The sequence below is a fragment of the Bombina bombina genome, chromosome 3 (genome assembly GCF_027579735.1).
Source record: "Bombina bombina isolate aBomBom1 chromosome 3, aBomBom1.pri, whole genome shotgun sequence".
Lineage (NCBI taxonomy): Eukaryota > Metazoa > Chordata > Amphibia > Anura > Bombinatoridae > Bombina > Bombina bombina.
In genome coordinates this window covers 356,592,960-356,737,138 of record NC_069501.1, presented here as the reverse complement: position 1 = coordinate 356,737,138, position 144,179 = coordinate 356,592,960, and positions in this window count along the sequence as shown.

Below are 144,179 nucleotides of genomic sequence, written 5' to 3'. Positions count from 1 at the left end.
GTCTTCACCCAACCGGACTGAAGTCCTCAACGAAGCCGGGCAAAGTGGTCCTCCAGATGGGCAGAAGTCTTCATCCAGGCTGGGCAGAAGAGGTCCTCCAGACGGGCAGAAGTCTTCATCTAGACGGCATCTTCTATCTTCATCCTTCTGGCGCGGAGCGGCTCCATCTTCAAGACATCCGACGTGGAGCATCCTCTTCTTCCGATGGCTTCTTCAACAATGACGGGTCCTTTAAGTGACGTCATCCAAGATGGCGTCCCTTCAATTCTGATTGGCTGATAGAATTCTATTAGCCAATCGGAATTAAGGTAGGAAAAATCCTATTGGTTGATGCAATCAGCCAATAGGATTGAAGTTCAATCCTATTGGCTGATCCAAACAGCCAATATGATTGAGTCGCATTCTATTGGCTGACTGGAACAGCCAATAGAATGCGAGCTCAATCCTATTGGCTGAATGCATCAACTCAACCAATAGGATTTTTCCTACCTTAATTCCGATTGGCTGATAGAATTCTATCAGCCAATCGGAATTGAAGGGACGCCATCTTGGATGACGTCACTTAAAGGACCCGTCATTGTTGAAGAAGACATCGGAAGAAGAGGATGCTCCGCGTCGGATGTCTTGAAGATGGAGCCGCTCCGCGCCGGATGGATGAAGATAGAAGATGCCATCTGGATTAAGACTTATGCCCGTCTGGAGGACCTCTTCTGCCTGGCTTGGATGAAGACTTCTGCCCGTCTGGAGGACCACTTTGCCCGGCTTCGTTGAGGACTTTGGCCCAGTTGGGTGAAGACTTCTGAAGGTAAGGTGATCTTCAAGGGGTTAGTGTTAAGTTTTTTTTAATGGGGGATTGGGTGGGTTTTAGAGTAGGGTTGGGTGTGTGGGTTTTAATGTTGGGGGGGTATTGTACTTTTTTTCAGTTAAAAGAGCTGATTACTTTGGGGCAATGCCCCGCAAAAGCCCTTTTAAGGGCTATTTGTTATTTAGTGTAGGGTAGGGCTTTTTTATTTTGGGGGGCTTTTTTATTTTGTTAGGGGGATTAGATTAGGTGTAATTAGTTTAAAAATCTTGTAATTATTTTATTATTTTCTGTAATTTAGTGTTTGCTTTTTTTGTACTTTAGATAATTTTATTTAATTGTAGTTAATGTAGGTAATTAATTTAATTACACTGTGTGCAGAATTATTAGGCAAATGAGTATTTTGACCACATCATCCTCTTTATGCATGTTGTCTTACTCCAAGCTGTATAGGCTCGAAAGCCTGCTACCAATTAAGCATATTAGGTGATGTGCATCTCTGTAATGAGAAGGGGTGTGGTCTAATGACATCAACACCCTATATCAGGTGTGCATAATTATTAGGCAACTTCCTTTCCTTTGGCAAAATGGGTCAAAAGAAGGACTTGACAGGCTCAGAAAAGTCAAAAATAGTGAGATATCTTGCAGAGGGATGCAGCACTCTTAAAATTGCAAAGCTTCTGAAGCGTGATCATCGAACAATCAAGCGTTTCATTCAAAATAGTCAACAGGGTCGCAAGAAGCGTGTGGAAAAACCAAGGCGCAAAATAACTGCCCATGAACTGAGAAAAGTCAAGCGTGCAGCTGCCAAGATGCCACTTGCCACCAGTTTGGCCATATTTCAGAGCTGCAACATCACTGGAGTGCCCAAAAGCACAAGGTGTGCAATACTCAGAGACATGGCCAAGGTAAGAAAGGCTGAAAGACGACCACCACTGAACAAGACACACAAGCTGAAACGTCAAGACTGGGCCAAGAAATATCTCAAGACTGATTTTTCTAAGGTTTTATGGACTGATGAAATGAGAGTGAGTCTTGATGGGCCAGATGGATGGGCCCGTGGCTGGATTGGTAAAGGGGAGAGAGCTCCAGTCTGACTCAGACGCCAGCAAGGTGGAGGTGGAGTACTGGTTTGGGCTGGTATCATCAAAAATGAGCTTGTGGGGCCTTTTTGGGTTAAGGATGGAGTCAAGCTCAACTCCCAGTCCTACTGCCAGTTTCTGGAAGACACCTTCTTCAAGCAGTGGTACAGGAAGAAGTCTGCATCCTTCAAGAAAAACATGATTTTCATGCAGGACAATGCTCCATCACACACGTCCAAGTACTCCACAGCGTGGCTGGCAAGAAAGGGTATAAAAGAAGAAAATCTAATGACATGGCCTCCTTGTTCACCTGATCTGAACCCCATTGAGAACCTGTGGTCCATCATCAAATGTGAGATTTACAAGGAGGGAAAACAGTACACCTCTCTGAACAGTGTCTGGGAGGCTGTGGTTGCTGCTGCACGCAATGTTGATGGTGAACAGATCAAAACACTGACAGAATCCATGGATGGCAGGCTTTTGAGTGTCCTTGCAAAGAAAGGTGGCTATATTGTCACTGATTTGTTTTTGTTTTGTTTTTGAATGTCAGAAATGTATATTTGTGAATGTTGAGATGTTATATTGGTTTCACTGGTAAAAATAAATAATTGAAATGGGTATATATTTGTTTTTTGTTAAGTTGCCTAATAATTATGCACAGTAATAGTCACCTGCACACACAGATATCCCCCTAAAATAGCTATAACTAAAAACAAACTAAAAACTACTTCCAAAACTATTCAGCTTTGATATTAATGAGTTTTTTGGGTTCATTGAGAACATGGTTGTTGTTCAATAATAAAATTAATCCTCAAAAATACAACTTGCCTAATAATTCTGCACTCCCTGTATAGTGTAGTGTTAGGTGTAATTGTAACTTAGGTTAGGTTTTTATTTTACAGGTACTTTTGTATTTATTTTAACTAGGTAGTTATTAAATAGTTAATAACTATTTAATAACTATTGTACCTATTTAAAATAAATACAAACTTGCCTGTAAAATAAAAATAAAGCCTAAGCTAGCTACAATGTAACTATTAATTATTTTGTAGCTATTTTAGGGTTTATTTTATAGGTAAGTGTTTAGTTTTAAATAGGAATAATATATTTAATGCTAGGAATATTTATTTAGATTTATTTAAATTATATTTAAGTTAGGGGGTGTTAGGGTTAGGGTTAGACTTAGGTTTAGGGGTTAATAAATTTAATATAGTGGCGGTGGTGTGGGGGGGCGGTTTAGGTTTAATCAATATAATGTAGGTGGCGGTGGGCTCCGGGAGCAGCGGTTTAGGGGTTAAACACTTTATTTAGTTGCGGCGGGCTCCGGGAGCGGCGGTTTAGGGGTTAATAAGTATAATGTAGGTGGCGGCGGTGTGGGGGGGGCAGATTAGGGGTGTTTAGACTCGGGGTAAATGTTAGGGTGTTAGGTGTTCTCCCATAGGAATCAATGGGATATCGGGCAGCAGCGAACATGAGCTTTCACTGCTTTCAGACTCCCATTGATTCCTATGGCATCTGCCGCCTCCAGGGCGGTGGATTGAAAACTATTTACGCTGGGCCGGAATAGTGCCGAGCGTACCTGCTAGTTATTTGATAACTAGCAAAAGTAGTCAGATTGTGCCGAACTTGCATTTGGAACATCTGGAGTGACGTAAGCATCGATCTGTGTTGGACTGAGTCCGGCGGATCGTATGTTACATCACAGATTTCTACTTTTGCCGGTCTGTAGGGTTTGATAACTAAGGGGAATCAGGCTTGCCACAAATACGCTGCAGAATTCCAGCGTATTTGCGGTTGACGGCTTGATAAGTAGATGCCATTGAGTGTAAAAAAACCAACTAATTTCATGATGTGTACTCTTAGGAGAAAAAAAACAAAGCTTCAAGTATAGTAGCAAAATATGTAACAGACTGTCACATGACCAGAACCCCCAATCAGATTAAATGAACTTTTATCATATTTAATCACTATACTCCTACTTTATAAATTGTTATTGATCTGTTTTATTGTAACATATTACTTTGGAAACACATGTAATAATGTCATGATAATAAAGTATTCTTGATTTGACTTGCAAGGTGAATAAGGACCGCTAGAGCAGTTTTACTTGTTAGTAACAATCCTATAACATTTACATATCTGTAGACCATAAAGTACATTGTCAGTGGTATGTTGATAGCAAATAACATTGCAAACATCTGATTAACAGGTGCTTTTATACTGGTGAGTGTTCTTTATGCAAAATGTACAGCCACATATTGCATATAATGTAGTTTGGGCAGATTGCCAGGCCAAGGGGAGTCCTGAGTGCTGTTACAGCTTCCTCATTCAAGGTAGCAAAATTATGTCAAAAGTGTTTTTGCTACTATCAGTGAAAAAGGTGCTCATATCTGAAAGTAAAAATGTTTTTTTTGCATTAAGTTAATTGTAATGAGAATATAGCTAGCAAGCAAATGCTGTAATATGGTGTAGTCCAGGGTTGAATTTTGGGCGAAAGACATTATCAATCTCAAACTAACCAGTAAGAGATCTTAAAGGGACATTAAACACTAAATACATGCTAGATAGAATGATGTATTCAAAGAAAAGATTAGTCCATTACTAACATGTAGATGTATTTTTTAAAGTTTCATTAGTTGTTTAAAAAGTGACAAAATAAGTGTAAAGTTTTAGTGTCTATAAAACACTGGGAGCTGCCATGTTGTAACTTGTGTTACCTTCTCTGCTGTGGCCAATTAGAGACAGTTATAAATAGGTCACTAGAGTGTGCAGCCAATGGTTGTGCTGGATTTAACAGTGTTCTGCACTTCCATTTCTAACAGAAACTGAAAAGCTCACAATTTCAGAATGGAATTACAGGCAAAGAGGACAAAATAAATAATGAAAGTATATTGCAGAGTTGTTTTATTATATACAATTTATCATTTTATATTACCATCTCAAAGTGTTTAATGTCCCTTTAAGGGGGCACACTCAATTATACAGCCAGACAATGCGTGCACTGGGATGTTCTCTCCAATCCCCAGCTGCTCTTCTTTAAACACAAAGCCTTCTCTTTATTTGTATCATTTTAGATTAATTTTGGGCGAGGACATTACATTTATTCTCAGACTGAACACCCCTGGTCTTTTTGCAATTTAGAAATGCCCCAGAAAGATGGATTAGTAGTTGTAGCAGCACAAGATAAGTACTCAATACCTTTGATATTTAAACATCTGATAACATTTCAAGTAATCCTAAATGTATCAGGATCAAACCAAAATATTCTTTCAGATTATGCAAATATAAAGTGCAATTAAAAATCACAAAAGTAATATCAAATGAATATACCGTGATATATAAACACAAGATGTAGTCACACAATATAATATCACATATCAGTGTAAAATAAAGGATACACTTGTATATTTTGAATATATAAATGTATCAGGAGTCCATAATGGATAAACCTCCTATTACATCATACATTCTCTAAACTGATAAACTTATAAATAAAACACAACATCATGTCTTGGGAGAGAGACCAGTCACGCTTATTAAATAAACATAATTTAACTCTGGCTAATATATGTCAAATATTAGGCAACTTTTCAATAATAATAATAATAATAATAATAATAATAAAAAAGGAACTTATAGCAAGTTCCTCATAACTGGTAGTGGCATCTACTCACTAACTTAATCCCTACCGACTGGCGGTCAAGGCCCCTCCGATGTTTGCAGTGTGGCACGTGGTTGCGCACACTCAATGGCAGAGAGAGAGCGTAATGTTATGTAGAGCTCTTCGGCCTGCAGCTCTTAAAGGGAGAGGAACCCCTAGGCCGGCATCTAGTGGGCGTCACCTCTTCCTGTTTTCTCGGGCCGTCACTCTGTTCTTTCAGTGCCCGCTCCCAGAGCCTTGCCCAACCACCAGCTAGGGTATATTTTTAGCCAGCCCATTAAGGCGACCCCTCCAACTGAGTTGTAAAAACACGCCTGTGAGAGGTGGTGTGACAGACCCCTCTGTCCTGGAACTATGTGGCTCTCCTGGTTAATTTGTGTGGATTCGTATGATTTCCTGTCCGTACTTCCCCGTTCGTATTTGTTTTTCTAATCTCCGAACACCGCTGAAACTGTCAACCTCCCTACGGATTATGGATTTGGTCATTATGTTTAAGTCACCCTGTGCCCATTATAGGTACAGGGTGTGAATCCAACAGTACTGAAGGGGTTAACTTTCCCCTTGTTCAGTTTTGAGAAACTGTATTTTCTGAGACAGGTTTCCTGGCATCAGCTATTGTTTACTGGAATTAGGTTTAGGTGATACGCTTTCCCCTTGTTTAATCACCTCCAGAGTCCAGACTGCTAGGTGCCAGGAAGGAATCCATTGTTTTCTTCTGTTTGATTGTTTATTTGGTTACGTAATGTATTCTATTGTATCCTGTAAAAGGGCGTCTTTCCTCTATCCATGGAGGTAATTGTATTTCTTCCCAATTATCCCCAGGATAGAGAGGAGGGGTTTACATTTGGTCCCCTAGGGGAGTGTCCACCAGGTGGGAGACCTGCATAAATACCGGGCATGTAGCCCTCAATAAAAGAGATTTTTCTGTTTTACCCTCAAGATGGAGCTTGGTCTCGTGTTTGGGGGGAATTGTTACTTTGAATTAATCGTTTGCCTGTCCAGGAGGGAAGGATTGCGTGTATCTTCCCCGTTCTGGGAATTAACTGGGTTCGTGTGTTGCTGTTCACTTAATGTAAACAGAAGGAGAGATTGATGGGTACCTTGCGGATTTTGAGAGGCAATGTGCAGTACACAAGGTACCCGCAGAGGACTGGGTCATGATATTATACGGAAAATTATCCGGCCGGGCCAGCTAGGCTTTTCGGGCCATTCTAGATGAGGAAGTCGGGGATTATAATGCTGTAAAAGAGGCTCTGCTCTCCAGGTATGCGGTTACACCGGAGGCATACAGGAGACGGTTCAGAGACACTGTTAAACTAGCTGGAGATTCCTACGTTGAGTGGGCATGTAGGGTGCACCGCACAGCAGCTCACTGGATGGCGGGGTGCCAAGCCGTATCCGGGGAAGAGGTGCTGCAGCTATTCCTGTTGGAACATTGCTTCGACAAGTTATCTGCAGAAGTTAGAGAGTGGGTTCGGGACTGTAAACCCTCCACCCTGCATGAAGCTGCTCACCTGGCAGATGTGTATACGGATGTCCGCAAACTGGACACTGCTACCACTAAGGCCCCTGCCAGAGTGAAGTACTGACCCACAGTCACCCCAGCAGCTACCAGTTACCAACCCCCGGCACCACCGCACCACCTCCAGCTACCAACTACCGCACCACCTCCAGCCACAAACTATCCTCAACCAGCCCGGTTCAACTCACGGGACTACTCGCAGCCCCTTCGGTGCTTCGGATGTAAGCAACTAGGGCAAAAAAGACCAGAGTGTCCCCTAAACACAGCGAACCAAGCACAGTCCTGGAGGAGACCTGCCGGAGGAAACCCACGTAACCCTCAGCCTGCTGCCCACTGCGTAGAGGAGGAAGAATGCTGGGGCATCCTACATGAAGCAGACCCTGTGCAAGCTGCCCACCGGGATAACCGGCAACAGCACCGGCAACTGGTTAAAGTGAATGGGAAGGAGGTCAGTGGTCTACGGGATACTGGTGCTACCATGACCTTGCTCCAAAAGAACTTGGTGTCCGAGAACCAGCACACCGGAGATACTATGGCTTTGAGGGTAGCAGGGGGCACTGTGTTCCGCCTACCTGTTGCCCGGATACATTTGGATTGGGGAGTGGGCACTAGACATGTGAATGTGGGGGTCATGAAGGACTTACCAGCTGATGTTCTCCTTGGAAATGACTTGGCCCCCCTTGTTTCTGCCTACGTTCCCATGGGTCCCGCCGATGTTAACCCTGTGACTACCCGTGCCCAGACCTGTTCCGCCGAGACTGACCCACCTGCTGCTGAGCCCCAGGTAAGACTGTCTCCCCTCGACTTGTATCCTAGATCAGGCCCCCTTAGGCTGGAATACCCCAGAGACATACGGGAGGGAAACCCGGGAGGATCCGACCCTTCAGAAGTATAGGGCTAGGGAAGATGCAGGGGAAGAGGGGGTAGATGGGGAATATTATGAGTGGGTGGGGGATAGGCTATATAGAATCCCTAAACCTTCCCAGGAAAGTACTGCCCCTCCGCAGAATCGGCAGCTGGGGGTGCCTGCGAAATACCAGCAAGAGATTCTGTGGATTGGGCATGATGTACCATTAGCTGGACTTCTAGAGTCCCACCACACAGCTCATAGGATCACCCAAAATTTCTTCTGGCCCAATTTTAACCGAGATGTGCGGGTATATTGTAGTACTTGTGACACCTGTCAACGGGTAGGTAAGCGGGGGGATCACCCAAAAGCTAGGCTTACATCTGAGCCTATCATTGGGGAACCCTTTTCCCTCATAGCCATTGACATTGTGGGTCCACTGGCCAGAGCTAGTCCATCAGGTAAGAAGTATATTCTCACCGTGGTGGACTATGCCACTCGTTACCCAGAGGCAGTAGCACTGTCTAATATAGAGGCAGAGACAGTAGCTGATGCCCTGGTTAAGGTTTTTACTAGGGTCGGGTTCCCTAAGGAGATTCTCTCCGATCAGGGGACCCAGTTCACCACTGTGCTCACCCAGCAGCTGGGGAAGGTGTGCGGCATTAAACCGTTGCTCAGTTCACCTTATCACCCACAGACTAAAGGCCTCTGCAAGCGCTTTAATGGCACCCTCAAGCAGATGCTGAGGACCTTTACTGATGCTTTGCTGAGACTGGAAGCGATTCCTGCCTCATCTGTTATTTGCATACAGAGAGGTGCCCCAGGAATCTACTGGGTTCTCTACCTTTGAGTTACTCTATGGGAGAAGGGTCCGCGGATACCCTGGATCTCATTAGAGGACACTGGGAGGCAGAGACAGAGCAGGAGGGGACCCCCATAGTGCCATATGTCCTGGAACTCCGGGACCGCCTTGAGAAACTATCCCTGATGGTAAGGGAGAATCTCCAGGCGGCCCAGGGGAGACAGAAAAGGTGGTACGATCGGGGTGCCCGGCAGCGGTTCTTCCAGGTTGGACAGAAAGTTTTTGTGCTTAAGCCTGTGAGGACAAACAAGATGCAAGCATCTTGGCAGGGCCCGTATAAGGTGTTAGCTCAGGTGTGTGATACTACCTATATTATAGCCAGCTGTGCAGATGAAAGGATCCAGAGATCCTTTCATGTGAACATGCTGATGGAGTATCAGGAGAGGCCAGAGGATGTCGCTGCAGTGTGTGCTCCTGCTGCAGACGACCCAGAGAATTTACCCCTGTCCGAATTACTAGAGAAGGACCCCCAGGCTGACCTCACTAGTCTTGTGCAGCTAGGGGACCGGTTAAGCCCTGCAGAGAAGGTACAGGCAAGACAGCTTCTGTGGGAGAAGCAGGCAACGTTCTCCCAAGAGCCCGGATACACTACCCTAGCTGTACATAAGGTAGAGACCCCTGGACAGAATCCCCTGCGACAGCCCCCCTACTGTATCCCCGAAGCAGTCCTAGAAGGAATGCAGAAGGAGATACAGGAGATGGCTCGGTGGGAGTCATCAAACACTCCGATAGCCCTTGGGTATCGCCTGTAGTCCTGGTACCTAAGAAAGATGGGACCACCCGGTTCTGTGTGGACTACAGGCAACAAAAGAACCACCACTGACGCCTACCCGATGCCCCGGGTAGACGAATTACTAGACCGTATTGCCAGGCGACGCTATCTGACCACCATAGACCTGTGTAAGGGCTATTGGCAGATTCCCCTGGCCGAGGATGCTATCCCCAAGTCGGCATTTGTCACCCCATTTGGCCTGTACCAGTTTAAGGTCATGCCCTTTGGGATGAAGAATGCTCCGGCTACCTTCCAGCGTATGGTAGATAGACTCCTCGATGGCTTCCAGGAATTCACTTGTGCCTACCTGGACGACATTGCAGTCTACAGTGAGTCCTGGGAGGAACTTCAAATCCATGTAGGGGTGGTTCTGGACAAGATTCCGGCTGCTGGCCTGACCTTGAAACCAGACAGTGCCATCTAGGTATGGCTGAAGTACAGTAATTCGGTCACAGAGTGGGGTGTGGGAGCCAGAGACCGGAGCCAGCCAAGGTAGAGGCTGTGGCTAACTGGCCCACACCTATCACTAAGACCCGAGTGCTAGCCTTCCTGGGGATGGCAGGTTATTACAGATGTTTTGACCCGGACTACAGTACTATAGCCAAGCCCCTGACTGACCTGACTAAGAAGAACCTTCCTAAACAGGTCCTGTGGTCTCCAGCTTGTGAAGCCGCATTTCAGGCACTGAAGCAGGCTCTTGTGAATGCCCCTGTCTTGGCTGCCCCAGTCCCTAACAAACATTTTCTCATTCCTACAGATGCTTCCATGTATGGATTGGGGGCTGTGCTGAGCCAAGTCGGGGAGGATGGAGGAGAGCACCCTGTCGCATACTTAAGCAGAAAGTTGTTACCTCGAGAAGTAAGTTATGCGGCAGTAGAGAAGGAATGTTTAGCCCAGGTCTGGGCACTGAAGAAGTTGAGCCCTTATTTATAGGGACAGGAATTCTCTCTCATAACGGACCACAATCCCTTAGTCTTGCTTAACCGGGTCTCAGGAGACAATGGTAGATTGCTGCAGTGGAGTTTAGCCCTCCAACCATATAACTTCACCATCAGCTACCGGCCCGGTAAGCAGAACGGGAATGAGGATGGATTGTCCCAGCAAACTGACATTCCTACCACCTCCTAGTCTGGTCATCCCCAAGTTGACCCACCAAAGGGTCAAGCCGGGTCTGTCGGAGTGTCCCACCAGGAGGGAGCCGTGTGACAGACCCCTCTGTCCTGGAACTATGTGACTTTCCTGGTTAATTTGTGTGGATTCATATGTTTCTCTGTCCGTACTTCCCCGTTCGTATTTGTTTTTCTAATCTCCCGAACACCGCTGAAACTGTCAACCTCCCTACGGATTATGGATTCGGGCATTATGTTTAAGTCACCCTGTGCCCATTATAGGTACAGGGTGTGAATCCAACAGTACTGAAGGGGTTAACTCTCCCCTTGTTCAGTTTTGAGAAACTGTATTTTCTGAGACAGGTTTCCTGGCATCAGCTATTGTTTACTGTAATTAGGTTTAGGTGATACGCTTTCGCCTTGTTTAATCACCTCCAGAGTCCAGACTGCTAGGTGCCAGGAAGGAATCCATTGTTTTCTTGTGCTTGATTGTTTATTTGGTTATGTAATGTATTCTATTGTATCCCGTAAAAGGGTGTCTTTCCTCTATCCATGGAGGTAATTGGATTTCTTCCCAATTATCCCCAGGATAGAGAGGATGGATTTACTGGTACCAAGGGGAGCGTTTATGCCTGAACACTGTGATTGGCTAATGTACTATACTTGTCCCAATCTCCCATCTGGTCCCCTAGGGGAGTGTCCACCAGGTGGGAGACCTGCATAAATACCGGGCATGTAGCCCTCAATAAAAGAGATTTTTCTGTTTTACCCTCAAGACGGAGCTTGGTCTCGTGTTTGGGGGGAATTGTTAATTTGAATTAATTGTTGCCTGTCCAGGAGGGAAGGATTGCGTGTATCTTCCCCGTTTGGGGAATTAACTGGGTTCGTGTGTTGCTGTTCCCATATTCAGGGCATCTTTCATCTGGTATTAACCCTCGATATCCGGGTTATACTATAACAGGTGGATGACTATGTTACAGCCCGGGCTTATGGGGCTAGCTCAATTAAACCTACCCCAGCCAGGAGAAATGCTAATGCCTTCAAATTCACCATGCTGCCGCCACCTTCTTCATCCAGGGACGGGTGGGCGGGGAAAAAAATCCCTTAAAATCTGGATGCAGGAAAAGGCCGGATCCACTGCAAAAGGACCCTATAAAGGTAAGAGGTGCACCCGCCCACAAACTTGCAACAACACATACTTAGAACACTCCATACTTCAAGTCAGTTATCCCTTAATTTTGATACAGGCCCACTAGAGGGACTTCCACTGCCAAAAGGGATAAACCTCCTATTACATCATACGTTCTCTAAACTAATAAACTTATAAATAAAACACAACACCATGTCTTGGGAGAAAGAGCGGTCATGGTCACGTTTATTAAATAAACATAATTTAACTTTAACTTTGTCAAATATTAGGCAACTTTTCAGTAATAATAATAAATAAACATGTAGCAAGTTCCTTATAACTGGTGGCGGCATCTACTCACTAACTTAACCCCTACCCACTGATGGTCAAGGCCCCTCCGATGTTTGCAGCGTGGCACGTGGTTGCACACGCTCAATGGCAGAGAGAGAGCGTCATGTTATATAGAGCTCTTCAACCTGCAGCTCTTAAAGGAAGAGGAACCCCTAGGCCGGCACCCTGTTTTCTAAAGCCGTCGCTCTGCTTTCTCAGTGCCCGCTCCCAGGGCCTTGCTTGACCGCCACAAGAGGAAAAGACTAGATTACTCTTGCCGCTACCCATTAAACAACCAGGCCTTATACTAATATAAAAATAAAGAACTTTACAACTATATCATTTTTATTTTTTTTAACTTTGAATCATAACAGTCATTTGCCAACTATTGCAATACAATTTGTAAGTAACACTGTGAATTACTCACTTTCTCTTTCTTTTTTTTTTATATGACAACAATAACAGTGCTTTCCTGATGTCAGCCAGGAATATATCCAACCCAACATCCATCAGGTGTACTCCATCAGGGCGATAAAGGGCCTTGTTGCCTGCCTTGATTGTATCATGCTTAATGACAAAGCCACCCAAGGCTGTTACCACTCTCCCTACCTCCCTGTTTAATTTTTTGTGTGCCTTATATGCTGCTCTCTGCGTAACTATGTATTGCCAACACAGTTGTGCAACCACGTTTGACCACCCTACTCTTATATCCTGGAGCCAAACACACAACCACTTCAAGTCTGTACTCATTATCCTAATGAGATCTAAAGCTGGAATAGACCCCATATCGTTCCCCCTCCAAATTCAACACAATAATGTGAGGTTGCCTGCCACTCCTGTGTGCATCCTGGAGAAGGGCAAGTAGCTCCTTCCAAGTCAAACCAGTGTGACCTAGCCATCGAATATTTGCTCTGGATGATGAAATTCAGAGCTGCTGCCCGTCTGGGGAACGAAATACCCTGATGACTGCCCAGTGGATAAAGGAGTGTCCTATAATCCACACACGAACCAGGGGTGATTTCCTGCCTAGAACAACATGATAATAAGGTTGAGTGAAATACGGCACAAACGGTATGTCAAAAGACACACATCCCTTTTTTGTCTCCCCTTGCACAAGGAAAGTGCAAGTGCCCTTCCACATCCCTCTCCCTGATGTTTCCCTTGGGACTACTCAGACAAGGGGTGAATATACGACCGGTAGCGATTAGACTTCCAGTGCCTTATCTGCTTAATCTCTGCCGTAGATGACCCACTAGCTGCTGCGCTATTCGCAGCCCCTATACTGAAAGAATGTGGGGCAACTCACGCCACATCTAAACCTAACTCTGTAGCCACCTTTGCCAATACTTTACAGAACTGAAACGCTGACAGCGAGCTTCCGTCCTCATGAATGAAAAATTGCTAAGTGCTCATTGACCAAACCTTGCAGAATGCTTCCACGTTCCATACCGGACAGCATTCTGGGAATTTGTGTCTGGCTAGGGGCAACCATGCCCCCCTTCCCTCTTGATCCATTTTAGATCTTGGGATGAGCAAGAGCAAGCCATCATCGATGGCCTCACATGCTCCATTTTAATGCTGCCTGTTTCCCCCTTTCTGGTTGAAGACACCAACTCCCCTAATCTTAATGCTCCTGCAAACGCTATTGAGAAAGCCATCTGAAATAGGAGAGCCTCGTATGCTGTTGAGTGTACCAAACTCAATTTCTCTACCAACTGCCTCAACCTCAGAGGAGTGATGGGTTCTCTCTGGTCTTTTGTGCGGGGGTCCAGCCTCCGACACCCTTTTAAGACCTGTCTCACCAAAAAGGAATTTTAGAAATCCAGCAACCCCATCGCTTTATTAAAGAATGCCATAGCTGATAACCTGCTTAGACATGACAGTCTAGTTACCCCTTCCTGTCTCAAGCACGCCAACCACTCAAGCACGTGTACCTGAGAAGCGCGGTGTACCAAGAAACCCTTATGCTGACTGAATCGCTCCCATGCCTTCCAATGTGTCTCATAAGTTCACCACGTCTTGGGAGCCAAAGATGCCTAGACTAATGGAAGCATGGTTTCCCAGCCCCCCGCCAACTGCCAAAGAAAAGGTGGACAGGTTAATCCTTTTACTGCTGCTTTGGGAGCTACCATGCTAAACTGTTCCCATTTAAATCTTGAGAGAGCATCAGCAACCACATTATGCACTCCCGGCACATGCCTTGAAGTGAAACTTATGTTGAGCTGCAGGAAGAGCCAAACCAGGTGCCCTAGATATGTCACTACCACTGGCAAAGCCGTGGATAAGTGGTTTATGGCATATACTATGCTTATATTGTCGTACCAAAAGATCACTGAACTGTTTGCCAGTCTGTTACCCCATAACTCCACGGCTACCACAATTGGGAATAGCTCCAACAAGGCCATATTCCTTGTGATGCCCGAAGCGACCCACTCTGACGGCCAACGGGCGACACTCCAATCTCCATCGAGATGTGCACCGTATCCAAAATATCCAGCTGCATCGGTAAATAGATGCAGAGACTGGTTCGAGATGGGACCCAACCTCCAAAGGCAGATCCCATTAAAAAGTGTACCAGGGATTTTTCCCAGACCTTCTGGTCCTCCCTCATTTCCGTTGTTACTTTACAATGCTTCTGTGTACCCCTGGGACCCTTCAATTGCCCTTCCAGCCTGTGGTTAAATATCCTTCCCATGGGATTTGCCCTCCCAGCAAAATTAAGGAGACCCAATAGTGATTTAAGCTCTTTAATAGAAACATAATCAGCCTTGGCCACAGCTTGAACCACCTGCAATAGGCGGTCGACCTTGTCTTTGGGAAGTCTGCAGACTGATGCTACCGTGTCAATCTCTATGTCCAAAAATGTGAGACACATGCATGGGCCCTGAGTTTTGTAGTCCACAAGCGGAACACCAAAATTCAACATTATGTCCTGCATCACCTTCATCACCCTGTAACATTCTCCTGAGTCAGCACATCCTACCAACAGAAAATCATTCAGGTAGTGGGCCACGGCCCCACCTCCAGATGCCTTCTATACTACCCAATGCAAAAATTAACTGAAGCACTCGAACAGGGCGCATGATAGTGAGCACCCCATTGGCAAACATCTATCCACATAATATTCCCCCTCAAACTTCATTCCCATCTGCCGAAAGGAAGAAGGATGAAGAGGTAGTAGTCTGAAAGCAGACTCTATATCCAGTTTGGCCATTAATGCTCATTTACTCTTCACTCTCACTACCAACAGTTCTTCATCAAAGGACTGGTAGTGTACCGAACTTAGATCCGGATCGATTGCGTCATTAACAGTCGCCCCTTTTGGACATGACAAGTGATGGATTAACCAGAACTTGTTTGAATCTTTCTTAGGTACTACCCCTAGAGGTGAGATGACCATGTCTGGAAAAGGTTGCTCCCAAAATGGGCCAGCCACCCTACCCATAGCCAACTCCTTGGCCAATTTTTCCTTAACTACATGTGGGAACTCGTAAGCTGATTTCAGATTACGGTGCACCATAGACCCTACCACCGCCGACTTGACAGGAATCTTGAAACCCACAACCAACCCTGCCCCAAGTAGCCTTGTGGCCTCCTGGTCAGGGTAATGCTCCAGCCATGGCGCCATAGACTCCGCTTTAAGTGGAGTTGGTGCCCTTTCCTCAGAACTCCCTCTGGGTGTGGGCTTATCTGTTCCTGACTCCATTTACTTGTTACATTCGACTACTGGGTGTGGTCCATTGCAGTACTTGCAGATGTGATGAATGGAACAGTTAGTCCCCCTTTCACATTGCTTATCCTGAAACTTCCAGCATTCCCTGCCCCACCTCTTTGGGTATGGCAGCGAACGCGAAGAACCAGGCCTTGCAATAGCGGCACCTAAGAAGAACGCTCCAGCCCCAATTTTGACCACAAGTGCATATCTGTGTCCCAAAACTAAGTATAGGGCTACCCACCATCTTCCTGCAAAACGCAATATCATAGTCTCGCCAGGCACCTTCTTTAAACCTTGTGTGGATATAGTCAATTGTATCCTGGTATTTAAAGAGGTTGTGCCCTTGAGCCGGCCCTTTGTCTATGTAGCAAGTCGCCAGCACCCTAAAGCCCTGCTGCCACTCTTCAAAAGTCTCCGGCCTGTGAACTTTTTTGGGCCCTGTGTCGTCTGCCGCCCTTTCCTTAGCCCTAGACGCTTCTGGGGACAATTCATATATATTGACATACCGTCCCTCCTGAATTTTAGTCTTGAGTATGAGTGTACTAGGCATGGGTAGGTGTCCCCATGCGCTGCAACCTTCCTAGCCACCGTGTGGCCTGGCATTTGGTAATTAACTCCTTCAACCAGCGCCAGGGGGGCGGTGTTTACCCCCCCAAAGTGATTGCCTTTGTCTGCACTTGTGCTGCTACTAACCTCTTAATCATCCTGAACATTTGATGCTGGCCCTTGCCTACCAGCCCTAACTCTGACTCACTATAAGAGCCTGAGTCGCTAGAGGAGTGTCAAAGTGTGTAGTGTAAGTTAGCATACACTCACCACTCGAAGCAGCCGGTTGGGGAGCTCCAGATGTAGAGGGTTAATGCTCCACTGTTGATGGTGCTGCACTCTCAGGGCCTCCTCCTGCAGATGTTTGCTGGCTTCTTGGCATTGCATCCATTCTTGGCTCACCTCCCACAGCTTCCTGGGGAAATAAATCATTTTAGGGAGTGCTCATGATAGAGGAAAGGGCCCCAGAAGGGCCACACACACTACCCACAGCACCCCTTCTTGCACACCCAAAGTCACAGCAACCACCCTCCTAATCATCTCCTCCTGCACACTCACCATCTGACCAGCAAACCCACTTGTATCATGCTGTGCACTACCAGCCACGGAAGTATGAATCACACTTACATCCAGACTCCCTTGCCAAACCACAGACTCTCCACATGCATTGCGGTTATACCCCAGCATATTCCCAGATTGACCTTCATAAATCCTAGGCCCTGTTGCAGATATACCCCTCTTCTGGCCTGTTACCACTCGCTTAATGGGTCTTATGTCTGCCCCCACTGCTTCACTCAAACCTAAGCTGACCAGACCAGATCCTGCTCCCCTAGAAGCCTCCCATGCCGCTCCCCTGCCCTCTGAGGTTGTCTCTTCCACCCAGAGCCTCCCCAACATACTAGATGGAGATCTGGGCCTTGACCTGCTATGGCGCCTTCTCTGTGTCCGGCCACGCTCCTCACCGCTCGATGCATTGTCTGAGGGGGAGGAGGCATGCACCACATCACATGAGGGGGCGTGGCTTTGCACCAACATCAGGTATAAAGCAGGGGAAGCATGCAGGAAGCCGACACCCCAGCACCATCAAGGCCCAACGCCATCCCTGCTGGGTGTACAACCGCAGCTAGGGACTGGGCCAGAGCCAGGACAGCCATCAGAGCAGCCGGTGGAATAACTGGAAGCTGCTGCAGGGATCCCACCACTGTGCTAACCTGCGGTGCAATGATGTGGTGTGCAGGGTAGTTAAGTGTGGGGTCATCGCTCTGTGGGGAAATTAGATTAGCTGAACTAGTGGCTCTACGGCTTAATGCCTGGGTTCTGGGTCCCTGTGAGGAGGATGTTTTCCTGTTAGTGGAAACCCTAAGGGGTAAGGACAGTCCCCTCCTAACAGTCTGCCTAGCCACAGTAGATGGGTGTGTAATTGGGGGGTAGGGGGTTCATACTGCCAGGCAACGAGTGTGAGATGGATAACCCCATAAATAAGAGATGTAAAATAATCCATACAATTAAAATGTGGTTAGTAGTCACCAGGGGGCCGAATTATCAAATGGCGGGTGGACATGATTCGCTGTAGCGATTCATGTCCGCCTGACATTGCTAAATGCTGACAGCGTATGCTGTCAGCATTTAGGGGGCAATTTATCAAGCTGAGGCAGATAGGGGCGCACATTCGTGCCCCTGTCCGCTGCAGTTCGCCTCGGGCAGGTTGAATTCCCCTGGTGGAATTCAGCATTGCTCACGAGTGCTATTTTGCGCTTGCGTGCAATCCAGCCCCCTGCCCGTGCACAGTCAATCCTGCGTGGGCAGAAGCTGTTAATCTCCCCGGTTGGACTATACCAGGGAGATTGAAATTTACCACTTTAGAGGTGGCGAAAAGTTAGGAAAGCAGAAGTTTGATTACTGCTGCTTGTTAAATACGGCATGCAGGTTCTCTTGTGAGAACCTGCAGTCATATGGGGTTGAAAGGCTTGCGAAGCCTTTGATAAATTGACCTCTTAACATTGCACAAGCAGTTCTGGTGAACTGCTTGTGCAATGCTGCCCCCCTGCACATTTGCGGCCAATTGGCTGCTAGCAGGGGGTGTCAATCAACCCGATCGTATCCGATCGAGTTGATTGCTATCGGACAAGTTACGAAGCAGCGGTCTTAAGACTGTTGCTTCTTAACTGCTGTTTCTGGCGAGCCTGAAGGCTTGCGCAGAAACATGGCAATTAGGGGCCATTTGGTCCCCTGTTAAATCGGCCCCTATCGGTTTAAGTTACACCAAATGGTAACCTAGCTGTATGGCCAGTTCCGTTACTGGATGGAGGTGAATAATGTTGTCAGCTATTCCACTCTCTAATACTGTCTATGTTACCTACTAGTATGTAGCGGACCAGGCCCCTTCTTGTGACTCTGCAGCAAGATAATGCAACATTACAACATACGTTTCACATGTCCACTTACAGATCTTTTTCAATTATTTTAGATTATGAAGTTGTAGAACATATTACAAGAATCACAAACTATTTTAGTTATAATAATATAATTTTATTAAGAGATCCTTTCATGAGATACTTAGATTCAGTGATAAATAAATATGGCAGATCAGTATCACAAGAGATCCCCATCACCTGGACTAAAAACTAAGCAAATACAGGAATCAGCCTGGAAGTTCTTACAGTGCAGATAGTTACAGGTTTTTATTAACAAAATAACAAGCACCTTCCATTTTGCCTTATGGAGTGTTTTAAACAGTTTACAATAACTCATTTACATTTATTGCATCGCTTGAAATAGCTGTTTTTCATGTTAAAACTTCCACGTTTACTAATCATTTTACTACTGCTGTAATAGCTACAGAAAGATATGTAAACTGGAGGTATCAAAATAAATCAGCCTCCCAGTGGGGAGAGAGAGACAGACTATTCCTTTTTAAAAGGGTGTTCCTGCATCAGCTTTAATTATAATGAACTATTATCTGCCGCTTGCCTGAGTACACTGTCCCTTTAAGAACAATGGGTTGAGATTTCAGTGAGCATAGCCAGCTATTTTAAATAGATAAATAAACCTAAAGGTGCAATTTCCAATTTATTTTATACTCTGCAGCTGGTATAACAAGTCAGTAGCAAGGTAATGCTTTTTATGTGTACAGCTTTTTTCTTGTACCTCTTTTATTGCCATTCATGCAGAAGGGCAATAAAAGAAGTGCAAGAAAAAAAAAAGTGAGATTAATAAAAATAAAGGAATAGTTTGTACAAGATGGGGAAACATCCCTGGCTCAAATATCCAAGTATGTGCATACTGTATAATTATTAGTCTTGCTGTTGGTGTTCCTGGTACACTTAAAGGGACAGTCTAGTATAAACTAAACTTTCATTATTCAGATAGGACTTTTAATTTTAATCAACTTTCCAATTTACTTTTATCATCAAATTTGCTTTTTTCTCTTGGTATTCTTAGTTTAAACTAAACCTAGGTAGGCTCATATGCTAATTTCTAAACCTTTGAGGGCTGCCTCTTATCACATGCTTTTTAAATCTTTTTTCAACACAAAGAGACAGAAAGTACACGTGGGCCATATAGATAACACTGTGTTCAGGCACAGGGGGTTATTTAAGATTTAGCACAAAACAATGCTACATTTAAGACAATAGATAAGAAACAGTCACAGTCATGTGATCAGGGGGCTGGAAGAAGGTCCCTAGATACAAGGTAATCACAGAGGTAAAAAGTATATTAATATAACTGTGTTCGTTATGCAAAACTGGGGAATGGGTAATAAAGGGATTTTCTATCTTTTATAACAATAACAATTCTATGGTAGACTGTCCTTTTAATGACTTGAATAACTGCATCCTATATAGCTAGGTTTGCCACCTCAGCCATGTTTCCTGGACACTTATGAGTTATACATGCTGCAGGGAGTGCAGGTAGGAACATGAATTTCAATCCTGGACAGCACACAAATAGTGACTTGCATTTTAGGCAATTAGTGCTGTGTTGTGCTGACTCTTAAATAACTCCACGGGCATGAGCACAATGTTATCTATATTGCCCACATGAATTAGTAGTCTCCTGTTGTGAAAAGCTAATAAAAAAGCATGTGATAAGAGGCTGTCTGTAGTGGCTTAGAAACAGGCAGAAATTAAGAGGTTTAAAGGTTAAAAAATATATTAAAGGGACACCAGAATTTTTACTGTTTAAAAAGATAGATAATCCCTTTATTACCCATTCCCTAGTTTTCCACAACCAACGCAGTTATATAAATACACTTTTTACCTCTGTGATTACCTTGTTTCTAAGCCTCTGCAGACTGCCCCCTTATTTCAGTTCTTTTGACAGACAGCCATTTTAGCCAATCAGAGCTGGCTCACCTGAACTCTACTTGTGTGAGGCGAGCACAGTGTTATTTATATGACACACATAAACTAACACCCTTTAGTTGTGAAAAACGGTCAAAATGCCCTAAGAGAAGAGGCGGCCTTCAAGGGCTTAGAAATTAGCATATGAACCTCTTAGGTTTTGCTTTCAACTAAGAATACCAAGGGAACAAAGCAAAATTGGTGATAAAAATAAATTGGAAAATTGTTTAAAATTACATTCTCTATCTAAATCATGAAAGTTTATTTTGGACTATGCAAAGATGGGGAATGGGTAGTAAAGACGCTATCTTTTTAAACAAAAACAATTTTAGTGTTGACTGTCCCTTTAAAATGTAATTTATTTGTAAAGCACCACCAAATTCCATAGTGGTGCTGGGGACTTATGTTCTGATGATCAAAAACTTGCCAGTGTGGAAAGAAACCCTGCAAAACCTTTGAGAGCTATTTGAGTATTATATTGCAAAGCAGGTCTCTCAACCATATAAATAACCCTGTAGTGAGATAAATAGCTCTCAAGCTACAATTTGCCTTTATAAAATTGTTTGAGGGACCTTACAGTACTGACAAGACACATCATCTCGCCAGAGCAGTGTGATTTAGATCATGGAGCCTTTAGGTGACAACGGTCTAATTGTTATTAAGCTATTGCAGTTTTTCATTTATACCAATTCTCCCTTTTGTTGTGCCGAAATATAGAATAAAGTTAAACAAAGATGTAAGAATGCCTTTGTCATGAGATGCAGGACATATGCAGGACACAGCAATGATGGTACAACTCTATTTTATTACAGAGCATAGCAATACACATCCAGACAGGTTGATTGTACTAAACTAACTGCGACACAGACACCGGACCTAAGCCCCGCCCACATGCTAGTGACATCACATCCTGCTATCATCACATCTTCCCCTTTTTCAAAGGCAAAGCATACATTTGCATATATTAAATAACAAGGTACACCAACAGGGTATACAACAACATTTTGTTTTATAACATTATAAAAACAGATAGATTAGAAAACATGAACAAATAAATTACATCCTGACTTGGACATCGGGGTAGACTACCCTAGTCCACAGTGACCATGGGATTATTCTGCCCATACTTCCGGTCACTGTTCTAGCTAAAGTCAGTCCCTGTATCGGGCTGGAAGCCTCACCACTCTTCCGCTTGATGTAACTTTGCATGAACTGTCCTCTGATACAGAAGATGGTGAACAAGAGTCTGCTGGAGGCAAAGATATATCCCCGCTATGATCTTGCTGAGGGGAAGGCACCTCTCTTAGAACAGGAGATCCCACCGGCGGTGGTACTGAGGTATCCGGTTCCAGACTCTCAGGTACAGGCTGAAGATGTCTTCGGTTACGGCGTGTAACCGTCCCTCCCTCTGTAAGGACTGTGTAAGACCTTGGTTCTGGAGAGCGGCCCACTACCGTAGCAGGCGTCTTCCATTTCTTCTCATCATCCAGTTTAATTCTGACACTTTGGCCCGCTTTCAGTTCCTGTAAAGGCCTGACAGAATGTCTCCTGTCGTAGAAGAAACGATAACCCTTTTTGGCCTCTTCATCCCTCCTAAGGACTTCGTCCCGAGGAACAGGGCCAGGCGGCTTGAAGACACCCACTGAGGGTAAAGTGGTGCGAATCTGGCGTCCTAGCATCAGCTGTGCCGGGCTAAACCCGGTGGCTTGAATGGGCGTCGCCCTGTATGACAAGAGGGCTAGGTACGGTTCAGATTGCTTTAGAATGAATTTTGTTGTTTGAACTGCCCTTTCAGCCATTCCGTTGGCCTGCGGATAATGTGGACTTGACGTGGAATGTACAAAATCATATTCCCTGCTGAAAGCACTGAACTCTGTAGAAGCGAACTGCATGCCATTATCACTCACCAGCTCCATTGGAATGCCCCAGCGGGCGAACAAGCTCTTCAGGCGAATGATAACGGCCTGACTTGTGATATCATTCAGGGGTGCTATTTCCAAATACCTGGAATAGTAGTCGATAACAACAAGAAACTTTTTCCCGTGCAGTTCGCACAAATCAGCAGCTATTTTCTGCCACGGCCCCGCAGGCAGCGGAGTAGACATTAAGGGCTCCCTTCTCTGAGTAGGCCGGCGTTCCCGGCAAAAGGCACATTTAGACACGTGATTTGCAATGTCGGAGCTGATCCCAGGCCACCACACAGCTGTAGCTGCTCTTTCTCTGCACTTTGTAATGCCTAAGTGGCCATCGTGAATCCTGTTTAACATCTCCTTCCTCATGCTGACAGGAATTACAATACGGTCTTGGAACAGCACCAACCCCTCCAGCTCCGTGAGCTGTGACCTCTCTGGCTGGTAAGCATTTAAAGACATCCAGGCTGCCCGGCTCTCGGGCCAGCCATCTCTTATGTACCTTATAACTTCTTGCAGATCTGTGTCCAAATATGTCTCTTTCTTTATCTCTTCCAGTTTCCTTGAAGAAATGGACTTAGAGGCCAGAACTGAATCAACATACACTTTTACATCCGACTCTGTGGAGGATTCTTCAGCAGCAGCCAGCGGGAGCCTGGACAGTGTATCTGCCACAACCAGCTGCTTCCCCGGCACATGCACTGCCTGAACATTGAACCTGAGTAGTCTCATTAAAAGTCTCTGGCATCTCAAGGGTGTTTTGTCGATGTCATAAGAATTGATAAGAGGGACTAGCGGTTTGTGGTCAGTTTCCAGACTAAATTTCTCCAAACCCACTAGATAACGCTGAAAGCGCTCACAGGCCCAAACTGCAGCCAGGCACTCTTTCTCAATTTGAGCGTATTTTGACTCCGCAGCCGTCAGTGTGCGGGAACAGTAGGCGATGGGCTGTAGTTTGTTGTCATTCAGCTGCAGGAGTGCAGCCCCCAACCCATAACTGCTTGCATCGGCACTAACCACAGTCTTTTTTGAAGGGTCGTAGAACCCCAGCACTGGGGCAGACCCCAGCAGGGACTTAGCATGCAGGAACGCTTTTTCTTGTGAGGGTCCCCAGACCCAGGCAACATCTTTCTTAAGCAACTCTGTGATAGGGTGCAAAACTGTAGATAAATCCGGAAGAAACTTGCCCACGTAATTTACAAGGCCCAATATCTGTCTCAGCTCATGTACATCAGAAGGGCTTTTCATCTGTTCGATAGCCCGAATTTTCTCGGGGTCCGGCTTGATGCCATCCCCGTTGATGATATGCCCAAAGTAGCATAATTCAGTTTTCCTAAAATGACATTTTTCTTTATTCAGCTTCAGCCCAGACTCTTTGATAGCCTGCAGCACACAACTCAAACGCTGATCATGCTCCTCCACTGTAGACCCATACACTAGAATGTCGTCCATGACGACTGCTGTGCCCACGTGGCCACTCAGGAGAGAACTCATTTCCCTCTGAAAGATCTCAGGAGCGGAGGATATCCCAAAGGGAAGTCTGCAGAAACAGAACCGACCTACCGGAGTGATAAAGGTAGTCAGTTTGCGGCACTTTGGATCCAGGGGGATCTGCCAAAAGCCGCTAGAAGCGTCTAATGTGGAAAAGAACTTCGCCCCAGCCAACTTCGGGGCTATATCTTCCAATGTCGGCAGCACAAATCTCTCCCTCTTCACTGCCTCATTCAACCTTTTCAGGTCCACACAGATGCGCACCTTTCCGTTTTTCTTTGCAACTGGAACAATGGGGGCACACCAATCAGTTGCTTCAACAACCTCTTCAATAACCCCCATAGACTTCATGCGCATGAGCTCTTTCTCCACTTGAGGCATGAGCGGGAACGGAATTCTACGAGGAGTAGAAATACTATACGGGACTGCGTCACTTTTAAGTGCTATACAGACAGGTTTGCAGCTCAGTAGGCCCAACTCGCCAAACATATCTTCAGAGATCTCATTCACTCTGGCCACGAAGCCCAAGTCACAGGCTGCTTTTCTGCTCAATAAACTGTTAACACACTGACCTCGGATCACATGCACCCACATGGTGAACTTCCTTTGTTTGTACTCACAGCTGGCAAGAAATTTCCCCACACAATCAATGCGGCCACCAGGACTATGAACATTTGTAGTAACCTTCGCCAGCTGGGGCTGTCGAGGCAGTTTCATAAATTCAGCAAAAGACATTACAGTGATATCAGCTCCTGTGTCAATCTTAAAATCAACATTGGCTCCCATTACAGTAAAGGTAACTTTCCAATCTTCCTCTGAGCTTGTCCGTTCCACAACAGACCCCACAAAAGACACTTCCTGACCCTCCTGGTCACTGTCCACCTGCATCTCCTTAATGTATTCAGTTTTACACACCACTTCAAAATGGCCTATTCTGTTACATTTTCTGCATCTTTTATCTCTGGCCGGGCATATAGCACTCTGATCATGAGCCCGGTAGCACCGTGTGCATCGGCCATGTTGCCCCCATCCACTTCTAGGCCTTTCCAGTACTTTAGATCTACCGCTCACACTGTGCCTTTCACTAGTAATTTTCCTAGACTGTTGCACTTCATCCACAATACTCTCAGACCTCAGATCAGCACTTTGCTTTTTCACCAGTTCACTCTGGCGGGCCATCCTAATAGCCCCGTCTAATGTTAAATCAGGCTCTAACTGCAGCTTCAGGGAGACTTCAGCATCTGCAATTCCAATAACTATTCTGTCTCTGATTTGCTCTTCTTTAGCAACACCAAACTCACAGAATTCAGCTAATTCATACAGGCTGCGCACAAATGACTCCACAGATTCTCCCACACGCTGATTACGTTTGTGAAAACAAGCTCTCTCATGAATCACATTTCTTTTGGGCACAAAGTGGGCACTGAGTTTATCCATAACTATATCAAAGTTAACTTCTTCCCCCTCTTGGAAAGTAAAAGCATTGAACACTGGCTCTACATCTTTCCCCATAGAGTATAAAAGAGAATTAACTTGTACTTCACCACTCTCCTTGTTCAGTTTGGATGCAATCCTGAAGCGCTGAAACCGCTGACGCCATGTGGGCCAAGCTGCAGGCTGAGAAAAGTCAAAAGGCTCAGGTGGGGTAAACTTTGACATCGTTATCATCAGAAACAGAAGCGTAGTCCAGAACTTCTGACACCATGTCATGAGATGCAGGACATATGCAGGACACAGCAATGATGGTACAACTCTATTTTATTACAGAGCATAGCAATACACATCCAGACAGGTTGATTGTACTAAACTAACTGCGACACAGACACCGGACCTAAGCCCCGCCCACATGCTAGTGACATCACATCCTGCTATCATCACAGCCTTTATATAAATACATGTTAATTTAAACGGTTATAGGTTTGTTTAAATTATAATGCAAATATAAAGCAAAAATGTAGCTGATTTACACTATACTAGTGTTAAGACAGGGCCACAGCTGTCAAAACAGTCCTCACTCCAGCACAGTGTGTGGAGAGAGGTAATTAGCATAAACATACATTCAATAGCCTTGTCAGTAACTCGCAGAGAATGCGCATAAAGTACAAAGCAGATGCTTTAGACATTACTTACAGCCACACACATTCCGCAGAAGCACTACAGAGGTATCTAACGTATCACAGAGGTGCCTAATGTTTAGATGAAGAGCCACGTTGGATTTTCTTTTACTCATATAGTAAATTGTGTTATTTGTAAGAGTAGACATTTTAAAATACAGTACAATTTGTTTTTGTTCTTTTGTAAACGGAATGTTCCTGTTGGGAGAAAAACATTTTTTTTTTAATTTGATGTTTGTGAGTTGTTTCAGTGTCCAACCAATAGAAATATTAGGCATTAAGCAGTAAGTCTTTGTACAAAGATATATACTTTTTGTCCAAATAAAAAAAAACTGCATTAAAGGGACACTGAATCCAATTTTTTTCTTTTGTGATTCAGATAGAGCATGCAATTTTAAGCAACTTTCTAATTTACTCCTATTATCAAATTTTATTCATTCTCTTGGTATCTTTATTTTAAAAGCAAGAATGTAAGTTTAGAAGCCAGCCCATTTTTGGTGAACAACCTGGGTTGTTCTTGCTGATTGGGGGATAAATTCACCCACCAATAAACTACTGAACCAAAAATTGACTGTCTCCTTAGCTTAGATGCCTTCTTTTTCAAATAAAGATAGCAAGAGTACAAAGAAAAATTGGTAATAGGAGTAAATTAGAAAGTTGCTTAAAATTGCATGCTCTATCTGAATCATGGAAGAAACAATTTGGGTTCAGTATCCCTTTAATTTCAACTTTTTTTTCATGCAAAAATATTTTAACGTGTTTAAATAGTGCTCTTTATAATGCATCCCATAATGGAAATTATTCAAAGTGAATGTTATGAGAGTGGGAGGTGACATCACCGGAAGGAGGCGTGGCCTGTGGCCGTTATAGTCTATGTCGCAGTTACTAAGCTGGATATGTTTTGGCAGTCTGTAAACTTCTATGCTCTGCAATAATATTGAGTTGTACCTTCTATGCTAAGTCTTGACTTTAAATTCCAAGAAGGGGAAGAATTTGACTTTGAAATAGTTATGAACAAACTCAGTGCTCACTTTGTGCCCAAAAGAAATGTGATTCATGAGAGGACTTGTTTCCACAAACGCGTCCAGCTTGTGGGAGAATCTGTGGAGTCATTTGTGCGCAGTCTGTATGAACTAGCTGAACTCTGTGAGTTTGGTGTTGCTAAGAAGAGCAAATCAGAGACAGAATAGTTATAGTAATTGCAGATGCGGAGGTCTCACTGAAGCTAGAGTTGGAAGCTGAATTGACGTTAGATGGGGCTATTAGGATGGCCCGCCAGAGTGAACTGATGAAAAAGCAAAGCGCTGACATGAGGTCTGAGAGTATTGTAGATGAGGTGCAGCAGTTCAGGAGAGCTGCAGGCGACAGGCAGAGTGTGAGCGGTAGACCAAGGGCAGCAAATAGGCCCAGAAGCAGATGGGTGCAGCAGGCTCGTTGCACGCGATGTAACCGTACCCATGAACAGAATCTTATATGCCCCGCTAAAGATAAAAGATGTAGAAAGTGCAACAGAATAGGCAATTTTAAAGTGGTGTGCAAAACTGAGTCCATTAAAGAGATGCAGGTGGACAGTGACCAGGAAGCTCAAGAAGTGTCCTTTGTAGGGTTTGTTGTTGAACGGTCTGGTTCAGACGAAGATTGGTGGGTTACCCTAACAGTAATGGGTGCCAAGGCTGCCTTCAAGATTGACACTGGAGCAGATTGTACTGTTATGACCCTTGCAGCATTCATGAAACTGCCTCGACAGCCTCAGCTGGCTAAAGTTACGACAAAGGTTCACAGTCCTGGAGGCAGCATTGATTGTGTGGGGAAATTACTCGCTAACTGTGAGTACAAACAGAAGAAATTCACCATGTGGGTACATGTAATTAGAGGACAGTGTGTCAACAACCTATTGAGCAGGTGGTTTGGGCCTTGTTGTCAGAGTAAATGAGATTACGGAAGACATTTTTGGTGAATTGGACCTGTTAAACTGAGAGCCAGTCCCAATATCACTTAAAGTTGATGCTGTCCCATACAGCATTACTACTCTTCATAGAATTCCATTCCCGCTCATACCTCAAGTGGAGAAGGAACTTCTGCAAATGAAGAATATGGGAGTCATTGAAGAAGTTGTCGAAGCAACTGACTGGTGTGCCCGTGCGAAGAAGAACGGGAAGGTACGCATCTACGTAGATTTGAAACGGCTGAATGAGGAGGTAAAAAGAGAGAGATACGTGCTTCTGATGCTCAAAGAACTAGCCCCGAAACTGGCTGGGGTGAAATTCTTCTCTACACTTGATGCTTCCAGTGGCTTCTGGCAGATACCGCTAGACCCAAAGTGCCGCAAACTGACTACCTTTATTACACCGGTAGGTCGGTTTTGTTTCTGCAGACTCCCCTTCGGGATATCCTCTGCCCCTGAAATCTTTCAAAGAGAAATGAGTTCCCTCCTGAGGAACGACGAGGGCATGGCAGTCATGGATGATATCCTGGTATATGGGTCTACACTGAAAGAACACGATCAGCGATTGAACTGTGTGCTGCAGACTATTAGTGAGTCCTGGCTGAAACTAAATAAAGAAAAACGCCATTTTAGAAAATCTGAGTTATGTTATTTTGGGCACATCATCAATGGAGATGGTATCAAGTCGGACCCTGACAAAATCCTTGCTATTGAACAGATGAAAAGTCCTTCTGATGTACATGAGCTGAGACAAATATTGGGCCTTGTGAATTATGTGGGCAGGTTCCTACAGTGTTTCACCCTATCACCAAATTGTTGAAGAAAGATGTTGCCTGGGTCTAGGGACCACCACAAGAAGAAGCTTTTACTTGGGTCAAGTCCCTGCTGGAGTCTGCCCCAGCACTGGGGTTCTACAACCCTTCTAAAAGGACTGTGGTTAGTGCCAATGCAAGCAGTTATGGGTTAGGGGCTGCACTCTTGCATCTGGATGAGAACAAACTACAGCCCATCGCCTACTGCTCCCGTACACTGATGGCTGCAGAATCAAAATATGCCCAAATTGAGAAAGAATGCCTGGCTGCAGTTTCAAGACCACATTGTTATTCCTGTCAGCATGTGGCAGGAGATGCTAAGCAGGATTCACTATGGCCACTTGGGAATTACAAAGTGCAGAGAAAGGGCAGCTATGGCGGTATGGTGGCTTGGGTCAGTACCGACATTGCAAGTTATGTGTCAAAATGTGCTTTTTGCCGGGAATGCCGGCCTACTCAGAGAAGAGAGCCCTTAATTTCTACCCCGCTACCTGCAGGCCCATGGCAGAAGATAGCCCATGATGTGTGCGAACTCTATGGGAAGATTTACTATTATTCTAGGTATTTGGAAATTATACCCTTGATTGAGACCACCAGTCTGGCTGTTATGACCGTCTCAAATGCTTGTTCGCCTGGTGGGGCATACCGATGGAGCTAGTGAGTAATAATGGAATGCAGTTTGCTTCCATGGAGTTCAGTTCTTTCAGCAGTGAATATGATTTCATCCTTTCTATGTCAAGTCCGCATTACCCGCAGGCCAATGGAATGGCTGAAAGGGCAGTTCAAACCACTAAGTTTATTTTGAAGCAATCTGAGCTGTACCTAGCTCTCTTAGCCTATAGGGCGACTCCCATCCAAGCCACAGGTTTTAGCCCAGCACAGTTAATGCTAGGATGACAGATCCGCACCACTCTACCCTCTGTGGGTGTCTTCCAGCCAGCCCTCTCTATTCCTCGGGAGGAGGTCCTTAGGAGCAATGAAGAGGCAAAATGGGGCTACAGATTCTTCTACATCAGAAAACACTCTGTGAGGTCCTTGCAGGAGCTGAATGTGGGTCAGAATGTCCGAGTTAAACTGGATGATGAGAAGAAATGGAAGACGCCAGACACTGTAATAGGACGCTCCCCAGAACCAAGGTCTAATGTAGTCCTTACTGAAGGAGGGACTGTCACACGCAAAATAGAAGACATCTTCAGCCAGTACCTGAGAGTTTGGGACAGGATGCTTCAGAGCCACAGCCGGTGGGATCCCCGGTTATATGAGGGGTGACTTTCCCGCAGCAAGACCACAGCGGGCCGGGAATGCTTCTGTGCTTTCAGCAGACTCTCAATTACCTGCATCAGAGGATAGTTCCTGTAAAATTACGTCAAGTGGAAGAGTGGTGAAACTTCCAGCCCGCTACTGAGATTAGCACTGTAGTTAGAGCAGTGACCAGAAAAATGGGCAGAATAATCCCATGGTCACTGTGGACTAGGGTAGTCTACCCGGATGTCCAAGACAGGATTGTATTTCTTGTTATTTATATATATTCTCTTGTACCTTGTTATTTGTTGTATTAAAAAAAAAAAAAAAGTATGCTTCTTGTATACTTTGTTATTCGTTGTACTCTAAAAAAAAAAAAAAATGAATACTTTATTCTTTGAAAAAGGGGAAGATGTGATGAGAGTGGGAGGTGACATCACCAGAAGGGGGCGTGGCCTGTGGCTGTTAAAGTCTATTTCGCAGTTACTAAGCTGGATGTGTTTTGGCAGTCTGTAAAATTCTATGCTCTGCAATAAAATTGAGTTGTACCTTTTATGCTGTGTCCTGCATCTCATGACAGTGAATGTTTTTTTTTACACGAGTGACAAACCTAAATATGTACAAAAACATATACAGTATATCAAATATTTCCTGAGATGAGAAGATGAGGGGGGGGGGGGGGAATAGCTGCAGGGATGAGTTTTGTGGGTGAATATTCTGTGTGCAGTAAAAGGAGAGAGGTAGATAGGTGGAATCACAGCCTAGTGCAATCATGTGCTGCATATAAGTAGATTGTGTGCCATATACTACCTGTGAAAGTGTTGTGAAATACCCCTGTGAATAAATGCTATATTGTTCAGGGAAAAGGGGACCCAGATATAAAGCAGCACATGGGTATTAAGTTATTAAGCTACATTAGCATTGGTAGGGCTACAGGGGCAATAGCCCCAAATATGCAGCTAGGGAAGTAACATGATTGATCTATGTGTGTTGCTGGCACAAAGAAATGACTATACATTGGATTAGAATTATTTCTATAATGCACTGTATACATTCCAGCTTTGTTAGTGTACAGCCCCTCAGTATTCAGTGTTGACATTGTGTACATTTTTGATTCTAGACAGCAGACTCATTTGAGAGTTTTGTTCAGTTTTATCCTCTGTGATATTGACTTGTGTAGAGGGGCTCTCCTGAAGCTTTTAATGTAGTACATATTAGATTGCAAGCATGTATGGTCTGTGTACTGTGGCCTTGACAGATCTGACTTTTTTTCATCTAATATCTAATGGAGATCTGCTAGAGTGTGCTGTTTTGCAAGTATATGGGGGGCATAGGGCCTAAAATTAAATGTATAGTCCTGCAGTACTAAAGAAAAAGGAAGAAAAAAACAAAAACAAAACAAGCAGCGAGATGTTTAAAAGCAGAGTAATCAGGTAAATTAAAAAAAATAAATAAATTAACTCTCATGCAAATTAAAAAAAAAGAAGGGTCTATGAGCATGGGCATTAAGGTTGTGGAATATTGTTCCTTATATGCAATCATATCTATTGACAATGTTCTATATTATCATCATTTGAATATTTGTAATTCTGTGGATGCAAATTACACCTAGAGGAAGATAGGGGAAAGAAAATGTTCACCTGTTTTTATTGTTTGAAGTAAAGGTTATGTTTTAACCAGCATTTATTCTTATTAGAGGAGTGCTATAAACCCTTTTCTTTCCCCTATCTTTCTCTTGGGGTAATTTGTATTAGTATTGCTTTGAGGGTAGCACTGGTCCTATTTGATTCCAGTAGGTCCTTTCCTCTATGTAACTGTCGCAGTGCCAGTAATTATTATTTTTGTATTCTTAATTTCGTGGATGCCCAGGTCTGTGTATTAACAAAACTAGCAATTATTCTAGCTCAATATCTCTTTAAATAATTGCTCCTTGTATAGCCGAAAGCAAAGGGGAAAACCAATCACTGATCTAGATATTCTATGGGGACGGTGAGTGTGACAATTTGGGATTTAAAAAAGGACAATTAACCCAAAATGTTTCTCCCCATTAAATTGTTCCCAATTGCTGGAGTGTATTAAATTGTTTACAAGTAGCTACTTTACCCTTATTTTGTCATTTGAAATAGATGATTTAACCTTTGATATCCCCACCTATACTAAAAGTCTCTGGTCTTACGTCCAAGATATTGACAGACAATGTAAACGCAGCCAGATAAAGAAATTACACAGTGGGGTGTAGGATAGTTAAGTAATAAAATGATAATTTTTCATTGCCCTCTTTAAGTATTGAGCTTTGATTTACAGACAATTATAATATAAGGAAGCAAGTGTGTATACAGAAAGTGATAACATAATGAGATCTGATATTACCTACAAGCTCAACCCATTGTAATAGGCTGTGGTTTAAAAAGCACAAAACCAGCTACTTCATATACACAAATAAACCTGAAAATACAAATTTCTCATTCATTTTTCTACTCTAAAGCTGGTATAACAAGTCATTGAAAATACATTAAGGGAAAAACTATTTTACAGTGTACTGTTTCAAATGTTATATCTGATATGTATACATGGAAAGCAAATTACATAGGAAAGGCTGTTTCAAACAGAATTCTATTGGAATCTATACATTATAAAACAAAAGTAAGTGCTCAAAAAATACGTTGATAGCAGTTTTACTTTACACAATCAACAGAAGCAGCTGCATCCTCTCTTCCCCACCCAGGGCCAGCGCAGTGATTTTTAGAGCTCAAGGTGTAAGATGCATTTGTTTTATACTCTGTAAAAACCACTGTTTAATCTAGAGTAGCTGTACATTTATTATTATTTTATATTATCCATTGTTTCTTTTGTTCCACTACATAATTCATTGAAAATAAAGATTTTTTTTTTTCTAGGAGGACTGAGTATCTGCATCATAATTCAAGATAATTATTTCTAAGTCTGGCTAGAAAAGTAATTACTCCTAACTTATAGGCGATCCAGTCCAGTATTATTGATGGGCAAGCAGGGGCTTTCACACACACACTATAATACATGCACACACTATATTACATACACACACACTATAGTACATACACACACACTATAGTACATGCACACACTATAGTACATGCACACACTATAGTACATGCACACAAACAAACACACACTATAGTACATACACACACACTATAGTACATGCACACACTATAGTACATGCACACACACTATAGTACATACACACACACTATAGTACATACACACACACTATAGTACATACACACACTATAGTACATACACACACACTATAGTACATACACACACACTATAGTACATACACACACTATAGTACATACACACACACTATAGTACATACACACACACTATAGTACATACACACACACTATAGTACATACACACACTATAGTACATACACACACACTATAGTACATACACACACACACACACTATAGTACATGCACACACACTATAGTACATACACACACACTATAGTACATACACACACACTATAGTACATACACACACACTATAGTACATACACACACTATAGTACATACACACACACACTATAGTACATACACACACACTATAGTACATGCACACACACTATAGTACATACACACACACTATAGTACATACACACACTATAGTACATACACACACTATAGTACATACACACACACTATAGTACATACACATACTGTAGTACATACACACACACTATAGTACAGCGGTCGCCAACCAATGGTCCGTAGACCACTGGTGGTCCACGAGAAGATGTTGGTGGTCCTTGACACCATCAAGCAGGAATTAATCTCCTCTGATGATGTCGTGCCGCAACTCCCTACAGTGCCTGGCTGGACATCAGTGAAAACCGATGGAGGAGTTAAATTACAATCTCCCTACGCATGTTACATGGTACTGCGCAACTTACGTAGCTAGATTGTATTTTTAACTCCTCCCACCGGCAAACTGCTCAGAGGAAGATGCTTCCATTCGAAAGCCAGTAGAGGTTGCTATAGTCTTGGCTTGAAATAGTGGAATTAAAGTATAGAAAAAAGATTATTTTTATTTTTTTTAAATACTCTATATTACATTTATTTTCTTCCCTTTACCTGTGAATATATACATAATGTAAACTTAGCTATGGTTATACTAGTTATGTACAGTATGTGTGTATGTATATATATATATGTGTATATATATATATATATACATATATATAACACACAGAGAAAACCCAGCACTCACTTACAAGCTCTCAGCTAAGATTTAAAAGCAAAAATGGAAAGGTAAGTCACCGCATCTGGCCAAATGGGACAAGCTCAGGTACCACGTCAAGGTCCTTTCCAATACCTGAGACCCTAAAACAGCCACACAATGCAAGCTTTCAAATCCAAACAAACTGAAAATAAGGGAAGGGTGCACAGGAATATGTAACCACCCTAGACATATACAAAACACGGAAGAGAACTGCACTCTCATACCGGACCGGGTACACATCCCATGACCTTGCAACATGCTCAGCCCTGGGTGCCACTGGCACTCACAGGAAGCTGCGCTGTCCCCAGAGCCACAAGCAGTTAACCCCAGACAGGTCTGGGTGCAAGAACCATAGGGAAAATTACAAAACAAATTAATACAACACACAGAGAAAACCCAGCACTCACTTACAAGCTCTCAGCTAAGATTTAAAAGCAAAAATGGAAAGGTTAGTCACCGCATCTGGCCAAATGGGACAAGCTCAGGTACCACGTCAAGGTCCTTTCCAATACCTGAGACCCTAAAACAGCCACACAATGCAAGCTTTCAAATCCAAACAAACTGAAAATAAGGGAAGGGTGCACAGGAATATGTAACCACCCTAGACATATACAAAACACGGAAGGGAACTGCACTCTCATACCGGACCGGGTACACATCCCATGACCTTGCAACATGCTCAGCCCTGGGTGCCACTGGCACTCACAGGAAGCTGCGCTGTCCCCAGAGCCACAAGCAGTTAACCCCAGACAGGTCTGGGTGCAAGAACCATAGGGAAAATTACAAAACAAATTAATACAACACACAGAGAAAACCCAGCACTCACTTACAAGCTCTCAGCTAAGAATTAAAAGCAAAAATGGAAAGGTTAGTCAACGCATCTGGCCAAATGGGACAAGCTCAGGTACCACGTCAAGGTCCTTTCCAATACCTGAGACCCTAAAACAGCCACACAATGCAAGCTTTCAAATCCAAACAAACTGAAAATAAGGGAAGGGTGCACAGGAATATGTAACCACCCTAGACATATACAAAACACGGAAGGGAACTGCACTCTCATACCGGACCGGGTACACATCCCATGACCTTGCAACATGCTCAGCCCTGGGTGCCACTGGCACTCACAGGAAGCTGCGCTGTCCCCAGAGCCACAAGCAGTTAACCCCAGACAGGTCTGGGTGCAAGAACCATAGGGAAAATTACAAAACAAATTAATACAACACACAGAGAAAACCCAGCACTCACTTACAAGCTCTCAGCTAAGATTTAAAAGCAAAAATGGAAAGGTTAGTCACTGCATCTGGCCAAATGGGACAAGCTCAGGTACCACGTCAAGGTCCTTTCCAATACCTGAGACCCTAAAACAGCCACACAATGCAAGCTTTCAAATCCAAACAAACTGAAAATAAGGGAAGGGTGCACAGGAATATGTAACCACCCTAGACATATACAAAACACGGAAGGGAACTGCACTCTCATACCGGACCGGGTACACATCCCATGACCTTGCAACATGCTCAGCCCTGGGTGCCACTGGCACTCACAGGAAGATGCGCTGTCCCCAGAGCCACAAGCAGTTAACCCCAGACAGGTCTGGGTGCAAGAACCATAGGGGAAATTACAAAACAAATTAATACAACACACAGAGAAAACCCAGCACTCACTTACAAGCTCTCAGCTAAGATTTAAAAGCAAAAATGGAAAGGTTAGTCACCGCATCTGGCCAAATGGGACAAGCTCAGGTACCACGTCAAGGTCCTTTCCAATACCTGAGACCCTAAAACAGCCACACAATGCAAGCTTTCAAATCCAAACAAACTGAAAATAAGGGAAGGGTGCACAGGAATATGTAACCACCCTAGACATATACAAAACACGGAAGGGAACTGCACTCTCATACCAGACCGGGTACACATCCCATGACCTTGCAACATGCTCAGCCCTGGGTGCCACTGGCACTCACAGGAAGCTGCGCTGTCCCCAGAGCCACAAGCAGTTAACCCCAGACAGGTCTGGGTGCAAGAACCATAGGGAAAATTACAAAACAAATTAATACAACACACAGAGAAAACCCAGCACTCACTTACAAGCTCTCAGCTAAGATTTAAAAGCAAAAATGGAAAGGTTAGTCACCGCATCTGGCCAAATGGGACAAGCTCAGGTACCATGTCAAGGTCCTTTCCAATACCTGAGACCCTAAAACAGCCACACAATGCAAGCTTTCAAATCCAAACAAACTGAAAATAAGGGAAGGGTGCACAGGAATATGTAACCACCTTAGACATATACAAAACACGGAAGGGAACTGCACTCTCATACCGGACCGGGTACACATCCCATGACCTTGCAACATGCTCAGCCCTGGGTGCCACTGGCACTCACAGGAAGCTGCGCTGTCCCCAGAGCCACAAGCAGTTAACCCCAGACAGGTCTGGGTGCAAGAACCATAGGGAAAATTACAAAACAAATTAATACAACACACAGAGAAAACCCAGCACTCACTTACAAGCTCTCAGCTAAGATTTAAAAGCAAAAATGGAAAGGTTAGTCACCGCATCTGGCCAAATGGGACAAGCTCAGGTACCACGTCAAGGTCCTTTCCAATACCTGAGACCCTAAAACAGCCACACAATGCAAGCTTTCAAATCCAAACAAACTGAAAATAAGGGAAGGGTGCACAGGAATATGTAACCACCCTAGACATATACAAAACACGGAAGGTAACTGCACTCTCATACCGGACCGGGTACACATCCCATGACCTTGCAACATGCTCAGCCCTGGGTGCCACTGGCACTCACAGGAAGCTGCGCTGTCCCCAGAGCCACAAGCAGTTAACCCCAGACAGGTCTGGGTGCAAGAACCATAGGGAAAATTACAAAACAAATTAATACAACACACAGAGAAAACCCAGCACTCACTTACAAGCTCTCAGCTAAGATTTAAAAGCAAAAATGGAAAGGTTAGTCACCGCATCTGGCCAAATGGGACAAGCTCAGGTACCACGTCAAGGTCCTTTCCAATACCTGAGACCCTAAAACAGCCACACAATGCAAGCTTTCAAATCCAAACAAACTGAAAATAAGGGAAGGGTGCACAGGAATATGTAACCACCCTAGACATATACAAAACACGGAAGGGAACTGCACTCTCATACCGGACCGGGTACACATCCCATGACCTTGCAACATGCTCAGCCCTGGGTGCCACTGGCACTCACAGGAAGCTGCGCTGTCCCCAGAGCCACAAGCAGTTAACCCCAGACAGGTCTGGGTGCAAGAACCATAGGGAAAATTACAAAACAAATTAATACAACACACAGAGAAAACCCAGCACTCACTTACAAGCTCTCAGCTAAGATTTAAAAGCAAAAATGGAAAGGTTAGTCACCGCATCTGGCCAAATGGGACAAGCTCAGGTATTGGAAAGGACCTTGACGTGGTACCTGAGCTTGTCCCATTTGGCCAGATGCGGTGACTAACCTTTCCATTTTTGCTTTTAAATCTTAGCTGAGAGCTTGTAAGTGAGTGCTGGGTTTTCTCTGTGTGTTGTATTAATTTGTTTTGTAATTTTCCCTATGGTTCTTGCACCCAGACCTGTCTGGGGTTAACTGCTTGTGGCTCTGGGGACAGTGCAGCTTCCTGTGAGTGCCAGTGGCACCCAGGGCTGAGCATGTTGCAAGGTCATGGGATGTGTACCCGGTCCGGTATGAGAGTGCAGTTCCCTTCCGTGTTTTGCATATGTCTAGGGTGGTTACATATTCCTGTGCACCCTTCCCTTATTTTCAGTTTGTTTGGATTTGAAAGCTTGCATTGTGTGGCTGTTTTAGGGTCTCAGGTATTGGAAAGGACCTTGACGTGGTACCTGAGCTTGTCCCATTTGGCCAGATGCGGTGACTAACCTTTCCATTTTTGCTTTTAAATCTTAGCTGAGAGCTTGTAAGTGAGTGCTGGGTTTTCTCTGTGTGTTGTATTAATTTGTTTTGTAATTTTCCCTATGGTTCTTGCACCCAGACCTGTCTGGGGTTAACTGCTTGTGGCTCTGGGGACAGCGCAGCTTCCTGTGAGTGCCAGTGGCACCCAGGGCTGAGCATGTTGCAAGGTCATGGGATGTGTACCCGATCCGGTATGAGAGTGCAGTTCCCTTCCGTGTTTTGTATATGTCTAGGGTGGTTACATATTCCTGTGCACCCTTCCCTTATTTTCAGTTTGTTTGGATTTGAAAGCTTGCATTGTGTGGCTGTTTTAGGGTCTCAGGTATTGGAAAGGACCTTGACGTGGTACCTGAGCTTGTCCCATTTGGCCAGATGCGGTGACTAACCTTTCCATTTTTGCTTTTAAATCTTAGCTGAGAGCTTGTAAGTGAGTGCTGGGTTTTCTCTGTGTGTTGTATTAATTTGTTTTGTAATTTTCCCTATGGTTCTTGCACCCAGACCTGTCTGGGGTTAACTGCTTGTGGCTCTGGGGACAGTGCAGCTTCCTGTGAGTGCCAGTGGCACCCAGGGCTGAGCATGTTGCAAGGTCATGGGATGTGTACCCGGTCCGGTATGAGAGTGCAGTTCCCTTCCGTGTTTTGTATATGTCTAGGGTGGTTACATATTCCTGTGCACCCTTCCCTTATTTTCAGTTTGTTTGGATTTGAAAGCTTGCATTGTGTGGCTGTTTTAGGGTCTCAGGTATTGGAAAGGACCTTGACGTGGTACCTGAGCTTGTCCCATTTGGCCAGATGCGGTGACTAACCTTTCCATTTTTGCTTTTAAATCTTAGCTGAGAGCTTGTAAGTGAGTGCTGGGTTTTCTCTGTGTGTTGTATTAATTTGTTTTGTAATTTTCCCTATGGTTCTTGCACCCAGACCTGTCTGGGGTTAACTGCTTGTGGCTCTGGGGACAGCGCAGCTTCCTGTGAGTGCCAGTGGCACCCAGGGCTGAGCATGTTGCAAGGTCATGGGATGTGTACCCGGTCCGGTATGAGAGTGCAGTTCCCTTCCGTGTTTTGTATATGTCTAGGGTGGTTACATATTCCTGTGCACCCTTCCCTTATTTTCAGTTTGTTTGGATTTGAAAGCTTGCATTGTGTGGCTGTTTTAGGGTCTCAGGTATTGGAAAGGACCTTGACGTGGTACCTGAGCTTGTCCCATTTGGCCAGATGCGGTGACTAACCTTTCCATTTTTGCTTTTAAATCTTAGCTGAGAGCTTGTAAGTGAGTGCTGGGTTTTCTCTGTGTGTTGTATTAATTTGTTTTGTAATTTTCCCTATGGTTCTTGCACCCAGACCTGTCTGGGGTTAACTGCTTGTGGCTCTGGGGACAGCGCAGCTTCCTGTGAGTGCCAGTGGCACCCAGGGCTGAGCATGTTGCAAGGTCATGGGATGTGTACCCGGTCCGGTATGAGAGTGCAGTTCCCTTCCGTGTTTTGTATATGTCTAGGGTGGTTACATATTCCTGTGCACCCTTCCCTTATTTTCAGTTTGTTTGGATTTGAAAGCTTGCATTGTGTGGCTGTTTTAGGGTCTCAGGTATTGGAAAGGTCCTTGACGTGGTACCTGAGCTTGTCCCATTTGGCCAGATGCGGTGACTAACCTTTCCATTTTTGCTTTTAAATCTTAGCTGAGAGCTTGTAAGTGAGTGCTGGGTTTTCTCTGTGTGTTGTATTAATTTGTTTTGTAATTTTCCCTATGGTTCTTGCACCCAGACCTGTCTGGGGTTAACTGCTTGTGGCTCTGGGGACAGCGCAGCTTCCTGTGAGTGCCAGTGGCACCCAGGGCTGAGCATGTTGCAAGGTCATGGGATGTGTACCCGGTCCGGTATGAGAGTGCAGTTCCCTTCCGTGTTTTGTATATATATATATATATATATATATATATATATATATATATATATATATATGTGTATATATATATATATATATATATATGTATGTATATATATGTATATATATATATATATATATGTATATATATATATATATATATATATATGTATATGTATATATATATATATATATATATATGTATATATATATATGTGTATATATATATATATATATATATATATATATATATATATATATATATATAAAATATGTATACATGTATACACATATAGAGGTTTGTACCTTTTTTTAAAAAAAATTTTTTTTAGTGGTCCACGGGATTCAAAATTGTGTGTTTAGTGGTCCCTGAGGTCCAAAAGGTTGGCGACCCCTGCTATAGTACATACACACACACTATAGTACATAATTAATTAAATGCCCTATCCTCCTGGCTTGCTGTAATAAAATATAATAAGAGCCATAAAACTGACTCAACTATAACTATGTACATAAACATAATAACCTTAATAACTTTATTTATAACTTAGAATAAATAACACACAGACACAAGTATGTGGGTAAAGACCCGTGGGTCATATTTATTATGGAACATGTGAACCGGCTGGACTCAACGGGGCCAGCTAAAACATGTGGCGACAATCTAGCTAGGAGTAAGCAACCCCTCGCTAGGAAGAAGGGCTGCGCCCGTGAATGCCTATGTACATAAACATAATAACCTTAATAACTTTATTCATAACTTAGAATAAATAACACACAGACACAAGTATGTGGGTAAAGACCCGTGGGTCACATTTATTATAGAACATGAGAACCAGCTGGACTCAACGGGGCCAGCTAAAACATGTGGCGGCAATCTAGCTAGGATGAAGGTCCGCACCCGTGAATGCCCACACAAGCAGAGCTGAGCTGCACGCAGAAGCTTAGGGAGTTCTCTGCATCTTTAAAATGGCGAGGGACCCCAGGCGCGCGCCTGCAGAGATCACCCTCCCCTGGGCAGCCGTCACTCTAACTCTGATGGCAAACCGGGGCGCGGACCAACCACCACAAGAAACAGCCCAACAGGCACAGCTCTTGCCGCCACACCTATAGATGTAGTAAAATAGTACGCCTCAAATTACAGAGGAACAGGTCAATGCCCCTCTCAGAGAGGTGCACCCCGTCCCTTCTATAGAGGCTCCTCTCAGCCGTTGTAATGTTCCCATGCTCTACAACAAAACCTCCTGACTGGCCTAAGAAGATCCTAACCTCCCTATTGATCTTCTTACGGACCTGGAAAGCTGCGCAGTGGGATTGCATGTGATGCCACTCTACCCTGGGGATAATATTGGACCACCCTATTCTTACTTGAGGGACCCAAGCCTGAAACATGCGCAGATCCGATTGAATGACTGCACTGAGCTGCTTGCACGGCAGGAGCCCCATATCATTCCCTCCGGTGTGAATGATTAATACATGTGGTTTCTCCCACCTGCGCAATGCCCCTTGCAGTAACTCAGACAGAGCCTGCCACATAAGACCCCTACGCCCCAACCATCTAACGGTGACACGGGATGGGGGGAACCCCAGCTGACGCCCATCAGGTCTTGCAATCGCCTGCAACTCCGCCCAGTGGATATATGAGTGACTCGTAATCCAAACCCTCAGTGGACCACTCCTCGGCCCTAAGAAGAAATAAAAAGTTAACCATGGAACAATGTAACAATAAAACATCAATCAAACAGTCAAAGGCCTAACGTACAATAAATAGCTTTTAGACCTCCATCTCCCCAGAGCCCTAATGTGGTCAGCAGACCAACCTAAACCCGCGGCAGTAGTAGCCGCTCCCACTCTGAATGAATGAGGAGCAATGACCCTTGGGTCAAGGCCGACTCGAGATGCCGCCCAGCCCAATACTCTCCGAAACTGGAACCTCATCAACGGCGATCCATCCCCGTGAACCAGGAACTGTGAAGAGCCCTCCGGATGCACGTCCATGTAGGCTTTGATAAGTCTGACTGGGCAACAGACTGAACCTTCATGGGCCAGCAAAGACAACCATGCTCCTCTCTCCTCTTGGTCGGTTTTGGATCTGGGAATGAAAACAAGAATCGACAACTCGTCGTTCTTGACGTAGGAATTCAGAAGGCCTCCAGGCTTGTTCTTCAAGGGGGGGACCATTTCCCCCACCCTGAGTTCCCCGTGAAAGGCCAACCCAAAGGTGGCCAAAAACAGGGTGGCCACATAGGCAGATGAACACACCGCCGGCAAGGCTTGACATAACACTACCAAACGTTCAATGGTAACCAGCTCCCTAACATCCCTTGTTCTGGGCACCATACGCCCCCAACCCCTCAGGACCTGCCTAACCAGGAAGGTCCTAGAGTAGTCAGAGAGGCCATATAGAAAAAGGACATGGCGGTGAGCCGAGACCCAACCACCGTCTTCGAAACCCCATTACCTTTAAGTTCGGTAATCCATTCAAGAAGGCCCCATTGGTCGCCGTCGCAGGAAGGACGGCCCCTTGAGTCACAGAAGGGGATCCATTCTGTCCAATGCTTTACATAGGTTATCCAAGTGGACGGGGTGAGCGAAGACCGGACCATCACGATCAAAGGTCCCCATCCAGCGCCACCTGCCATAAGTAATCAGGACAAGGCGATCCGTTAGTATCCGCATGAGGAACCAATGCATAGAAGGCTTTCCATTGAAAACGGGAAAGCGCATCTGCAATCCTATTCTGAACGCCCGGGATATGTCTAGCACGGAACACAATATTCAGGTGCAGACACCTCAGCACCAATAGCCTCAAATATCGCACTACCAGAGGTGAACCAGACGAGAGCTTGTTAATAGCGAAAACAACGCTCATGTTATCAATCCAGAAATCACCTCCCAATCCCGAAGCTGGTTACCCCAGATTTCAAGGGCAACCATGATGGGAAACAGTTCCAAAAGGCATAGGTTCCGAACCAGCCCTTTGTCCACCCACGCGCTAGGTCACGGGCCAGCACTCCATTGCCTGAACAAGAAAGCCCCGTACCCGTGAGACCCGGCAACGTCCGTAAACAGCTGAATCACTGCGTTGGAAGGAACAACCTCCTGCCACAGGCAAACCCCATTAAAATTGGTTAGAAACTCCTCCCAAACCTGAAGGTCATCCAACATATCGGGAGATACCCGGAACCGTCGCGTCTGCGACCTCTCACCGCATAACTGCCGCTCCATCCGGCGGAGGAATATCCTTCCCATAGGAATAATCCTACCCGCAAAATTAAGCAAACCCAGAAGATCCTTCACGGAGCTATACTGCTCCGATCTCATGGCGCGTACTGCCTCCAGCATACGCACAACTTTATCCCGCAGCAAAAGGCACTGCCCTGCTGCGGAATCAATTTCAATGTCCAGGGTTTTGTCCTCTGCCAGAGGAACTCCCATCCTGCCCATCAGCAGCCTAGTCACTTTAATCAAGAAAGCGCACTCAAAAGAACCTGCACGACCGACGAGCAAAAAATCGTCTAAATAGTGTGCCAGGCCATCAAATCCGGCAACCGCCGCAATGGCCCAGTGCAAGAAGCTACTGAAAGCCTCGAAGAATGCACAGGAAATTGAGCAGCCCATGGGCAAGCATTTGTCCACGTAATACTTGCCTTCAAAAAACCACCCCATAAGCCTAAAAGAGGAGGGGTGAATCGGTAGGAGCCGAAACGCGGATTCTGCATCCAGTTTCGCCATACAGGCCCCGGCCCCGCCGTGCGAACCAGCCCTAGTGCTTCATCGAAGGACTGGTAGAAAACTGAGCTAAGCTCCAGAGGGATAGCATCATTAACCGAATGACCTTTCGGAAAAGACAGGTGCTGAATGAGCAGAAACTCGGCTCCTTTTTTGGGACTACCCCTAACGGGGAAACAACCAACCCTGGAATCAGAATCTCCCCGAAGGGGCCCGCCATGCGACCCAACGCTATTTCCTTATTAAGTTTGTCCCTTAACACCCGGGGAACTGATATGCAGATTTTAGGTTCCTATGAGTTGAGGAACCCACCACGTGCAAACCGACGGGAATAATAAATCCATGTCGGAGCCCATCTCTAAGTAGAACAGCAGCCTCTTTAAATGGATAAAGAAGTAGCCATTTCTCAATTATGGCCACCCTCAGCGGGGTGACTGCCCTTTGCTGAAGCGAAAGATTTGGGATCAGCGCCTGGTCTCTCTTGGGGACGACTTGAGTCCTGGGGCCTAGTACACTCGGAACCCGAGTGGCCGCCCCCGCAGTGCCTACAGGTGTGACGAAAGGCACATGCCGTTCCCCTGGAACAAAGCTTGTCCTGGAAACGCCAGCACACACCTGTGGGCCGCCGTCGAGAGCGATGTGAGGCTTTGGCGCCAACCAACCGACCGGAGGCCTGCACAGGAGCCACCTGTTTTTCAGGGCCTAATTGCGCCCACAACCGCGAGTCAACATCGCCAAAAGTAAGGAGAGGGTTACCAACCATCTTCCTACAAAAGGCTGAATCATAATCCCGCCAAGCCCCTTCTCTGTACTTCTCAAACACCATTTCTATAGAATCCTGATATTTCAGGATGTTCAAGGCTTGGTCAGGGAATTTGGAAATGTAACAGGATGCATACACGCGGAAGCACTTGCGCCACTCCTCATATGAGTTGGGCCATTTAAATGTCTTGGGGCCCGTGCCATCATCCGCCATTTCCTTCTGACGATACGCCTCAGCGGAAAGCTCGAACATATGCATGTACTTTCCCTCCTGAATCCGCGGAACCATCTTGGATTTAAGATGTTCGTGCAGACTAAATGCGAGCCACGTATCCGTGTCCCCATGCATAGCTGCCCTACCCCTATTCGCCGCCACCGGGCTAACTAAACCTGTTGGCGGGGGAGGTGTCGGCAGAGGAACAGGGGGTTCCATGCGGAATGAACCAGGGGGAAGGGGTAAACCCATAGTCTTCCTTTCTTCAACTAGCCATTTTACCATCCTATACATCCTCTTCTGCCCCTTAGCCTCTAACCCCAGGGACCTATCACTCTCAGACCCCGAATCATCCGAGGATGAACTAAAACCCCTATGTTCAAAAGTCACAGTGTGCTTACCAGCTCCCATGAGGCGCTGCACCGGCAGAGGACTTGAGGATGTGGATGGCTGTTCCTGGGTCTGCTCCTCCCTCTCATCAACACTGGCACTAGCCTGCAGGGGCATCAAGGCATTTCTGGGCTCCATAGTAGTCTGGAAAGAAAAATGTGAGAGAGGAGTACCAAGGGAAGGGGATGAAGGCCCACCAATAACATCATCATCATCACTCCCCATTGGACTAGGACTCCTACGCTCTATGCCACATTCAGACCTCACATTGCCAGTCACACTACCCACATGCGCCTCGGAAACAGCATCTGCAAACTGGACCTGTCTGCCCAAGCCCTGTTCTGGAGCAACTGGAACACCCTGACATAAACTGGGTGTTAGTACCGGAGCTTTCTTAGCAGAAGCCCTAGTAACCATGCCTGGGAGAGCCCCGCTAAGGGGCGATGTGCTGCGGGTTCTGCGCGATGTATTACTGCGGCGCCTACTAGGCCGTGACTTACTCACGGCACGTCGTTTGCCCGCCGCTTGCCCAGTTGCGGCCTGAGGCCCTACTACCTGTTGCGCTACTGGCGTGCCCCTTGTCAGGCCTGCGGCCTGCTCGTAGATGCCAGAATTGCCCTGTGACGCACTTATGGCTGATGGTGCCCTTGCTGCCTGTGCCTCAATAACCAGATTGTCCCCTTGTTGTGCATTCGCAGATACCAGCGCACCCCCAGTCAGGCCTGCGGCCTGCTCATGTGAGCCCTCATGCTGCTGCCTACTGCGCCCTAAGGACGCCACTACAGGGCCCCCACGCGTGTGCTGTGTACTTGTGGCTTGCTGCGACCCCCCCACGGGCTTTGCCCCCCCGAGGTACTCCTCTCTTACCTGTGTACCCCGGAGGCGACGACGATGCTGCCCGCTTGGTCTTCTGAACCGGAATGGCGTTTCCGGAAGTGATGTCACCGGAAGTGACGTCACCGGAAATGGCCAAACTGGAAGTGACGTCATCCGGTACAGACATGGAGGCCCGCATGGACGATGGACCCAACGCTGGTAAGCGACGCACCAGAGAGGGGACCCGACGCCAGGAGAAGAAGGACCGCCGCCGGAAAGAGCCATTGCAAGGGACTGCAACAGCGCAACGGCCATGGACACTGCTTCACCGGTAAGTGTAACCGGAGCAGGTAAGACCTCGCTACCCATGATGCTCCCACTAGGCCCAGCCATCGGAATATTCAGGGGCAAAACCGCAGACTGGGGGCTGGCTCCGGACACACCTTGGGCCTCAGAAACTACATTATCTATGGAAGGGGCCGATTGGGGGACGGTGATACAGGGGTACGACTCACCGGATTTGGTGATGAAGGTGCCACAAAATCCTCATCAGAATCGAATGCTTCAATCGCCAGCTCCTCTAAATCTTCCATTTCTTACAGGTACACCGCCTGAAATCTTCCTGCTGCAGCAGATCAAGATGTTATCAGCAACTCAATTTTACAGTGTACTGTCCCTTTAATCACTGAAGCGGAGGACTAGCAGGGTTCGGTCCAGGAAACAACCTGTTGTCTCATGTGCAGCAACACTGCCCTCTTTCAAATGTTATATCTGATATGTATACATGGAAAGCAAATTACATAGGAAAGGTTGTTTCAAACAGAATTCTAATGGAATTTATACATTATAAAACAAAAGTAAGTGCTCAAGAAATACGTTGATAGCAGTTTTACTTTACACAATCAACAGAAGCAGCTGCATCCTCTCTTCCCCACCCAGGGCCAGCGCAGTGATTTTTAGAGCTCAAGGTGTAAGATGCATTTGTTTTATACTCTGTAAAAGCCACTGTTTAATCTAGAGTAGCTGTACATTTATTATTATTTTATATTATCCATTGTTTCTTTTGTTCCACTACATAATTCATTGAAAATAAAGAGTTTTTTTTTCTAGGAGGACTGAGTATCTGCATCATAATTCAAGATAATTATTTCTAAGTCTGGCTAGAAAAGTAATTACTCCTAACTTATAGGCGATCCAGTCTAGTATTATTGATGGGCAAGCAGGGGCTCACACACACACTATAATACATGCACACACACTATAGTACATACACACACACTATAGTACATACACACACTATAGTACATGCACACAAACACACACACACTATAGTACATACACACACACTATAGTACATACACACACACACTATAGTACATACACACACTATAGTACATACACACACACACACTATAGTACATACACACACTATAGTACATACAGACACTATAGTACATACACACACTATAGTACATGCACACACACACACTATAGTACATACACACACACTATAGTACATACACACACACTATAGTACACACACACACTATAGTACATACACACACACTATAGTACATACACACACACTATAGTACATACACACACTATAGTACACGCACACACACACACACTATAGTACATACACACACTATAGTACATACACACAAACTATAGTACATACACATACTATAGTACATGCGCACACACACTATAGTACATACACACACACTATAGTACATACACACACACTATAGTACACACACACACTATAGTACATACACACACACTATAGTACATACACACACTATAGTACACGCACACACACACACACTATAGTACATACACACACTATAGTACATACACACAAACTATAGTACATACACATACTATAGTACATGCGCACACACACTATAGTACATACACACACTATAGTACATGCACACACACACACACTATAGTACATACACACACACTATAATACATGCACACACACTCTAGCACATGCACACACTATAGTACATACACACTATAGTACATCCACACGCACACACTATGCTACATACACACACACTATAGTACATACACACACACACACACTATAATACATGCACACACACACTCTAGCACACACACACACACACTGTAGTACATACACACACTATAGTACATGCACACGCACACACACTATAGTACATACACACTATAGTACATGCACACACACACTCTATGGTACATACTCACACACTATAGTACATACACACACACTATAATACATACACACACACACACTCTAGCAGACACAAACACACACTATAGTACATATATACACTATAGTACATGAGCACACACACAATATAGTACATGCACACTCACTATAGTGCATGCACACACACTATAGTACATGCACACACACTATAGTACATGCGCACACTGACACACTATAGTACATGCACACGCACAATATAGTACATACACACACTATAGTACATGCACACGCACACACACTATAGTACATACACACTATAGTACATGCACACACTATAGTACATGCACACACACACACTATAGTACATACACACACTATAGAAAGTGCAGGGCAAATAGCCCGGAACGTAGCTAAGGGTTAAGGCCTGGAGGAGTGAGTGCTGCTGTGTGTGTGTGTTAGTTACAATGTTGCATTGTGTTGGGAGGGGTCTACCAACCTTATAAAGGGGATGTACAGGGATTCCACTTCCTCTTTGTTCTTGTGGACTCCCAGAAGATCTTTCAGCATCGCAGCTTGCAGCATTTCCAATGGAAGGCAAATCTGTAGAGTGGGAAGAGATGGAGTTAGAGGACATCGATTGGGTCGCACCATCCCCATCAGGAAACATTACGGTGGGTCAGGGCAATGTGTCTGGGCTATGTTTGGCGGTTTCTCCCCTGGGAGGGGATGGTAGCCCTGACTTATTTTCCTCTCCTGCACGGGAGAACCTGGTAGGGGATGCTGAGGCAGGCCGGGTTTATCAGCCGGTCATTTTAGATAGTCGGCCTTCAAGGCCTGAGCAGGCCCAGGGGCAAGCGTGCGGGCAAAGTGCGCAAGGCGGGCCTAAGGGGTCCCAAGGGAGTTGTGGGTTCTGCTCCGGGGGTCCCGGTAATCTATCCGGGGGTTCCGGAGTGGGCCTTAGGCAGGGGCCTGGATTTTCTGGGCCTGGGGAGTCGCAGAGGGGTTCAGCGGGTATCCCTGGGGAGGTTTCCGTTGGCGCGGGTAGTGGGAGCAGTGCGGCCTTACCTGCGTCGGTGGTCCTCTCCGGGGAATCCGTTGCGGCGGTCTCAATAAAGGAGGGGAGGCCGATAGGGCACCCTCCTCGCGCTCGCGGCCCACTTCAGGAGGGGGCAAAGCCAAGGCGGGTCCCGCATGCGCTGCAGCACAGAATAAAGGGAAGGCCCCCGTGGCTAGAGCCACAAATAAGGGGGCCAGTGTGGCACAAGGCTCAAGGGGTGACACCACTATGGCGGAGCTCCAGGAGCGGGGCCTGCAGGGTACGTTGACGCCCAGCAGGACCTCACCGGCACAGTCAGGTCAAATAGCCACAAGAGGGGCTGTGAAAAGAGGGCATGCTACCATTAGCGATAACCCTGGGGAAGGCCTAGAAAGCCCCGGGAGGGGGGCGGTGAGACAGGCCAGAGGATCGAAGTCTCAAAGTAGGGGTAGGACAGTGAGATTTCAGGAGGATTATACCAGCGGGCAGGCCACCAGTATGGATGAGGATGGGAGTTTGGCATGCGGTGTGAGTGATAGCGACCGGGAAGGGTATCAAGAACTCGGGGTCGGGGGGGATAGGGAGGAGGCGGCTGGCTCTTCCCGAGGTACTCCCCTCTTGGCTTCTATTTTGCAGGTACCCAGTGCATCCTCATCCAGCAGGGATATGGCAACTCAGAGTTCCGGAGCTCTCGTGCCTAGAGGCGTCAGCAGTACTTCTGGACAAGGCCAGGCCGCATCGGGTGCTTCATCTGGTGAGTTCCAAATTGGTTTACCTAGGGGGCGGTGTGATTCCTCCAGCTCTAGTGGGTCAGGATCAGGGTCTCAGATAGATGGGTCCCTGGGATTGCACACGAAAGGGCATAGGAGGATGTACAGAATGTTGAGAAAGATGAGTAGGGGCAATCACGGGGATGGTAATGCCAGTAGCGTGGCGCAGTCATCTCAACTCTAGGAGTTGCTGGGGGGTCACCACAGGCAGTGAACAGGAAAGCAGCAGTACATGGGGATACTTATTCGTGCCAGGTACACAGTTTGCATGCACACCTCAAGTCTAAGATGGTGAAGCGTATCCAGGACGGTAAGTATGTAAACATATTCGAACTGTCTGCAGAGGCATTTAAGTTTAAGGAAATGGCAGAGGACGGTATGGGCCCTAAGAAATTTAAGCGGCCCGATACACTTGAGGAGTAGCATCGGTGTTTCCGTGTATACGCCACCTGCTATTTGGAGAGGTTTCTCGACCAGGGGACTGCCCTCTTTAAGTACGTCGACACCATTGATGCAATACATAGAAAGTTTGCTGATGGTGCGTGGAGAGAGTATGATATGTTATATCGTAAGAAGAAGGTGGGCAACCCATTACTTGATTTCGGGACAATGGATTTGCACCTCTGGGCGCATCTTGATGCGGAAAGGAGGGCGCAGGGAGGCTCAACGGCGGTATCGCCAGGGAGTAGGCAGACATTGTGCTTTCGACGGTGGCAAGGGGGTGTGTGCTGGCGATATCAGGACAAAGCGTGCGAGCGGGGCACATCATGCACGTTCAAGCACGTCTGTAAGTTCTGCAGCGGACAACACCCTGGAGCTGATTGCTCCAAGAAGCGAGATACCCAAACTGATCAGTTCGGGGGCAAGGGAAGCGCTGGGAGTAAGGGCGGATTCGCCCCTTAGGGTCCAGGTTATCAACAAATGGTTGAGCAGGTACCCGAACAGGGCGGCTGCTCAACTGTTGGATGGCGGTTTGCGTAGGGGTTTTATTATCCTGGTAGTGGGTCGGGTAGTGGGAGCCTGAGACAGGAAGAACCTGAAATCGGCTTCTCAGCACCCTGAGGCAGTCAGGGAGAAGTTGGGAAAAGAAGTGGCCTTGGGTAGGGTTGCAGGACCTTTCAGGGAATTTCCAATGCTGGATTTAGTTATTTCCCCGCTGGGGGTTGTTCCCAAAAGGAAACGGGTAAGTTCCAGCTCATACAGCACCTCTCTTATCAGAAAGGGCAGTCGGTGAACGACGCCATTCCGGAGGAATTGAGCTCAGTCCATTACCAGTCGTTTGACGACGCGCTGGCTATGGTCAGGGAACGGGGCCCTGGAGCCTTGATGGCGAAGTTAGACATAGAATCCGCGTTCCGGCTCCCCCCGATTCACCCATCATCCTTCAGGCTGATGGGGTGTTGGTTTGAAGGGGGTTATTATGTTGACCGTTGTCTGCCCATGGGCTGTTCAATATCCTGCGCGTGTTTCGAAGCGTTCAGCACTTTCCTACACTGGGCGGTGGTCTCGGTGGCTGGAAGTGACAGGGTTGCGCACTATTTGGATGATTTCCTTCTGGTTGGGGCAGCCAACTCGCAAGAATGTGCCTCATTAATGAAAGTCATGAGGTTCATGATGGCCAGGTTTGGGGTTCCTCTGGCAGAGGATAAGATGGAGGGACCGTGCACACGTTTGACGTTCTTAGGCATCAAAATTGATTCGGTGGCAGGGGAGTGTAGGTTGCCTAAAGAAAAGGTTGCCAAGATGCTGGCGACAGTCCGTGCTATGGCTTCGGCACAGAAATGTTCTCTTAGGGAGCTGCAGTCGCTCCTTGGTCTCCTTAACTTCATTGGGAGAGTTATCCCGTGGGGTAGGGTGTTTAGCAAGCGGTTAGAGCAGTGCTTGGGCGGAGGTAGGGCTCCGGCATCGTGCATTCGCATCACGAGGGATCTCGTGGCAGATTTGCAGGTCTGGGAGAGGTTTCTCCAGGACTTTTAACGGCATCTGCATGTGGCGAGGTGATCCAATATCTAACCAATCCCTGCATCTGTTCACGGACGCCGCTGGAGCATCCGGGTATGGGGCTTACTTTGAGGGGGAGTGCAGAGCCCTGGACCGAGTGGGCGGGCCAAGGGCTTTCACGCAATCTTTGCTTTCTGGAACTGTTTCCTATACTGGTGGCAGTGGAACTGTGGGGTCACCTGTTTAGTAACAGGGCTGTGATTTTCTGGACGGATAATCTCAGCGTGGTGTTTGCTATTAACAGACTTTCAGCTTCATCGCCTGTGGTGGTGCATTACCTACGACACCTAGTGTTGAGATGTTTGCAATGGAACATTGACTTTAGGGCCCGGCATGTGCCAGGGGTGCAGAATATAGTTGCTGATGCATTGTCTCGCTTCCAGTGGGAGGCATTTAGGGCTGCGGCACCTGCCGCGGCTCCTAATGGTCTTTCTTGCCCTCTCTTTTTGTGGCAGATGGCGAGGGACTAAAGCAACTGATTCCCCTGTTGCGGGCTTCGTTGGCACCCAGCACATGGTCGGCATACGTGAGGTACTGGAGCGAGTGGGTAGGTTTCTGCGACCTACGTGAGTTCCACTCCTGTGATGGAGAACAGGGGTTTCTGTTGCACTGGCTGGCTGACCTGAGAGGTAAGCGAGCAAAAAAGGGGGCGGTGGTCTCTAGGCTATCGGCTGTGGCTTTCTTCTGCGGGTTATGCGCTTTCAAAGATGAGTCACGCTCCTTCGTGGGGCCGTCTGGAAGTTCCACGACGGGACACAAGGGAGCCCATTACACGTACACACACTATAGTACATACACACACAGACTATAGTACATGCACACACACACTATAGTACATACACACACACTATAGTACATACACACATACTATAGAACATGCACACACACACTATAGTACATACACACACTATAGTACATACACACACACTATAGTACACACACACACACTATAGTACATACACACACACTATAGTACATACACTCACACTATAGCACACACACACACTACAGTACATACACACACTATAGTACATACATACACGCACACACACTATAGTACATACAAACACACACTATAGCACACACACACAGTATAGCACATACACACACTATAGTACATACACACACTATAGTACATGCACACGCACACACAATATAGTACATACACACCACACACTGTAGTACATGCACACACACACTATAGTACATGCACACACACACTCTATGGTACATACACACACACTATAGTACATACACATACACTATAGTACATACACACACACTATAGTACATGCACACACACTATAGTACATACACACACACTATAGTACATACACACACTATAGTACATACACACACTATAGTACATGCACACGCACACACACTATAGTACATACACACCACACACTGTAGTACATGCACACCACACACTGTAGTACATGCACACACACACACTCTATGGTACATACACACACTATAGTACATACACACACACTATAGTACATACACACACACTATAGTACATACACACACACACTATAGTACATGCACACACACTATAGTACATGCACACACACTATAGTACATGCACACACACACACACTATAGTACACACACACACTATAGTACATACACACACTAAAGTACATACACACACACTATACGATAGATATATAAGGCTTATAATTTTAAAGCTAACAGATATACAACACCAAAACAAGCAAGTAACAAAAATTTGCAAGTCAAAAATTCTTATCAATACATATGAGCATGCTTACTTTATCTATGTATTTATTACCTTCATCAAATATAAGGCTTATATTTTAACAGTGGAATTCTGCATATGTACAACACCAAAATAGACTAGTAACAAACTTTTGCAAGTCAACAATTCTTATCAATACATAGGAGCAAGCTTACTTTATCTTTGTGTTTATTACCTTTTATTATAAGGCTTATAATTTTAAAGCTAGCAGATATAAAACATGATCTTGGTATCATTAAACCAAAAAGGGAGCATCATTAAGCTTCTCATTTAACCCCTTTGGTTGTAATGAATTCATATTATAGATCCATTTGCACACGCACACACACTATAGTACATACACACATACACTATAGTACATGCACACACACTATAGTACATACACACACACTATAGTACATACACACACACACTATAGTACATACACACACACTATAGTACATACACACTATAGTACATACACACTATAGTACATACACACACTATAGTACATACACACATTATAGTACATACACACACACTATAATACATACACACACACTATAGTACATGCACATACAGAATGTCCAAAATAGACAAAAGATATAAAATGTCCAAAATAAAGTCCAAAGAATCCCTTTAAGGTTAAAAAGGTGTAAGGCAGCTCTCCTCGATGTATAAGGCCATCCACAACAGGTTAATCTATAATGAAATAGAGAAGGCGCCACATAGCATAATTCCGTAGGCTGATGAAACAGTACATGATACTGAGAAACGCGTTGCTTTGTTTTTAATGTGTTGTAATAAACACTTTTAAATATATACAACTTGCTACGTTGTCTTTTTGTGGACATCCTTTTGGAGTTATATTATACCTCTGCTGGAGGCGGGACGGTGCCTTCCTGACTGATAGCCCATTTGGTGAACACCTTTCTTGGCTTGCAGGAATCTTTGCCCAGGAGGAGAGTTTACCGGACAACTCTGAGGTTCCGGTCTGCCTAGCTAGCACTACATCTTGGTGCTTTTATACATGTGAGTGGTTCTAAACTACTATCTTAAAATCTGATTCAATATACGGAATTATGCTATGTGGCGCCTTCTCTATTTCATTATATATCACACACACTATAGCACACACACACACACTATAGTACATACACACACTATAGTACATGCACGCACACACTATAGTACATACACACGCTATAGTACATGCACACACACTATAGTACATGCACACACACACTATAGTACCTACACACTATAGTACATGCACACGCACACTCTATGGTTCATACACACACACTATAAACATACACACACACTATAGTACATGCACACACACTATAGTACATGCACACGCACACACACTATAGTACATACACACTATAGTACATGCACACTATATATATATATATATATATATATATATATATATATATATATATATATATATATATAAGGCTTATAATTGTAAAGCTAGCAGATATACAACACCAAAATAAGCATGTAACAAAATTTTGCAAGTCAAAAATTCTTATCAATACATTTGAGCAGTCTTACTTTATCTATGTATTTATTACCTGCATCAAATATAAGGCATATAATTTTAACAGTGGAATTCTGCACATGTACAACACCAAAATAGGCAAGTAACAAACTTTTGCAAGTCAACAATTCTTATCAACACATAGGAGGAAGCTTACTTTATCTATGTGTTTATTACCGTTTTTATATATATATATATATATATATATATATATATATATATATATATATAAAAACGGTAATAAACACATAGATAAAGTAAGCTTCCTCCTATGTGTTGATAAGAATTGTTGACTTGCAAAAGTTTGTTACTTGCCTATATATATATTTTAACACACATACACACATAGATGTGCAAACACACACACACACTTATATACATATATATTTACATAGATACACACACACATATATATCAGACTGTTTAAGGAAAAATATCCTATAAAAGATGTTAGGTAATGAGGGCCTTAAAGGGGCAGTAAACTTACAAACTAATGTTATATAATTCTGCACATATAGTGTGTGTGTGTGCATGTACTATAGTGTGTGTGTATGTACTATAGTGTGTGTGTATGTACTATAGTGTGTTTGCGCATGTACTATAGTGTGTGTGTATGTACTATAGTGTGTGTGTATGTACTATAGTGTGTGTATGTACTATAGTGTGTGTGTGTGCATGTACTATAGTGTGTGTGTATGTAATATAGTGTATGTACTATAGTGTGTGTGTCTGTACTATAGTGTATGTGTGTATGTACTATAGTGTGTGTGTGTGCATGTACTATAGTGTGTGTGTATGTACTATAGTGTGTGTGCCCATGTACTATAGTGTGTGTGTGTATGTACTATAGTGTGTGTATGTGTGTATGTACTATAGTGTGTGTGTGTGCGTGTGCATGTACTATAGTGTGTGTGTATGTACTATAGTGTGTGTGTGCATGTACTATAGTGTGTGTGTGTATGTACTATAGTGTGTGATGTAATTAATTATTGGGAATGATCCACCTATAATTATAAGCCTTAGTAGGTACCTAGTTTGATACTATATGTTGATATCCTTTATTTAAGACAGTGTAAAGTAAATTTGAACAATAGGATTTTAAATTGATTAAACACATAAACACATGTCTTTATATCTAGATATCTATGACAGAAGAAAGATTGGATTATGTACATTGTGCCAGTTTTTGAATTTAGTACCATAGCTACTGTGTGATTTATAGCAATGATACTGGGTGATATCTTTATGTAACTATGTTTTTTTTTTATATTGATGGCATACTCTTTCATTAAGTAAACAACTATAAGTATTCACTTTAGCACTATATATTGTAATTAACTTAAGCACATAGTATGCATAGCAGAGAGGTGTCTGCTAAAGTATTAGCAGCACCTTTATGTTTTACCATTTCTCTCGTATCAACTAGGAGCCTCCTTTTTTGGTCAATGAATTATTTTGTTTATCAAATTTGTGAATCACAAATGAAGGAATGTTTGTTTATGTCATGTTCATTTCCATTAATATTGCGAATAGGTTCACTAGTGCTGTACCATACATAAAATGATAGTGATAGGCATTGCAACTATTAATTGAATTCAATTACAGTGTTTTTTTTAATTGCTTAAGGGGCGGAGTATTACCCTTTAAAAAGCACACCCTCTGAGATGGGGGATATGTCTATGATTACGGCCAGGCTGGCCGAAACATGTTAGGCTGTGCTTGCTGAATTGTTTTTACCAGAGGCTCTGCTGCACAGGGTCTTTTAACTCTGATATGATCTGTTGAAAATAAAGTTTTGGATTTTTACCTTTACAAGGACGCCTGGATATTTTTTCATCTTTATTCAATATTATCCGGAGTTTGGGGAGCTCCATTTCTTTCGCCGGAGCGTCCGGTGACGTCATTTTCCAAGGACGGAGAGAGGGGATCTGAATTGCGGTGCACCCGGAAGTCATGTGATAGCGTCTGTCGGCATTTCCGCTGCTGTGGAGTGGAGGGCTAGAGACACATACCTGAAAAGCTAAGCTGTCCGCTAAGAGGAAGGACCGGCGAACTGAATCAAAAGAACAGGACCACTACATCCAGGGTAGATGAATATTGCCCCGAAGAGTGAGTAGATGGTCAAATCTGTTTACATTGTTCATGCTTCCTGTATGTTGCTGCCTCCATGTTGCCTGCTATCTATCGCTTGTGAGCTATCTCACTTTGACTGTGCACCATATATAATCAGTTTGTTTGCTTTACCCCTCATCTGCCTGCGGGCTGTTTGAAGCCTTATAGGAAAACTGATTACAGCACTTGGGAATTGTTTTTTCTGCTTTTTGATTACCCCATTTCGTGAGTGCTGTTGATTGGTTTCTCTTGCTTTCCTTGGGAAAATATATATATTCTAATAAACATCATGACGTCATTGATAACAGCAGAGAACTCTGACATTAATATGAGCAATGCCACTGAAAACTTTTTTTCACTATCTAAAGTGGATGATTTAGATCTACAGGGCCTTGAACTGGAGGATCTATTCGGTTTAGATGGGCCAGATGTACAACTTAGTGAACTTTTTTCACAAATGGAACGATTAAGGTTAAAAGAACAAAGACTTACACTTGATACCTGGACTCTGAACAAATATATATTGCTTAGAATGATCCCAAGAGGTTTACTTGTTTATAAATTTCCAACCTTTGAAACCTCAGACGAAGCCTTCATTCATGAGTGGAATGAGGTTTTGACTGAATGCTCATTACGTTTAATGCAATTACTTGTCAACTATAAAACTGTACAATTGGTGGTTGTAAGACAGGCAATAGAAGGTTTACAACAGGAGCTAAACAAATTTAGAGAGATAGATGGGTATGGGGTTTTGGATAAAACCCTACAAAATATTATTGAGACAAATAAAACAGAGATCATACATGTTAAACATACTAAATATATAAGGGATAGAAATGACTACCAGAACAAGCAGGTTTTTATTTGGAAAAGGAAAAACAGAAAAAGAAAGTAAAAAAATTCTAACAAACATAACCAGCAGGTGTTAGATACTTTGAATGAAAATGCTCAAATTAAAACCAGTAAAAGGAAATTTAAATCTAAGGGTAAACATAGAGTAACTTTTTCTGACACAGAGCCAGAATCCACTGACGAAGATGGCTCATTATCAGCCTTCTCAAGCTCTTATGAAGAGAGTGGGGATTCAGACACAGGTATCACTGAAGCCACAAGTAATATTGCATCATCTGTAGCAGTTGATCAGGCTACTGCCTGTGGAAACACTACTAATAATGGGGATCTGGTGGTACGATCTAAAGCACAGGTAGACAAATCTAAGAATCCTATCAAGCCAATTTTGACAAATAAACAGTCATTGAATGGTGAGCAATATAGGGTTAAGGAGCAGGTTTTTCAGGTAGACACGGTACAAACCAAAGGGGGAGGGGGGCAGAAAAAGCCCCCACCTCAGAGAGGGAGAGACAAATATTTGCTCAGGAAGATAACGATTCCAAAGCAATAAAACAAATGGATGTGATCAATATTTCTTCGTATATTTTGAGTGATTTGGAAATAAAGGTGCTTAAATTTGGTTTAAATTTCAGTCCCACTAGGAATTTTGATCTCTTCCAGACCATCCTTGATGTAAACAAGTTTGTAAGACAGCTTACACCTAAAAAACACTATTCAGAATCAGCTGATTCTGTTGCAGATGTGGGAACCAGGGATGGTCTGGAGGAGATACATCTCCTAAATTTTGAGGACACGCGTAGTATGTTAACGCTAAGGACACTAGACAGTACTGATACACTTGATACTCCATATGAACGTGCCAAAGGACAGCTTACTAACACTAAATCCAACTTTTATCCCATTCAATCAAGGGGTAAACAGCTGGAATTGTTCCATAAGCGTGTATTGAAGGACCTTACTGTACTCTCAGAGAATAGTACCCATATTGGATCTAATCTCAAGTACAAAGAAAGGGAAGCTCTAAGGTCATTGCAGTCAAACAGCTCGCTGGTCATTAAAAATTCTGACAAAGGTGGCAGTGTCGTTGTTATGGACAGAAGTTCATATGTATTGGAAGCACAACGACAACTGGGTGACTGCAATGTCTATGTGGAACTTTCCTTCAATCCCACTGCTAGGTTCCAGAGGGAGCTTATGTTATTGGTGGATGATGGTGTGGAAATAGGCATTTTAGACAGAAAAACAGCTACCATACTTAATGTAAAAGATCCTGTTTTGCCTATTTTCCACCATCTTCCAAAAATACATAAAGGCCTGGAAAATGTCAAAGGTCGCCCGATTGTGGCAGGGATAGGCTCTTTATTAGAGCCTATGTCAGAGTGGCTTGACTCTTATTTACAGCCCCTTGTTAGGAAGCTCAATTGTTTTAGATGTTATCTCACAGCGCTCATACTAATCCCAAAGAAGCTTTGAGATAATGGGGTACCTAGCTGCCCCTGAAAGAAATGTGTAGTAGTTGGATATCAAAAAGCGCCTAACTAAAGGCTATGGGAAGTGGGTCTAAATGACGGATATTCCTATCTGTCTATAAATGATGATTTCACTTATATAAGTGACCAATGCAGTATTGTCCAATTTGTTATACTACATCTATAAGTGACCAGTGCAAAGTGACTATATTAGACAAATTTGGCTGGTTTATTTGACAATTACAATATTAAATTTAAACAATCTTGTTAAACATGGATCCATGTATTAAAAGCATTTAAAAATGACGATCAATAATCATATTAAAATCATATTAAAATCACAATAAGTTGACAAATGTTCTGATTAAAATTACAGGAATTGAGTATGTGATATCACCAACCGGTTAGGGTCGTGAGATTGATTGGACAGTTCCTAGTTTTATCCTCTTCTTGAAGTGAAAAAAATGTGAAAAAATAATAATATCTTGTGATGAAAAATAACTATCTAGATAGTTAAAAAATCCAAAAAATTCAAAAATTAAAAACTGTATGAAAATAATTAATATCAAATAGTGTCTTAGTGCTCTAATTTCCAAAAAAACGTTTTTGTGACTGTGAAGTGTCCAAAAAATTCAAAAATGATAATAAAAATTAAGATTGTGATCAAATATATCCAATAAATTTTTATTATCATTTTTCAATTTTTTGGACACTTCACAGTCACAAAAACGTTTTTTTGGAAATTAGAGCACTAAGACACTATTTGATATTAATTATTTTCATACAGTTTTTAATTTTTGAATTTTTTGGATTTTTTAACTATCTAGATAGTTATTTTTCATCACAAGATATTATTATTTTTTCACATTTTTTTCACTTCAAGAAGAGGATAAAACTAGGAACTGTCCAATCAATCTCACGACCCTAACCGGTTGGTGATATCACATACTCAATTCCTGTAATTTTAATCAGAACATTTGTCAACTTATTGTGATTTTAATATGATTTTAATATGATTATTGATCGTCATTTTTAAATGCTTTTAATACATGGATCCATGTTTAACAAGATTGTTTAAATTTAATATTGTAATTGTCAAATAAACCAGCCAAATTTGTCTAATATAGCCACTTTGCACTGGTCACTTATAGATGTAGTATAACAAATTGGACAATACTGCATTGGTCACTTATATAAGTGAAATCATCATTTATAGACAGATAGGAATATCCGTCATTTAGACCCACTTCCCATAGCCTTTAGTTAGGCGCTTTTTGATATCCAACTACCTTGTTAGGAAGCTACCTAGCTACATCAGAGACACAACACATGTATTGAGGCTTATGGAAACGGTAGACCATTTGCCCAATCAAAAATGGTTGACTATAGATGTGGTCTTTCTGTATTCAGCAATTCCTCATAGCAAGGGGCTGGAAGCTATTAAATTCTTCCTGGATACTGAAACAGATTTGAGCGAGGTTTATAGGGGCTTTATTCTGAGAGTGACTGAATTCCTGCTAAGCCACAATTACTTTATGTTTGAGGGGGTTTTCTTTCTGCAAAGGCGTGGAACAGCCATGGGGGCCAAGTTTGCGCCCTCATATGCCAACCTATTTATGGGTTGGTGGGAGCTGTTCCACGTCTTTGCGGATGATAACCCTTTCATAGGTAACATCTTTTTTTATAGGAGATTCATAGACAATCTCTTGTTCATTTGGCAAGGAGATGAAAACTCTATAAATAATTTTGTACAAACCCTCAATACAAATGATATGGGCATTGAATTTACCCATAACTGTCATGCATCTGAGATCGTCTTTTTGGACCTCCTGTTAAGATTTGATGGCTTAACAGGAAGGGTCAATACCACATTACATCGTAAACCAATTGCAGGTAACTGTCTCCTTCATGCACATAGTAATCACCCCCCACATGTGTACAAAGGTATAGTCAAGGGGCAGTTCCTGAGGGCACGAAGAAACTGTAGTCTAGATCAAGATTTTGAAAGAGAATCTAAAGATCTAGTGTCACGCTTTGTGGAGAGAGGATATAATAGGAATATGGTTGATAAGGTGTCCAAGGAGGTTGCTACTCTGTATAGGGGGCAAATGCTCGGTAGGGCTAAGTGGAGACCCGAACGAAAGGGTCTAAAATTTATCACCAAATACTCGAATCAATTTTCTGAAGTTTGCAACATTGTTAAAAAATATATGCCCATTTTATATGGGGATGAAACCTTGAAGCATATTGTTGACAAAGGTTGTGAATTCATATATTCTAAAAACTTGACAATTGGTAACATGCTTTCACCTAGCATGCTCCCAGACCAAGGTCCACGGAGTTCGTGGTTAAATACTATAGGGACTTACAAATGTGGCAAGTCCCTTTGTAAACCATGTAAATACTTAAAGCAAGGGAATGGCTTTGAATCATATGTAACAAATGAATCATTTACCACTAGGGGATGTGTAAAATGTTCTTCAACATTTGTAATCTATTTGGTTGAATGTACTCAACATAGATTACAGTATGTTGGGTTAACTACCCGGGACATACGCACTAGGATTAAGGAGCATTTGGCATACATCTCAAATGATATCCACTGTTCGGCACTCTCCAGACACTTCATTGAAGTACACGGGAAAAATGTTGATATGTTTAAATGGAACGCAATTGAAGCGATTTGCAAGCCACGAAGAGGTGGCTGCAAACAAAAAATACTTGAAAGACAAGAAATTTATTGGATCCATAAACTAAAAACATTGGTCCCGTGTGGATTTAATTCACAATTTGATGTAATTAATTATTGGGAATGATCCACCTATAATTATAAGCCTTAGTAGGTACCTAGTTTGATACTATATGTTGATATCCTTTATTTAAGACAGTGTAAAGTAAGTTTGAACAATAGGATTTTAAATTGATTAAACACATAAACACATGTCTTTATATCTAGATATCTATGACAGAAGAAAGATTGGATTATGTACATTGTGCCAGTTTTTGAATTTAGTACCATAGCTGCTGTGTGATTTATAGCAATGATACTGGGTGATGTCTTTATGTAACTATGAATAGTATCATGTTTTTTTTTATATTGATGGCATACTCTTTCATTAAGTAAACAACTATAAGTATTCACTTTAGCACTATATATTGTAATTAACTTAAGCACATAGTATGTATAGCAGAGAGGTGTCTGCTAAAGTATTAGCAGCACCTTTATGTTTTACCATTTCTCTCGTATCAACTAGGAGCCTCCTTTTTTGGTCAATGAATTATTTTGTTTATCAAATTTGTGAATCACAAATGAAGGAATGTTTGTTTATGTCATGTTCATTTCCATTAATATAGCGAATAGGTTCACTAGTGCTGTACCATACATAAAATGATAGTGATAGGCATTGCAACTATTAATTGAATTCAATTACAGTGTTTTTTTTAATTGCTTAAGGGGCGGAGTATTACCCTTTAAAAAGCACACCCTCTGAGATGGGGGATATGTCTATGATTACGGCCAGGCTGGCCGAAACATGTTAGGCTGTGCTTGCTGAATTGTTTTTACCAGAGGCTCTGCTGCACAGGGTCTTTTAACTCTGATATGATCTGTTGAAAATAAAGTTTACCTTTACAAGGACGCCTGGATATTTTTTCATCTTTATTCAATATATATATATATATATATATATATATATATATATATATATATATATATATATATATATTATATATATATATATATATATATATATATATATTATATATATATATATATATATATATACACACATACACACATAGATGCGCAAACACACACACACACTTATATACATATATATTTACATAGATACACACACATACATATATCAGACTGTTTAAGGAAAAATATCCTATAAAAGGTGTTAGGTAATGAGGGCCTTAAAGGGGCAGTAAACTTACAAACTAATGTTATATAATTCTGCACATATAGTGTGTGTGTGTGCATGTACTATAGTGTGTGTGTATGTACTATAGTGTGTGTGTATGTACTATAGTGTGTGTGCGCATGTACTATAGTGTCTGTGTATGTACTATAGTGTGTGTGTATGTACTATAGTGTGTGTATGTACTATAGTGTGTGTGTGTGCATGTACTATAGTGTGTGTGTATGTAATATAGTGTATGTACTATAGTGTGTGTGTCTGTACTATAGTGTATGTGTGTATGTACTATAGTGTGTGTGTGTGCATGTACTATAGTGTGTGTGTATGTACTATAGTGTGTGTGCCCATGTACTATAGTGTGTGTGTATGTACTATAGTGTGTGTATGTGTGTATGTACTATAGTGTGTGTGTGTGTGTGTGTGTGCGTGTGCATGTACTATAGTGTGTGTGTATGTACTATAGTGTGTGTGTGCATGTACTATAGTGTGTGTGTGTATGTACTATAGTGTGTGTGCGCGCATGTACTATAGTGTGTGTATGTACTATAGTGTGTGTATGTACTATAGTGTGTGTGTGTATGTACTATAGTGTGTGTGTATGTACTATAGTGTGTGTGTGCGCATGTACTATAGTGTGTGCATGTACTATAGTGTGTGTGTGTACTATAGTGTGTGTGTGCATGTACTATAGTGTGTGCATGTACTATAGTGTGTGTGTGCATGTACTGTAGTGTGTGTGTGTGTGTGCAATAGTGTGTGTGTGCATGTACTATAGTGTATGTGTGTATGTACTATAGTGTGTGTGTGTGCATGTACTATAGTGCGTGTGTGTGTACTATAGTGTGTGCGAAGGTACTATAGTTTGTATGTACTATAGTGTGTGCATGTACTATAGTGTGTGTGTGCATGTACTATAGTGTGTGTGTGTGTGTGCATGTACTATAGTGTGTGCATGTACTATAGTGTGTGTATGTACTATAGTGTGTGTGTATGTACTATAGTGTGTGTGTGTATGTACTATAGTGTGTGTGTGTATGTACTATAGTGTGTGTATGTACTATAGTGTGTGTGTGTGTATGTACTATAGTGTGTGTGTGTGTGTGTATGTACTATAGTGTGTGTGTATGTACTATAGTGTGTGTATGTACTATAGTGTGTGTGTGTGTATGTACTATAGTGTGTGTGTATGTACTATAGTGTGTGTGTGTATGTACTATAGTGTGTGTGTGTGTATGTACTATAGTGTGTGTATGTACTATAGTGTGTGTGTGTATGTACTATAGTGTGTGTGTGTATGTACTATAGTGTGTGTGTATGTACTATAGTGTGTGTGTGCGCATGTACTATAGTGTGTGAATGTACTATAGTGTGTGTGTGTACTATAGTGTGTGTGTGCATGTACTATAGTGTGTGCATGTACTATAGTGTGTGTGTGCATGTACTGTAGTGTGTGTGTGCAATAGTGTGTGTGTGCATGTACTATAGTGTATGTGTGTATGTACTATAGTGTGTGTGTGTGTGCATGTACTATAGTGCGTGTGTGTGTACTATAGTGTGTGCGAAGGTACTATAGTTTGTATGTACTATAGTGTGTGCATGTACTATAGTGTGTGTGTGCATGTACTATAGTATGTGTGTGTGTGTGCATGTACTATAGTGTGTGCATGTACTATAGTGTGTGTATGTACTATAGTGTGTGTGTATGTACTATAGTGTGTGTGTGTATGTACTATAGTGTGTGTGTGTATGTACTATAGTGTGTGTATGTACTATAGTGTGTGTGTGTGTATGTACTATAGTGTGTGTGTGTGTGTGTATGTACTATAGTGTGTGTGTATGTACTATAGTGTGTGTATGTACTATAGTGTGTGTGTGTGTATGTACTATAGTGTGTGTGTATGTACTATAGTGTGTGTGTGTATGTACTATAGTGTGTGTGTGTGTATGTACTATAGTGTGTGTATGTACTATAGTGTGTGTGTGTGTATGTACTACAGTGTGTGTGCGCATGTACTATAGTGTGTGCATGTACTATAGTGTGTGTGTGTACTATAGTGTGTGTGTGCATGTACTATAGTGTGTGCATGTACTATAGTGTGTGTGTGCATGTACTGTAGTGTGTGTGTGTGTGTGTGCAATAGTGTGTGTGTGCATGTACTATAGTGTATGTGTGTATGTACTATAGTGTGTGTGTGTGCATGTACTATAGTGTGTGTGTGTACTATAGTGTGTGTGTGTGTGCGAAGGTACTATAGTTTGTATGTACTATAGTGTGTGCATGTACTATAGTGTGTGTATGTACTATAGTGTGTGTGTGCATGTACTATAGTGTGTGTGTGTGCGCATGTACTATAGTGTGTGCATGTACTATAGTGTGTGTGTATGTACTATAGTGTGTGTGTATGTACTATAGTGTGTGCATGTACTATAGTGTGTGCATCAGTGACGTGCAGTGAGGTCAGAGGCTGGTGAGGCACTAGATATGATACGCTGGAGAAACACATGTACAGAGGGCCGCAAGTACCCCAAACAGGGCAGGTTTACATGATAGATGAACCAGTGCACATGTGACATAATCAGGTGATGGGTGAGAGCAAGTTAGTAACCACTGAGTTACTGATCAGCTAATTACTTCACCTGTGCACTGATTCAGCTATAATGAAAACCTGGCCTGTTGGGGTACTTAAGGACCATTGTTGAGAAACACTGCACTAAAGCACCAGCTCATCGGAAATGTATTGATTACCTGGAGAATAAAGCACAATACTCTGCTCACTGACACCCACACACACTCTGCTCACATACACACTCACACAATTCTGTGGCACAGTGATAGTTACTAAGCAATTAGAATGATACACAATCTCTTCTCTACTCACTACTGTATTGTAAAAATAGAAATAATTTACCATACAAGTTTTACACAAAGGACAAGTTATTAATACTGCCAACACAGCTGCTGCAATATGGTGTTCAAAAAATGCACGTGCACATCCCACTTAGGTATGCTCTTCAACAAAGGACACCAAAGGATACCAAAAGAATGAAGTACATAATAATAAAAGTAAAATATAAAGTTTATTTATTTATTTTTTGTGTGCAATTCCTATCTGAATGATGGGAATGTAATTATAACTTTCATGTTCCTTTGAAAAATTAATTTGATTTGCTGACATGGGGCCAGTAACAGTTGATGCTAATTCTCAAAATATAAATAACTAGAAAAGTCTATTCAAATAGCATGCTCTACCTCGATCATAAAAGTTTAATTTTAAATGTCTCCTTTTGACTATGTGTTTAACCAGTTACTTTACAGTGGCATTATTTCTAAAAACATTTAACTGCAATAATTACATATATTTTTTAAATGACTCATTATCTCCTTTTTATTAATATAAACTTGTATAAAAGCAGCACATATTAAAAACACAATGCAACAGCTTTCAATTGATTTGTGAATTACAAGTTAACAGCAGTCTTTAAATAAATGGAGACACAGAGAAAAATAAAAATAGATACTGCATCCTCTGACTGAACAGACATAACATATATGGAGTTTGTACCTAATTAAATCAAATAACCATGAAAAGGGAGGCTTAGCAATATTCAATGTCAAAAACTTTAATTTAAATAATGTGGACACTGCACACTTAACTTCAAACTCTGGGTTTTAAATGATGGATTTAAATTTGAATTGACCCTTTGACTTTGACTGTCAGTATTGGGTTATGCTCACTTACTGCCCCCCCCCCTGTTAATGAGCTGTATCTTAACACAATTTGTGAATCACAAGAGATGTAGAATACTACTTTACTCCTCTGCTTGGTGTCATCTGTTCTTAGGTTACCTCAGCTTCCAGTTGTGTCACAACTGCATCCTCCTGATTAATCTATATCTCCTTCACTTGCTAGGAGGCATCAAGAGGGGTGCCTCCTATTGGTCCCAATTTTTGCTGCTAATATATTGACAGAACACAGGTGGCGCTGCAGCACAGCTTTTCCTTTGACCCATGTACTGCAATGGAGAGAAACGTTCCTGTACCTGCCTCCCCATAGCATTACATGGGGGGAAAATATTTTTTTTGGACTTTTTTTTTGTTTAATTTAATTAAGCTTTGGCCACATATGGCAGGGTAGGCACTGCCTCCCCTGCCTCCTATGAGTGCACGTCCCTGGTGTGCATGTACTATTGTGTGTGCATGTACTTTAGTGTGTGTGTGCATGTACTATAGTGTGTGTATGCATGTACTATAGTGCGTGTGTGTGCATGTACTATAGTGTGTGTGTATGTACTATAGTGTTTGTGTATGTACTATAGTGTGTACATTTTACCAGAACGCCGCTCCTTGCTCTACTGAGCGGTTCTGGTTTTTTATACAGCGCATCGTGCCTGGTCACACCATTAAAATGAATGTAGCTCGCTCTTGCTCTGGTCTAGTAGTGGGAGCGAGCTACATTCATTTTAATGCTGTGACCGGGCACACTGTGACTAGACAGTGTTGCTGCTATGCGCTGTGTAAAAAAAAACAGACCTGCTAAGTAGAGGAAGGAGCAGCGTTCTGGTAAAATTAACTTTTACATAAAAAATGTCTGCAATACTTTAATGTATACATCTGCCGGTAAGCTAATGCACTATGTGCAGAATTATATAACATTAGTTTGTAAGTTTACTGCCTCTTTAAGTGCAGAAATAATATAAAGAATTAATCAAGAACACAGCAGGGCAGGCATTTAATTCACTTTATCGTCAGTATCCTCACATCTTATATATACATTTAAATCCCCTCTACCCCCTTTGCACAATTTAAAGAGACAGTATACACCAATTTTAACATAATTGCATATAATAGACACTATTGTAAAGAAAAATATGCACAGATACTGATCTAAAAATCCAGTGTAAAACCCTTTAAAGTTAAAAACTTACATAGAAGCTTCCAGCACTGTTAATGAGGTTAGGCTGGGGCAGGAGTCTGAAAATCAGCACAATGTTATTAAAAAATAAGCAAAACTATACATTGTTACAAAGAAAAAAATCTAGTGTACAATGTCCCTTTAAGTAGTAGTGCCAATAAAAGCTGCAAAAACTAGCACTGCTAAAATAATGTGAGGTCAAAATTAATCAATAATTAATATTGTACTGCAGTTGATTGGTGGGTGCTGGACCCTGATTCCACCATGGAGCACTTGGGGCAACTACCACCCTACACCCAATTCACCCCTGATCATTGATTCCTGTGAGTTACTGGCAGCTTTATCTCTGTTACTGGCAAGGGAGGGGTAAAATTGCTGTTCTGTAGGTGTATTAATGAAAGGAAGTATAAGGAGCACCAGTCTGGACGAATCCGCTAATCATAAAATGTAGCTTTTAATTACAGCAATCTTTAAAAAAATAGATCAAAACAGCACCATTACAACATGAGAAGGAAGGTACAGATCCCGCTAACGGGAGCACAGTGTAACGTCCTGGGATCACACTTTGAGGAGAGAGTCATCGTGTAACCAGGTGCAGGTAACCCAGTGGAGGAGGCGACAAGTGACATCAGAAGTACGAGCCGGAGAATCGATAGAGGGAGAGTGAACCACCCGCAGGCAGCAGGGCAGAGAGCTGTGGACCAATCTCCTATAAATAAGACCTGAGGTGAGCCGACATTCCCCACAGTTTGGGACAGCACCCAGTAAGAAGATCTCCACACCATTGCCCTCCTATATGCGGTTATATTGCCAGACATTGACTACAAGTTTGTGACATACTCATCTCCTAACAAACAGACTGATAACATCTGTACATTACAAGCTGTGTTTGTGACCCTTTAGGTGCCGAGACTTTCCACTTATTTGGGCTCTGTGTTTGTTGCTGGCACAAAGGTTTTAAATAAAAGGAACAGTAAAGTCAACATTAAACATTTCTGAATTGAATGGTTTAGAAAGAGCATGCAATTAAAACAAATCAAAACAACAACTTTCCAGTCTTCTTCTATTATCATTTTACCCATTTGTTTTGTTCTTTTGGTATCCTTTGTTGAAAACTGAACCTAGGTAGGCTCAGAAGAGTGAACCAGTGGCGGTTCTATGGGGTGTTGAGGGGTGCTATGCACCACCAAATGCACATGTAGCACCCCCATTCAGCTGCAAAGAGCTCCATATCTTATGGGGGCTTTGTCTCCAACACTTTTGTTAGTCCCCTAAATAATAAGTTCAAGAACCGCAACTTTAGCACTCTATGCCAACAGTGTTTGCAATATAATATATAGCAATGTTATGCATTGTTGCAAACACTGCTGACATACGCCTAGATTTAGAGTTTGGCGGTAGCCGTCAAAACCAGCGTTAGAGGCTCCTAACGCTGTTTTTTACCGCCCGCTGGTATTTAGAGTCAGTCAGGAAAGGGTCTAACGCTCACTTTCCAGCCGCGACTTTTCCATACCGCAGATCCCCTTACGTCAATTGCGTATCCTATCTTTTCAATGGGATCTTTCTAACGCCGGTATTTAGAGTCGTGGCTGAAGTGAGCGTTAGCAATCTAACGACAAGACTCCAGCCGCAGAAAAAAGTCAGGAGTTAAGAGCTTTCTGGGCTGACGCCGGTTCATAAAGCTCTTAACTACTGTGCTCTAAAGTACACTAACACCCATAAACTACCTATGTACCCCTAAACCGAGGCCCCCCCACATCGCCGCCACTCTATTAAAATGTTTTAACCCCTAATCTGTCGACCGCACACCGCCGCCACCTACGTTATCCCTATGTACCCCTAATCTGCTGCCCCTAACACCGCCGACCCCTATATTATATTTATTAACCCCTAATCTGCCGCCCCCAACGTCACCTCCACCTACCTACAATTATTAACCCCTAATCTGCCGACCGGACCTCACCGCCACTATAATAAATGTATTAACCCCTAATCCGCTCACTCCCGCCTCAATAACCCTATAATAAATATTAACCCCTAATCTGCCCTCCCTAACATCGCCAACACCTAACTTCAAGTATTAACCCCTAATCTGCCGACCGGACCTCACCGCTACTCTAATAAATTTATTAACCCCTAAAGCTAAGTCTAACCCTAACCCTAACACCCCCCTAAGTTAAATATAATTTAAATCTAACGAAATAAATTAACTCTTATTAAATAAATTATTCCTATTTAAAGCTAAATACTTACCTGTAAAATAAACCCTAATATAGCTACAATATAAATTATAATTATATTGTAGCTATTTTAGGGTTTATATTTATTTTACAGGCAACTTTGTATTTATTTTAACCAGGTACAATGGCTATTAAATAGTTAATAACTATTTAATAGCTACCTAGTTAAAATAATTACAAAATTACCTGTAAAATAAATCCTAACCTAAGTTACAATTAAACCTAACACTACACTATTAATAAATAAATTAAATAAAATACCTACAAATAAATACAATTAAATAAACTAACTAAAGTACAAAAAATAAAAAAAGCTAAGTTACAAAAAATAAAAAAATTAATTACAAACATAATAAAAATATTACAACAATTTTAAGCTAATTACACCTACTCTAAGCCCCCTAATAAAATAACAAAGCCCCCCAAAATAAAAAAATGCCCTACCCTATTCTAAAATTAAAATAGAAAAGCTCTTTTACCTTACCAGCCATTAAAAGGGCCTTTTGCGGGGCATACCCCAAAGAATTCAGCTCTTTTGCCTGTAAAAAAAAAAAAACAATACCCCCCCAACATTACAACCCACCACCCACATACCCCTAATCTAACCCAAACCCCCCTTAAATAAACCTAACACTAAGCCCCTGAAGATCTTCCTACCTTGTCTTCACCATGCCAGGTATCACCGATCGCTCCAGGCTCCGAAATCTTCATCCAAGCCCAAGCGGGGGCTGGAGATCCATCATCCGGCTGAAGTCTTCTATCAAGCGACGGCTGAAGAGGTCCAGAAGAGGCTCCAAAGTCTTCATGCTATCCGGGCAGAAGAGTAGATCCGGAACGGCAACCATCTTCTTCCAAACGGTGACAAGCGGCTCCATGTTGAAGACCTCCGGCGCGGATCCATCCTCTTCTTGCGACGTCCTAAGTCCGAATGAAGGTTCCTTTAAATGACGTCATCCAAGATGGCGTCCCTCGAATTCTGATTGGCTGATAGGATTCTATCAGCCAATCGGAATTAAGGTAGGGAAAATCTGATTGGCTGATTGAATCAGCCAATCAGATTGAGCTCGCATCCTATTGGCTGTTCCGATCAGCCAATAGAATGCGAGCTCAATCTGATTGGCTGATTGGATCAGCCAATCGGATTGAACTTGAATCTGATTGGCTGATTCCATCTGCCATTCAGATTTTTCCTACCTTAATTCCGATTGGCTGATAGAATCCTATCAGCCAATCAGAATTCGAGGGACGCCATCTTGGATGACGTCATTTAAAGGAACCTTCATTCGGACTTAGGACGTTGCAAGAAGAGGATGGATCCGCGCCGGAGGTCTTCCACATGGAGCCGCTTGTCACCGCTTGGAAGAAGATGGTTGCCGGTCCGGATCTACTCTTCTGCTCGGATAGCATGAAGACTTTGGAGCCTCTTCTGGACCTCTTCCTGGCAGTCGGCCGCCTCACAACGGACACCCGCCTAACTCCTCTCAGGCTGGCTGGGCTCCTGGAACTCCCGGTCGGCCACAGGACAGCAGGACACCGCTAACTTTACCACTGGTCGCTCCAGCAGCCCTTTGCCCCAGAGCTCCGCTCTTTTGGGGATTGGTAGCCCCTAGGTAGGACAAGAGCTGTGGCAATTATCAGAGGGGAGCTCCTTTGGGAACTGGGGGTTTTGGACACCCCTAACCCCATAACTTCAACGGACTGTAACTCCGGTCCCCAGTAAGGAATCATGCTGATTATTGGACTGTGGCATCAGGGGACCGAAAGCTTTAAAATGACACCCTGGAAGTGCCGCCGCTCCACCGGAATCACCTGAAACCGCCATCCATAGGTATTGGGATTATGTGAGACTGTGGCTCCTATAGAGGTGCCGGCTGTCTGGAGGGGCGGGAATGGTGGGAAAATTGTGGGATTGTCCTTTGTGTTATCAAGATGAGCTGTGTGTATAAAAGGAGTGCATGTCTTACAATAAAGTCAGTTCTTGTTTAACCTGAATGCTAGTTATTTACGTTGGCTCCAGCTAAAATCACTTTCCTGGCCTACATAGCAGCCTGTTCCAGGCAGAGAAAGGATCATCAGGCAGAGCTACCCAGTCTGGGTAGCTGGTGTCTGCCACAGGGTGGGACCCTGGGTACTGATGCTGTCGGCATCAGGGGTGGCTACAGGCTGTGGTCACTTGCCAGCTACATAGCTGCAGTCAGCAGTGAGAAAGCAGGATCCATTTGGCGGAGTTACCCAGTCAGGGTAGCCAGGGTATCCATCACATTGGCTGGCAGCGGTGAGATCTGCTTCTTCCACACAATTCCTGCTGACAGAGAAGGGCCACAGTAGCTGGTAGCTATGGAAGCCGAGTACCTAAGGAGAGTGAAGGAGGCACTGACCCAGCTGGACGATCCTGGTTCTGAACTGGACCAGCTGAGCTGCAGGAGCATTGTCCACCAGCAACTATGGAGGGAGAGGCTTCAACAAGAAAAGGATCGTGATGGAAAGATCCTCCCCACAGATGATGAGAGGTTCTGGGTCCGGTGGGACTTGCGAGTGCTTTTCCTGGGAGAGCAGCCAATGTAGGAATGGCTATCAGATCTAGATCGACTGGTCCGGGCAGAGATGTGGGTGGAGGACGGCTATCGGGACCTCTGATGGCTCACTATGCAAGTACGGCCATGGCTGGAGGATTGCTCCCCCACAGAGGGCTTTGGTTTCGGCGGCCCTGGGTTACTATTGGAAAAGTTGACAGAAGACCCAGAATTTGGGAGCAGCGTGGAAGTGAGAGTAACGAATATTGGCCACTCCCGAGAGCAGCTGTTGGATCTCTCGGGGGTACCCTGGCTGGTATCCGATATGGTATCGCTTATTGTCCAAGAATGGGGACTGGAAAAGGCATACAAGAGGCTGCTAGACCGAGTTCTGCAGCATGCCACAGAGGCTGCACAGAGCTGTGGTGCAGCACTCTGGGAATCATGGAGGTTGGCCTCAGATGAGTGGCAACTGAGCATAAGCGACGATGAGCTGCTAGATACAGGTCAGCAGCCTGGGCCCGAGCTTATAGACCTGGACAAAGGAGCCACCCCAGCAGAAGCACTGGCAACAGGGCAGAGAGCCGCCGGCCTCTGCCCAGCACCTGTAACAGCTCCAGGAAACCAGGGAGAGGAGGAAGTCGTCCTCCCACCCCTTACAGAGAACCACTTGCAGGGAGAAATGGATGTCGATAACTCTCCCCAGCAGCAGAATCCCTTCCTGGGAGAGGAGACAGTTGGTCTCTCTCCCAAGCGGCAGAGCCTGGAGCTGGGAGAGGAGACAGTCGGTCTCTCTACCCAGCGGCAGAGCTATCCCCTGGGAACGGAGGTAGTCGTCCTCCCTCCCTGTAAACAGAACCCCTTCCTGGGAGAGGAGACAGTCGGTCTCTCTCCCCAGCAGCAGAGCAAGGAGCCGGGAGAGGAGACAGTCGGTCTCTCTCCCCAGTGGCAGAGCCATTCCCTGGGAGCGGAGGTAGTCGTCCTCCCTCCCCGTAAACAGAACCCCTTCCTGGGAGAGGAGACAGTCAGTCTCTCTCCCCAGCAGCCGAATCCCTTTCTGGGAGAGGAGACAGTTGGTCTCTCTCCCCAGTGGCAGCACAGTTTCCCATGGAGCGGAGGTAGCAGATCTCCCTCCCCAGCAGTAGATCTCCTTCTCGGGAGAAGAGACAGACGGACTCTCCCCTCAGTAGCTTGGCAGGGTCTCTACCCTTTTCTTGTCCCAGAATATTTCTTACCGGGGGCAGGTGTTGCATTGGGCAAGGAGGATAAAAGCTAATGCAGTTGGTGCCATATGTTTGGGCACCCAAGCTTTGCCTGCCACACCAAGGAGCAACCTCCCCCTCCGGTCTGGGGTGGGAATACAGCCGGGAAACCGGCACTGGCTTTGTTTGTTGGTGGGTCAGCCGGTTCTCAACAGAGTGCCACAGAGGGAGACAGTTTGGCCATGGAACTTAAGGACACTGGAACTTGTGGAACAGCAATTGTTTGTGAGCCAGCCTTAGCAAACTTGTTTGGGACTTTGCATTATGTGACTATCCCTGCGCCCAGGGCGCAGGGTATAAACGCCAGCAGAAACCCCCAGGATGCCCCAAGCTCAGGAGAGATGGGAAAACCTCTCCCAGCAACCGAGAAGTGGAGGGCCACCATCGGACAGCCCCAGGCCAACCCTTTAAGGGTCTAGCCGGGTCTGCCGAACTGGAGGGGGGGAGATGTCATGGATAACAGACAGCTAAGGCTACCCCTAACCCCCCTACAACCTCACCCCTGTTGTTTCTCAGTGGTTTTGGGGTCCTCAGAGCAAGCACAATCTCTGGAAGCTTTTGTTTGCTTGTTTTGTGGAGAACTGATGTATGACCAGGAAAACCCTCCTAGGCTGGCCAGGCTTCTTGAACTCCCGGTCGACCGCCTCACAACGGACACCCGCCTAACTCCTCTCAGGCTGGCCAGGCTCCTGGAACTCGGCCATACGACAGCAGGACACCCACTAACTTTACCCCTGGTCGCTCCAGCAGCCCTTTGCCCCAGAGCTCCGCTCTTTTTGGGATTGGTAGCCTCTAGGTAGGACAAGAGCTGTGGCAATTATCAGAGGGGAGCTCTTTTGGGAACTGGGGGTTTTGGACACCCCTAACCCCATAACTTCAACGGACTGTAACTCCGGTCCCCAGTAAGGAATCATGCTGATTATTGGACTGTGGCATCTAGGGACCGAAAGCTTTAAAATGACATCCTGGAAGTGCCGCCGCTCCACCGGAATCACCCGAAACCGCCATCCATAGGTATTGGGATTATGTGAGACTGTGGCTCCTATAGAGGTGCCGGGCTGTCTGGAAGGGCGGGAATGGTGGGAAAATTGTGGGATTGCCCTTTGTGTTATCAAGATGAGCTGTGTTTATAAAAGGAGTGCATGTCTTACAATAAAGTCAGTTCTTGTTTAACCTGAATGCTAGTTATTTACATTGGCTCCAGCTAAAATCACTTTCCTGGCCTACATAGCAGCCTGTTCCAGGCAGAGAAAGGATCATCAGGCAGAGCTACCCACTCTGGGTAGCTGGAGTCTGCCACAGGGTGGGACCCTGGGTACTGATGCTTTCGGGCATCAGGGGTGGCTACAGGCTGTGGTCACTTGCCAGCTACATAGCTGCAGTCGGCAGAGTGGAAGCAGGACCCGTTTGGCGGAGCTACCCAGTCGGGGTAGCCGGGGTATCCATCACATCGGCTGGCAGCGGTGGGATCTGCTTCTTCCACATGATTCCTGCTGACAGAGAAGGGCCACAGTAGCTGGTAACTATGGAAGCAGAGTACCTAAGGAGAGTAAAGGAGGCACTGACCCAGCTGGACGATCCTGGTTCTGAACTGGACCAGCTGAGCTGCAGGAGCATTGTCCGCCGGCAATTATGGAGGGAGAGGCTTCAACAAGAAAAGGATTGTGATGGAAAGATCCTCCCCACAGATGATGAGAGGTTCTGGGTCCGGTGGGACTTGCGAGTGCTTTTCCTGGGAAAGCAGCCCATGTAGGAATGGCTATCAGATCTAGATCGACTGGTCCGGGCAGAGATGTGGGTGGAGGACGGCTATCGGGACCTCTAATGGCTCACTATGCAAGTATGGCCATGGCTGGAGGATTGCTCCCCCACAGAGGGCTTTGGTTTTGGCAGCCCTGGGTTACTATTGGAAAAGTTGACAGAAGACCCAGAATTTGGGAGCAGGGTGGAACTGAGAGTAATGAATATTGGTCACTCCCGAGAGCAGCTGTTGGATCTCTCGGGGGTACCCTGGCTGGTATCCGATATGGTATCGCTTATTGTCCAAGAATGGGGACTGGAAAAGGCATACAAGAGACGGCTAGACCGAGTTCTGCAGCATGCCACAGAGGCTGCCCAGAGCTGTGGTGCAGCACTCTGGGAATCATGGAGGTTGGCCTCAGATGAGTGGCAACTGAGTATAAGCGACGATGAGCTGCTAGATACAGGTCAGCAGCCTGGGCCCGAGCTTATAGACCTGGACAAAGGAGCCACCCCAGCAGAAGCATTGGCAACAGGGCAGAGAGCCGCCGGCCTCTGCCCAGCACCTGTAATAGCTCCAGGAAACCAGGGAGAGGAGGAAGTCGTCCTCCCTCCCCTTACAGAGAACCCCTTGCAGGGAGAAATGGATGTCGATAACTCTCCCCAGCAGCAGAATCCCTTTCTGGGAGAGGAGACAGTCGGTCTCTCTCCCAAGCGGCAGAGCCTGGAGCCGGGAGAGGAGACAGTCGGTCTCTCTACCCAGCGGCAGAGCTATCCCCTGGGAGCGGAGGTAGTCGTCCTCCCTCCCCATAAACAGAACCCCTTCCTGGGAGAGGAGACAGTCAGTCTCTCTCCCCAGCAGCCGAATCCTTTTCTGGGAGAGGAGACAGTTGGTCTCTCTCCCCAGCGGCAGCACAGTTTCCCATGGAGCTGAGGCAGCAGACCTCCCTCCCCAGCGGTAGAACTCCTTCTCAGGAGAAGAGACAGATGGACTCTCCCCTCAGTAGCTTGGCAGGGTCTCTACCCTTTTCTTGTCCCAGAATATTTCTTACCGGGGGCAGGTGTTGCATTGGGCAAGGAGGATAAAAGCTTATGCAGTTGGTGCCATATGTTTGGGCACCCAAGCTTTGCCTGCCACACCCAGGAGCAACCTCCCCCTCCGGTCTGGGGTGGGAATACAGCCGGGAAACCGGCACTGGCTTTGTTTGTTGGTGGGTCAGCCGGTTCTCAACAGAGTGCCACAGAGGGAGACAGTTTGGCCATGGGACTTAAGGACACTGGAACTTGTGGAACAGCAATTGTTCATGAGCCAGCCTTAGCAAACTTGTTTGGGACTTTGCATTATGTGACTATTCCTGTGCCCAGGGCGCAGGGTATAAATGCCAGCAAAAACCCCCCAGGATGCCCCAAGCTCAGCAGAGATGGGATAACCTCTCCCAGCAACCGAGAAGTGGAGGGCCACCATCGGACAGCCCCAGGCCAACCTTATAAGTGTCTAGCTGGGTCTGCCAAACTGGAGGGGGGGAGATGTTACGGATACCAGACAGCTAAGGCTACCCCTAACCCCCCCTACAACCTCACCCCTGTTGTTTCTCAGTGGTTTTGGGGTCCTCAGAGCAACCACAATCTCTGGAAGCTTTTGTTTGCTTGTTTTGTGGAGAACTGGTGTATGACCAGGAAAACCCTCCTAGGCTGGCCGGGCTTCTTAAACTCCCGGTCGGCTGCCTCACAACAGACACCCGCCTAACTCCTCTCAGGCTGGCCGGGCTCCTGGAACTCCAGGTCGGCCATAGGACAGCAGGACACCCGCTAACTTTACCCCTGGTCGCTCCAGCAGCCCTTTGCCCCAGAGCTCCGCTCTTTTGGGGATTGGTAGCCCCTAGGGAGGACAAGAGCTGTGGCAATTATCAGAGGGGAGCTCCTTTGGGAACTGGGGGTTTTGGACACCCCTAACCCCATAACTTCAATGGACTGTAACTCCAGTCCCCAGTAAGGAATCATGCTGATTTTTGGACTGTGGCATCTGGAGAGCTTTAAAATGACACCCTGGAAGTTCCGCCGCTCCGGAATCACCCGAAACCGCCACCCCTAGGTATTGGGATTATATGAGACTGTGGCTCCTATGGAGGTGCCGGGCTGTCTGGAGGGGCAGGAATGGCGGGAAAATTGTGGGATTGTCCTTTGTGCTATCAAGATGAGCTGTGTGTATAAAAGAAGTGCATGTTTTACAATAAAGTCAGTTCTTGTTTAACCTGAATGCTAGTCTGTCTAGTTATTTGGGTTGTAAAATCACTTTCCTGGGCTACATAGCAGCCTGTTCCAGGCAGAGAAAGGATCATCAGGCAGAGATACCCAGTTTGGGTAGCTGGTGTCTGCCACAGGGTGGGACCCTGGGTACTGATGCTGTTGGGCATCAGGGGTGGCTACAGCTGTGGTCACTTGCCAGCTACATAGCTGCAGTCGGCATTGTGGAAGCAGGACCCGTTTGGCGGAGCTACCCAGTCGGGGTATCCGTCACAGACACTGAACCCAAATTTGTTCTTTCCTGATTCAGATAGAGCGTGCAATTTTAAGCAACTTTCTAATTTACTCCTATTATCAATTTTTCTCCGTTCTCTTGCTATCTTTATTTGCATCTGTTATTTTTTTTGGTTCAGTACTTGTTTATTGGTCGGTTAAATCAATCCACCAATCAGCAAGAACAACCCAGGTTGTTCACCCAAAATGGGCCGGCATCTAAACTTACATTCTTGCTTTTCAAATAAAGATACCAAGAGAATTAAGAAAAAAAATTGGGTTCAGTGTCCCTTTAATGGACACTAAATACTCTCCCTGTGGTGCTGTTGCACCGGCTCATGTTAGAAGACGTCATCAGAATGTGTTCTCATTATGCATTAGAAATACCTCCTAGGTATTTATTGTTCTAGCTGTGGTATGTTAGTGGCTTGGTCATTTTGATCTTATATAAATTCTTCACTTTTGTTTCCTTTGGTAAATTTAATTGTCCTCCGATAGATTAGTAAGAGTCTTAAAAAATAAGTCCATATTCAACCATAAAAAAAACCTCATTTAGTATATAAATGTAAGGCAGTAAAAGCTCACACCGTATAGAAAAACGTGGCACTCCACTACATAACAGGCTTACGTGTTCGGCACATTCCGCATGCATAACCCTGTCAGTGTAATAGAGTGCATCATATTTAAAAGGTTAAATCATATTTGATTGGCTAAAAACAAGTGAGGTGCCACTGCTTCTTAAAGCTGTATACCTACAGTTACACAAATATAGTAAATCAGGCTATTTAACCCAGTATAAAAGGCTGCATTGAAGCAGGAAATTATGCAGTTATCTATATAAAACCAATTAGGTAAAATAGAACTTTGATACAATTTAAGTAAATCCATGGGATGATGTAAATAATTCATTATAAATAGGCAATATCAAATTAAATATGATAAAAAAACAAAACAAAAATAAACTACAATACTATTATTAAAGTGCTGAGGTGAAACCCCCTTGGAGACAATACAAATTGGTCAGCAGAGGACAGAAGTCACACAAATGGTTAAAAGTAGTTACATGACAAGTAAGTGGACACAGCAGCAATGGTTAGGACCCATGCAGGGACATTGCCATGATGTCTCCCATGTTTGTTTCCAAATGTTTTATTTATTTTAACACAAATCAATATTCTTTAGTTGGGGTTGTGTTACCCTTTCACGTGTCCCTGGCCACCAGTTGTGAAAACTATATATGGGGCAGATATGACCTAAATTGTTAGTGGTGAGGTTCTTTTGGGGGACAGCAGGCATAGGGAAGTTAGTATAAACATCATGTGATGTCCACATAAGAGAGGAAATATTTTAAAGGGATAGTAAAGTCAAAATTAAACTTTCATGATTTAGATAGGGCATGCAATTTTAAACAACTTACTAATTTACTTTTAACATCAAATTTGCTTTGCTCTCTTGTTATTCTTAGTTGAAAGCTAAAACTAGGTAGACTCGTGCTATTTTCTAAGCCATTGAAGGCCGCCTCTTATCTAAATGCATTTGATAGTTTTTCACAGCTAGGGGGCGTTAGTTCATGTGTTTCATATAGATAACATTGTGCTCATGCACGTGAAGTTATTTAAGAGGGAACTAATTGCCTGAAATGCAAGTCTGTCAAGAGATCTGAGATAAGGAGGAAGTCAGCAGAAGTTTAGATGCAAGGTAATTACAGGGGTAAAAAGTATATTTCTATAACAGTGTTGGTTATTCAAAACTGGGGAATGGTAAATAAAGGAATTATCTATTGTTTTTAACAATAACATTTTTGGTATTTACTATCCCTTTAACAATAACAACTATTGTGTGGATATTTTCTATTAGGCTATATATTATCTTCTGTGCATATTGTATCACTAATATAAATAAGCACTCTGAATGAGACACATCTTTCAATTTCCCATAAATTATTATTTAACATTTTTTATGTTCATGTATTGGAAAATAAAGTAAAATAAGTATCAACTTCCTTATTTTTAAGGGCAGTCCTGATCTAAAGGTTGTTTTTAACAGTATGACCCTCCACTATCTATCTATCTATCTATCTATCTATCTATCTATCTATCTATCTCTCTCTCTCTCTCTCTCTCTCTCTCTCTCTGTATCTATCTATCATCTATTCTATCTATATATTTATCTATCTAATGTTATGTATCTATGATCTATCTATCTATCTATCTATCTATCTATCTATCTATCTATCGCTATCTATTCTATTTATCTTATTTATCCATCTATCTTACTGATCTATCTATTGATCTATCTATCTATCTATCTATCTATCTATCTGTCTGTCTATCTATCTATCTATCTATCTATCTATCTATCATGTAGTAACCCTGTCTACTGTACCCTTTCTTATTACATCTACAAAATTACTTCTAATAAATTTAGAAATTACTTACATTTCAGCCAAGATTGTAATGGCCTTCTAGAGTCAGAATTATTTGACAAATCAGGTGAAACCACGTTTTGAATTAAAAGACACACAGGCACAAACACACACATAGGCCCCAATTTATCAAAGTCTGGCGGACCTGATCCGACAGTGCGGATCTGGTCCGCCAGACCTCGCTGAATACAGAGAGCAATACGCTCTCCGTATTCAGCATTGCACCAGCAGCTCACAAGAGCTGCTGGTGCAACGCCGCCCCTGCAAACTCGCGGCCAATCGGCCGCCAGCAGGGGGTGTCAATCAACCCGATCGTACTCGATCGGGTTGAATTGCGGCGATGTCTGTCCGCCTGCTCAGAGCAGGTGGATAGGGTTATGGAGCAGCGGTCTTTAGACCGCTGCTTCATAACTGGTGTTTCTGGCGAGTCTGCAGGCTCGCCAGAAACACGGGACCTCAAGCTCTATCCAGAGCTTGATAGATATGCCCCATAGACTCATGCATAAAATATATGGCTCCTAATATTTGAAATTGCTTCTATATTAAAAACAAAAGTGGAGCCCTGTATTGCAGTTATATAAACACCAGACATAAATGATTTCTCAAAGTCTTACAAATATGTAGGACAGATTTTATTGTCAGGCAGTGAGCCCGGTCTGACTTTTGTCACCTCTAAATCTTTCTATTTCTCAGATCAGTTCATGGCTCCTTCTAGTACGCACTAAATCTCCCAAGTCTGACATTGGCATCTTAAAGATTTACAATATTATGCTTGTGTCCCTTTAGCTCCGGGATGAACATGTCTTTGTTGGCTTTATCGGATGCCCACTTATCATTCTGTATAACTTGAGCTGCAATATTTTTATTTCATCTATATCTTTTTGACATTGGGGACGACAGACTCAGCCACAGCTTGCGAGAAAGTTTCCCTGAAGCAGCAACTTTCCTGTGATATTTCCCTACGCAGTTTATATACTGTAACTGGGATTTCAAAGACTGAACTAGACAACTTTGAGGTCAAAAGACATTTAACACATTACAATTCAGGCATTTATATCATATAATGATAGGGCTTGTTGTCAGTTGCCTCAATGTCCTTGCAGAAGACTGTTAAATGAAGAGAATAACTTAAAGGGACACTCAATCAAAATTAAACTTTAATGATTCAGATAGAGCATGCCATTATAAAAAACTTTCCAATTTACTTACATTATCTAAATGTGCACAGTCTTTTTATATTTAAAGGGACAGTAAACCTTAAAAATAATGTTATATAATTCTGCACATAGTGCAGAATTATATAACATTATTTAGGTGCTATAGCTATAAAAGCATTTTTACCCGTTTAATTTGCTAAAATACGGCGCTTTTACAGACCCGCTCTCTGCTCTCTGCTGAGCGGGTCTGTTATTTTTAGTCAGCGCATCGGGCCAGCTGTATAGTCACAGCCCGGCCCGACCGCGCCATAGCACTAAGTGCAGCTTGCTCCTAGCTCCTACTGAGCATGTGCAAGAATAAGTGTGTATGCATTTGTGAATGGCTGATGGCTGTCACATGGTACAGGGGGAATGAAAAAAGACATAACTTTTAAAATTGTCAGAAAAAAAATCTACTACTCATTTGAAGTTCAGACTAAGTGCTATTGCATTATCTTGTTATCTTGCATTTGTTGATTATGCAAATCTACTGTGTTGACTGGTCCTTTAAAGAGACAGTAAACATTTAATAATTACAATATTTTCTCCCGAGTTGCAATAAATTAATATATTGGGGAACTTGAGAATGTTTTAAATTCAGTAACACCTTTTTTGCTGCAATTGTTTTTCCACTTGCCTCAAATGAATGAGCGAATCCAGACTTGTTACTAGAGTAAACACAGCTAGTTAGGAATGGGCGAATGTGCTGAAAGGGTAATATGTTTGGTAGAATGAATAGTCCTGTGTGGACATTCAATTTAGACAATTGAATGCTGATAAGAATAAAAATCTGTTAACATTTAATTATCGAATGTTATTTCCGGTTTTCTAATTTTACTTTTATTTTTGAATGTTCATAATTAGATTGAATATTCATATTTGAAATTTAAAATGTAACATTCGATTTAGCAAATACTATTCAGAAGTTCAATAGTTTATGTGGAAGGAAATTTAGTAAATTGATACAAATATATTAATTTGAATGTTTCTATTTCGAATATTGCATAATTCGAATATTACATTTAAAGAGAGCATTACAAATATATCAATTTGAATTTTTCAAATTTGAATTTTGCATAATTTGAATCAAATTATTAGAAAGAAATCAAATTGAATATTACATTTAAAGAAAGCATTAGTAATACTATTACAAGAAAATTTTAAAATGTTGTACAAACATTCGAAATGTGAAACAAACAAATCAATTTGTTTCATTTTTGAAATGCTGCAAAACATTCACCAATCCCTAGTCACTGTCATTTGTTTAAAGCAAAATCTCAATGAGTTTACAGCCCCTTTGAGTACTATAATCCCTATTTGTGCACCAGCTAAATAATAAAGTCGCCAATTTTACAATTCTTTACTATCTTTACCACACTTGCTTTAATAACCAGTTTTTCTTTTTCTCAATCATATTTTCTAAACATCCCAATATAACCTGTCTCTGAGTGTCTTAATGGGGCAGTCTACTTTAATTTTTTTTAATTGTTAAAAAAGATTGATAATCCCTTTATTAACCATTCCCCAGTTTTGCATAACCAATACCTTTTTTACCTCTGTGATTACCTTGTTTCTAAGCTTCTGCAGACTACCCCTTTAAGTCTGTTTCTTTTGACAGACTTGGCATATTTGGCATTTTAGCCAAATATTGCTGGCTCTTAAATAACTCCATGGGAGTGAGCACAATGTTTTCTATATGACACACATTAACTATCAGTGTATAACTGTGAAAAACTATCAAAATGCAATGAGAAAAGAGGCTTAGAAATCAGTTTATGAGCCTACCTAGCTTTAACTTTCAACAAAGAACACCAAGGGTACAAAGCAACTTTGATAATAAAAGTAAATTGGAAAGTTGTTGAAAATCGGATGCCCTATCTGAATCATGAATGTTCAGTTTTGACTAGACTGTCCCTTTAAACTGTTAAAAAGAAACCATAGCTTTTGCTTCTCTATGATCAGTACATCGTCTAATGGCATTATATCTTCTAATCTCCTAAATGCTTTCAAATAATAATTTTTAATAAAATCCAAGTTATAACAGTACTTACCACTGACTGCATAAAGTAACATAAAAAGACTCTAAGCTACTATAGTGCACAGTTGCCTATATCCATATCAACTGGTAAACCATCACACACAAGGCTTAAAAAAAGTGCGTAGAGATTATTGAACAATATTGTAGTGTGACTGAACCTTCTTTATTTTGCTTAAAATATAGTTGAAATAATTATAATCAGTTGACAAACTTAATTTTTAACAATGTTTTTCATAATTCTATGGAAAGCATTAATAGATTGCAACAAGTCAAATATATTAGAGTTAGTTTTTTTGCCTATTTGGAATCTTCTTTATATCTTTCAGATTTATTTTAAATTAAATTGACTTTGAGGAAGTGACTATAATTGCCAAAATGGGGGTTAACAATACAATTCAGCATTAACTTCCAAATAAGTGCCAAATTACAAGTTTCACACTATTTAGCGCTTTTGCTCGTACACAAACACCAGCAGAAGTAAACTTTGAATGTGTATAGATTTACGCGTGTATTACAAGTTGAAAGTAAATTGTTGGCACGATCGCGAAAGCAGACACTCGCTAACTTCGTGACTTTGTGACCATGTTAACTACTCCCCATAGACTTCAATGGAGCACGCAACCTGGAAAGAAACCTGACACTTATCATTTGTGCGCTAAACCAACACAACATTAGACCAACTGCGCTAATCCAAAGGTAGTAATGAATATTTTGTATAACAATGTTCTTCAGATAGAAGAAAATTTTATTTTTATTTTTAGATAGATATATAAATATTAATTATTTTTTGTAAAAGATATATCTATCTATATATATATATATATATATATATATATATATATATATATATATATACACACACACACACACACACACAGAGATATATAGAGAGAGATTTACAATTCATACACAGAAAAATACTTTTTTAAATATTAATATTGATTAAACATTATTTTTATTGACTTAAGGTTTTGACTGGAAAGGGCTCCATTGTGTGCGTATGTGTGTGTGTATATATATATATATATATATATATAGTTTCAAAGATCAAATAAGCACTCGCTGGACTTCAGTCATCAGTGACAACACGCTTTATTCTGTGACGTTTCGGGACAACACACAGTCCCTTCCTCAGACAAACAACAAATGAAAATGGCAGCCTAATAAAGGCTAGTGAAACCCTCCCCCAAATGTTAAACCAATGAAATAGATGAACGTGTGAGGACAGAAGAAACCAGACTTCTGATAGGTCTGTGATGCTGTAAGAGCCATTCTTATAGGCTAAAAGTAAACGTGTATGTAGTGAACAAAATAGTGTGACAATGTGAAATAAACACAATACACAAACAAATGAACATGTAAATAAAATAAACTCCACATTCTGGGTCCATAGAGTGTCACTGGGTAGTATGGACAACAAAATTATAAGGTACTAACACGGAACATAACAAAACATGAAGATAGCCGTATTGGCCAATCAGATCTGTGTATACATAATCAAAGAATCGTTGACCAATCAAAAAGAGCAAACCTTATACCAGTATGTAGTCAAACCCCCTTTGTGTGGCTATAACCTATATCGATGTATAATCGGTGTCTAAAAATAAACATCAGCAACCCCCAACGCTAAAAATATAACCAGCATAAATCATAATAATGTGTGATTGCGTAGTTCATCAGATCATAGCATTCCAGCGCGATCGGGACAAAACTATCCGAAATACCTAATCTAAACACGGCGTCACCAGCCAATGGGAAGCCACAGTCGGTACACACCCTCATCGGGTCCAATCAAATTGTGTGAATAGACCGCGCCTCGAGACCCACATAGGACAGCTGTCAATGCCCGCCAGCCAATAAGATACACCCTCAGCCAGCCCATAGATACCGCCAATCAGATAACATTGTGGAGCCACATACCACTAATCAGCCAATCCAGTTACGTTAAAGGCACCTACTGTCGCGCTTGAAGGTGCACCACTGTAAATAAACCTATATACCACAACATTATGTTAATATATGCGAACACGAATGTGCGCCGATCAGACCACAATAACACCTAATGGCAGTTTTAAAACATTGTCGCCATATGGAAAGTGTATAACTAACAGCAACGCTTAATAACAATTTGTGCACCAAAATAGCAACACTCAAAAAGTGTGAATATGCCTAAATTCATATACCAATATTCGCGATAATCAGCCCCAAAAAATGCAACAAATACATAGTTGAAATGTGTCATTATATCTATAAAAGTGTTTTTAAAGACTTGTACACAAGCACATAACGACTATATGAAGCCACACATCGGATATCAGACAGAGCTAAAAGCTATTCAAGCTTATGGACACCCGACCACAACCAATCACCGGTACATATTAAGGCCGGATATATCATAAATAGCTACCCTACTGTGAGAGAGAGAATGTTTCTCAAATATAACAATTAGTGAAAACGGATCTGATCTGTCCTAAAAGAAACTTATATTAAACATTACACATGACTAGTGAATCTCAAAGTAAACAACCAAAAAAAGGACAATACACAACCTCTTGACAAATGAAACCCAAATAGCAGTTAGTGAACCATACACCCAAACTGACAATGGGCCCAAGAATGTGAAGAATCTAAAATCAACAGTGTATAAATTGTCAAATAGTCTATGGGAACAAGACAATGTAGCCATCCTATATAGAGTGAAGAAATGTGGAATAACAGAAACACTATAACCAAGTAATATCAAAAACAGCAATTTTTGGGATTCTTTTATGTTTTTTGAATTCCTTTTATTTTTGATTTTTGCTTTTTTGTATTTGTATTTTTCAATGTGGATATTTAGATTTTTTCATATTATATTTTTTCATATTATATTTTTTCATTTTTTCATTTTATATATTTTATGTATCCTGGATACATCAGCTGTTTTTGATATTACTTGGTTATAGTGTTTCTGTTATTCCACATTTCTTCACTCTATATAGGATGGCTACATTGTCTTGTTCCCATAGACTATTTGACAATTTATACACTGTTGATTTTAGATTCTTCACATTCTTGGGCCCATTGTCAGTTTGGGTGTATGGTTCACTAACTGCTATTTGGGTTTCATTTGTCAAGAGGTTGTGTATTGTCCTTTTTTTGGTTGTTTACTTTGAGATTCACTAGTCATGTGTAATGTTTAATATAAGTTTCTTTTAGGACAGATCAGATCCGTTTTCACTAATTGTTATATTTGAGAAACATTCTCTCCCTCACAGTAGGGTAGCTATTTATGATATATCCGGCCTTAATATGTACCGGTGATTGGTTGTGGTCGGGTGTCCATAAGCTTGAATAGCTTTTAGCTCTGTCTGATATCCGATGTGTGGCTTCATATAGTCGTTATGTGCTTGTGTACAAGTCTTTAAAAACACTTTTATAGATATAATGACACATTTCAACTATGTATTTGTTGCATTTTTTGGGGCTGATTATCGCGAATATTGGTATATGATTTTAGGCATATTCACACTTTTTGAGTGTTGCTATTTTGGTGCACAAATTGTTATTAAGCGTTGCTGTTAGTTATACACTTTCCATATGGCGACAATGTTTTAAAACTGCCATTAGGTGTTATTGTGGTCTGATCGGCGCACATTCGTGTTCGCATATATTAACATAATGTTGTGGTATATAGGTTTATTTACAGTGGTGCACCTTCAAGCGCGACAGTAGGTGCCTTTAACGTAACTGGATTGGCTGATTAGTGGTATGTGGGTCCACAATGTTATCTGATTGGCGGTATCTATGGGCTGGCTGAGGGTGTATCTTATTGGCTGGCGGGCATTGACAGCTGTCCTATGTGGGTCTCGAGGCGCGGTCTCTTCACACAATTTGATTGGACCCGATGAGGGTGTGTACCGACTGTGGCTTCCCATTGGCTGGTGACGCCGTGTTTAGATTAGGTATTTCGGATAGTTTTGTCCCGATCGCGCTGGAATGCTATGATCTGATGAACTACGCAATCACACATTATTATGATTTATGCTGGTTATATTTTTAGCGTTGGGGGTTGCTGATGTTTATTTTTAGACACCGATTATACATCGATATAGGTTATAGCCACACAAAGGGGGTTTGACTACATACTGGTATAAGGTTTGCTCTTTTTGATTGGTCAACGATTCTTTGATTATGTATACACAGATCTGATTGGCCAATACGGCTATCTTCATGTTTTGTTATGTTCCGTGTTAGTACCTTATAATTTTGTTGTCCATACTACCCAGTGACACTCTATGGACCCAGAATGTGGAGTTTATTTTATTTACATGTTCATTTGTTTGTGTATTGTGTTTATTTCACATTGTCACACTATTTTGTTCACTACATACACGTTTACTTTTAGCCTATAAGAATGGCTCTTACAGCATCACAGACCTATCAGAAGTCTGGTTTCTTCTGTCCTCACACGTTCATCTATTTCATTGGTTTAACATTTGGGGGAGGGTTTCACTAGCCTTTATTAGGCTGCCATTTTCATTTGTTGTTTGTCTGAGGAAGGGACTGTGTGTTGTCCCGAAACGTCACAGAATAAAGCGTGTTGTCACTGATGACTGAAGTCCAGCGAGTGCTTATTTGATCTTTGAAACTATCTATTACACATATAGCACCCTGGCAGTTGCACACAGATGGTGAGAGTGCACACACCAACCAACTATATACATTTACTACAATTTGTGTAAGTGCACCCACATAGGGGTTGTCTTGGAGATCCTTCCCTTTTTTCTTTGTATAAAGATGACCTCCACTGATACAACTATGAGTGATGTACCCATCATCACACAGGAGGATAGAAATGAGGACATCTTCACTTTTACAGATGAGGATGCTGAAAATATTCGATTTGGGTCTATAGAGGAACAACAAACTGAGGAGTCCTACCAGTCCTTATATAACAACCTAATAAAACTAAAACAGAGAGAGATCGATCTGAATTTACACGGTACATACCTGTCTGATTATCACAGACGCCGCATGATCCCGAGAGGTTTTAGAATTAGAAATGTGCCTACTATTGGACGAGCCAATACAGAATTCTGTATCAATTGGAGCAAGATCCTTAACAAATGCTCTTTTGACCTTATGCTCTTAGTCATCAGAGAAGTGGGACGACTCCTCAAAGAGGTGAAGACTGAAATTACCGTATATGAAGGTGAAAAATTGCCTAAGCTGAGATCAGACACAGATACTGATTGGATAAATAAATTGGAAACTCAAGTCAAGACTTATAAACAGGAACTTATATCATTCAAGAATAGGAAATTACAGACGGTGAACCAGGACTATTCTTACAAAACCATCTACAGATGGATGATGACACCAGATGATAGACGGGCGATACGCCCACGACGGGAAAGAAGATTTAGTAAGAAAAGTATGACAACTATAGATTCCAGTTCTGGGGATAGTTCAGACCCCGATAACAGCCAGGGTGCTATGGAAGGCACCTCCAGTGGTGTGACCACACGGTCCCGTGTTGGTAGAGGATACCAACAATGGGACAATTCTAGGAATATGGCATCCTTACCTCCCAGTTCGGGCGATCGTTTTTTAGGCCGAGGAAGAGGCCGCACACGAGGAGGGGGGGGGCACTGCCCACCGCCCTCCAACACAGAGGCATCCCCAAATATAGTCTTCAATATCAGCAGCCGGATACTGAACAAAACAGAGTCTGACCTTTTGAATAAAGGCTTATCATTCGTACCAGCTACTAGGAAAGATGAATTTGACCTCTTCATAGATATCCAAAAATTTGGGCGAAACCTGAGACTAAAAGAACATTTCGGGACTACCAGTGATGACATTGATAAATTCAAGCCCAGAGGTCGTTTTGATCCACTGTCTAATAATCCTACGATCCACACGCTCGTCAACTATCTGACCGAACAAATATCAAAGCCATCTGGGAAACGGTGGACCGACAATCTGACTAGAGCAGAGAGAGAGGCGCTAAAATCCCTCCGACAAGACCACTCTATCGTGATACGCCCCGCCGATAAGGGCAGTGGGATTGTGGTCATGAATACCTCTGACTACAAGGCTGAGATCATGAGACAGTTATCTGACACAAATACATATCATCCTTTACCGTATGACCCCACAATGCGATTAAAAAAGAAGATTGATGTCACCTTGGAACGTTGGTTGAAGGAAGGTCTCATCACACAGAACCACTATGGCTTCCTAAAAAGGGATTTTCCAGTGGTCCCTATACTATATACACTGCCCAAAATACATAAAGACACACAAAACCCGCCGGGCAGGCCCATAGTGTCGGCAAGAGGCTCTTTACTTCAGCCATTGGCAGAATTTGTAGACTCCTTCCTACAACCGTGGGTGAAACAACAAAAATCGTACATACGAGATTCTTCAGATTTTATGGCCCATATACTACAGCTTACTGAGATAAAATCAACAGATATTCTAGCCACACTTGACGTCTCAAGTTTATATACGGTCATCCCACAGTCCTCAGGCATCGCAGCAGTGGCCAATTGCCTCAGAGGTATTCCATACATTGGTCCTCCAGAGGAGGTTCTCATTGAGCTTTTGGACATTTGTCTTTCTGAAAACTATTTCCTATTCGATAGGATCTATTATTTGCAAACTTCAGGAACGGCGATGGGGTCAAATGTGGCCCCATCGTTAGCCAACCTGTTTATGGCCGAATATGAGGTGAAATCCATGAAAGTGTTTGAGAGAAGAGAGATCAAGTATTATTGTCGCTATATCGACGATCTGTTCCTGATTTGGCAGGACAGCATGGATTCACTCAAGTTGTGGATCAACACACTGAACGAGATGAACAGCACCATCAGATTCAGCTCCACTATGAGTTTGGATAAAGTTGATTATCTCGATGTGAGAGTCTACAAATCCGGCATGGGATTGGGCACCACGCTGTACAAAAAAGATACGGATCGGAATTCCATTCTACATGCTAATAGCTGTCATCAGCCTAATTTGATTAGGAACATCCCAAAAGCTCAGTATCAACGAGTGATCCGTAACAATACAGATGAAGACAAATGTACTGTCCAACTGGAAGAAATGACACAACGCTTCAAGGATAGAGGCTATAATCGCAAAGTCCTTACGGAGATGCTAACATTAGCCAACACTCACGAATCCGGGGTTACACCAGAACAGTTGCAGATGCAACAGATGACATTTGTGACTACATACACACCTGATAAAAATCTGATCGTGAAAACCCTAAAAGATGAATGGAAACTAATAGAGGCTGATCACTCACTGCCTTTCAAGAGATGGCAGGTACCACGGATTGGGTATAGAAGGGGTCGCAGCTTACGAGATTTATTAATGATTACGGACCTAGCTGACAGTACACAGAAGACTTGGCTTGGGAAGAAAACGGGATGCTACAGGTGCCTCGGATGTGTAACTTGCAACGCAATGATTACTGGTACCCAATTCCAGCATCCTGAACGGAGGAAGAGATACAAAATTAAGTATGCCCTGACATGTACTACCACGCACATCATATATCTACTGAACTGCCCATGCGGCAAGTTCTACACCGGCAAGACCACAGACGATGCCAGAACGAGGATGGCCAATCACAGATACAGCATTAGAACTGCCATAAAGAATGGAAAATCGGACCAACCGGTGGCACGCCACTTTATGGAGTCTGGACATTCCGTCACTGATATAAGATTTAGGATCATTGACCATGTTCCGAAGTTAAGAAGAGGAGGTGATAGAGCTACTATACTTTTGAAGAAAGAGGCAAGATGGATCTATGAACTTGGAACCACACAGCCACGAGGCCTGAATGTCCACACTGGCTGGCAATGTTACCTTTAATCCAAGTTATGAGAGAATCCATCCGCAGTGTATGATGAACATATCCAGCTTGATTATTAAATAATGAGAGACCATGATCCAATTACTTTGAGATGCCATTGGTTTCAGTATTTGGTTCCAGTACTCACATTTTTGAGTATATTTTGGCAATCGGCCACAATTTTGGTAATTTTTAGACAATTTTTGAAATTTTTCTAGTACAATTTTTTAGAACAATTTTTGTCTATTTTTGAATTTTTTCAATTTTTGGGATTCTTTTATGTTTTTTGAATTCCTTTTATTTTTGATTTTTGCTTTTTTGTATTTGTATTTTTCAATGTGGATATTTAGATTTTTTCATATTATATTTTTTCATATTATATTTTTTCATATTATATTTTTTCATTTTTTCATTTTATATATTTTATGTATCCTGGATACATCAGCTGTTTTTGATATTACTTGGTTATAGTGTTTCTGTTATTCCACATTTCTTCACTCTATATAGGATGGCTACATTGTCTTGTTCCCATAGACTATTTGACAATTTATACACTGTTGATTTTAGATTCTTCACATTCTTGGGCCCATTGTCAGTTTGGGTGTATGGTTCACTAACTGCTATTTGGGTTTCATTTGTCAAGAGGTTGTGTATTGTCCTTTTTTTGGTTGTTTACTTTGAGATTCACTAGTCATGTGTAATGTTTAATATAAGTTTCTTTTAGGACAGATCAGATCCGTTTTCACTAATTGTTATATTTGAGAAACATTCTCTCCCTCACAGTAGGGTAGCTATTTATGATATATCCGGCCTTAATATGTACCGGTGATTGGTTGTGGTCGGGTGTCCATAAGCTTGAATAGCTTTTAGCTCTGTCTGATATCCGATGTGTGGCTTCATATAGTCGTTATGTGCTTGTGTACAAGTCTTTAAAAACACTTTTATAGATATAATGACACATTTCAACTATGTATTTGTTGCATTTTTTGGGGCTGATTATCGCGAATATTGGTATATGATTTTAGGCATATTCACACTTTTTGAGTGTTGCTATTTTGGTGCACAAATTGTTATTAAGCGTTGCTGTTAGTTATACACTTTCCATATGGCGACAATATTTTAAAACTGCCATTAGGTATTATTGTGGTCTGATCGGCGCACATTCGTGTTCGCATATATTAACATAATGTTGTGGTATATAGGTTTATTTACAGTGGTGCACCTTCAAGCGCGACAGTAGGTGCCTTTAACGTAACTGGATTGGCTGATTAGTGGTATGTGGCTCCACAATGTTATCTGATTGGCGGTATCTATGGGCTGGCTGAGGGTGTATCTTATTGGCTGGCGGGCATTGACAGCTGTCCTATGTGGGTCTCGAGGCGCGGTCTCTTCACACAATTTGATTGGACCCGATGAGGGTGTGTACCGACTGTGGCTTCCCATTGGCTGGTGACGCCGTGTTTAGATTAGGTATTTCGGATAGTTTTGTCCCGATCGCGCTGGAATGCTATGATCTGATGAACTACGCAATCACACATTATTATGATTTATGCTGGTTATATTTTTAGCGTTGGGGGTTGCTGATGTTTATTTTTAGACACCGATTATACATCGATATAGGTTATAGCCACACAAAGGGGGTTTGACTACATACTGGTATAAGGTTTGCTCTTTTTGATTGGTCAACGATTCTTTGATTATGTATACACAGATCTGATTGGCCAATACGGCTATCTTCATGTTTTGTTATGTTCCGTGTTAGTACCTTATAATTTTGTTGTCCATACTACCCAGTGACACTCTATGGACCCAGAATGTGGAGTTTATTTTATTTACATGTTCATTTGTTTGTGTATTGTGTTTATTTCACATTGTCACACTATTTTGTTCACTACATACACGTTTACTTTTAGCCTATAAGAATGGCTCTTACAGCATCACAGACCTATCAGAAGTCTGGTTTCTTCTGTCCTCACACGTTCATCTATTTCATTGGTTTAACATTTGGGGGAGGGTTTCACTAGCCTTTATTAGGCTGCCATTTTCATTTGTTGTTTGTCTGAGGAAGGGACTGTGTGTTGTCCCGAAACGTCACAGAATAAAGCGTGTTGTCACTGATGACTGAAGTCCAGCGAGTGCTTATTTGATCTTTGAAACTATCTATTACACATATAGCACCCTGGCAGTTGCACACAGATGGTGAGAGTGCACACACCAACCAACTATATATATATATATATATATATATACACACACACATACACACACATATATATATATATAAATGCAAACACATACAAATACACATGTATGTATATATATATATATATATATATATATATATATATATATATATATATATATACAGGGAGTGCAGAATTATTAGGCAAGTTGTATTTTTGAGGATTAATTTTATTATTGAACAACAACCATGTTCTCAATGAACCCAAAAAACTCATTAATATCAAAGCTGAATATTTTTGGAAGTAGTTTTTAGTTTGTTTTAAGGTTTAGCTATTTTAGGGGGATATCTGTGTGTGCAGGTGACTATTACTGTTCATAATTATTAGGCAACTTAACAAAAAACAAACATATACCCATTTCAATTATTTATTTTTACCAGTGAAACCAATATAACATCTCAACATTCACAAATATACATTTCTGACATTCAAAAACAAAACAAAAACAAATCAGTGACCAATATAGCCACCTTTCTTTGCAAGGACACTCAAAAGCCTGCCATCCATGGATTCTGTCAGTGTTTTGATCTGTTCACCATCAACATTGCGTGCAGCAGCAACCACAGCCTCCCAGACACTGTTCAGAGAGGTGTACGGTTTTCCCTCCTTGCAAATCTCACATTTGATGATGGACCACAGGTTCTCAATGGGGTTCAGATCAGGTGAACAAGGAGGCCATGTCATTAGATTTTCTTCTTTTATACCCTTTCTTGCCAGCCACGCTGTGGAGTACTTGGAGGCGTGTGATGGAGCATTGTCCTGCATGAAAATCATGTTTTTCTTGAAGGATGCAGACTTCTTGCTGTACCACTGCTTGAAGAAGGTGTCTTCCAGAAACTGGCAGTAGGACTGGGAGTTGAGCATGACTCCATCCTCAACCCGAAAAGGCCCCACAAGCTCATCTTTGATGATACCAGCCCAAACCAGTACTCCACCTCCACCTTGCTGGCGTCTGAGTCGGACTGGAGCTCTCTGCCCTTTACCAATCCAGCCACGGGCCCATCCATCTGGCCCATCAAGACTCACTCTCATTTCATCAGTCCATAAAACCTTAGAAAAATCAGTCTTGAGATATTTCTTGGCCCAGTCTTGACGTTTCAGCTTGTGTGTCTTGTTCAGTGGTGGTCGTCTTTCAGCCTTTCTTACCTTGGCCATGTCTCTGAGTATTGCACACCTTGTGCTTTTGGGCACTCCAGTGATGTTGCAGCTCTGAAATATGGCCAAACTGGTGGCAAGTGGCATCTTGGCAGCTGCACGCTTGACTTTTCTCAGTTCATGGGCAGTTATTTTGCGCCTTGGTTTTTCCACACGCTTCTTGCGACCCTGTTGACTATTTTGAATGAAACGCTTGATTGTTCGATGATCACGCTTCAGAAGCTTTGCAATTTTAAGAGTGCTACATCCCTCTGCAAGATATCTCACTATTTTTTACTTTTCTGAGCCTGTCAAGTCCTTCCTTTGACCCATTTTGCCAAAGGAAAGGAAGTTGCCTAATAATTATGCACACCTGATATAGGGTGTTGATGTCATTAGACCACACCCCTTCTCATTACAGAGATGCACATCACCTAATATGCTTAATTGGTAGTAGGCTTTCGAGCCTATACAGCTTGGAGTAAGACAACATGCATAAAGAGGATGATGTGGTCAAAATACTCATTTGCCTAATAATTCTGCACTCCCTGTATATACACATATAAATAAATAATTACACATATAAATACATAAATACATATATACACATATAAATACATATATACACATATAAATACATAAATACATATATACACATATAAATACATAAATACACATATAAATACATATATACACATATAAATACATATATACACATATAGATACATATGTACACAAATATAGGGCTCCATTTATGAAGCAGCGAATACTGCTTCAGAGGCCCATCATTTCAGGCTCGCCTTAAACGGAAGTTAAGACCACTGCTCCTTAACCTGTCTGACACCTTTCAAGTGGAGGTTTAAAATCATCCTGATAGGATACAATCAGGATGATTGACAGCCCCTGCTAGTGGCAAATTGTCTGCCAGTGAGCAGGGGGCGGCAGAAATGCTTGCACAATAATAAATGCTGACAGCGCATGCTGAGCTATAGTGAATCATGTCCGCTCGACATATAGTAAATCTACCTCATAGACATATATAAATTCATACATATACATCTTTAGACATGTATATGTATGTATCTCAATGTTAAAGTCCTTTGCCTTTCTTTTTTTTCTAACACCTGAGATATCATATTTTTGAGCCCTTATAACTTTTTTGTGCCATTTGTTTAATAAATCATTTTTATTACATGGTGTAATTATTAGTGTAACTGTGCTTTGCAATGTATTTTTTATGTGTTTTGTGACACTTTTTGACTTACATTACAGAGATGCACATCACCTAATATGCTTAATTGGAGCCTATACAGCTTGGAGTAAGACAACATGCATAAAGAGGATGATGTGGTCAAAATACTCATTTGCCTAATAATTCTGCACTCCCTGTATATATATATATATATATATATATATATATATATATATGTGTGCGTGTGCGCACATATTTAGTTGTGTATATATACATATATATATTTATAACTCTTTGCAGCCAAACACCTTGTCATATACCATATTTTATTAATATTTATATGTATTATTTTTATTAGTTTAAATATGAGTGTAATTGTATTTTTAAATGTTTTTATGTTGTGTTAAGCCCTAATTCTTTACGTGAGGTCGCTCATGTAGTGATTTTTACTTTTAACTTGTAATACAAGTTAACAGGGGCGCAAAATTTCAATATTAGTCAGTAGTGAACGGTTATTGTTAAATCATAAATTGTTCCCTTTTCGTCTCCTAGGAAATCACAATTTTCACAGCTGATTTATGAGGTCAATCACAGACTCATTAGAAAGATGTTTACTTTTCATTTTATTAGAGTTTTCTTTGGTATGGCACCTTATTCAATACTATTATTGTTTCATAAATAACTCCTTAGCGTTGCATGTTTTTTTGTAAGTTGGCGTTCCTTTGCCACAAAACATGCATGGAAATAATAGGGCTGCACATTTGTTAAGTTAAAATTTTGAATGGTAGTCACTACAAAGACTGAAATATTTAACTAAATCTGTTTAGTATTTTTTCCCCTTAAATATTTAAAAGAAAAAGGCTTGAAATAAATAGGACTACAGCCAAAGCTACTACACAGAAATACCTAACATTTGGCAGATGTGCCTAGAAGGCTCAAAGAATCTTTTGTAAGAAAATATAATTTCATTCAAGTTTTTTTACATATGAATCTCTAATACCAGATTTTACTGATACCAATGTAAAGATTGCATAATAAGTAGTGTATTATAAAGAAACTGTTATATTTCCATAAAGGATTTCATTTATTGATTTTTAAATGGCTGTTGTGATATCTTTCAAGAAGGGCAGCTACCTAACAGTCCGACTGACTTCACAAGATTAAATATGATCATTTTATATGAAGAAAACAAAGGAAAAAAATCTACTTCTGACACATAAATATTAAATAAAATCATATGAATATTATAAGATGTTACTAATTTACATATACTTATATATGCACCTACATTATTGAACTTCTAAATGGGATTGCACCTTTGTGAATGTGAGCGCAATAATGTAGACGCAAGCATTGTAAAACATACTATTGTGAACATGTCTGGACTTTGCATGCACAAAGGTGCATCCCCAATAAAAACACAATCGCGAAAGCATGATCTCATTTGAACATCTTCTTTGCAGATACAAAATTGCACTGGAGCGGTTTTATGGTTTACAATTTCAGTATTGTGTAAATCCAGTACAAGAAAATGACATAAGTCCTTCTAAACCCTTAGGGCCAGATTACAAGTGGAGCGCTAAATATTGATTTGATGAAAGCAATATTTGCGCTCCACTGTGTAATACCAGCGCACGCTAATGTGCATTGGTATTAAAAGTTAACAGCAATGCAAACAGAAGCTCGCATTTGCATTGTTTGGAAGCATTGCACTCACGAGAGGGCGCTTCCATAGGCTCCAATGGGAGCCTCTCTCTGATGATGTAACAGACGGCATCAGAACCTCATGCAGCACAGGGGGTAAGTAGCGCAGCATTTTAAATATATATTTGATTAACTATATACATATATATTTATGTGCTAATATGTGTATATAGTCATATACATATATATTTACTGGGAACACGCAGTTTCCATAGACCGCAATGTTAAGGCACTTTTTAGTGCCATTTTTTCTAACACCCCCACTCCCACCAACTTTAGAACCCAAAAACTGCCTAGTGCAGTTGTTTTAAATTAATAATTAATTTAATAAAAAACTATAATGCCCTCTATTTTGAGGGCATTTGGGGCACTTTAAGAAAATTAACGAGAGATCAGATCTCTGGTTAATTTTCTGAGCACTAATTGTTACAACGAGCTTGCGGTAGCAAAAACCAGCCGTTTGCAGGCGAGCAATAATTTAACACTCCACTTGTAATCTAGCCCTTAGTCTTCTGCTTCTTTTCAAATGTAGATTACGCCAAACCAGGAAATTGTACTTCTAAAATCAATTAATGTAAATATTGTAGAAAAAACAATACTTTTAAAATATTAGAAGTGACAATATAATCATTGAGCAAAAATCTCCAGTATGCCCATCATGCATACAATTTGCATTTAGATTGTTTAGCAGTGGTGAGGATGGAATCGGATTGCAATAGGATCCTTGTGAACTTATAATAAGTAGTGATGTCGCAAAGCTAAAATTTTGCGTTCGCAAACGGCGAACGCAAACTTCCACAACTGTTTGCGAACGGGCGAACCGGGTGAACCGCCATAGACTTCAATAGGCAAGCGAATTTTAAAACCCACAGGGACTCTTTCTGGCCACAATAGTGATGGAAAAGTTGTTTCAAGGGTGGACTGTGGCATGCCAGAGGGGGATCCATGGCAAAACTCCCATGGAAAATTACATAGTTGAGTCTGGTTTTAATCCATAAAGGGCATAAATCACCTAACATTCCTAAATTGTTTGGAATAACGTGCTTTAAAACATCAGCTATGTACACTACTGTTACACCAGATATGAGTTGCACTGGGGTGACACTGTGCCCTGGCAGGCAGGCACTTAAACGCACACGTGTGAAGGAAACTGACTGCTATTATTTAACACAGTCAAAAAAGTGTTTTTTTTTTTTAAATCTACACTACTGTTACACCAGATATGAGTTGTACTGGGGTGACACTGTGCCCTGGCAGACAGGCACTTAAACGCACACGTGTGAAGGAAACTGACTGCTATTATTTAACACAGTCAAAAAGGTGTTGTTTTTTTTTAAATCTACACTACTGTTACACCAGATATGAGTGGTGGCACTGGGCAAGTGGGCACAGTATACGCTGTGAGCCTGACACACACGCTGGCAGGCATGCAACTGCAATTAGATTACACAGGGAAAAAAAAAGCAGCCCTAAAAAAGGCTTTTTGGGGTGCTGTCCTTACAGCAGAGATCAGATGAGTCCTTCAGGACTGTAGTGGACACTGAATACACTAGCCTAGCTATAGATTTCCCTACTAAATCAGCAGCAGCTACACTGTCCCTCCTCTCACTAACAATGCAGCTTCCGAATTAATCTAAAATGGATGCTGTCCAGGAGGTAGGAGGGTCTGGGAGGGAGTGTCTGCTGCTGATTGGCTGGAATGTGCCTGCTGACTGTGAGGTATAGGGTCAAAGTATTACTCATGGATGATGAATAGGGGGCGGATCGAACATCGCATATGTCCGACCGCCACGGCAAACGCGAACATGCTATGTTCGCCGGGAACTATTCACCGGCGAACAATTCACGACATCACTAATGATAAGGCAATCCCCTTTTAAAGGCCAGCTATGCAGATGCCTGTGTTTATATTGACACAGTACTGCATGGGGTTAAATCTAAAAAGAAGTGATGTGTGGATGAAGCTTAGGATGAGGGAAGCGGGAGAGAGAATATGTGTAACCTCAGACCTCAGCCAGGATATAATTCCACCTTAAAGAACAACACAAGGAGGAGACTAAAGGAGGAGCCAGAAATTCAATGTGACATGATAGTGAGAATATATATATATATATATATATATATATATATATATATATACAGTATATACACTGTATGCAGGACACACTGTAATTGTAGACTTTTTCCTCTTCTCCATAACAAGCGATCAAACAGTGCATGCGCGCATTTGTTTGGGCAGCAAAATCCGACACTACAGCTTCTAAGTCAGAATCTGCTACCTCTGAGTGAGCATGTTGCGGATATACATAATCGCATTCCACACATTCCTATTTAACATATGTGGATTGCGATTATGTAATACAGAGCATGCACAGTCAGAAGTAGCAGATTCTGGCAAATGGCAGAATCTGATAGAACACTGGCTCCATGTAAAAATAGGTATTTTTTCTGTGAGCTGACAAAGCGATTGCAGTTTTGGGACAGAGTTAAAATGCGCTATTGTGATCACGTTGAAACAAAAAGTTGCTAGAAAAATAGTAGAGTAGATCTTAGCCGATAAATTGTGATCAATTTTACAGTTGTAAAAAATGTGAGGTTATCATTTGAAGCTTCATAAAACTAGTTTTTTTTATGGCTACTGACCCCATACTCATGCCATACACATCATGACACTTAAGCAATTCTCTTCATAGTACATGCAATATTCATATTACGCCTCCGTCTCATCACTAAACATAATGGCCTCTAAGAACATTGCACATGTTTCAAGAGACAATAAAGTATTTTAACTGAATAGGTTTAAAGATATTTTAACAAATATTTGTTTAAAGTATGTTCCTGTCTTGCATAAAAAGTATATAGTGGTCATGCTATAGAAGTATGTCCCTATCTACCAACAGATCTCTGGGAATTGTTCTTATCAGCTTGTAAGACATCTATTTGTAGGAATAAGTTATACACAGACATGTATTTCATGTTATTAAAAACAGCTTTAATTGAAAAGGAACTTGAAATGGTTTTAGACTGCATTTATAAACTTGTTAATCACACATAGTAAAAAAAAATGGCAGGATACTTTCATATTTTAATTTGCCCCTTTTAAATGGCAGTGACAGTGGCTAGTCAAATTATGATTGACTCCTCCAAATAAGACTATTTCAGCTAACAGTGTCAAACTGTTCAATTGGAGTTTAAACAGGCGTCACACTCAGCTTGACAGGGACATAAAAGTCAAAATTAAACTTGTGGTTCAGATAAAAAATGCCATTTCTTTCATGTAATTGGCAAGAGTCCATGAGCTAGTGGCGTGTGGGATATACAATCCTACCAGGAGGGGCAAAGTTTCCCAAACCTCAAAATGGCTATAAATACACCCCTCACCACACCCGCAATTCAGTTTTACAAACTTTGCCTCCTATGCAGGTGGTGAAGTAAGTTTGTGCTAAGATTTCTACATTGATATGCGCTTCTCAGCATTTTGAAGCCTGATTCCTCTCAGAGTACAGTGAGTGTCAGAGGGATGTGAAGGGAGTATTACCTATTGAATTCTATGGTTTTCCTCGCTGGAAATCTTTTTCATAGGTTCTCTGTTATCGGTCGTAGAGATTCATCTCCTACCTCCCTTTTTCAGATCGATGATATACTCTCATATTCCATTAACTCTACTGATAACTGTTTCAGTACTGGTTTGGCTATCTGCTATATGTGGATGGGTGACTTTCGGTAAGTATGTTTTCATTACCTAAGACAATCTCAGCTATGGTTTGACACTTTATGTATTAATATAAAGTTCTAAATATATGTATTGTACTTATATTTGCCATGAGTCAGGTTTATGTATATTTCCTTTTGCAGACTATCAGTTTCATATTTGGGTTGCATCTCCAATGACGCAAGTGTGTCATTTCTGCATGTTGTTAGCACCAAAAAAATTCATTTTGCGTTGTGCGTCATACTTGGTGCCAAATAATTTCATTATTTAAAATCCCATTCCTATATGCCCCTTGCCTTTTTCTATGTCAGAGGGCTATGCTGTTTGCATTTTTTTCCCATTCCTGAAACTGCCATATAAGGAAAATGATAATTTTGCTTTATATGTTGTTTTTTGCATTTGCAAGATGTCTCAATCTGATCCTGTCTCAGAAACCACTGTTGAAACCCTGCTGCCTGATTACAGTTCTACCAAAGCTAAGTGTATCAGTTGTAAATTTGTGAAGATTATATCTCTAGCTGTCGTATGTAATAGTTGTCATGATAAGCTTATACATGCAGAGAATGTATCCATCAGTAATGGTACAATGCCTGTTGTTCCTTCAACATGTAATGTACATGATATCCCTGTGAATATAAAAGATTTTATTGCTGATGCGATTCAGAAGGCTTTGTCTGCTATCCCGCCTTCTAATAAATGTAAAAGGTCTTTTAAAACTTCTCATAAAGTTGATGAAATTTCAAATGACCGACAACATACTAAATTATCCTCCTCTGATGAGGATCTATCTGATTCAGAAGATCCTACCTCAGATATTGACACTAACAAATCGACTTATTTATTTAAAATGGAGTATATTCGTTCCTTGTTAAAAAAGGTGTTGATTACGTTGGATATTGAGGAAACTAGTCCTCTTGATACTAAAACTAGTAAACATTTAAATTCTGTTTATAAACCTCCTGTGGTTATTCCAGAGGTTTTTCCAGTTTCTGATGCTATTTCTGATATGATTTCTAAGGAATGGAATAGGCCTGGTACTTCTTTTATCCCTTCTTCAAGGTTTAAATTAATTGTATCCTTTGCCAGCAGTTAGATTGGAGTTTTGTGAAAAGATCCCCAAAGTTGATGGGGCTATTTCTACTCTTTCCAAACGTACTACTATTCCTATGAAAGATGGTACTTCCTTTAAGGACCCTTTAATCGTATCTAAGGAAAGTTTATCTATATTCTGGCTATCTTCTCAGGCCCGCCATTTCTATGGCTGATGTTGCAGCTGCATAAACGTTTTGGTTGAAAAGTTTAGCGCAACAGGTAATGGATCCTTAACTGTCTAGCATTGTTCGGTTGCTTCAACATGCTAATTATTTTATCTGTGATGCCATTTTTGATATCATCAAAATTTATGTTAAATCTATGTCTTTAGCTATTTTAACTAGAAAAGCTTTGTGGCTCAAATATTGGAATGCTAACATGGTATCTAAGTCTAGATTACTATCTCTTTCTTTCCAAGGTAATAATTTATTTGGTTCTCAGTTGGATTCGATTATTTCAACTGTCAGGGGGGGGAAGGGAGTTTTTTTGCCTCAGGATTAAAGACTTAAGGGTAAATCTAAAGCTTCTAATCATTTTCATTCCTTTCGGCAAAATAAGGAACAGAAACCCAATCCTTTCCCCCAAAGAATCTGGTTCCAATTGGAAACTGTCACGCCGTGCCGTTGTTAGGGGCGTGGTGTCCTCTCATGCTCGTTGCCTAGGGCTGTGTTGGCTCAGGATGCGTGCGGTGCTGACGTCATCGCCGCACACTCCTGATGCCGGCCGGTCTCTTGGTGCCAATCCTGAGGTATTTTAGTGGGCAGCAAATGACCTGTCACTGCCCAAGTATATTTGCTATTTCTTGTGCTCCTGGGAGTGACAGATCATTTGCTGGACTGATATCTTGTTGCCTGAACCCTGCCTGTCTCACCACGCTACCTGGTTAACCCCTAATCTGCTGGACTGATACCTTGTTGCCTGAACCCTGTCTGTCTCACTACACTAACTGGTTAACCCCTAATCTGCTGGACTGATATCTTGTTGCCTGAACCCTGCCTGTCTCACCATGCTAACTGGTTAACCCCTAATCTGCTGGACTGATACCTTGTTGCCTGAACCCTGCCTGGCTCACTATGCTAACTGGTTAACCCCTAATCTGCTGGACTGATATCTTGTTGCCTGAACCCTACCTGTCTCACTATGTTAACTGGTTAACCCCTAATCTGCTGGACTGATACCTTGTTGCCTGAACCCTGCCTGTCTCATTACGCTAACTGTTTAACCCCTGATTTGCTGGACTGGGTTTCTGTTGCCATTTCCTGTCTGCCAAATTTGCCTTGTGCTGTCCTGCCTGTGGTAAGTGCCGTTCTCCTCTATTTCCTGTTATTCTCTGCTCTGGGATATTCCCTATCTTTCCGGCTTGACGCCGGGATAACAAGACTACTGGCTGAGTTCGGTCTGATAGAGTATCCCACGAGCCTTACATTATACTTGGGCCATGGAACCAGATGAGGTGGCACAAGCTGTTTATCTCCAAGTACAGATGTTGGGAACCCATACTACACAATTGCAGAATATGGATTCCAAGCTGGAGGCTATCACCGCTCAACTCTCCTTACTAGTCACTTTGAGGGGTACTGCTCCCGTTGTTACACCGCCAGTCCCTGCTCCCAGTACTGTGGGTTCTCCCTCTGCTTCTGGAAACATACCCCGGATACCTTTGCCTGACAAGTATGAAGGTACTACGGATTGCAGGGGTTTCCTTAACCAATGCAGGCTGCACTTCCTTAATGATCCCCACACCTTTTAGTCTCCCCAGTCAAGGGTCACCTTTATCATTTCCTTGCTGAAAGACAAGGCCCTAGCCTGGGTCTCTCCTCTTCTGGAACAGGACGCTCCACTCCTGCATGATGCTGATGATTTCACTTCTGCTTTTTCTGCTGTGTTTGGGACTTCAGGCCGTACCTCTGCTGTGGAGTATTCCCTCCTGGATCTTCACCAGAGCAACAGAACCATGGCTCAGTTTGCCGTTGAGTTTCACACCTTGGCACTTGAAACCACTTGGGAAGGCAGTGCTCTCAAGGCAGCCTTTAGGAGGGATCTGCATGAACGCATCAAAGATGAACTCACCTATCGGGATATTCCTTCTTCTTTGGATGACTTTATAGCACTTTGTATCAGCCTGGACTCTCGCTTTCAGGAGAGTAAAGCGGAGAGAGACCGAACAAGGAGGGTCCTTCCTTCCTGTCCCCTTGTTCATCCAGGTTAATGTGATATCCTCTACCCCTTCTGTATCTCCAGTTACCTCAGTAGAGGAACCCATGGACCTCTCCTCCTTCAAACCTTCGGAGTCTGAGTGACAGACAAGAAGGAGACTGAGACTATGCTTTTATTGTGGCTCTAACTCCCACCAACTAAAGGACTGTGACATTTGGCCGGGAAAAGCCAATGCTTAGAGGATAACACAGGGGTACCTGGCAACTTCCTGGATCACTGTTTTATGATTAAAGCTGGTCTTCCCCTTTTACAGAAAAGACATTGTCTCAAGATAACTACCCTTGATGGCTCCCCCTTGGTTCAGGCTTGATCCATTTTGAGTCAGAACCCCTGACCGTTGGTGTTCTTCATATGGAACAGCTCCAGTTCGATGTCATTCATTCCCCAGCTCAGCCTGTCATCCTTGGCCTCCCTTGGCTTCGCTTACACAATCCACAGTTCGACTGGGCTCAGGGACAATTGTCTTCTTGGGGTGCCTCCTGTTTCCACTCCTGCCTTGCTAAAGTCACTCCTCTGCTCCATATTCCCATAGTCAGCATCCAGACTCCCTCCATCCTTCCTTCGGCATATGTAGACTTTGTTGATGTCTTTGAGAAAAGAGCAGCCGATGTGCTGCCACCCCACCGTCCCTATGACTGTAAAATCGACCTCCTTCCCAGAGCCCCACTTCCTAAGGGCAGGACATATCCACTCTCCAAGGCTGAAACCAAATCCATGGAGGAGTACATCCAAGAGAACCTAGCTAAAGGTTTCATTTGCCCTTCTTCCTCTCCTGCTGGAGCTTGCTTCTTTATTGTTGGTAAGAAGGGTGGTGGGCTCAGATCCTGCATAGACTACAGGGCATTGAACAACATAACCATCAAGAATCGCTATCCCATACCACTGATCACTGAATTGTATGACTCACTCCAGGATGCTCGCTTCTTTACTAAATTGGACTTATGTGGGGCATACAATTTAATTCGCATCTCTCCAAGTCGCAAATGGAAGACAGCCTTCAACACAAGATCGGGGCATTACAAGTACCTTGTAATGCTCTTTGGGCTGTGTAATGCCCCTGCAGTCTTCCAGGCATTTTCAATGACGTCTTTCGTGACCTTCTCAACCGCACTGTCATCGTCTACCTGAATGATATCCTTGTTTTCTCTTCCAGTTTAGAGGAGCATCACAGGCACGTGAGACAGGTGCTTCTTCGTCTCAGGGATAACTCTTTGGTAGCCAAGCTAGAAAAATTAGTTTGATCAAGTCCAGATCCAATTCCTTGGATATGTCATCTCAAAGGAGGGTTTTGCCATGGATCCTGCTAAACTCAACGATGTACTAGAATAGCCTCAACCAATCTCCTTAAAGGAATTACAGAGGTTCTTGGGGTTCTCATAAAGAACTTTTCTCAAACGGTCGCTCCTCTCACTGAATTGACTCGACGGAATAAGGACTCTAAACATTGGCCCCCTGAGGCCATAAATGCCTTTTCTTGTCTGAAAAAGGCATTCTGTTCTGCTCCTGTGCTCCGCCATCCTGATCCTGACCTACACTTCACTTTAGAGGTTGATGCCTCCTAGGTAGGGGCTGGAGCAGTTTAAATCCTCACCGACCATAAGAATTTGACTTACCTAGAAACTGCTCATCGACTCAACCCTCGTCAGGCCAGGTGAGCCTTGTTCTTTTCCTGTTTTCACTTTGTGGTTTCCTACCTTCCTGGAACCAAGAACAAGAAGGCGGACGCCCTTTCCCGTCAGTCCTCACTCAAGTGATTCCTCCGAAGCTGCTATTGAACATATCATACCACGCTCCTGTGTGATGGCTCAACTCAATACCACTCTTCTGCAAAGATTGCAACATGCTCAGTCTAGTAAACCTCCTAGTGCCCCCATGGCCCCCATGGCCTATGTTATACTCTTGTACCTCGGAACCTCTGTATCCCTGTGCTAGCCTGGGTTCATGATAGCAAACTCTCTGGACATCCTGGTTCCTTCTGGCATCTTCACCAACATGTTTGGTTGCCTACTATGAAGTCTGACGCTCAGGACTACGTGAAAGCCTGCACAATTTGTGCTGCCAACAAGACTCCCCAATCCTTGCCTTCTGGCTTGCTCCAACCATTGTCCATTCCCAAACGACCCTGGACACACATAACAATGGACTTAGTTGTTGATCTTCCCTCTTCCGACCACCATACAGTCATCTGGGTTTGCCAACACTCGCCATACCAACTGGTCTGCTTTGCTACCCCTAGCTGAACTGGCAAGAAACACTCATTGGCACTCGTCTCTTCGATGCTCTCCGTTTCAAGCTGTAGCAGGTTATCAACCACATATCTTCCCTCTTTCAGCTCGGTCCACTGGGGTTCCTGCCGCAGACCGTCACGTCACTGATCTCACCACTCATTTGCCATGTATTCCCTCTCAGCTGCGTTCAGCTGTCTCTAGATTTAAGAAGTTTGCTGACCGTCATAGGGCTTCTGTACGTGCCATTCAGGTGGGTGAACGTGTTTGGGTCTCCACTCGACATATCCGCCTACGTCAACTCTATCACAAATTGGGGCCTAGGTTTATCGGTCTTTACAAGGTCCTGAAAAGACTGTCTCCTGTGTCCTACAAGGTAGCTTTGCCAAGAACTCTACGCATACATCCAGTCTTCCACATCTCACTACTCAAACCATACATCAAGAATATATACTCCCAGCCTCAAACTCCTCCACTCTTGATCTGTGGTAACCCTGAATATGAGGTGGCTAAGATTCTGGACTCCAGATACAGGCGCAGACAACTGCAGTATCTGATACATTGGAAGGGTTACTCTGTGGCAGACCGTTCCTGGGTCCCTGCCCGTGATGTGCATGCTCCTTCTCTGGTCTCCAAATACCATGCTGCTCTCCCTTTGAAACCAGCTCTGGTTCCCGGAGGGAACCCTTGAGGAGGATGCGTGCGGTGCTGATGTCATCGCCGCACACTCCTGATGCCGGCTGGTCTCTTGACGCCAATCCTGAGGTATTTCAGCGGACAGCAAACGACCTGTCACTGCCCAAATATAGTTGCTATTTATTGTGCTCCTGGGAGTGACAGATCATTTGCTGGACTGATATCTTGTTGCCTGAACCCTGCCTGTCTCACCATGCTAACTGGTTAACCCCTAATCTGCTGGACTGATACCTTGTTGCCTGAACCCTGCCTTTCTCACTATGCTAACTGGTTAACCCCTAATCTGCTGGACTGATATCTTGTTGCCTGAACCCTGCCTGTCTCACTATGCTAACTGGGTAACCCCTAATCTGCTGGACTGATACCTTGTTGCCTGAACCCTGCCTGTCTCACTACGCTAACTGTTTAACCCCTGATTTGCTGGACTGGTTTTCTGTTGCCATTTCCTGTCTGCCAAATTTGCCTTGTGCTGTCCTGCCTGTGGTGAGTGCCGCTCTCCTCATTTTCCTCATATTCTCTGCTCTGGGATATTCCATATCTTTCCAGCTCGACGCCGGGATAACAAGACTACTGGCTGAGTTCGGTCTGATAGAGGAGTATCCCACAAGCCTTACAGAAACCTTCTTCAAGTTGTAGTAATCCAAGCCGTTTAAGAAACCAAAGCCAGCCCCCAAGTCTGCATGAAGGTGCGGCCCTCATTCCAGCTCAGCTGGTAGGGGACAGATTAAGACACTCTAAAACAAAGGAATATTACAAACGGATCAATTGCTTGCTTTACATTGGATACAATCCAAGAGACCCCCTGGTGGGTTTCCTCCATTACACACCAAACAAGACCAATAGGATTGGTTTAACGGACACTTTGAACAAAATACTTATACCGGTATAGTATACAGACTTGCGCTGTCCACCACTGCAAATTTTAAAGGTACCTTTTATAACTTTCAAGTCCCGGGCAAAACATCGATGAACACTGAATCAGTTGTTATATTTATTGTTTATGCATGCATATCGATCTTCTCCCTTTAAGGCTGTTGATATATATAGATAGAGTATCTGTATATTCACACATCGAGTTCTTAGAGAATTTATAACTATCCACATCAAGTTCCCAGCAACATGAAGCATTACTATACATACTCATATCAAGTATTTTAGAATTACCTTTTTTATGACATAGATTTTTATTTTTTTAACTTATATTTATTACAAGCTACTTACCGGATCCGGTTTATTTTAAATAGGCGCCAATAGGATTTATTATTAAATGAATTTATCCTCCTTTATGTAATTTTGGATTTTATGACAACATTTACTGTGTATATATATATTTTATTGTAATGTGGTATTTCATATGACAATAAATACATTATATATTTAAACAGATATTTGTCATTTATAATATAATTGGATAAGATATTATTACACTTCTATTTTTAACATAGTTTACATTAATATTGATATACCAGGCAAAATTTAGACTGAGTATCTCTCATCCAGAGCTATTTCAGGCGCACTCAAAAATAAATTTAACTCCCACAGATTAAGATTCTTCCAAAGCATTTGGGCAGATTCTGTCCAAAATCAATGGATTCAGAGTATTGTCTCTCAAGGGTACCAAATAGGATTCAGAGTAAGACCTCCTGTGAGAAGATTTTTTCTCTCACGCATCCCAGCAAATCCAGTAAAGGCTCAGTCTTTTCTGAAGTGTGTTTCAGACCTGGAGCTTTCAGGGGTAATCATACCAGTTCCGTTTCAGGAACAGGGTCTGGGGTTTTATTCAAATCTATTCATTGTCCCAAAGAAGGAAAATTCATTCAGACCAGTTCTGGATCTCCAAATTTTGAATCGTTATGTAAGAGTCACAACTTTCAAAATGGTGACTATAAGGACTATTCTGCCTTTTGTTCATTATATATATATAGACTTGCAGGATGCATATCTTCATATTCCGATTCATCCAGACCACTATCAGTTTCTGAGATTCTCTTTTCTAGACAAGCATTATCAATATGTCGCTCTTTCATTTGGCCTAGCGACATCTCCAAGAATCTTTTCAAAGGTTCTTGGTGCCCTACTCTCTGTAATCAGAGAACAAGGTATTGCAGTGTTTCCTTATTTGGATGATATCTTGGTACTAGCTCAGTTTTTACATTCTGCAGAATCTCACACAAATCAACTAGTGTTGTTTCTTCAAAGACATGGTTGGAGGATCAATTTACCAAAAAGTTCCTTGATTCCTCAGACAAGGGTCACCTTTTTAGGTTTCCAGATAGATTCAGTGTCCATGACTCTGTCCTTAACAGACAAGAGACGAATGAAATTGGTTTCAGCTTGTCGAAAACCTTCAGTCTCAATCATTCCCTTCAATGGCTATGTGCATGGCAGTCTCATGACTGCAGCACCGGATGCAATCCCCTTTGCTCGTTTTCTCATGAGACCTCTCCAGCTTTGTATGCTGAATCAATAGTGCAGGGATTATACAAAGATATCACAATTAATATCCTTAAATCCCAATGTTCAACTCTCTCTGACTTGGTGGTTAGATCACCATTGTATAGTTCAAGGGGCTTCTTCTGTTCTTCCAACCTGGATTGTGATCACAACAGATGCAAATCTTTTAGGTTGGGGAGCTGTCTGGGGATCTCTGACAGCACAAGGGTTTTAGAAATCTCAAGAGGCGAGGTTACCAATCAATATTTAAGAACTCCGTGCTATTTTCAGGGCACTTTAGGTCTGGCCTCTGTTGAAGAGAGAACCATTCATTTGTTTTCAGACAGACAATATCACAACTGTGGCATATGTCAATCATCAGGGTGGGACAGTCCCCTAGCTATGAAAGAAGTATTTCTTGGGCGGAATCTAGCTCCTGTCTAATTTCTGTGGTACATATCCCAGGTGTAGACAATTGGGAAGCGTCTCTCAGCCGTCAGACTTTACATCCGGGGGAGTGGTCACTCCATCCAGATGTGTTTTCTCAGATTGGTTAGATGTGGGGTTTTCCAGAAATAGATCTGATGGCTTCCCATCTAAACAAGAAACTTCCCAGGTATCTGTCCAGGTCCAGGGATCCTCAGGCAGAGGCAGTGGATGCGTTAGAAGTTTCTTGGCATTACCAACCTGCTTATATCTTCCCGCCTCTTGTTCCTCTTCCAAGAGTGATTTCCAAGATCATAATGGAACAATCGTTTGTGTTTCTGGTAGCTCCAGCATGGCCTCACAGGTTTTGGAATGCGGATCTTGTCCGGATATCCAGTTGCCAACCTTGGCCACTTCCTTTAAGACCAGATCTTGTGTCTCAAGGTCCGTTTTTCCATCAGGATCTCAAATCATTAAATTTGATGGTATGGAAATTGAACGTCTAGTGCTTAGTCATAGAGGTTTCTCTGACTCAGTGATTAATACTATGTTACAGGCTCATAAATCTGTTTCTAGGAAGATTTATTATCGAGTTTGGAAGACTTATATTTCATGGTGTTCTTCTCATAAATTCTCCTGGCATTCTTTTAGAAATCCTAGAATTTTACAGTATCTTCAGGATGGTTTGGATAAAGGTTTGTCTGCAAGTTCCTTGAAGGGACAAATCTCTGCTCTTTCTGTTTTATTTCACAGAAAGATTGCTAAGCTTCCTGATATTCACTGTTTTCTACAGGCTTTGGTCTGTATCAAGCCTGTCATTAAATCAATCTCTCCTCCTTGGAGTCTTAATTTGATTTTGAAGGCTTTACAGGCTCCTCTTTTTGAGCCTATGCATTCTTTGGACATTAAACTACTTTCTTGGAAAGTGTTGTTCCTTTTGGCCATCTCTTCTGCTAGAAGAGTTTCTGAATTATCTGCTCTTTCTTGTGAATCTCCTTTTCTGATTTTCCATCAGGATAAGGCAGTTTTGCGGACTTCATTTAAATTTCTACCTAAGGTTTTGAATTCTAACAACATTAATAGAGATATTGTTGTTCCCTCTTTGTGTCCTAATCCTAAGAATTCTTTGGAGAGATCCTTACATTCTTTGGCTGTTGTAAGAGCTTTGAAATATTATATTGAAGCTACTAAAGATTTCAGGAAGACTTCTAGTCTATTTGTTGTCTTTTCTGGTTCTAGGAAAGGTCAGAAAGCTTCTGCCATTTCCTTGGCATCTTGGTTAAAGCTTTTGATTCATCAGGCTTACAGCTCATTCTACTAGATTGTGTGCTTTTAAAAATGATGCTTCAGTTGATCAGATTTGCAAAGCAGCCACTTGGTCTTGTTTGCATACATTTACTAAATTTTACCGTCTATTTGCTTCTTTGGAAGCAGTTTTTTGGTAGAAAAGTTCTTCAGGCAGCTGTTATTTTTATTCCTCTGCTTATGTTTAAATTTTTATCTCTCCCTCTCTAGTGATTCTTCTGTGGAGTTCCACATCTTGGGTATTACTATCCCATACGTCACTAGCTCATGGACTCTTGCCAATTACATGAAAGAAAACATAATTTATGTAAGAACTTACCTGATAAATTTATTTCTTTCATATTGGCAAGAGTCCATGAGACCCACCCTTTTTATGGTGGTTATGATTTTTTGTATAAAGCACAATTATATTTCAAGTTCCTTTGTTGATGCTTTTTACTCCTTTCTTTATCACCCCACTACTTGGCTATTCGTTAAACTGAATTGTGGGTGTGGTGAGGGGTGTATTTATAGTCATTTTGAGGTTTGGGAAACTTTGCCCCTCCTGGTAGGATTGTATATCCCATACATCACTAGCTCATGGACTCTTACATAAATTATGTTTTTTACAACTTTTCAATTTACTTCTATTATTATATGTACATTGTTCTATCTTTAAATGTAGCCACCAATCAGCAAGCGCTATCCAGGGTGCTGAACCAAAAATGGTCCGGCTCCTATGCTTAGATTCCTGCTTTTTCAAATAAAGATACCAAGAGAACAAAGAAACATTTATAATAGGAGTAAATTAGAAAGTTGCTTAAAATTGCCTGCTCTATCTGAATTATTGTGTTTAGTGTCCCTTTACGTGAAGTACCTATTTTTGACACTGAAATGAACCAGGAACACATTTTTGTCATGGAAGCAATAAATCAATAGCAAACTGCCACAGTATTACCAACTGATAGTTTGTTTAACCCTATATAAGTTCTGTTTTTCATTGCATTTTTACCCAATTATTATAAAAAAGGGTCAATAAGTACCTTAAATGTGTTTTGAAAACCTGAGAATGCAAATGTCAGGCATGGTGTAGATTTCAGTCCAGTCACCTCATTACAAGGGTTATACAATCTATAAAACCATTTTATACAATCACAGTTTATTAGTAAAACTACAATTTCACATGAGTAGATTTTTTTTTTGGCAAATTTCAAAGTTAGTTTTATTTTTTTCCCACTAAATCGTGTGACAGCCATCAGTCAATAACAAAATCCATATACGTATATCCTGTGAATCTTGCACATGCTCAGTAGGAGGTGGTGCCTCAGAAAGTGTGCATATAAAAATATGCACATATTTAGATATTGGTTGTGAGTTTGAAAGATGTTTAAAATCGTGTGCTGTATCTGAATCATAAAAGTTTTAATTTTGACTTTAGTGGTCCTTTAAGGATGAGTTTTAATTGCATTAACTTGTCAGGTTAGCCAGTAACTTCACAGCTGTTGAAAAGTGATTTTTATCATTATCACATGACTGGATGTCAGAAGTTTACCATACATGATGCTGCTATATATGTTTATCACATAATATTTTAGTATTAGCTCTTCATTTGTTACATAATATGACTTTTCCTTTTTTTACAAACTTGAATGTAGGACATTAAGATGTTTTTAGAAAAATTGTTAATGGATATCAAAGGCTTGTACATACTCAAAGACCTAAAAAACAACTGGTTATACTGGTAATTTGAAACATAACATATTTCTGTTATTGACTTTAAACATTTGGAAAAACAGGAGATGACTTGATAATTTAAATCTGAGCTGAGATTTGTATGCCTGATTAACTTTCTTGGAGTTTTTAAGAGACTGAATGTGTTGATAAAAAACAAAGCTTACAAAATCCTCATTTTAGATGGTTTGGAATAGTATCTGGCATTTTATTGTAGTCAAGGGTCATAAGTGCTCAAAACTGTTCTTAAAATACTGACTGTGATTCTACTTAGCTTTAAAATGGCCTATTGGGTCACAATCATATGTATGAGATAGCAGTTGTCTGGGTTGGAATCTAGGCCAAATAGTTTTGTAGATTTGCTACATGTCTGCTGCCTGGTCACATTACTGATTAGCACATCTATCTCTTTTGGCTACACGCCATGGGCCAGATTACAAGTGGTGCTCTAATGATAGCACCGGTCCACAGCGCAACTTGATATTACAAGTTTGGTAAAGTGCATTTACCAGAGAAGGGTTACTAAGGCCGACATCGCTCTAGCATAAGCTATACTTTCAATGGAGATTACAAACATACTTACTTGGCTCACATTAGTTGAAAGTTATAGTTTACTCTTGAGTGAAAGCGGAAACTGTACTAGAATAGTTATCTTGACATAACACATAATAAAAACTCTAAAATAAAGTATTACACACAGATATACACTTTTTTTTAAAAAAAATACATAATTTAAATATTAATTAAAAAGGTTTTAAAATGGTTAAAATGATTATTTTATATGGCAAGGTGTTTGACTGGAAGGGCTCCAATGCATATATATGTGTCTAAATATCTGTATGTGTCTAAATATCTGTATGTGTCTATATATAGATCTCTGAAGAAGCGCATGTGAGCATGCGGGAAGCGCGTCAGATCCAGCCCTGCACACTGTGACTGTGTCTTTCACTTGTCTGCTCATTAAACTAACCACTTTGGAATAGAGTCTGCAGTTCCTCGTTTTTCTTTCTTCTAATACTATATATATATATATATATATATATATATATACAGTATATATATGTGTGTGTATATGTACTGTAAATACAGTTGTATGCAAAAGTTTAGGCACCCCTGAGAATTTCCATGATTTTCATTTATAAATAATTGGGTGTTTGGATCAGTAATTTCATTTTGATCTATCAAATAACTGAAGGACACAGTAATATTTCAGTAGTGAAATGAGGTTTATTGGATTAACAGAAAATGTGCAATATGCATCAAAAAGAAATTAGACAGGTGCATACATTTGGGCACCCTTGTCACTACCACTGATTAATTGGAACACACAATTGGTTTGGTGAGCACATTAAGCCTTGAACTTCATAGACAGGTGCATCCAATCATGAGAAAAGTATTTAAGGTGGCCATTTGCAAGTTGTTGTTCTCTTTGGCTCTCCTCTGAAGAGTGGCAATATGGGGGCCTCAAAACAACTCTCAAATGACCTGAAAACAAAGATTGTTCAACATTATGGTTTAGGGGAAGGCTACAAAAAGCTATCACAGAGATTTAAGCTGTCAGTGTCCACTGTGAGGAACATAGTGAGGAAATGGAAGACCACAGGCACAGTTCTTGTTAAGGCCAGAAGTGGCAGGCCAAGTAAAATATCGGAGAGGCAAAGGCAAAGGATGGTGAGAACGGTCAAAAACAGCCCTCAGACCACCTCCAAAGACCTACAACATCATCTTGCTGCAGATGGTGTCACTGTGCATCGTTCAACCATTCAGCGCACTTTGCACAGGGAGAAGCTGTATGGGAGAAAGATTCGGAAGAAGCCTTTTCTGCACACACTACACAAACAGAGTCGCTTGACGTATGCAAACACACATTTGGACAAACCAGCTTCATTTTGAAGAAGGTGCTGTGGACTGATGAAACAAAGATTGAGTTATGTGGTCATATCAAGGGGCGTTATACATGGCGGCAAAAGAACACAGCATTACAAGACAAAACACTTGCTACCCACAGTAAAATTTGGTGGATGTTCCATCATGCTATGGGGCTGGGTGGCCAGTGCCTTACTGGGAATCTTGTTAAAGTTGAGGGTCGCATGGATTCCACTCAATATCAGCAGATACTTGAGAATAATGTTGAGGAATTAGTCACAAAGTTGAAGTTACACCGGGTCAGGATATTTCAACAAGACAACTACCCAAAACACTGCTCAAAATCTACTCTGGCATTTATGCAGAGGAACAAGTATAATGTTCTGGAATGGCCATCCCAGTCCCCAGACCTGAATATCATTGAAAATCTGTGGGGTGATTTGAAGCGGGCTGTCCATGCTCGGCAACCATCAAACCTAACTGAACTGGAGATGTTTTGCAATGAGAAATGGTCCAAAATACCTTCAGCCAGAATCCAGACACTCATTACAGGCTATAGGAAGAGTATAGAGGCTGTTATTTCTGCTAAAGGAGGCTCTACTAAGTATTGATGCAATATTTCTGTTGGGGTGCTCAAAATTTATGCACCTGTCTAATTTCGTTTTGATGCATATTGCACATTTTCTGTTAATCCAATAAACCTCATTTCACTACTGAAATATTACTGTGTCCTTCAGTTATTTAATAGATCAAAATGAAATTGCTGATCCAAACACCCAATTATTTATAAATGAAAATCATGGAAATTGTCAGGGGTGCCTAAACCTTTGCATACAATTGTACATGTGTATTTATGTGTTTATAATGTTTTTAATGTGTTTTGAATATTAATACTTGAAATTCCTTTGTTCTTTACATAGAAAAAATATTTTATTATAAATAACACCCCAATCTTACGGAAACCCGATCGCATATTCTCATGTGTTCTAACCTGACATGAAAATGTGAATATTTCACATTCAAATTTTATTCACATACAAGAATATGTTCTCATTATTCAAAATAAATTTTTCTACATACATCTGAAGTTTTTTTCGGTATAATATATATCTATACCTTAATAAATAAATATATACAGTATATATATATACGTATAGATTTATACAGATATAAATATATATATAGCAAAGTCCTGTGTAGGAATGCACACCATATATTTAGTAGCAGCTGCCAGGGTGCAATGTCAAAACAGTATGTACTATGCAAAAAGTACTCACTGGTCATTTGTAAGTAAAATTTAGCTTTTAATAATACAAAAAGTTAAAATCTTGGGAAAAACATGATGTTTCAATGCCTAACTGGCATCTTTTTCAAATGTCCCAAAAGGTAAATCCAAAGTCGTCACACCAGCTATGTGGTGTTCCCCATGAGAGCATAAAACTACTGGCTGAATGTGTTATATTTATACAAGTCATAGCTGACATCAAGGCTGTGTTCAGCTGTGGATAATCACTTGCAAATCTGATCAGCTGGTTCCGTTCCCACCCACAAGCTTTATACTTCATTGCGTTGTTAGTTAAGCAACTGCATGGCTAATTTGCATATGTGGGAGTGATCTGCACCGGAGTAGTGTCCAATGATCTTACGATGTTTTCAGGCATCATCATACACGCCCACTTGTCTCTGCTGTGAGCGAAAATTCCCCAAACAAAGGGATATTAGCCTGTGACTTATGAACTGCTTCTGGCACAACAATGCCGTATGTTTCACACAGGTTGGTGAGGGGTCACCTTTGTCACTCAACGTAGAAGCTGCATGTTCACCTTGGCGCATGATGTACTGAACATTGTACTGGGATGTAATACACATTCAAAAGTTGTAGTAAGGAGATCAAATGTCCCACCTATAGCGGGTACACCCTCGCATTTATTCATAGAGCAACAGCTAATGCAGGAATATCAGTAAATATCGATGGGGTGTAATACACATTCGATCTATTCAAATCAGACAACACGAATGCCCCACATGTAGCGGGTACATCCTCATTGGTTAATATGAAGCTCCCATGCAATATTAGCAGAAAATGCTTAATAGAGCACACAATCCAGCAACATGTGGGGGGTGGTGATGTTGAATAAATGACATATAATAACACATTAGCCAAGTAGCAAAGGAACAGAAAAAATGTAGAGAAGAAAAAATGAAAAAAATAATAAATAAAATAAAAAAAATTACAAAAATTAAAAACATAGTAGAAGCTGGAACAATGAGCACATTCAAAAAGAGTCCATTTTATAATCCAATAATAGAAACGTTAGGCATTATCCGAACCAGAAATCTGCAGTGAACAATTGGATGCTATGTGTAAGAAATTGGAGGAAAGGCTATATGACATTAAGGATATTAATATGGCGAGACAGAAACTCCACATGTGTAACCAAGATTCGCTCCTAAAACATAAGAAAGAAAAAACACGACTGAAGAAAAGTTAAACTTCATTACCACATTCTCTCCATCACATGAGACCATAAGGGATTCCATTCACAATAGATGGCACTTACTTGAGACCGACAAGAGCCTGGCATCCTGGAAAAGTAACACTCCAAGAGTGGTTTACAGACGGGCGAGGGACCTATTGGTAAAAAAATTATCCCAAAAGTTCCCATCAAGGTGATACGTGGTTAAAATCTCGAAAAAGTGGTTGCTACAAATGCGGGGATTGTGTTAACTGTAATTCCATGCAAGTTGGAGATTCTTTTGAACATCCACACAAGAATAAAAGATATACCATTCGTTACCGTCTGAATTGTAACAGCTCATATGTCATATATATCCTAATTTGCCCTTGTTCTCTGGTCTATGTGGGGAAAACAACCACCCCTTTCAAGGATAGAATGGCGAATCACAGATGCTCCATTAGGGAGGCACTGAAAAATGGAACATCTGATCTCCCAGTTGCCCGACACTTTGCTACACAGAAACATAGCATCTCCAGTCTACGCTGCATGATTATTGATCATCTACCTATTCCAAAAAGGGGGGGAGACCGCAACAATATGTTACTTAGACTAGAGTCCAGATGGATCTACATGTTGGATACCGTCTCTCCTAAAGGATTAAACATTAATTTGGACTTTGGGCCATTCTTCATTGGATAAACATTATCCACTAATGAATGAACACAAAGGCACAACATGTTTCTATCATTGGATTATAAAATGGACATTTTGAATTTGCTCATTGTTCCAGCTTCTACTATGTTTTTAACTTTTTTAATTTTTTTTTTTTTTTTCATTTTTTTCATTTTTTCTTCTCTACATTTTTCTCTTCCTTTGCTACTTGGCTAATGTGTTATTAGATGTCATTTATTCAACATCACCACCCCCACATGTTGCTGGATTGTGTGCTCTATTAAGCATTTTCTGCTAATATTGCATGGAAGCTTCATATTAACCAATGGGGATGTACCCGCTACAAGTGGGGCATTTGTGTTGTCTGATTTGAATAGATTGAATGTGTATTACACCCCATCTATATTTCCTGATATTCCTGCATTAGCTGTTGCTCTATGAACAAATGCGAGGGTGTACCCGCTATAGGTGGGACATTTGATCTCCTCATTACAACTTTTGAATGTTTATTACATCCCAGTACAATGTTCAGTACATCATGCACCAAGGTGAGCATGCAGCTTCTACGTTGAGTGACAAAGGTGACCCCTCACCAACCTGTGTGAAACATACGGCATTGTTGTGCCAGAAGCAGTTCATAAGTCACAGGCCAATATCCCTCTGTTTGGGGAAGTTTCGCTCACAGCAGAGACAATTGGGCGTGTATGATGATGCCTGAAAACATTGTAAGATCATTGGACACTACTCCGGTGCAGATCACTCCCACATATGCAAATTAGCCATGCAGTTGCTTAACTAACAAAACAATGAAGTATAAAGCTTGTGGGTGGGAAAGGAACCAGCTGATCAGATTTGCAAGTGATTATCCACAGCTGAACACAGCCTCGGTGTCAGTTATGACTTGTATAAATATAACACATTCAGCCAGTAGTTTTATGCTCTCATGGGGAACACCACATAGCTGGTGTGACCACTTTGGATTTACCTTTTGGGACATTTGAAAAAGATGCCAGTTAGGCATCGAAACATCATGTTTTTCCCAAGATTTTAACTTTTTCTATTATAAAAAGTTAATTTTACTTACAAATGACCAGTGAGTGCTGCCTTTTTTGCATAGTATATATATATATATATATATATATGAATATCTATTTATATATACATAAAACATATTTTGCTATGTGCATAAATTGTAATGTAAAATATTTATAGTAAATACATAGTTAAAACACTTTATTATATATGAATATTGCATAAAAATGTTTTTTTCATGTTTTTATCTACTAAATTGTAAAGGGCTCCAATGCAATTCTATATATGTCTATATATGTGTACATATGTATTTATGTGCTTATATTTGTATATATGTAAATTATATGTAAATACATTTATACACATATAAATAAATACATATGAATATATATTTATATATATATATATATATATATATATATATATATATATAGTATGTATGTATACACATATACATCTTTAGACATGTATATATCCCTATGTTTAAGCCATTTGTCTGCCTTTTTTATCTAACAAGTGAGACCGAATATCTTTGAGCCCATATAATTTTTTGTGCAATATTTATTTTTTTAATAAGTTTTTATTAGTGTTATTATAAGTGTAGCTATACTTTGTAATGTATTTTTTATGTGTTTTGTGCAACTTTTTAGTTTTGCAAAACAGTTAACCAGAGCTCTGAAGTCACGGTAATCATTCTAGCTTAAATCGCGATTGCACTCAAGTGATAGCGTTTACTTTCAACTCATAATACGAGAGATAAGTCCAATAAACACAAACACTTGCAATAAACCCCTTATTACTCGCGTGCAAACGTTTTCGCTCCTTGCGTATGCACTCAAGTAGAAAAAAAAAAAAGACTGATGCAGTTGAAGGGGGGATCTCCGTTGTTTAGTAAGGGATCTGGGAGGGGGAGGGATGTAGATTATTGAGGGGGGCAAGCTACACTACAGAAAACAAATGTTTAATATAAAAAAGTTTAAAAAAAAACAATTGAGTATTGGCAGCAAATAGGTAGAGGGGGAGGGTTAGAGAGATGTATGGGGGGATCAGGGAGGTTGTGGGGTAAGGGGGGATCCATCACTGCAGACTGTATGAAATAAATAAAAAAAAATGCTTTTTATTTCAGTACTGGCAGACTTTCTGCCAGTACTTAAGATGGCGGTGACAATTGTGAGGTGGGGGAGGGAAGAGAGCTGTTTGAGGGGGGTCGAGGGGAATCAGGGGGTGGGATGTGTCAGGTGGGAGGCTGATCTCTACACTAAAGCTAAAAATTAACCCTACAAGCTACCTAATTAACCCCTTAACTGCTGGGCATATTACAAGTGTGGTGCGCAGCAGCATTTAACAGCCTTATTATTACCAAAAAGCAATGCCAAAGCCATATTTGTCTGCTATTTCTGAACAAAGAGGATCCTAGAGAAGCATTTACAACCATTTGTGCTATAATTGCACAAGCTGTTTGTAAATAATTTCAGTGAGAAACCTAAAATTGTGAAAAATGTAAAAGTTTTTTTTAATTGATCGTATTTGGCGGTGAAATGGTGGCATGAAATATACCAAAATGGGCCTAGATCAATCATTTGGGTTGTCTACTACACTACACTAAAGCTAAAATTAAACCTAAAAGCTCCCTACAAGCTCCCTAATTAACCCCTTCACTGCTGGACATAATACACTTGTGGTGTGCAGCGGCATTTAGCGGCCTTCTAATTACCAAAAAGCAACGCCAATGCCATATATGTCTGCTATTTCTGAACAAAGGGGATCCCAGAGAAGTATTTACAACCATTTATGCCATAATTGCACAAGTTGTTTGTAAATAAATTCAGCGAGAAACCTAAAGTTTGTGAAAAAATTGTGAAAAAGTCAACATTTTTTTTAATTTGATCGCATTTGGCGGTGAAATGGTGTCATGAAATAAACCAAAATTGGCCTAGATCAATACTTTGGGATGTCTTCTAAATAAAAATATATACATGTCAAGGGATATTCAGGGATTCCTGAAAGATATCAGTGTTCCAATGTAACTAGCGCTAATTTTGAGAAAAGTGGTTTGGAAATAGCAAAGTGCTACTTGTATTTTTTGCCCTTTAACTTGCAAAAAAAGCAAAGAACATGTAAACATTGGGTATTTATAAACCAGGGACAAAATTTAGAAACTATTTAGTATGGGTGTTTTTTGGTGGTTGTAGATGTGTAACAGATTTTGGGAGTCAAAGTTATAAAAAGTGTGTTTTTTTCAATTTTTTCCTCATATTTCATTTATTTTTTTTATAGTAAATTATAAGATATGATGAAAATAATGGTATCTTTAGAAAGTCCATTTAATGGCGAGAAAAACGTTATATAATATATGTGGGTACAGTAAATGAGTAAGAGGAAAATTACAGCTAAACACAAACACTGCAAAAATGTAAAAATAGCCATTGTCATTAAGGGTAAGAAAATTGAAAAATGGTCCGGTCATTAAGGGGTTAAAGGGACAGTCTAGTCAAAATTAAACTTTTATGATTCCAATAGGGCATGCAATTTTAAACAACTTTCCAATTTACTTTTATCATCAAATGTGCTTTGCTTTCTTGGTATTCTTTGTGGTAAGCTAAACTTACGTAGGCTCATATGCTAAACTAAGCTGTTGAACTGCCTCTTATCTGAGTGCATTTGGACAGTTTTTCACATTTAGACACTGTAAGTTCATGTGTGTCATATAGATAACATTGTGCTCACTCACATGGAGTTATTTATGAGTCAGCACTGGATGGCTAAAATGCATGTCGGTCAAAAGCACTGAGATAAGGGGGCAGTCTGCAGAGGCTTAGAAATCAGTAAATCACAGAGGTAAAAAGTGTATTAATATAACAGTGTTGGCTATGCAAAACTGGGGAATAGGTAATAAAGGGATTATCTATCAAACAATAATAATTCTGGTGTACACTGTCCCTTTAAATAACTGAAATCAACATAGGAAATCCGGTATCAAAAATATGCAATGCAGTATATCTCCCATCATAATTAAATTATTGTTAATGTGCAGCAAAACCATATGTTTATATTTCCTGTATGAAGTTACTAAATAACACCATCTTCGTGAAACACATAGCACGTTGCCTGGAGGTGACAGTTCCCTCAGCTTTGAGTTTACAGCTCCATCGTCTCTAGCTGCCTGCAGGCGCATCATTAGCAGCCAAGACACACATTGCGGTCAAACTGCTGAGAGAGTTGCCGCCTGCTAAATGCTTCTACCTCAGCATCTGTTTGTCTTGGCAAGAAACAGGGTTAGAAATACCTCACCATCCCCTGTATCTCTTCTTTCTGGGCACATATATTTTAACATTATGTAAAAGTGAAATAAGGAGGCAACTATGGGTTGATCAAAATCTTACCAATATATTATATCGGCTGTTAGTCTGTAATCCTTTGAAATCTATGCTGACAATATTAATCACAAATTGCTTCTGACAATAATAGACCTCAGCCACATAAAAGGTTTTTACAATTGGTGCAAGAAAAAAATGTGTTTTCCATTGCTGTATTCTTGACATCAGCAATGAACAAAATTCAAATGAAGATGACAAATACTAAGGCTATTTTGCAGGTTTAAATAATAGAGGTGTTTTGATTGATCCCTTTGCACAGTGTGTAATGATATTAGTAAGCGAAATGTGTATAATTAAAATGATGGTAAAGTTAGCTCAGTTGCTAATTACAGTTCAGTAGAATGACATTTAACATTTTTATATAAAAGGACTTAATTTCGGATATTGCGACTGTGCTTACTAATTCTCCCTTAGACTTTAAAGGGACATTAAACACTAAATACATGCTAGATAGAATGATGCATTCACTAACATGTAGATGTATTTTTTAAAGTTTCATTAGTTGTTTAAAAAGTGACAAAATAAGTGTAAATATTTAGGCCTAGATTTGGAGTTTGGCGGTAGCCGTGAAAACCAGCGTTAGAGGCTCCTAACGCTGGTTTTAGGCTACCTCCGGTATTTGGAGTCAGTCAAAAAAGGGTCTAACGCTCACTTTGCAGCCGCGACTTTTCCATACCGCAGATCCCCTTACGTCATTTGCGTATCCTATCTTTTCAATGGGATCTTTCTAACTCCGGTATTTAGAGTCGTGTCTGAAGTGAGCGTTAGAAATCTAACGACAAAACTCCAGCCGCAGAAAAAAGTCAGTAGTTAAGAGCTTTCTGGGCTAACGCCGGTTTATAAAGCTCTTAACTACTGTGCTCTAAAGTACACTAACACCCATAAACTACCTATGTATCCCTAAACCGAGGTCCCCCCACATCGCCGGCACTCGATTAAATATTTTTAACCCCTAATCTGCCGACCGCCACCTACGTTATCCTTATGTACCCCTAATCTGCTGCCCCTAAAACTGCCGACCCCTGTATTATATTTATTAACCCCTAACCTGCCCCCCACAACGTCGCCGCCAGCTACCTACAATAATTAACCCCTAATCTGCCGACCGCAAAGCGCCGCCACCTACATTATAGCTATGTACCCCTAATCTGCTGCCCCTAACACCGCCGACCCCTATATTATATTTATTAACCCCTAATCTGCCCCCCACAACGTTGCCTCCACCTGCCTACACTTATTAACCCCTAATCTGCCGACCGGACCGCACAGCTATTATAATAAAGTTATTAACCCCTAATCCGCCTCACTAACCCTATAATAAATAGTATTAACCCCTAATCTACCCTCCCTAACATCACCGACACCTAACTTCAATTATTAACCCCTAATCTGCCGACCGGAGCTCACCGCTATTCTAATAAATGTATTAACCCCTAAAGCTAAGTCTAACCCTAACACTAACACCCCCTTATGTTAAATATAATTTTAATCTAACGAAATTAATTAACTCTTATTAAATAAATGATTCCTATTTAAAGCTAAATACTTACCTGTAAAATAAACCCTAATATAGCTACAATATAAATGTGTATTTATTTTAACCAGGTACAATAGCTATTAAATAGTTAAGAACTATTTAATAGCTAAAATAGTTAAAATAATTACAAATTTACCTGTAAAATAAATCCTAACCTAAGTTACAATTAAACCTAACACTACACTATCAATAAATAAATTAAATACAATTCCTACAAATAAATACAATTAAATAAACTAACTAAAGTACAAAAAATAAAAAAGAACTAAGTTACAAAAACTAAAAAAATATTTACAAACATTAGAAATATATTACAACAATTTTAAACTAATTACACCTACTCTAAGCCCCCTAATAAAATAACAAAGCCCCCCAGAATAAAAAAATGCCCTACCCTATTCTAAATTACTAAAGTTCAAAGCTCTTTTACCTTACCAGCCCTGAACAGGGCCCTTTGCGGGGCATGCCCCAAGAAGTTCAGCTCTTTTGCCTGTAAAAAAAAACATACAATACCCCCCCCCAACATTACAACCCACCACCCACATACCCCTAATCTAACCCAAACCCCCCTTAAATAAACCTAACACTAAGCCCCTGAAGATCTCCCTACCTTGAGTCGTCTTCACCCAGCCGAGCCAAATTCTTCATCCAAGCGGAGCAAGAAGAGGTCCTCCATCCGGTAGAAGTCTTCATCCAAGCGGGGCAGAAGAGGTCTTCCGTCCGATTGAAGTCTTCATCCAAGAGGTATCTTCTATCGTCATCCATCTGGAGCGGAGCGGCAGCATCCTGAAGACCTCCGATGCGGAACATCCATCCTGGCCGACGACTGAACGACGAATGACGGTTCCTTTAAATGACGTCATCCAAGATGGCATCCCTCGAATTGCGATTGGCTGATAGGATTGGCTGATAGGAATGCGAGCTCAATCTGATTGGCTGATCGGATCAGCCAATCGGATTGAACTTGAATCTGATTGGCTGATTCTATCAGCCAATCAGAATTTTCCTACCTTAATTCCGATTGGCTGATAGAATCCTATCAGCCAATCGGAATTTGAGGGACGCCATCTTGGATGACGTCCCTTAAAGGAACCGTCATTCGTTGTTCAGTCGTCGGCCAGGATGGATGTTCCGCGTCGGAGGTCTTCAGGATGCTGCCGCTCCGCTCCGGATGGATGACGATAGAAGATGCCTCTTGGATGAAGACTTCAATCGGATGGAAGACCTCTTCTGCCCCGCTTGGATGAAGACTTCTACCGGATGGAGGACCTCTTCTTGCTCCGCTTGGATGAAGAATTTGGCTTGGCTGGGTGAAGACGACTCAAGGTAGGGAGATCTTCAGGGGCTTAGTGTTAGGTTTATTTAAGGGAGGTTTGGGTTAGATTAGGGATATGTGGGTGGTGGGTTGTAATGTTGGGGGGGGTATTGTATGGTTTTTTTTACAGGCAAAAGAGCTGAACTTCTTGGGGCATGCCCCGCAAAGGGCCCTGTTCAGGGCTCGTAAGGTAAAAGAGCTTTGAACTTTAGTAATTTAGAATAGGGTAGGGCATTTTTTTATTTTGGGGGGCTTTGTTATTTTATTAGGGGGCTTAGAGTAGGTGTAATTAGTTTAAAAATTGTTGTAATATATTTCTAATGTTTGTAAATATTTTTTTATTTTTTGTAACTTAGTTCTTTTTTATTTTTTGTACTTTGGTTAGTTTATTTAATTGTATTTATTTGTAGGAATTGTATTTAATTTATTTATTGATAGTGTAGTGTTAGGTTTAATTGTAACTTAGGTTAGGATTTATTTTACAGGTAAATTTGTAATTATTTTAACTATTTTAGCTATAAAATAGTTCTTAACTATTTAATAGCTATTGTACCTGGTTAAAATAAATACAAAGTTACCTGTAAAATAAATATAAATCCTAAAATAGCTATAATATAATTATAATTTATATTGTAGCTATATTAGGATTTATTTTACAGGTAAGTATTTAGCTTTAAATAGGAATAATTTATTTAATAAGAGTTAATTAATTTCGTTAGATTAAAATTATATTTAATTTAGGGGGGTGTTAGTGTTAGGGTTAGACTTAGCTTTAGGGGTTAATCCATTTATTAGAATAGCGGCGAGATTAGGTCGGCAGATTAGGGGTTAATAATTGAAGTTAGGTGTCGGCGATGTTAGGGAGGGCAGATTAGGGGTTAATACTATTTATTATAGGGTTAGTGAGGCGGATTAGGGGTTAATAACTTTATAATAATAGCGGTGCGGTCCGCTCGGCAGATTAGGGGTTAATAAGTGTAGTTAGGTGGAGGAGACGTTGTGGGGGGCAGATTAGGGGTTAATATATATAATATAGGGGTCGGCGGTGTTAGGGGCAGCAGATTAGGGGTACATAGGGATAATGTAAGTAGCGGCGGTTTACGGAGCGGCAGATTAGGGGTTAAAAATAATATGCAGGGGTCAGCGATAGCGGGGGCGGCAGATTAGGGGTTAATAAGTGTAAGGCTAGGGGTGTTTAGACTCGGGGTACATGTTAGAGTGTTAGGTGCAGACGTAGGAAGTGTTTCCCCATAGCAAACAATGGGGCTGCGTTAGGAGCTGAACGCGGCTTTTTTGCAGGTGTTAGTTTTTTTTTCAGCTCAAACAGCCCCATTGTTTCCTACGAGGGAATCGTGCACGAGCACGTTTTTGAGGCTGGCCGCGTCCGTAAGCAACTCTGGTATCGAGAGTTGCAGTGGCGTTAAATATGCTCTACGCTCCTTTTTTGGAGCCTAACGCAGCCATTCTGTGGACTCTCAATACCAGAGTTATTTTAAAGGTGCGGCCAGAAAAAAGCCAGCGTTAGATACGCGGGTCGTTACCGACAAAACTCTAAATCTAGCCGTTAGTGTCTATAAAACATTGGGAGCTGCCATGTTGTAACTTGTGTTACCTTCTCTGCTGTGCCCAATTAGGGACCGTTATAAATTTAACAGTGTTCTGCACTTCCATTTCTAACAGGAACTGAAAAGCTCACAATTTCAGAATGGAATTACAGGCAAAGAGGACAAAATAAATATTGAAAGTATATTGGAGAGTTGTTTTTATATATACCATTTATCATTTTATATTACCATCTCAAAGTGTTTAATGTCCCTTTAATGGAAAACGCATATATATGTATATTTATCAGTAATTATAATAATTATTTTTTATTAATTATTATTAATTGTTTTTTTAATATTTTATATTTCCATAACACGGCTTCATGTGCGCTAACCCTACACCGAGTTAGACCTACAGTGCAAAACCCGAAGTATGTTACCCATATGACCTGTAATTGTACCACTCTTTTAACTTTATGCCACTTAATAAATGTGTCTAATTTTAAGACAACTGGCTTTTCATTTATACTTAAACCCAGAGAGGACTGAGTACTCTTCTCTATGGCATTCCGTTTTTACCCATATTTTACCTTACAATGTTCAATAAATATATATCTGATGATGTTAATATAAAATATTTATCTATACTTATACATCTATATGAATATATACAGGTATAGGTAAATTTATTGTAGACATATATAGGAATATCTTTTTTAAAAATGCAAAAAACATTTTCCTGTAAGTGTAGAACATTGGAATGGGAAATATGTATATAAAATACATACAGCAAGATTGCAAGTAGCGCAATATGAGTTTTCCGCGCATGATATGGTCTTTTAGCAATCAATTTCTATTGCGCAGGTATTACAAGTCTTGAAAAATTGCGAGCACATTCGCCTTTAATGTAACAATCCTTTCGGCGCTCTAAGATCTGTAGTTAACAGTTTTCAGTAACATAAAAGTTTCACAAAACACTTCAAACCAGGGGCGGACTGAGACCAACCAGGGCCCCTGGGCAAAAGTATGGCAGGGCCCCCCACCCCCTCTTTGCTCCACCTACCTACCTCCTTTTCCCCATCTTTACCCTATTGCCCCTCCCATCTCATGTGCCCCTCCCACCTCACATGCCCCTCCCCCACCATGTTTTTAATTGCCCTATAAAGAGACAATGATTTTCCTTAAATATTTTAAATTAGAACTAAATATTGTAAATTAACAAGTGCTTATGCCAAAAAAAAAATCCCCGTGCCTACATGCACTACAGTATGGAGCAGAAATAAATGAGGGGCAGACAAGGGGGTAAAATAATTTGTTACATTTGTTACTGACAGCTAAAGAGGTAAAATCATTCATTTGTATTTGTATATTTCCTTTAAATAAAAGATGCATGATCCTATAAGTATGGGTCTATACTAAATAAAGATACAACTATCTTTATTTTAACTGAAACCAGCCTAAGCAGGGTAGGTTTAGAGAAATCAATTTTAAAGGGAGAGTAGAGTCAAAATTAAACTTTAAAGGAACATGAAACCCCCCAAAAAAATTCATGATTTAGGCAGAAGATACAATTTTAAACAACTTTCCAGTTTACTTCTTTTATCAAATGTGCTTCATTCTCTTGGTATCATTTATTGAAGGAGCAGCAATGCACTACTGGTTTGTAACTGAACACATGGGTGAGCCAATCACAATCGATATATACTGTATATACAGCCACCAATAAGCAGCTAGAACCTACTTTAGGTTCTTTGCTGTTCCTGGCTTTCCTAGATAAACCTTTCAGCAAAGTATAACAAGAGAAGGAAGCAAATTAACTAATAGAAGTAAATTGGAAAGTTGCTTAAAATGTAATGCTCTGTCTAAATGCAGATGCTGAGTACATGTATACTGATAGAGAGCACACTAGTACACTACACAATATAAAGGTACTGCAAATCTGACAAAATATCAAACTAAACTACTGTGATAAAATGCCAATTATATGGAGGGACACATGGGCACATACTCATCTTAATGTACCCTTAAAAAACTACTTTCTAACATCCTCATGCTGAGGTTATCTAATAGGCATATGCTTAGAATTCATGTTCTTTTTAAAATGTAGAAATGTTTATGTTTCTTTAGCTATATGATGTCCTGTTGAGCACAATGATTTTTGGTGGCTACTACATATATGCATTACACACTCCAGAGCTCTCTAACATCTAATGGGTTAAACAGTATGACATACTGAGATCACTAGTATGCAAGTTTCAGGTAAGCCTAAGCATCAGTTAAGCTGCAATAAAATAAACATCTCTCTCCTCTAGTTTTAAATAAATAATTAAATAAATAAAAATGTTCCACAAGCACTAATGGAATGCAAGCAAAATGTATGCTCAACAGTAGCACAACAAATATAAAGATTCCTTAATAAAATATGGAGGTATGAGAACTACTGTAATTAGATTATATAATAGGCTGTCAGTATATTTATGAAAATCTAAGTAGTGCTATCCAAATAATATATATAAGTTTATGGCAGGGTTATAAACACAATACAAAGAAATAGAAACCCTTATCAACCATGCACCTACTAGACCATACAATTAATATAAATATCTGAATTCTTTTATTTAGTTAATATCCATAAACATATTGAACTATATTTGCAGTAAAAGGAAACTAAATAAAAGTTTATATGCGTTAAAACCAACTCTTAAGATATGCTATCCTTCTTACAAAACCCAGAAAAATATACCTTCACAATTCAGCCTTTTATTTATTTAACACAATGGGACTAAAAACCTTTAACATCCAAGCAATACAATTCTAAACAGTGTTTATAAAACAATAGGATAATATATATATTCTGCTATTTAACTGCAATTTATCCTAATACAAAATTAACTGACAATATCAGAACTTGCATAGATGAGTTACTTGGTCAATCAGACGCAGATTTAAACAATATATATATAGGCTGTGAAATGCTAACTAAAACACACTGTTTCTTTAAATCTATTAAATACAAATTGACTATGCATATAACTTATCTTATAATAAAACTTTTATATACATCACCCAAATAAACAGCAATCCGGTTCCCAATGTTTTGCAACAGATCCAATTCACCTCAGAAATTCAAAATTGGGGTAAAGCATATGGAGTCCATATGGTAGGTGTGTGCTTTTGATTAATAACTGCCGCAGTTACTCCTTTCTGGATCAAAATAACACAACCCTTTCTTAGTCTCTATGCTGGGGTTAAATCATCTCATCTCACCCCTCCCCTTTTTGATTATTTATCAGTCATTGGTGAATATTGGAAACGCCCACGGCCTTGTCTTGGATTAGTTCTTTGCAACTGAACATGGATTGGTTTATTTGGTAAATGTGTTGTCAAGGAAATGCATTCTTTGCAACAACCAATCATCTCATGGTTGCAATTCCGCATCATAACACTAGGTGGCAGCAGACGTACAAACAAACAAATACAACAAGACCATCTCTAACATTTTTAAGCAAGTTAAAAAAAAATTTCTTTCATAAAATGGTTATTTAATCAGATCACACTCTCTGCATTAATCATATATAACCCCAATTACAGATGGTTAATATTAGGTTATTTTTTTCTGATTATTCTGATACCAAATATGTTATATTATTAACATTTTATTTTATTTAGGTAATTTAATACTGCTAATTATTAGTTTAAAATGCATTACAATGTTATCGGTATCCTGGCATTTATATGTGAATAATAGCTTATTTTTAATTCAGTATTGTACTGTATTCCAAGTGAATCCTGTCTATGTAGATCTGAAATAAAAATAAATGTTAATAATCACTTCTCTTCAGGTCCATAAACATCTATTCATGTTCTTAAACACACAGAGGCTAAGATATTCATGCTTTCAAAACATACACATATATATACACATATATATATATATATATATACATCTCATATCCATTAAAATATATACAGTTGTTTTGAAATCATAATGTAAGTCATGGGCCTTCACTGTATTATCCTAACATTCTAACTTTTCAGTAACTTCAGTTGCCAGACTTTTTGTCTCATACTCACCACATGGGGTCAATCCACGAGTAGTTGTAAAAGTCTTAATGCAGCATATTTCCTGTTTAGCCAGCAGTGCAGATGTGGATTTAAAAATTAACACCATGTGCATAAAAGCTGCCTCTCCATGATTTTGATCAGTTCCAAAAGGGTAATTCAGACATTTCGTCTCCATATATTTGCCTGTATCCTGAAACTGTTATATTTTAGTTCCTTGCTAAATTATACAATTGCATAATTTAACATATTGAGTGTGTGAGATCTGCCAGAGATAATCCTTTGTTCTCCTTTCAGCCAAGAATGTCTCCTGTGCAATTGGAGTGGGGGAGATCTAATCCTTTGTCCTACAGACCATGTTCACATCCACAGATTTATTAGATAAAGTTAAATATATTTCTATATATTATTTAATAATATTTCAAATACCTTGACATAAATCCCCCTTTCCAATTCAAAAATATGTAGGACACATGTATTTGAATTGGATCAAGGTTAGTGGTATTTGGTGAGGATGTTGACCGTACATATCATGGACAGTCTTCTATGTAGATAGTCTGTCAATTTTGAACCTTCATGTTTATCAGTTAGGCATCTTTAAACTATAGTATGTCTCTAGTTCATTTGGGGATAGGACACTTCATTTTCCCTCTATGACTTGTAGTTGGGATCTGGGATGACACGCTCGCAATTGATTGATATGGACCCATTTATTTATGAAACCTTCATTTTTGGGGATCCGTATTTTATAGGCCACTGGAGATATTTTGTCAGTAATGACAAAAGGACCTTTCCATGAGGGAAGAAATTTCTTCTCCCTAACCTGATCTCTTCCAAAGTTATAAAGATAAACTTTATCATTTATTTCATATTCCTTTTTGGATGTTTTGAGATCATAATAGGTTTTAGTGGCAGTTGCGGCTCTTTCTAAATTCCTTTGAGCAAATGCAAAGGCATATTGCAGATGTTTTCTTAGGTTTTCCACATATTGATGTGTATTGGCAGCGTTTATCAAGTTTTGGTCTGACGTACGGTACAGTAGATGCTGAGGTAGAACCATTCTTCTACCAGTCATCAGTTCAAAAGGTGACATCTTGGTAGCACTACTTGGAGTTGCTCTTAATGCCATTAAGACTAGAGGTAGTTTTACATCCCAGTCTTTACCTGTTTCACTCACAAACTTTTTGAGGATTTTAACAATGGACTGGTTGTAACGCTCTACACCACCACTTGAGGCAGCTCTATAAGCAATATGGAGCTTTCTTTTAACCCCTAGTATTTTCCACATTTTTGTCATCACTTCGCTAGTGAAGTGGGTCCCCCGATCTGACTCGATTCTTTGGGGCAGACCAAATCTGGAAAATACATGGTTGATGAGCAATGCTGCACATGTTTCAGCACTATTGTTAGGTGCACTAATGCACTCTACCCATTTAGTGAACAGGCATGTCACGGTTAACATGTATTTGTTACCTCTTGATGATCTTGTTACTGGGCCAATAAAATCAATTTGTATATCTGACCATGGCATTACCATCCCCCTTTTCTGCAATGGCGCTCTATGCGTTGGTGCAGTGGGTTGGAACTGTGGACAGATTAAACACCCTTGACAGTAGGTTTGAACATCTTTCAACATGTGTGGCCAAAAAGCATAATCACGCAATATTTCATACGTGAGTTTGGCACCCCGATGACCAGATGTGGGAGCATCATGGGCATGTTGAAGCATTAGACCTCTGAACTTGGTGGGTACTACCCACTGCTGGATGCCAGTTTTGGAGGTTCTAATTAACAAACCATCCTGTAACTTGAATTGTGATCTAGATTTCATTAAGATTCTAAGATCTTCTTTGCCAATGCAATCATCTTTTGAGATGGGGTTGCTTTCAGGATCTTCTATGTGTTTATAGAAGATGCCTACAATGGGGTCTTCTTTTTGACTAGTGATCAGGTCCTCACTAGGAGAATCCTGACTCCATTGTACCAAATTAGGCTCACTCTGTTGTTTTGCCTGGTTTCTGGTAATGGCTTCTACCTGAATTGCACCCATTAAGTGGTCAATATTAAGGAGTTCTCCAGTTATGGCTCCTTGTTTGGCTAATGAATCCGCAAGGTCATTGCCTTCCTTATCCGGACCTAGAATTCTGGAATGACCCTTGGTCTTTTTCCAGTGTATGGTTAAATCATTGGATACTACCAGATTATCAATCTCGCAGAACAATTTGCCATGCTTGACTGGTTTGTTATTGCTTTTCTGTATGCCATTTCTTTTCCAAGTTGGCAGGTATTCAACAAAACTGTCACGCACATAATTTGAGTCAGTTATGATCACAAATTCATGAATACCATGTTCAATAGCCATTTCAATGGTTTTGAAAACAGCAGTTAGTTCTGCAACTTGACTGGATCTTGGTCCAATGTTGAAACCTACAGATATATTTGAGAATCCGTTTGCCCCAGTTATACCAATGCCAGCGACTAATCTGCGCTCATTATCAATAGTGGCATGGTAAGAACAACCATCAACATATACCCAAGGTAATGTTTGACAATGGTCCTCATTGTACATTTTATATGGGGAAAGCAATTGTTCTTCCAGAAAATCATCTTCTGATAATTCTTCCCCAGGATCTCTAGCAGTACAGTCGTGGAGCTCAGCAAGACCTTGTGCGACTGGATTCTTTTTATTCTGCTTGTAGCGAATTTCTAAGGGCCAGCCTTGTAAGGAAAGAGTCCACGCTGTTATGCGGCTATTAGACAAATTCCCATCTCTTATTCTCTCACTTTGCAAATATAGCAAAGGCTGGTGGGCCGTTTCTACAATAATTTTCTCGCCCTGTATATAGCTGCGGAAATTTTGTAGAGCCCATACAGTAGATAAGAGGGCTTTTTCGCAATCGTTAAACTTTATTTCTACTGGGGATAGATTTTTGCTCGCATAAGCAATGGCTTTGTTCAAATTATCATGCTTTTGGTATAACACAGCACTCATGCTTACATCTGTGTACCCTGTTTCTAAGTAGAAAGGTTTACCACCTTCAGGGTACGCTAAGCAAGGTGCTTGAGTGAGTTTTCTCTTCAGCTCTCTGATGGCTGTCTCTTGAGACTCACTCCAGTGCCATTTCACATCCTTCTTTAGAAGAAGTAGTAGTGGTTTAGCTAATTCCGCATAATTATCAATGAATTTGCGAGAATAATTCGTCATACCCAGGAATGATCTCAATTCCTTTAAGTTAGTTGGGTTTTTAGAATTCACTATAGCTTCCACCTTTTTCTTCTGGGGATTTAATCCATCAGAGGTAACTTCATGTCCCAAGAAGTTTACACGAGTGCGGCACCATTGAGCTTTTTGCAGGGATAATTTGACACCTGCCCTTTTAAGTTGGCTGAGGACGTGTTTAAGCTCTGCAATGTGTTTTTCAAAGTCTGTGCTTTTGATTAAAACATCATCCACATAAGATAAGGTCCCCCTTTCCAGTGCGTCAGGCATAGCCTTATGCATGAATACAGCAAATTCATGTCCAGAATTTATGTATCCAAATGGAAGTCTCTGGAATGCATACTGAATCTTTTGGAAGGAGAATGCTAGCTTATATTGGTCCTCTTCATGTACCTTTATGGTCCAATATCCCTGTGCACAATCAATGGCAGTGAATATTTTGGATCCCTGCATTTGTGCTAGGCACTGGTCAATGTATGGTACAGGCCAGCCAGACATGTATACTCGTTTGTTTAGCTGTCTTAAGTCAGCACACAAACGCCATTGTCCATTGGGCTTAAGGACACCTAGAATAGGATTATTATAAGAGCTGTGCACCTGTCTGATAATACCTCTTTCTTCCAAATTCCTTATGATCTCTGCAAGAGAATCATATGAGGCTAAGGGAAGTCTGTATTGTTTGACAAATACAGGTGGCGCATTAGGATCTGTTTGTATTCTTGCAATGTGCAAGTCTGTGGTACCACAGTCATAAGAATCCTTAGCGAAAATATCCTTGTATTCCATTAGGAGTTCTCGCAGCTGTTGGCGTTCATCATCGCTGGAACAGCCATTAGCTAAGGATATTTGCTCTTCGACTATTTGCTGAAATCCTGGAAAGATTTCAGGCTGTCCTATTTCATAGGCTTCTTCCAGTCTAGAGGTGAGATCCCCTTGATTATAATTTACATTGCTCCCATGACTCTGGGTATTGGGGTAATCTTGCTGTTTGATTGGCTGATCAAACACTAGAGAGGCTTCTTCAATTTTACAGATGCCTTCCTCTGAGCTGAAGGGATAAATAGACTGAATATTAAATAGACCCTCTGGCATAGATGCAAAGGATTGTTCTATTAATTGTTCTTCAGTTAGGTATCCTTCAGGTATTAGCCCAATTACATTATTCTGGAATCCAAAAGTGTAATAACTTGATTCCAGTGCATATCCTATGGTAGTTCCCTTGGATAATGTTATATCCTGTGGGGTCATGTTATGCACAATAATATTTATTGGAACAGTTCCCATATTCACCATAGGAGTGTAGGTTACTGAGACACCCAGATTTTGTATTCTATGGGAGAGGCAAATCAGTGTTTCAGAAGTTTTTAATTTCTGACCTCTCTTTACCTGTAAGGGTAAAAGAAATTTATCAGCCCCAGCAGGAATTATAACATCGCTAGATACCTGCATATTCACAGCATATGGCAATTGCTGGTTTGATTTCAGGGCTGCATTTTCATCCTGAAATACTTCAGGGTCCCCCTTTAACCTGCTCCAGAGGCAAGAATTAATCAAATCTATTTGTATGGCATATCTATGTAAGATATCATTGCCAATGTATATTTGATTATGGGGAGTATTTAAAACTAAAAACAGGTGCTTCACTGACTTATTACCAATAGAGATAGATAATAAGCACTTAGCTGTGATGTTATAGCTTTCAGACCTGTCATCCAGGCCGTTGACACAGTGGTCTTGGGGAGAAAGATATTTAATCACTTTAGGTTCAGCTATTTGCGTTAATAAACCTTCGCTTATATAGCTAGCTTCCTGTTTTAAGTTTATTTTAGCATACTTTGTTTTACCAAGGTCATGCACTTGTATAGGGATAAATAGATCCTCTTTAACTCTCTCAATCCCTGTGAGGTATTGAGCGTGGCCTCCCCCCTTAGGGATTTTATGATCCCCCTTGTGGAGTGATATGGTTAATACATCGCCATCTAGGGAAATATTCGCTATCTTTCCAGGCGAAATTTTAAAAGTATTACCATCAGAGCCACTAAAAGGAGTCTGATCATCTATTTGTAGAATAGTGATTTCAGGTATAGGGTTATTCCTGAAATGAATCTCCACAGCATCTGGTTTCTCTTCCACCACGTGACAGCTATGTCGGGCGCGAGATGTACCAGATTTTTCATAATTGATAGGCCGTTTAACTTGCGACCAAATTACATTATTTATGCAATCAATTATGGTGCTTAATCGTTTCAGGAGATCACTACCAATAATTAAACGATCAGTTGGCAGATCCACTATAATGACAGGGTGTCTTATGACCCTGTTCCCCAATTTAAATTTTAACCAGGCAGTACCGTAGACTTTTAGGGAGTCACCCCCAACACCTATTAGAGAACCGTCAAATTCTTTTATTTTAGGTTTGTGGGGTGTTAGCTCATTTAGCTGTGTGTAGTACCTGTGGGATAAGATAGTTGCCTGTGACCCAGTGTCAATTAATCCCCTGATAGGGTTGGAGACTGAATCTTGCAGCTCAACTAGTACATAATATCTTCCTGCAGTTTCTATCATTTCACACATAAAATTTGCATTCTTGTACATCTGTGGGCTTCGCCACGTTTTACCTGAATTCGCTGTGTCATTCGATGCAGAGGAACCTTCATACCTACCTGTTTCCTCTATGACAGGGTTGGTTGGATTCTTTTGTACTGCATCTGTGGAGATAAGGTTAGGAGAGAGCTGCAAGGGAAGAGATTTGTTAACTTTTCCCGGATGAGGTTGCTTGTCATCACGGCCAAATCGTCCGTTTCCGGTCTGTGGGGAGATAACATGATTAGTATCATTGATATTTATTATTACAGTTTGTATATCTCTACCCTCCCCTTCAGGTGATACTGCAGTATTTATGACTGTGCCTGTGGTCCACTGCTGACCACTGGCTGTACCCCTAAAAAAGTATTGTTCGGTTGCTGAGATGTAGATTTTTGACTCATATTAGCGATTTGTTCGCTCAACCGATTTAATTGGGTAAACAGCATATCTACCTGATTGTACAAGTTACCTCTACCCCTGGGCCTATCTCTTGGTGCCCCATTGTACTGATTCCTGGACCATTGGGTTCCCTCAGAATCAGGGCCACTATTTCTATTCTGGCGTGGTTGCCCCTGGGGTTCAGCTTGTTCAGCATTAGTACTTTGGGGAGCATTATATAGCTGGGGTGTCTGGTTACCCTGAGAATATCTTCGCCGTCTATTGTATCTACCCTTGCGCGGATACCAATTATTTGGTGAGTATTCTCTTTGTGAGTAATTATTCACCTGATTATGTCCCCCACTTTGGTTATAGTCTCCCTGCGCCTCAACCTGTGTAGGGGGAGGGGCAGAATTAAACCTCTGTGGAGATGGCCTGTTTTGACTGGCCACCTCTGCATAAGTCCTCTTGTTAGACTCCAAATTGAGGGGGCTAGGTGACACCCTAGTTTCTGCCACAATTTTGGGTTTTGACTCCTTTTTAACCCCCTGCTCACTGGACTGCTGAATAGAGTATAACTTCGTACTCTCTTTGATCAGCCATTCCAATGAGCAGTCCTCATCAAAATCTCTAGCTAAGTTGATTTTGATGGGTGTAGGCAATGCTTCAAAAAATAAATTTACAAATTCTGAGCCATCAAATCTGGGATTATCTTCAGCCATACTGTACGCATTTTTCAATACAGAAAGGAATTCGACTGGACTCTGATTTGCACGACACTTTAAACCATATACCGCTATTTTCGCGGCAATTTTAGTGCGATATTGCCCAAATTCTTTTCTGCATTGTTGTTTTACCCCATTCCAGGAATGAATATTCATATCCTTTAGTGAAACAAAGAATTTGTGATGCTTACTGTCAAATACCCAAGGCAGAAATTCAATTTTCAATTTCTCACTTGTAACATTCATTATAGCTAACGCATTTTCAAAAGCCTGTAAATGATCAATTACAGATGTTGTTCCCTTATTGGAGAATATAGGTACTGCGCGTTGTATGAAGGTGATTATTTTATGGGAATCATAGACTTTATCAGACTTATTTTGGGATTCTCTGTTAGAGTTTCCCTCCCCCGCATCAGCTGCGCTACAGCTGTCCTCTGGATTTACATCCTGAGGGGATTGTCTATTTGGGAAATCTACTTCTGACCCGTTAGGGGTCATTTGTCTATGTTGTTCTATATATTTTCGTACCTCGTCCCTGACGCGTTCGCTAAAGGAGTTAGCATTATCTGTATTATTCTCATTGCTAATATAGGGGTTTTCATTATGGCGATATGACCTTTTTAAATCGCTTAATTCTCTCTGGCTTTGCGCAAGCTGTTTATTTAAATCTTGTATCTGCGCGATTAAGTCCGTATTGTGCTTATCTAAGGTGGCTAGGTTTTGGGCAAATTCATCCATTTTATTTTTGGCTATTTTTAAACCCTCTTCGCGTCTGCGCGAGGAACGAATACTATTTTCTAGCTCCTGTATTTGCAATCGTTTGTCTGTGACACAAAACGACATTTCGTCAATTATGCATATTAAAAGGGGCCAGGATTTTAGTATTAGTTCGTCTCGCTTTTTGGGAGCTTCGCATTGATTAATCATTAATAATTCCTGGAAGAATTCATTCTCTTCATTCCACATATTATTATTAACGGTAATATTTTTAGCCCTAGTTTCAAGCATATCCATAAAATCATTTAATTCACCCGCAATATTAAACTTCCCTTTAAGGTAACTTAAGATATCTTTCTTAAGGACCTGACCTTTAGTAATAGGTATGGTTATGGGACCAATTTCATTGCTATGTATAGAATTAAATGAGTCACTTCTGGCTACAGACATTATTATATTGGTTTAGTACTTAGTTAAACTAAAACGCTAATACAATTTTTGCCAATAAAAAGAGAGAAGGAAAATTTTTATATTTCAAAAAAAAAAAAAATATTATTAATTTTGAAATATGAAAAATTAATATTCCAAAATATGAAAAATTAATATTTTTGATTAACTTTGAAAATATGAAAAATTAATATTTTTGACTAATTTTGAAATATGAAAAATTAATATTTTTATTAATTTTTCAAAATTAATCTTTAATAATATTTCAAGATATTAATGTCAATCTCGAAATATGAAAATTAATATTTCAACTTTTCAAAAAAAATATATCTTCAAAATATTAATATCGAAATATGAATTTTTTTTTTTTTTTTCTCTTTTATAATAATTTCTGTTTACTTACAAATATATTATATCAATTATGATGGATATTATTAAATCTCATGCAATGCCTCCAATTATTATGTCAGTATATTTATGAAAATCTAAGTAGTGCTATCCAAATAATATATATAAGTTTATGGCAGGGTTATAAACACAATACAAAGAAATAGAAACCCTTATCAACCATGCACCTACTAGACCATACAATTAATATAAATATCTGAATTCTTTTATTTAGTTAATATCCATAAACATATTGAACTATATTTGCAGTAAAAGGAAACTAAATAAAAGTTTATATGCGTTAAAACCAACTCTTAAGATATGCTATCCTTCTTACAAAACCCAGAAAAATATACCTTCACAATTCAGCCTTTTATTTATTTAACACAATGGGACTAAAAACCTTTAACATCCAAGCAATACAATTCTAAACAGTGTTTATAAAACAATAGGATAATATATATATTCTGCTATTTAACTGCAATTTATCCTAATACAAAATTAACTGACAATATCAGAACTTGCATAGATGAGTTACTTGGTCAATCAGACGCAGATTTAAACAATATATATATAGGCTGTGAAATGCTAACTAAAACACACTGTTTCTTTAAATCTATTAAATACAAATTGACTATGCATATAACTTATCTTATAATAAAACTTTTATATACATCACCCAAATAAACAGCAATCCGGTTCCCAATGTTTTGCAACAGATCCAATTCACCTCAGAAATTCAAAATTGGGGTAAAGCATATGGAGTCCATATGGTAGGTGTGTGCTTTTGATTAATAACTGCCGCAGTTACTCCTTTCTGGATCAAAATAACACAACCCTTTCTTAGTCTCTATGCTGGGGTTAAATCATCTCATCTCACCCCTCCCCTTTTTGATTATTTATCAGTCATTGGTGAATATTGGAAACGCCCACGGCCTTGTCTTGGATTAGTTCTTTGCAACTGAACATGGATTGGTTTATTTGGTAAATGTGTTGTCAAGGAAATGCATTCTTTGCAACAACCAATCATCTCATGGTTGCAATTCCGCATCATAACACTAGGTGGCAGCAGACGTACAAACAAACAAATACAACAAGACCATCTCTAACATTTTTAAGCAAGTTAAAAAAAAATTTCTTTCATAAAATGGTTATTTAATCAGATCACACTCTCTGCATTAATCATATATAACCCCAATTACAGATGGTTAATATTAGGTTATTTTTTTCTGATTATTCTGATACCAAATATGTTATATTATTAACATTTTATTTTATTTAGGTAATTTAATACTGCTAATTATTAGTTTAAAATGCATTACAATGTTATCGGTATCCTGGCATTTATATGTGAATAATAGCTTATTTTTAATTCAGTATTGTACTGTATTCCAAGTGAATCCTGTCTATGTAGATCTGAAATAAAAATAAATGTTAATAATCACTTCTCTTCAGGTCCATAAACATCTATTCATGTTCTTAAACACACAGAGGCTAAGATATTCATGCTTTCAAAACATACACATATATATACACATATATATATATATATATATACATCTCATATCCATTAAAATATATACAGTTGTTTTGAAATCATAATGTAAGTCATGGGCCTTCACTGTATTATCCTAACATTCTAACTTTTCAGTAACTTCAGTTGCCAGACTTTTTGTCTCATACTCACCACATGGGGTCAATCCACGAGTAGTTGTAAAAGTCTTAATGCAGCATATTTCCTGTTTAGCCAGCAGTGCAGATGTGGATTTAAAAATTAACACCATGTGCATAAAAGCTGCCTCTCCATGATTTTGATCAGTTCCAAAAGGGTAATTCAGACATTTCGTCTCCATATATTTGCCTGTATCCTGAAACTGTTATATTTTAGTTCCTTGCTAAATTATACAATTGCATAATTTAACATATTGAGTGTGTGAGATCTGCCAGAGATAATCCTTTGTTCTCCTTTCAGCCAAGAATGTCTCCTGTGCAATTGGAGTGGGGGAGATCTAATCCTTTGTCCTACAGACCATGTTCACATCCACAGATTTATTAGATAAAGTTAAATATATTTCTATATATTATTTAATAATATTTCAAATACCTTGACAAGGCACTATTAACAGTTATTTCCCATTTTATACCACACACATCATCCCCATTTGAGCTGTAATTTAAACACTTACCATGTAAGTTAAAAATATTTCTTAGATCGTTCATGGTGGAGAAGCTCTGGGAGAAGGAGGGATGACCTAACCTTTGCCCTGCTTTGCTGTAAGATATTTGTGGAAGCAGGAGGCAGGGTAAAGTTTTTGCTCCTAGATTAGATCAGTGCCGTGAGGCACAGATCATAGTTGAAAGTGAAACCAATAAGGGCTGATGCTGTAACTGGTAGTTCCAACCCCTTACAAAAACCTCTTAACATAACTACTTAACCTATAAATAAAGACACGACATAGTTAGCTGGGATTTAAAGACCATAACGATGGTCATATTTATTAACAAATATTAACTTGACTTCAACGGAAGTCATTGAAATATTTAACCTGTGGCAGCATTCGAGGCCTAGTAAAATAATACTATTAGCTCCATATGACAAGAGGTCGCAGCCAGATGTTGTGGAATTGCAAATGCCAAGGGTGGGCCGCAAATGTGGCCCCACCCCATTCCGTCTAATAGGCGCGGACGTCCTAAAGGATCTTCAGCCAGCAGACCCGCGGGGCGGGGCCCCCCAGGTCACGACCTGAGGACATCACCCCCGCCCATTAGCCCGACTGTCACCTCTGCAGACTCCGCCCTCAATTGTTGATGGCTACGACCTCCCGCCACAAGAAACAGGCACTCCCACATAAACCGGGCTCTTGCCGCCACCCGCTAAATATTACTAACCAGAGCCGTTTTGAGGTCCGCAAGGAAGATCACCAGCCCTTCATCGGACAGGTGCACCCCATCCGGGCGATACAGCCCTTTTTTTGTCCGCTAAGATCAGTTCATGACGGACCACAAAACCCCCTACCTCTAGTACTGCTCTACCCAGCTCCCTGTTTTTTCCTAACCCTATATGCTATCCTGGGTGTGGGAAAATATCTCCAACGCAGCCGGGGGATTATGTTGGACTATGCCAGCCTAACCCCCGGGAACGTGGTACAGATCCACTTGACATCAGACCTCATTGCATTGATGAGGTC